The sequence below is a fragment of the Epinephelus moara genome, chromosome 7 (genome assembly GCF_006386435.1).
Source record: "Epinephelus moara isolate mb chromosome 7, YSFRI_EMoa_1.0, whole genome shotgun sequence".
Classification (NCBI taxonomy): Eukaryota; Metazoa; Chordata; class Actinopteri; order Perciformes; family Serranidae; genus Epinephelus; species Epinephelus moara.
The window spans coordinates 19,849,485-19,969,977 of NC_065512.1; the positions used below are offsets into that span (position 1 = coordinate 19,849,485).

General features: G+C 41.0%; 5 protein-coding genes and 1 long non-coding RNA gene across 12 annotated transcripts; 2 read left to right on the plus strand and 4 right to left on the minus strand.

Annotated features, from left to right (window-relative positions):
* Positions 1-7,709: 7,709 nt before the first annotated feature.
* On the minus strand, positions 7,710-9,196 carry tmsb4x (thymosin beta 4 X-linked). The gene is made up of 3 exons (XM_050048160.1): positions 9,037-9,196; positions 8,233-8,345; positions 7,710-8,142 (listed from the first exon to the last, which is right to left on the minus strand). Exons 2-3 carry the CDS (start codon positions 8,330-8,332, stop codon positions 8,114-8,116), a joined length of 129 nt encoding a protein of 42 aa, XP_049904117.1. The 5' UTR covers positions 8,333-8,345; positions 9,037-9,196; the 3' UTR covers positions 7,710-8,113.
* Positions 9,197-9,813: 617 nt separating this feature from the next.
* Positions 9,814-17,109, minus strand: LOC126392647 (toll-like receptor 8). Its single transcript, XM_050048156.1, has 2 exons — positions 16,663-17,109; positions 9,814-13,635 (listed from the first exon to the last, which is right to left on the minus strand). The coding sequence occupies exons 1-2, from the start codon at positions 16,663-16,665 to the stop codon at positions 10,549-10,551; spliced, it is 3,090 nt and encodes a 1,029-aa protein (XP_049904113.1). The 5' UTR covers positions 16,666-17,109; the 3' UTR covers positions 9,814-10,548.
* A 99-nt stretch (positions 17,110-17,208) lies between these two features.
* On the minus strand, positions 17,209-20,742 carry tlr7 (toll-like receptor 7). The gene is made up of 2 exons (XM_050049675.1): positions 20,722-20,742; positions 17,209-20,414 (listed from the first exon to the last, which is right to left on the minus strand). The coding sequence occupies exons 1-2, from the start codon at positions 20,740-20,742 to the stop codon at positions 17,259-17,261; spliced, it is 3,177 nt and encodes a 1,058-aa protein (XP_049905632.1). The 3' UTR covers positions 17,209-17,258.
* A 2,423-nt stretch (positions 20,743-23,165) lies between these two features.
* Positions 23,166-69,353, minus strand: frmpd4 (FERM and PDZ domain containing 4). 5 transcript variants are annotated; one of them, XM_050048151.1, is made up of 17 exons: positions 69,227-69,353; positions 50,593-50,709; positions 40,378-40,538; positions 39,614-39,716; positions 37,075-37,120; positions 34,965-35,069; positions 32,761-32,868; positions 32,229-32,360; positions 31,546-31,665; positions 30,523-30,659; positions 30,085-30,211; positions 29,720-29,809; positions 29,422-29,604; positions 29,133-29,256; positions 28,070-29,047; positions 26,349-27,557; positions 23,166-24,896 (listed from the first exon to the last, which is right to left on the minus strand). In XM_050048151.1, exons 1-17 carry the CDS (start codon positions 69,298-69,300, stop codon positions 23,656-23,658), a joined length of 5,055 nt encoding a protein of 1,684 aa, XP_049904108.1. In that variant the 5' UTR covers positions 69,301-69,353; the 3' UTR covers positions 23,166-23,655. The 5 variants fall into 5 exon arrangements, with proteins under 5 accessions (XP_049904108.1, XP_049904107.1, XP_049904109.1 ...); XM_050048150.1 differs by having other exon boundaries at positions 39,596-39,716; XM_050048152.1 differs by lacking the exon at positions 69,227-69,353 and adding an exon at positions 66,002-66,232 and having other exon boundaries at positions 39,596-39,716.
* On the plus strand, positions 31,921-40,383 carry LOC126392650 (uncharacterized). The gene is made up of 3 exons (XR_007570202.1): positions 31,921-31,974; positions 37,058-37,122; positions 40,280-40,383. It is a non-coding gene; the product is annotated as an uncharacterized LOC126392650 (long non-coding RNA).
* Positions 69,354-76,165: 6,812 nt separating the features above from the next.
* LOC126393558 (rho GTPase-activating protein 6-like) lies at positions 76,166-103,447 on the plus strand. Of its 3 annotated transcripts, XM_050049764.1 has the most exons (14): positions 76,166-76,415; positions 90,591-90,750; positions 92,525-92,596; positions 93,434-93,696; positions 93,868-94,063; positions 94,256-94,311; positions 95,723-95,873; positions 95,979-96,127; positions 97,854-98,033; positions 98,843-98,940; positions 99,071-99,333; positions 100,747-100,821; positions 100,906-100,971; positions 101,809-103,447. In XM_050049764.1, exons 1-14 carry the CDS (start codon positions 76,269-76,271, stop codon positions 101,820-101,822), a joined length of 1,890 nt encoding a protein of 629 aa, XP_049905721.1. In that variant the 5' UTR covers positions 76,166-76,268; the 3' UTR covers positions 101,823-103,447. The 3 variants fall into 3 exon arrangements, with proteins under 3 accessions (XP_049905721.1, XP_049905719.1, XP_049905720.1); XM_050049762.1 differs by lacking the exon at positions 101,809-103,447 and having other exon boundaries at positions 100,906-101,743; XM_050049763.1 differs by lacking the exons at positions 76,166-76,415; positions 101,809-103,447 and adding an exon at positions 85,409-85,642 and having other exon boundaries at positions 100,906-101,743.
* Positions 103,448-120,493: the final 17,046 nt, after the last annotated feature.

Genomic DNA, 120,493 nt, shown 5'->3' on the forward strand with positions numbered 1-120,493 from the left:
AACTTGTTTTTCTGAAATAAGAAATTAATACTTGTGAATAATTTATTTAAACATTTATTTCAGGAGCTGCATACCTTGCAGTGTAGAGGAAGCTTTGAAGCAACATCTACAACACATTTAAGGGAGATAAAAACAGTTAAAGTCATAAATAATGTTGTAATGTTTATGTATTCTCAGAGGTGTCTTGGATAGATGGGGTTGTGTTCGAGGAATATGGCCTCATGGCGTCGGTTTTTCTAAAATCCAGACGACTTGACTGCCTGCAGGCTAGTTTCAACTTCACCTTGTTCCTCTTTTTCAGTTCAGTTTGTTTGTGTTTTGCACACACTGTCATGGTTTTCAAGACTGTTGGTGTGTACGATCAGTTGTTTTGCAGTTTTTGTGACCAGTACACATTTGGCTGGAGATGACTGCTGATTGCCAGACTATTTTTGTTGTTTGCTTGTTGTTTTTCAGATCAGGTGTTTGTGATTGTGATGGAGATATCTGGGTTTAAATGTCCCTGCGTGGAGAATTTACATTATTTTGTCATGCTGTTCTTGTTATATCATTTAGTAAAACGTCATCCGCCTGATGCTTTTTAACTGTTCTCCGAATTTTTTCAGCGCATCCAGTCTTTCCTCAATCTGCTTTATCTACTTCTGCTTTCGTCAGGGAGTACTGTGTTTCACATAATTACCCACAATCCCTTGTGGCTGCCACCCTCGCCCTGTAATTTTATAGAGCTGACACCATAAATGCAAGGTGCATTCTCTACTAAGTTGGGGTTTGCTGTTCATAACTCTAACTAAAGGTTAACAGCCCTCAGAGAATACAAAACAGGTCAGGTAACTCTTTGTATTTACTCTGCTTTTGTATTTGCTCTGTTGATGAGGTCTCAAATAGCTGTACTCGGTTTTCGACAGCTACTTAGCTTTTCCACAGATTGCTATCAAAATCTGCACACAGATAAATATTTGTGTGACTCTGTTAAGTGATCAGATTTTTAGCTAGATAGATGGATACCCCCCCCCCCCCCCCCAAGCCACAAATCTCAAGTATAGCACAAGGCACGTTTCTGGGAGTTTCTTTGTCACACATAGCAACCATTATGGTGTGTCGCTGGATTGGCCAGCTCACACCCTCAGCTTTTGTGTCTACCTATCACACAATAGCAGCACTGCTTTTTTCCCACCGTGGGCATGATAATGAAGACAAAGATGAATTGTCCCTTTCTGGGTTCAGTCTGAAATAGGAACATAAAGACGCTGAACCTCCCTATACACATGAATGAACATTTTTTTCGTCCCAGCTTCAGCTTTTCAGCACACCTACGGTGAATTGTTAAAAAGGAGTAAGCTTCCTCATATAAATTGATACACATCTTTACTATAACTGAGCTGTGTTTATTATAATTTTAGATATATTTTGGCAGTATAAGATGTTTTAGTTTATTATCTGTAACATTCAATATTGTTCCTCTTCCTTTGTGATTACTGCCAGTGACAAAACAGCACACACCCATATGGTTTCATTAGGATTTGTCTTAAATGGACACTTAAACAAACATTTTAATTATTTATATTAAGTCTTACTTTATATTTTCTGGAAATAGAAGTATCCCTATGGCCACAAATGTAACAAAAACCAACAAAAACCAACATAACAGTAACTAAAAAGTCAAGCAGTGCTCAATGTAAGCTTTTTCTTAAAGATATGCTATGCAGGGTTTCCTAGAAGGACATTGTAAAGACACATTTAGATGAAATCGTTCTCAGTCATCACTTACCCATTAGAAGTTTGTATATGCCTCTGCAGAGACTCTGCCCTCTGCCTGTATTTTCTTATTTTCCTCCTTATTTATGGGCTTGTACCCCCACAGTGATCAGGTGCCAGACCGTAAGCAGCAGGCATCCAAGAGACACAGCGCTGAAAAAAAACAAATATGGCAAGGCGAATGCCAAATGCGACTGAATCTGGGGTCCGCTTTTAACTTCAGTTTTGCTGGCAAGCATACGTACAAACAGTTCTCAACAATCCTGCAGAGTATACCTTTAAAGAATCTCTTAAATAATTCAGGAAATGTTTTGGCCATTTTAACTGGTGGCATACACAACCATAAACTTCTGGCCGGCTGTAACGAGCGAGCTGGGACCGTGATTTATTTACTATAATGCATTAGGTGTTCCATTAGACCACAACATATTGGCTAAGGTAAACATTGCTCAACCTTTATAATGTGCAGCATGCTTCAGCTTCAACTTCATACTTCCTGAAAAAAGGCAAAGCTGTGTCTAAACATAAAAACATGCTTGGGCAGGTAGACATTTTCCTCAGATAGTGTCAAGAATGTTTCACTTCAGGTAACAGCTATTTCCAAATAGTAAATCTACAACACTTTATTTTGATAGATGAAAATGTCTCAACAACAACATTCCATCTTAATTGATAACACATCGAGATAAAACCCTTAGGACTGCTGGGCTTTTTTTAGATCAGTGTAAAGAGATGGAAGAACACAATGTTTTTCCAAAAGACGTAAATACATGAAATGCTCTACAGTATGTAGTAGAAGCGGAGGCTCAAACTCTGAAATCACTACTACTTGCACAGATTTAGTGATCCTAGTAAACAATTGCTCACTTAATCGAATGAATTTAGACCTCTGAACAACACTGCAGTCTCTCTGATCATGTGTAAACGTGTGGAAAGCTAAAATCTCCTGTCTGCTACCATGGAAACAGAGCGCAAGAAAGATGGACTGGGCATGCAGGTTTTAGGCTGAACATAAGGAAGGAGCAGAGACACAGAGACGAGTTTCATTGTGCTGCAGCTGTGAGATCCTGTCACGTCTTCCTGCATGTGAAAACAATAACATGTAGGAACAAGCATTGTTTTTGCCCCTAAAGCATTTCCTGTTAAAAAAAAAAAAAGACAATGTGAGGGAATTTGCTGCTGTTATCTAAGCGTCAACCTCCGGGGCTAAAAAAATGAAGTCAACGCTCAAGTGGCTAAAACTGCAGTTCCTCGAACAGCCACTTGAGGCTGGCTCCAGAAGCCAGTCAATCCTCATAGACCCCCATGTTAAAATGCCCGAATGCTCCAAAAAACAAGATGGCTAAAATGCCGAACTCAGGGCTTCAGTCCAGCAGGCCGCAAACCAATGGGTGACATCACAGTAGCTATTTTATACGGTCTATGCTAATATCAAGAGGTGTCTTTGTGGGTTGTAAATTACAAGTTTAATCATGATAGAAAATTGTATCGCATCTTTGAACATTCATTCATTCATTTTCCGTAACCGCTTATCCTGTTGGGGTCGCAGGGGGCCTGGAGCCTCTCTCAGCTAACATTGGGTGAGAGGCAGAGTACACCCTGGACAGATCGCCAGACTATTGAAGGTCCAACACGTAGAGACAGACAACCATTCACACTCACATTCACACCTACAGTCACTTTAGAGTCACCAGTTAACCCACCCTGCATGTCTTTGGACTGTGGGAGGAAGCCGGAGTACCCAGGGAGAACATTCAAACTCCACACAGGGACTCCAGGAACCCTCTTGCTGTGAGGCGACAATGCTAACCACTGCGCCACCAATGACACAATATATGCTGATATCACAAAGTCTGATGCGATTTCAGTTTGGTTTAACTCAGGTCATATCCACACAAAGACGGAGCCGATTTCGTTTTTTAAAAGTTTTCCATAAACACGGAATCGTCTCAAGATATGTGTACGTAAACATGAAACCACTGAAAACGCTGTAGTATATTTGCAAGGCCTGTAAGTGGCGCTGCAATGCTGCCACAAAGTACACCAAAAACAGAGAATAAGAAATTGAGCATGCGCATAAAACTCGTGCGATGTAAATAAACACGAAGAAGAAGATGGCGGAAAATACAAATGCCAGAGGAGCCCACTTTGTATGGACTGACGACGAGGTAGAGCTGCTTCTTAGGGTCACGCTTGATTACAAAACTAGCACAAACACAACCACTGCGTAGTCAGCCATTGTTGTTGTGGCGCGTTTACGCCTAGCGCATGCGGGTTAAGGGAGAGGTGGGATTATGGCGTCATCGCTTCAGAAAAGAGGCATACTGTGTTGTAAATACAGAAATGTGAAGGTGGTGTCTTCAGATTTTTTCAAAAGTTGGCGTATTTGGGCTCCTAAAACGCTGGTGCCGTGTTTACGAAAGGTCTATACGATAAAAAAAAAAACCTTTGCGGATACACCTAATCTCGTCTCCGTGTGGACATGGCCTCAGGGACCTGTGATCAATATGAGATGATATCAGTAAATATTCTTATTGTCTTTTTCTCACTAGGCCGCTAGCACTGAAAGTTTCGGAGGGAGGTGTGCTTGGACGGGAATGGTAACACAGATGTGCCATGGAAATATCAAAATAAAGGCAATATGGATCAGTGTTTTCACTTTGCATGAATACTGTTGGATTATTGATCACTAAATTGATATCGTATTTGTTTTAAAAATTAGATACTGATTGCAGCTCAGTTTAAAGCAGAGCCTCACGCCAAATTTCCAGTAACCAAACTTGTGAAAATGTCTTTAAATGTGAGAAGGACTTGACCATCCTTTCTTCTCACATTCTGACTCATTTCTTATAACTTTAAAGGATTGTTTGAATACTTCTCGAAACAGACCCAGCTGCGTCACACACAAAAATAGAAAATTAAAACACTGTATTCAACCCAGACTGTACAGATTAACATCAGTCACATGCAGTGCAGTACGTCTAATTTGAAACATAGCAACAGTCTTTCATAAATGTCCGACCAAAACATGAGGTGAAGTGGTAAAGTGGTTTACCATCAAACCTTCCTTATACTATGTTTTACAGCCATTAAGATACATTGTGATGTAGGATCCTGAAATATAGCTGCACTTAATAGTACATTTGTTTTTACGCTTTACCATCCTGCATGTCACACTACAAATCAATTAAGTTATTTCTCAGCCACTCAGGCAAAAATAACACTACAGCGTGGTTGTTGATATACAGTATAAAGCCCCTTGGGGAGCAGCATTCCCAGTGCTGTTTCAGTCTCAAAGCACATTACGCATGTAGCCATAGGCAGTCTCAGAGGCATCTGTGTTCTTGGTAATGGGCTGCAGTCAGTCCGCGCCACAGCCGGTCCAGAGGGTGCCCGTCACAACACTGGCAGATGGCCTCTTGGTGCCTCAAGCCAAGTTCACCACAGTCAGCCCTTAGTGTCATTTCACTGTCATTTGCATCCCTTTTTCACGGACAGTTATCAGGTCTTGACGGAGGAGACCTACATAAGCAGCATCAGTAAAAACAGGGTTACTCAATACAGCACATGTACATATTTATGCTCTGGGATCACGTTTGATTTTTCCAACATGTCTTCCCTTGTAGTGTCCATGGGCAAATGACGCTGAACCCTTTAGCTGCATTTACGTAGCAATGTTGTCACATTAAATCATCCTAAGGCTATATAATTCTATCATTTATCAGTTTAACAAAGCGTGGACAGAGTGTAACAGGAGATAGCAGTGTCTTGTAATGTGTATTATTGGCTACTGTTTTCCCCAAAGCACACATTGTTATAGGACACTGAGGAGCTGTTGTGTGGCAAAACTGCACATAAGAATGGGAGAGGACTTGAGGGGGGAGGGGGGCGACGCTGGCATCACAGATGTGTGTAAGAGTATAAATAAATTGTGTGGCCTTTTGCTGCTTCTTAAAAGGGCAAAGCGAAAAAAAACTACCATGACCTTTTTCCCATAATAAAAATGACCTTGGAAGCGCGACCTTACGGGAAAGAGGATGAATTTGTGCCAATCCCTCGGCAGAGCCTATTGTTGTTGTTACAGCACAGCTGTTATAGTCTATAGACATTAGTGTTACGTAATCTCACCCCCCTCGTGAAATACAGCTGTGTCCCTGTGCAGCAGAATGAGGTAGAACAGGTTCTCTTTTTTTCCCCCGTCTTCTGTAAATAGATGGTTAATTATACTTTTTTTCGGTGACAGCCTCCAAACAGTGCAGCCTCGTCACTGCAGTGGTTTACACATTCAGTGAGGTCACCAAGGGCTGAGGCACTCACTAAGTGTTTCTCACTCCACACTGCAGTATGTTATGATCACAGTGGGCACATTTGTTTTAATCTAGTATTAAAAATCCTTTTTTTTTTTTTTTTTTTTTTTACATTTACTCAACTTTTTCTCGTCTGTATTTTTTAATATAAACTTCACATCAAAAAGCAGAGGCTGAACTCATGTACTCAAAACATCTGTCCGATCACCCAGCAGCTAAAGCTACAGTGCTTTCAACAGTCAGCCTCAACGTAGCTCAGGATCAGTGTGTACATGTCGTCTGTGATTACAGCATAGGGCAATAGGGGACACACAATTGTCAGCAGACAGGTAAACCTCACTGTAATGCATTTTTTCTAACATAACCTACCATAACTTTATGCTGTGTTATTCCCAACATTTAATTTAAAGCAATTCTGAATTCGGCAGCTGTTGATCTATTACTGCAACATAGTCAAACTGTGAAATTGAGACACAACACTAATCCCAAATCCAACACCTTAGGCTCATTTGACGAGATGCGACTTGCCTAGTCGGGCAGGGGAGATTCTCACAGCTGCTGTGGCTACAGCTGGAGGCAGAGTGGGAGGAAGTAGTCCCGCTCAGGCTTGGTTGTGCAGCTGCAGGGAAGGAACTTTTGCGTGCACCATACAGGTTTAGACAGGACTGCAAGGGTGGTCCTTTTAAGGTAAGGGTGGGTGGCGAAACCTTTACGAATTTTGATATTTTCCCTAAGCATGTTGCAAGGATAGGTTTGCCTCTGGAATCAAAATAGAAGCTTCGTGAAGCAGCCCTAAGATTTGATCAGTCATTCCAGGATGGGAAAGACAGTAGCTACAAAAGCATAACTTTGTATGTAATGAAAATGTTAGTTGTTCTGAAAGAATTTTACCTTACATAGGGAATTACAGTTGGTACATCTTCTGTTCTGAAGCCTGGATTTTCTCTCTTAACCCTTACGTGCACAAGCACCTGAGACCAGAGCTTAAAATTCTTTCAGGATACATGCCTTTTTAAATCAAATATTCCACTGCCTTAGCTGTGGGAGTGCAGTTTGAAAAAAAAAAATGGAGTGAGCTGTTCATGCATTAGCAGCAGNAACCCTTACGTGCACAAGCACCTGAGACCAGAGCTTAAAATTCTTTCAGGATACATGCCATTTTAAATCAAATATTCCACTGCCTTAGCTGTGGGAGTGCAGTTTGAAAAAAAAAAAAATGGAGTGAGCTGTTCATGCATTAGCAGCAGAGTGTCAGTGCTTTTTAGGTCAGTTGGTAACTTCACTGTGCTGGCACTAAAGACAGATCCAACGCCTACAAAGTGCTCCCATGCTGTCGCAGCTAGCTGAGATTAAAAGACAAATTCATTATCAGTTTGTGACTCAAAAGTGGTTGAAAACACACCAGGCAGCTATAAAAAGTGCAGCTCACCACACTGATTAGTTTTCTGCAGCCAGGAAATGTGTACACGTGTTTCAGGCAGGAAGAACTATGCAACTTTAGTTTGGCTGCACTTTGCCGCAAAATTAAATGGCCTATCTCTCCATGACATTGCCACTGCTTGGTGTGTTTTGGCGCCATAGCCCAGGATGGGTAGTATAAAAAAAAAAAAAATCCATAGTGTAAAACCACACAAGGACATATTCACATCAGTTTACATTTTTTATTTTGCATATTTAACAAACTTGTGCATTCCAGATTTTGATACAAAACACACTGCTTGCCATGTGGACATTCACAAGTGGTCAGAGTAGGGTTACAAATCAACGTGCAAGTCCCTCGGCTGTTTCATGACACGTCTGCTCTTAAAGACACCACACTGGAGATGCTTCCACAGCAACAGATGACCAGGAACCCACGCTGACATCAGGCCGCACTCTTACTGTACAGGGGGTGGGGGTGGGGCATCAAAGCGAGTGAGGGGTGTGGTGATTTTTACAGTCCTCGTTTTGTCAATTAGTAAGTACCTCAACTTTGAGTACATGTTGGAATAGGTTGAAAAAAAAAAAAAGGCAAGGCTTGTGGAATGTACAGTGCACAGAAGGACCGCTCTTCATTTGTCAGACTTCTCCTGTTCGATGGCTGCAAGAGAAGGAAAAGTTTGCAACATTAGCTCCAAATATTAACAGCAACTAAATGTTCAGGATCAAGGTCATTAGGTAGAGCACATACTTTCTTTGGTTGGCAGTGTGTTCTTCTCCTGGGTTTCAGTCTTCTTCAGCTTGGACTTGTCAAAGGCTGTGACCTCTGAGATGTCAGGTTTGTCAGCCATGTCTGCGAAGGCTCTGAAAACAGAGGAGACCATGAATTTCATTCAATTGGGTTCAATCAGAACACACCTGGGCATGTAGACAGCTAGTTAGGGTCAGAATTAAAAAGATCTTGAAGGGCCATATACACAATCTGCCGCATGTAGAGACAATTGTGGTTGAGAATGACAATGCAGTTCAGTCACAACACAGCCGCATGTGCTTGTGATGATCAGCGGCTGACTTGAGAAAAGCTTTGTGTCAGTTAGTGAGCGTGTGCAGCTGAGGGGCCACCGCCCTCTAATGCAATCTACATGAGCAGACTGGCTGCCTCCAACCACAGCAAACCCCCTCTGACCAATGAAGCAGACTACCCCAAAAAAAAAAAAAAAAAAAAAAAAAAAAAAAAAGGCAGAGCACATGCACTGAACCTATTATCCAGCTTACTGACACAGCATGCTGCATTTGTTTGGGCTTGTAGACTACATATCAAAAAGCCTGTTATGTTATAGTTCTGTGGCATTTCCTTTGATTAAACATGCAACGCTGTATTTTCCGATTAATCCCAGCAGGTTTTAAACACCCCGTGCGCAGCTGATAATGAGCCAGGACAATGTGAGGCGACGAGGTGAAACCCCACAAACTAATTAAAACACTTAATCGGTAAATCTTGAATAAAACCAGGCTTAAAACAAACATGATGAAATAAACACGCAGACACACTCACCTGTGTTTCAGGCAGAGGATCTGGCAAGATGCACGTCTCGATGGCGCAGGAGCAGAGTGATGGCTGCAGCGTCAATCACACGATAAATACTGCGCAGTATGCAAATATTCCTCTGACGTCACGCCCACTGCTTCCAAAGATTACTTCTGTACAAATATGTTGTTGTTGTTTTTTGCTTTAAGACTTAAACGTATAAAACGCTGGATGTGCTCTAACTGTATTTTACATTCAACCACGTCTGCGCATTTATTTAAAACTAACAGAGACCACCTGGATATGCGAGTGACGTCACTGTATCGGGTTTCTCTTGTCTTTAAACAAGGCTTGTATATCATCACAGCGGTTCCAGGTGTTAGTTCGTGACAAATAGCCCACAAAAATGTGCAGGCTTCAGAGTGATTTACGACTGAGACATGAGTTGACTAGTTTAGGATCAACTTGCACAAAGCGCCATATTGAAACTGTGTCAGGGGGCGACACCTTGTGGTCAAACAACGTCATAACCAGAAAGTGTAAATGGAGAACTGCAGGCGTGAGAGAGAGAGAGTTTTTGTTTTGATTCTTTGGTAATTTAGTCTAGAAAAAATAGCAGTGAATACATAAAACGAAGGAGGGTGCATCATATTTTATTCTGACCTTAAATATATTGTCTGGGTTAGATGGAGACCAGATGATGGCAGCTTGTTTATTTTCTCACTTTAAATTCCTAATTCATCCTCACTCACATCAACTGGGAGCATGTTTTTTACCTTCTTCTTCGTCAAAATAATATTGAATTTATTCTGTCAATGGAAGAAAAGTATGTGTAAAATACAAGCAAACAGTATGCTCTGCAGAGAGGACTCACAGAATGCACTGTTAACTACACAGTTTCATAGCCTGAACTTTATTGAAACTAGTTATGATGATTATTATGCATTTGAACAATATATAAACTTACATACACAATAACAGAAAAATGTCATGGTGGGAATCCATAAACATATGGTGTTACTTCAAGGCAACATATGCATTTTAAGAATTTTCTATAACTTAATTATCAAATAAAGCACATTAAACAATCAAAAATTAAACCACTCATTTATTATTGTGAATCCAGTTGTTTTCAGATTGTAAAATAACAGAAAAAGATGTTTTCAGACCATTTCTGTGGAGAGAGATGCTGGAGCTAAACCATGTGAGGAACGCCCCCCAAAAAGGGGACTTAACATGGCCTTCAGAGAGTCATGTGATAGTGACAGTGCAATTAGTTTCCCTGGGGGGCACCTTTTTAGAGCATCGCAGCATAACTGAGGAAGTATTGTGTGAGTGTAAACAGACTACAATGGGTATGTTACCAAGAGGCAAAACGGCACCATAGAGGGTTAATGTCTTTATTTGTCCTCTATTTAGCCCCAGGCAAAGTGATAAAACTGGTCATGGAGCAAAGCAGTGTTGATGTAGAACAATAGTTTTAAAAACAGATATTATTTTCCACATGTGAAAGTCCACAGTTTGAAGTCAGGGTCGGGTTCACTTGCTGCTGAAGTACTTTGAATACGTCTTGTTGTACATCACCTGGTTGTCCACTCTGACCACATTCCTCAAGTTTTGCCAAAACCAGGGCTCCGCGGCAGCTGTTCTCGGCCACTCCACAACACTCTCCCCGCACAGCCTCCTCCTCAGGCGCAGGAAGTGAGAGTGCTGCAGGACGGGCTCCAGCATCAGCAGCACGATCACATCCACGTTTTCATCAAGCAGTCTTTGGTGGGCGAGATATATCGCCAGTTTAAACACCCCAGTCTTAACGTAGCCCTCTGTTAAGACGAACAGGGTCTTGCGACTGTATCGGATGCTCTGAGCGAGGTTTTCCACGAGAGGGACACCAGGGGGCCAGTCCCTCTCCTCCAAACACAGAGGAAGATGCTTCTCTCCTTCTTCTTCTAGTTTCACACGCAGATTCCTCATCACCCACTCAGAGACATGTGGATCTCTGGTGTCGTAAGTCACAAAGACATCATAAACACTGTCTGATGAGTTCAAGGATCTGTATCCCTTTAGCTTAGCTTTCATATAGTGTAGGACATAGGAGGCATCCCAGTAAAATAAGTGAGAAACTGTTGCCACAAACATAAAAACAATAATGAAGAGATTTGTTAGAATGTAGCTCAAGAACGCCTCACTGTCATTTACACACTGGTTGATGTCGAAGTAGATCAGAACTTTGTCCTTCTGGTTCGCTGGTGTAGCGCACGTCACCTCTGTGGTCAGTCTAGGAATCTTTAAGTCACTGTTTTCAATCCACAGAATGAATTCTAATGAATCGCAGGTACACTGGAATGGATTTTTCTGCAAGAACAAAGTCTGAAGCTGAGATTCAGGTCTTGGTAGGAAGGTGGATTGATTGATGATGGTCAGTTTGTTGTGGTTAAGGTGAAGGGTCGTAAGGCTCTTTGCACCCTTAAGAAACCCGCTGTCCAAGCGGGAAATGTGATTGTGACTCAGGTCAAGAAAAGTCAAAGTGAGGGTGACGTTTGAGTTTATACCTGTCACGTTAGATAAGGAATTGAAGCTCAGGTCTAACATTTGAAGTTGATGGAAAGGCTGGAGTTTGTCCCATTTGAAATCACTAAGCTTGTTGTGACTTATGCGTAGTTTGGTGAGGTTACGTGGCAAATGTTCATAAACCTTGTCTGGAATCTTTGAAATTCTGTTCTGGGATATATCTAAGATTGTCAAATTAGTAAGATGAGTAAAAAGCATCGTATATGAACCATCCCTTTCTTTCCAAAGAGTCCCAAGATAGTTATTTGTAAACTGAAGTTCTGTTAATGATTTGCTGTACATCTGTTTTGTCGTTAATGTGTCAATGGAGTTATGACTCATATTCAGCACCCTCAGAGCAGGCAGATTTCTTGTAAAATTTAAATTATGCGTTACCCCGAACGCTTTAAAGTAGTGAGGGTTGTTACTGAGGTCTAGCACTTGTAGTTTCTGTAGTTCTTTGAAAGCGTTGCCATAGGCCAGATCAATCTTATTGAATGACAGGTCCAGGTATGTCAGATTAGGCAGTGAGGAGAACTCTGTTCCATTAAGTGCCGCTGAAAATCCATTTCCTGACAGGTTGAGACATGCAATATTTCCATAGCCCTCGAATTGCTTTGGAGAAATGAAGAACAGATTATTCGAGCTGAGGATTAGCACTCGTCCAGATTCGAAGCACTCCTCCTTGATAAGGCCGTGTGACAGCTCATAAACGAAATCTTTCGGATGGGGTCTCACGAGCGGTGCAAAGGAAAGGTCCGACCTCTGATTGTATCCATCACTTTGAAATGGGGGACTTTTCCCTGGAATGGGGTACAGCCTGTTTTCTGCGAGGTATATCGTTTTCAGGTTCAGGAATTTGCTGAATATGGTGGAATCGGAGTGAATAATGAAATTAGTCCCTAAATTCAGGGTAGTCAGATTTTTGAGCTTATACAGAGGTTCAAGTGTGCCCGGTCCAATATTCTGGAAGACCAAAGCCTCCATATGCAAAGTTCTGAGTGACTCAAGATTTGAAAACTCTTTTGAGAGATTCACTGTCGTAGGGTAGTACTTGAGAGCAAAGTTGAACGAGAGATCCATTCTCTCTAACTTTGGAAGATATTTTAGGTATGTTGACTCTTGAGTGATTTCTTTTAGCAAGAAGTTAAATGACAGGAACAATTGTTTAAGCTTGTTCAGACTCACAAACCAGGAGGGATTCAGGTAGTCCAGTGAGTTTCCTCCCAGGTTCAGTATCTCGAGCTGTGTTAGATTGTGAAATGCTTCAGGATGGATTGTAAGAGAACCATTTTGGCAAGGAACACAAGGATAGGGAGCATTATGACATCTTTGACAGTTCCCTTGTATTTTTAGGGCTTTTAAATTTTGTAGTCCAAGAAAATCATATTCAGATATGTGCTGTATCATGTTAGAAGCCAGAATTAACACGCTCAGTGATTGGGGTAATCCTTTGGGAACGTGAGTTAAGTTGTTAAAGGACAAGTCCAGAGTGTCCAGTTTGGTCATGACTGCAAAACTGTCCTCCATAATTGTAACAGATCTCCCACAAGGATTCCACGTGTAGCAGTTTCTGGATAACAATAACTTTGTCACGTTTGTTAAGCCAACAAGGCTACTGTTATCCAAAAACATAATCTGGTTATAGCTCAGATCGAGGATTTCCAAGCTAAGAGGGAGGTTGCCGGGAATTTCATTCAGACGGTTGCCGGTCAGACTCAGTCCGTGCAGTTTGGTCAGATTTTTGAAAGCGTTCGCAGCAATGATCACTGCTTTGTTCTTGTTCGCCCAGCTGAGATCGAGTTGAGTCAGACTCGGCAGGTTGGAAAATGAATCAGCTGAAATATTCTTGATTAAATTTTCTGATAAGTCGAGCTCAGTTGCATTGCTGGTTATCCCCAGAGGGACTGCGTTCAGACGACGCCCTCTGCAGTCAAACAGGACCTGAGAGGTATTGTAGGATGTGACATCACAAGGGAACTGTTGAGACATCCATAGAGGTTTGCATGCAGCAGGCTGGATCTCATGGTGGCAACACAGACAGAACAGCAGCAAGTGCATCCAACATGTGACAGTCTGTAGACAAACAATAGAGTTAGTTAAATGCAGCAACTTTAACTTATAGTCAGTGTCATGTTGTCATGAATAAAGGGTGCATCATACAATACATAATGAATTCTGTGTTATATTAACAGAATAAGTTTGGTATTTTTCAACCTGGACTCTTTTTTTTAACCATGTTTTTGTGTCTGAGTGACTAATGGTGACGGCAATTTTTGAAATTGGTCCAGTTTTGAGTGAGAGTGCTACCGGCAAAACAGGCTGCAGTGTAATCACTCAAGGCATGTTTGCACTCTCAGTTGATGTCTAGTCAAAGTGCTTGTTTTTGGCACTGACAAATTCAGATTATTATTCTGAGTGTCCGACAGCATCATGGAAAGGACCCTTCAGAGGTCGGCCTTTTTGTTAAAGTTAGATCCCTTTTGATTGACCAGAAACAACCCTGAAATGGCTGTTGCCAAACTCACCCGACTCCATTTAAATAAACAGTAATTTTATCATTATAAAATGCACATCATTCAAAGTCAGCAGAAACAAATGAAACTCACAAAAAACATTTTGGTTCACCTTTCCGCTGTTCCATCAATCAACAGCTCTGGTTTCCAGCCCTTAATTCACCCACCCTTAAACTTACAATGCTTAAACAAGACAAAGATGATTTGTCCAAAAATCAGTCTTAAATTTGGTTGAAAATGAACTTGAAATGGTCTCAATAAAGTATTTAATGTAAGTGTCTGATATCTGTAGACACCCTGTATAAATGCTAATATTACTGTGAACATAAATTGATGGTGCAAACATGCCTCAAGTGTCTACAGTGTAGCCTGTTTTGCTGGTGCTGGTGCTGGTGCTGGTGCTGGCTGCAGGACAGAAAAATGTGGGGAGATTGGGGCCAAATTGGAGAAAAACAAACTTACCCTTTAAAACACAGTCAGAATGAATAATTACAGCAACCAAAACCTGTTCCAGTGTTCACATGTGCACCTAAGGTTTATGTTTAATTGCTGTTCAGAGTGGTACCACTTGTATCCAGAGGGTGGCAGCATTCTGCAGGTTAAATATCACTCAACTGGAATAACCGCCCTGGGTATTTTGAATTATGAATTCTGTTATCTCCTTACAGCCAGGCTATGTAACAGTTGCTCAACAATGGCTATTGAATATTTAAAGGGGAACACCACCTGAATTAAGAATTCAAATGTGTTATTTCCATGGCCTAAGAAAGTTCAATCAGTATTTGTGAACATGAGTTACTATCTCTCAAAGCCAAGTACGTCTCAAACTTTTAATGTCATCAGGCAAAGTCTGGAGCTGCTCCACAGACAATGAATGGGAGCCTGATTTTATAGACTCACAGAATATTCAGTGTCTTTTTTATACCCAAATGAGCTTCATTCAATTGTAGTCTTAGTTCTGAAACAGAAAATGTACCCATACACTCAGAACACTCCCCTGGGTGCTCTCAGTGTCATCTGTAACATATTTCCCAATTAACTGTCACTGGAGCAGCTCTAGACTTTACATCTATGACATCATAAATGTGAGTTTTAGCACACTAGTTTTTGACTTTGGGAGAGTTCATGTGTGCTAATATTTTTAAAGGCCAGTGTCTTAGACCATAGGAATAACGAATGAATTTTAAAATATGGGTGTAGTTCCCCTTTGAAGCGACTGCAACAGAAGCACGGGTATAGGGAAAAGTCATAAAGTCATAAAGTGAATTGACTCAGTAATGTCAGAAACGCAACAATATGTGTCTAAACATTATTAACCACTATAAGCTACTGGCCATATCAGACCGAGTACAGCTGTAGCCACAAAACCCCTGAGTGTATTGAACTAAACAAAGGTGTGTTTTATTGCATATCATTTTTTTTCTAAGTAAGTTATTTCTACCTCCAAAAAGGTAGCAGCTGATTTCCCTTTATTTACATATAGGTAGCTGCATGCTCATCAAATGGAAATATTTTTAATGTCTTATGAATTATTGTAGACAGTTTTAACAAGATGCTAGCCCGACAAGCATGGTATATTTGGAATTTAAAATAAGGTTTTGTGGGTTTGAGCAATGTTTGGCTGCACACTCACAGCACAAGTTTGTAATCACTTGCCCACAGACAGGTCGCTGCTGTTATTCTATAAAAATGAAAGCAAGTACTGATTCTTTGTGCTGATACTGATACTGTTTCTTTGTGAGTAAACCAAGGTTATTATAATTAACTAAAACTAAACTAAAACTAGGTGTGAAAAAACATTTCAACTAAACTACAAGTAAAATGTTAGAATAAAGCAAAATCTAACAATATTGTGTACTTACAAAACTAACAGAAATGAAAGGAAAATACACAGGAAATGTCTTTAATTTTAGTCTTCGTCAATTTGGTCAAATTTGTCAACTCACAAGCAAGAGGAGTCATTGGTACTCATGTGTTTTAAGACTGGGATGTCTACATGACTGTGAATCAATTACCTTCACAGAGTGTTGTGTTTGTATTGTAACACCTAAACTTCTTAAATCTTGTGCCAGACATATACCCATCATATTATAATAATTAAAACCTAGTGAATCTAATCAAATCAAATCTAAAACTCAGCATTTTTAAACATTAACAACTAAACTGAAACAATCAAACCCACTCTGGAAATTTACTGAAACTTAACTGAACTTAAAACGAAAATTAAAGACAAAATTAAAAATGAAAATTAATGAAAAAATACAAAACTATAATAACTCTGGAGTAAACTTTAATGCACTGTATTTACTAAAGAACACTACATTATCAAAAATGCACAACAGTTTTCAATGAGTTTTCAGAGTCAAATAAATGTATACACAGTTACACCAAGTAGCACTAGTGCTGCAAAGTTCATCAAGGAAGCACAAAATCATTACAGATTATATTACAAATACATCCAATCAAAAAGCACGTGCAGAAATCTGACGAGTAAAACATTTGACTTCCAGCAGATAAATGTAATCTCTGTCGTACATTGAGCAAAAAAATTAAAATATACAGAAAAACTTGTATCAATAAAACTCACCATTGTGCAAGCACTGTTGATTCTTCAATGACAACCTTGAAAAAAGAGATGACTTTTATGGCACTTTGCCTTCGGGTAAAACTGAAAATGAAGTATATGTAAAAAACTGTCTGTGTCTTGAGTGTCAACAAGTCTCCACAAGTCAAAATATCCCCCCACTCAATCTCTGTTTTCTTAATCTTGAAAATACAGCAAACTTTTTTAAAAATTCCCCCCGTTACTGAAGTCCAACGAAAGCAACAAACTGCAGCAATCTTCTCAGAACAAGGCTCTGGGACAGAAGTAGCATGTGAATTGAAGAAGTGCATTTCTTTCATTTCCCCTTTTCATATGATGGCAGTTTTGTTGCCATCTCAGACAAAGTGAAAATTAGAATTATCTGTGGAGATGGCAAAGAGTGGCAGCCAGTTCCCCTTTGAGTGACAGTAAACAGGGAATCTAAAATTAGCACACAATAAGCCATTGAAATTACAGTAATATTCTTTTTCTTACATTTAAATGGGTTGCTCAAAGTTCACACATTGTTATTCACATACAGAAATACATTTAGAGCAGTGCTAAAGAAAGGAGGAACTAAGTATGACAGTTCATTGTCATTACAGTGTTTCTTTGAAGAGGTTGTTGTATTGTTTGTGACTCTCAGTTGCTAATACACTTCTTAGGCTGAACCAGAAGTACAAATGGGATTGAGGGTTTGTTGGCCAATCCAGCACAGAGCGCTTGTACAGTCTCTTCCGTAATCTCAGGTACTTTGAATTGCAAGGTACTTTCTCCAAGAAGATCAATACGATAACGTCATCTTTTTCATCCATTAGCCTTTGGTGGGCCATGTAGAAAGCCGTCTTGAAGTTGCCGCTTTTGAGATATCTGTTGGTGAGAATGAACACGGTCCTCTTGCTGTTGTTGATGCTCCTGGAGAGGTTGTCGATCAGGGGGCATCCGGGAATCCAGTCCCGTTCCTCTAGACACAATGTGAGCTGACGGTCTCCGCTGTCCTCAAGATGAGGGCACATTTCCTTCATCACCCACTCTGACACTGCAGCATCCTCCTTGTCGTATATCACAAAGGCATCATAGGCTGAGCTTTGGGAATACAGGCGGCCGTAACCTTTGAGCTTTGCCCTGCAGAAGTGGTAGATGTACCAGACGTCCCACAGGAAGAGATGGCTGGAGATTGACAGGGTGAGGAAGCTGAGGACAAGGGTAGTCATGAGGGTGTAGAGGATGATTGACAGATAGTTGTACTGGCAGGCCAACAGGTCCACCGAGATCACAAGATTACCTTTTTGCGCCTCTGGACTAGCGCAAGTAACATCCGTGGCCAGTTTAGGGATGGTGACTGTGGTGCTGTTGAGCCACTTGATAAACCAAGTGGCGTTGCAAGTGCACAGGAATGGGTTGTTGTGCAGAAGCAGCATGTCCATCTGATCCATGACATCATCTGGAAAGCTAGATTGGACAATGTGTTGTATGTGATTAAAACTAAGATCAAGATGTTTTAAGTGGAAGGCATCCTTAAGGAAATCTGGGGTGAGTTCCACAATCTGGTTTTTCTGTAAAAGGAGCTTTTTGAGAGATTTGGGACAGGTTGTTGACAGCATGGCTGGAACAGTAGTTAAGATGTTGCCACTGAGATCTAAGACCTCCAAAGACTGTATAAGTTGTAGTTTCTTCCAATCAAAGGATCCATCTTTTAGTTTGTTGTTTTTGATGTAGAGCTCAGACAGTTTGTCCGGCAGACCGCTGAACACTCCCGGCGGAATGAAATTGAGGTTGTTATGAGAGATGTCAAGGACAGACAGATTAATCAATTTCTTAAAATAATTGATATACCTGGTGTCCCCGTCTCTCCACAACATATCTAACCGGTTATCTCTGAACTCTAACCTCTCTAGAGATTGACTCTCCAGCTCTGTATTGGTGGAAGTAGAGATCTTGTTGTGGTTCATGCGCAATATCTTGAGCTTTTTCAAATTGCTAGTGAAGTTAAGCATGTGAGTCAAGCCCTCGGACTCAAAGTAATGGTTGTTGTTACTTATATCCAAGACAACTAGATTTTTCAGCTCTTGAAACGCAGTTGAGTAGAGCAGGTCCAGCCGATTCCAGGAGAAGTCTAAATATTTTAAATTAGTCAGATAAGTAAATTCAGAGCCATTAAGGCTTTGGCTCATTGCATTTCCAGACAGATTGAGGCATCTCAGCTCTGTTAGGTTTAAAAATCTCGAATGCAAGAAGAATATGTTGTTCCTGCTCACATCCAGGGTTTTTCCAAACTCACTGCATTTCTTGTTGACAAAGGATGTGACAGTTCCAAGTTCTTTGTATTTGTACTTGCAGCTGCGTGCATATTCATCATATCTGAAGTAGTGAATCTCTCTCACTTCCTTATTTCCGTACTGAGCTGCAGCCGACATGGGAGACCAGTGCAAGGGCTCTCCCCCAGAGAAACCAACAGCATCTTGGCTGTCAGAGGGGGAGGATATTTTGTTGTCAGACAGGCTGATTATTTGAAAGCTCTTTAACTCCATCAGAATACTGAGGTTTGCCATTTTAATAAAGTTTGTCCCCAGATCTACAACCTCCAGCTTTGTGAGCTTTATCAAAGGAGCAATGCTCTCTGGCTTCAGCTGCTGAAACACATAGCCCTTTAGTCTGAGAATTCGAAGGGATTTGAGTAAGGAGAAACTGCAGCTCAGCCTCAGCGTTTGAGGGTACCTTTGAAGCTCGTAGTTAAATGAAATATCCAGTTCTTCCAGTTTGCCCAGGAATTGTGGGAAGATTGTGTATCCTATATCTGTTGCTAAAAAGTTTGACGAGAGATCGAGAACTCTCAGGTCTGACATGTTGATGAACCACTTAGGCAGCACGTATGTCAGGGAGTTGCTGTGCAGGCGGAGCGTCTTTAGTTGTGTCAACATTTTAAAAGCATCCCTGCTGATTTTCATGGGGGAATCATTTGGGCACGGGATGCATGGGAAAGGAGCGTTGTAACATCTAGGACAGTTTCCGCTAATATCTAGAATCTCAAGGTTAGTTAAGTTTTTGAAATCCTCGTCAGTAACTTCTTGGATTTTGTTGTTGTAAAGGTACAATTCCTTCAGACTTGTGGGAAGCTGATGTGGAATAAAGGATAAGTTGTTTGATTTAAGACTCAACAGTTTTAAATTGTTAAGCTGTAAAAATGCATCGTCCTCTATAGTATAGTTATTATCACATGGGTTACGGTAATAGCAGTTTTGACCGAGGTAAAGCACCTCAATATTTCTGATGTCAGAGAGGTTTGCTTTAGAAATGTTATAAATGTGATTCACTTCCAAACTCAGCAGGATCAGATTTGGAGGCAGGCCTTTTGGTATACTAGAGAGCTGATTACCATCTAGATACAGTGCTCGCAGGTTCGTCAGGCTGGTAAAGGTGTTTTCCTCTATTGTCACACTCTCATTGCACATGCGGTCCTTGGGCCCAATTTTAATGGGCACACAGTTGCACCTCATGTCAATCTCAGTCAGGTTTTCCAGACCGCGAAAGGAGGTGGAGTTTAATTTAGGAATATGGTTGATGGTGAGCGTCAGGTTGGTAGTGTCTCTGGGGATGCCACGGGGGATGTCTTTGAGGCTCCTCTCTGTGCAGTCTACCGTCACCATGCTCCCGTTGTTGGCCTCGCTGACATCACATGGCAGGGTTTTGGGGTAAGAAACGCTAGCTGTTGATGTGGAGAGGCAACACCACAGGCCCAGGAGCGCCACATAAATCTGTACAGAAATACAGGCAGTTCTATGAGAAATGTGTGCAGCTGGAAAGCTGATTATACAGTTACTGAGAAAACACGTGACACAAGAATCACATGCTAAAATCAACATTTTGAGTAAGGTATGTACAAATGCCACTTCATAATACAACTAGGAACTGATACAAGCTAGCGTTTCATTTTCCACCCCTGCATGTTGTTTACAGTCTTTCTCATCAAAGCCAACCTGCTATTTCACTACTTATAAATACAGTTCTAATGAAATTGGACCAGTTCTAATGAAATACAGTGTAGATAACAAGATAACTGACACTCGCCTGGTGGAAGAACATCGTTCACGTGAGACGAGGTCCTGCTATGAGTCCTGTTGTCAAGCTGGATCAAGTACTGAAAGAAGCGTAACATTGATGATCAGCTCGAAGATGATGAGACGAAAGGAACAGGTGGCAGGGTTAGCCCCTCGTCTGTATAATTAGCCAGCATCACTTCCCTATCTTCTCAAACCACACATATCTTCCATCTTTAATAATGTGTGCTTGGTAGCTGTTTACTGATTGCCTTTTTTTCACAATGGTGCAAACATATGGTTTATCCTGAAATGACTGTGAAGAGGTTTCCTTTAGAATAGAAGGGTCAAGGATAATAGTCTGTTGCTCTTATAGAAGAGTGTGACAACACAGCTGGAGGAGTTGTGGGTTATCCGGTGGCCGCTAACAGAAAGAGCTGTTTCATTTCTGATCAGCCTGCAGGGGAAAGTGAAACTGATGCTTGGGTTTTGGTCTACCAGTTTACATGTGAACATGCTATTCTGGCAACAGGCAGAATCCTCTTCCTTAAGCTTGGGCTACTTTGCGGCTCCACGGCTGAGTAACATTCACTCTAACACGTGATCTGTCTACACAGTATTTATGTTTGGTCCTTTATCTGAGAAAAACAATGCAGGAATAGACACTGCAGTTTTATAAAAAGCATCCACCTGGTCAACCCCTTTTAGTTAAACGGCATGATGACAAAGAAGCTTTTTAGCCATGCTAGCAGCAGGACTCTTAGGATCAGTGTTGGGATTGATGTGTTACTGTAATTCCACCACTTTTTGCAGGAACTAGACATGCAACTAAATACTTTTTCAAATAAATAACGCAGTTGAAATGACTGAAATTTATATGGGCTTATTACTTATTACTATTTACTGGACTTTTTTCCCCGGTTAGGATCTAATGTCACCCATAGTGATGAGGGGATCAGGTGAGCAGCGTTCATTCCCTACCTCTTGTGTGTGTGTTTGATAGCCACAGAGAGAGAAACAGAGGTAGGGAAAGAGAAGGTGGAAGGTGGAAGGTGGACTATTGCACACAATGTTTCTGTATGTTATTAGTAATGTTTGCGTTCTGTTATTCAGAATGCTACGGTAGCCACCAGTTGACCAGTGCAGTGCTAGTCACCCAACTTTGCAATGGCTCAGTAAATAGTGGGAATCAATCAGTCAATCAGCATTAAACTGTAACCATAACTGTACACAATAGCCAACAGTACAGGCAATTTGAGTGTGCTTTCCTGGAATTTTCCCTCCTTGAGATCAAGAACAAATTATGTCTGTAGTGATGAGTTGTAGCCTTTGTGCAGGATTTAAAACAGTTAATACCCTCGTGAATTCTGTAGCTTTTGTGTCTTAAAAATGGTGTTGCTAAAAAGTGGCTAAACATCATCACACTGAACACAACTTTGCAGCCTCGTTGGGGTAGGGATGTTAAGTCATGTAGTAGTAGTGTAGTTTGTGCATTGCCTAATGTTAGCTTTTTACTTATAGCGATTGCATTTAGCCTTCACATATCATAAAAGTGGTGTTCATTTGTGGAGATTATCTTGCTGAACAAAATGTGTGAATATCATAAACGTTTGTTTGCCACAGAGCTTATTTTCTGCAATAATCCAAAATCCAGCAGAAAAATCCCAATTGGTTTTTGATTAGGGAACCACAGCGATGCTAACTTCCGTGCCGGCCTCCAAAAACGTCATCACTGGAGCACTCTAAAAGATGGATTGCACTGAAAAATTTTAGGGACATTCGTAGTCCCCAGAGGATGAATAATAACAACTTTGGTGATCATCATTGGACATTTCCATCAGCCTCAGCTGTACTTTGTGTTCTGTGCTCATTAGCAAGTGTTAGCATGCTAACAAACTGAACTAAGAAGGTGAACATGGTAAACCATACCTGCTAAACAACAACACATTAGCAAGCTAATGTTAGCATTTAGCTCAAAGTACAGCCTCACAGAGCTGCTAGCACGGGTGTAGGCTCTCAGATGCATGAGCATCACGCAACATGTGCTTGACTACTCACGCATAACAGTATGCAAACACTCTCTCCTGCCCCCTTAGTGAAATGGGCCATCATCATCATTAATGCAAAAAGCATTACCACCACTCAGGCTTGAGTAAATGGTGAAATCGTGAAATATTAAACACAGTTATAAAACTAAACATGGGTCAAGCAACTTTCCTGTATGAATAATGCAATTTTAGGAGCAAACTTGTGAAATTTAAAAAAGTCCTTCTGTTATTCTGTTTTTAATGCTTCAGAGATCAACTGGAAAGAGTATTAACAATATATATATATATAACAATATAGCTCGTAGGCTAGTAAATGAGAGGATGGTCATAAACAGAACCACATTTGTGATTTTTAAAACACAGACACAAATAATTTGAGAAGAATCTTTAAAAGTTTTAATCTTTTTAATGATGTTGACAAAAAAGAACAGGAAAGTACTCAGTGTTCATGTGTAAAGTATTCATTAAATTAAGGTGAAACCAGCAAATGAAAAAGTCATATGAGTTACTTGTTTGATCACGTCTTGTCCTGTGCAATGATTTGTCTAGAGCGTGTAGTATAGTGTATGCATTTCTCCAACATAATATATATTCGTACAATTTATAAACAAGGTACTAATAAGGTTGTAATAATCTACATGTTAAACCTCTAATATAACCAATAAATCATTAAAATAATCCCTATAATATAATTTTAGATAATATACTTCAGAGGAGGGTCATATGCTTCCTTATAGAGGCCTTAATAATCTATTTAAAACTTTATTGATTCATATTTTATTTTTACTTTACATAATAAAATATTGTATACACAAGGCAAGTTTTTTTTCACAGCAGTTCACATTGGTTGTTAAACCCATGTCTCTTATGTATGGCTTTAAAATCAATAATCAGGACAAAATAACAACAGTTTATTTGTTGAGCAGTGTTTTCAGTGAGTGAGTTAGTGCGTTTATAATAGCAGACATGGTGGCAGAGTGATGTGTCAATGCATTCACACTTTGGTCACTGGGGGAGCTTCCCGAAGCTGCCTCCGCAGCTTTCAGCAGACACACATAGTTCATGACGACCTCATCCACCTTGGCTACCACCTCGCGCCGCTCTCTCTCGGTGCTCAGGCCTTCCACGAGTGACATGCAGGCTTGCGTCAGGCAGCAGAGTGTGTGGAAGCTGTGCGTCAGAGTGAGCAGTAACTCCTCTGGGCTGCTGTACTCTGCACTCATCTGACTGCAGGCCCTGCCCAGCACTTTGGCCTGCATGAAAAGCAGCTGGGAGAACGTATCCATGTCAGCCTCGTTGACCTCACGATTCTCACCTCTGGACAAGTGGCCGACGCTGGAACGCAACACGCCGACCATCTCTAAGGCATCCTTGCGTGCAAGTGCGAACCCTGTATGAAGGCTGTAGGTTTTTCCCTTCATTGAATTTACACGAGCTAGCCTCGCTTTGAGGCTCATGTCATTCGTAGCTGCGGCCATGTTGATCTGCTCAGATTTATGAGCAGCTTTCAAGACTGTGTTTTCCCTGCGACTGAAAGAAACCGAGCTGATAGAGAACAGAGCACGTGAGGGCAACTCTCTATCTTCCTCAACACCATCAACGTTTTTCTTTCTCCGCAGGAAGCAGTGACTGAACGGCCCACGACACCTCCACGTACCCACATCCGGTCTTGGTGCTGTTGACTCTGGCAGCAACAAGGCGGCTCCTTTTTGCAGCCTTCCATCAGATGAATGAGAGGCGACTGAACCCTGGGACAAACTCTTGGGCAGGGTTTTGGCAGAGAATATCCTCTGCACTTTAAGGGGATCTTGAGACTGGAAATTCTGACCACCACTCTTCCTTGTAAGTGTGGCTTTGGTCTTCTCTAACAGTGCTTCTAAGCTCCTGGAACCTGGCATTATGGTGCTCCAGCTCCTCCTGAGCATCCGATCCCTGCGTGGCTTCCTGAGGCTGCTTGTTTTAGGGTCACATGAAGATCCGCTTGAGGGGAAAGCCAGGGCATGTGGGTCGGGCTCGGGTCTGGCCTGTGTTAGCCCGCTGGGCTCTGTGCTACTTCTTAATGATGATGGTGACGTGGTTGTGGTGGTGGTACTGGTCTCATTACAGAGAGCTAAAGATGACTCTTCCCCAACCTTCTTCAGCTGTGTGCAAGCTACACTAGGGGTAGTAGGAAAACAAAGAGAACTGTTAAGCATCTCTCCAACAGTACGTATTCATCTCAGTGGTTTCACATTTGTAAATAACAACACTTATATTGTACTTAAATGCACTGTATATACTGCAATGACGATATGCATCTTTGCCTGATTTTTCATTCTTAATTAAAAATATCTCTGGATTCCTAATGGGTCAAATAGATGGACAAAAAACAAAAGTGACACAAAGCTGCAGGACTTTTAGACATAAATGAAAGTCTGTTACATTCAAGCCCTTGCCAAATGAGTTCACACAATGCTAATTAAGCCTATTACTGCCAGGAGAGGCTCTCTGTATTATGCAGTATACTGGAGTTGTGGTGTCTGTGGCAACTTTCCCTTGATGGCGCAGTGGAAACGATGCATTTTACATCAACCAGTCAGAGCTTAATGGGGCAAGAATGGGGGAAGAGACCATAGCGACAGAGCTATGGTCTCTTCCCCATAGCTCCATTGCTAAGGAGTGATGGGAGCCGTAGCAGAGGAGCGATTAAAGGCAAAATGTTTGCACAGGAGGACTTGAAAGAGCGATGTGGCAAGCTCACCTGCAGGCATACATCATAGGCATGCATCAACAGCGTTTATGAAATTACTCTCAAAACAAAACTTCCACAAAGCAGGTTTGAGAAATCTCCTAAAATAAGGGCAGGAATGGATTTAAAAGTAGTGGTGCTCAACAAAGTATAAATATATTTTACATGCTAAAGTTCAATGGTCAACATGTTAATAATTACACCTGCTTAACCCACAGACTGTAAAAATGATGGTCAACATGACAGCTCCCTTAAAGTGAAGCCAAAACATCTTGATTCCCCCCTGGTGGCTGGCTGCAGTATAGGTCATAACCCCCGTCCCCTCCATGTCAGTGGATGAGACATGGGCCTTACATCACGCTGATGTATGTTCATGTGTTTGTTTTTTTAAGACTGGTTTTAATTGTGCCAGTCAGTGTGCTCGCAATCAATTGGTCGGATGGATGTATGGGTGGGAACTCAGTGCAGTCGGGATTGTTATTGTGCACACTCTGGCTCCAAATGACGTCACCAGCATAATGTCAGCGGCTATAACTGGGTTTGGCTACATTTTTGTACAGTGGGAGTAAGTGGAGATGTGTTGTCCATCTTTTTATACAACCTATGGCTTAACCTCAGAATATTAGCGTCGGCATTGGTATTGAGTCTAAAGCACTGCTGTGCCAAAGTACAGCCTCATAGAGCTGGTACAATAGCATGACTGTAGACTCATGATTTCAAGTAAGACATATTGATGACTAGGTACCACAAGTAAGTGAGAAAATGAACCGACCATTTAAAATATATTCTTAACCTTATTTGCCTGCAATGTTTGACTTTGTTTCATGCTCTCACACAGACACAGATAAGAGAGAGCACCTTTCTGTTTAGTTTTACCTGTGGTTTCTTTTATCTTGGGCATTCGGTGACTGCCATCCCGGGTAATCCCGAACCCGGGCTCGGCACTAGTAGCTGCATGGATCTTTCTCAGCAGGGTGGGGTCCATGGGATGGCCAACCCTCCCCTGACCTTGGGGCCCATAAGCTTTCTCCTCGGCAGTAACATAACTCAGCCCCTTGAGCGAGGACTCTGACAGTACATGCATATTGTCTGTGGCACAAAGGGGAGAATCCATGGGAGTGACGCAGCTGCTGCTGCCTGTGCTACAACCGGCATCTATAGAGGAACACTGTGAGCTCTGCAGAGAATGAACGCCTTCACTCTGTATCGATGACATGCGCTTGCTCATGTGGCATTCGTATAACCTTGTGACGTCTTGCTCTGATGGCGGAATCTTAATTTGCTGCTGCTCATTGTCCTGTGAAGCGCCATCTCCTTCTGCAAGGACGGACCCTTTGGATGGAGATTGGAGATGGGCATTTAACTGCTGGCTCCTTTCATCTGAGTCCTGTTTCTCTCCCTTGACTGTCAACCTGTCTGCGTGGGAAGCCTGTGAGTCATTCACACATTCTGGAGAGAGATTTTCTGCCATTTTGTTTGCGGGCACTCTCTGCTGCCATTTTTGATGCCTATCTTTAAAGTGAGTTCGCCCCAGATCAAGTTGATTCATGTAGTAGGAATCTCTCACAGTGAAAGCGTTATACTTCCCAACAAGATGAGGGGGCTCCTCTCTAGCTGGGTCGTGAGAAGTCATGTGAGATCTGTCAGAGGATTCACAGGTCTCTCCCTGGATTCTGCTCTCTGCCTCCCTCTGTTTCCCTCTCTGCCTGCTCATTACCGAGCCTATGTGCATCTTAGTGAAGTATTCACTGACTGATTTAATTTCCATTGTCTCTGGCTCCATCTCACCGCCATCTGAGTGAAAAATCTGGGAGGAGGCGACAGCAGATGACTTTGCCTCCTCATCCTGATGCTCCTGGGGGTTGTACTGCATAGCTCCCGCGCCGCCATCAGTAGACGTACTGGCCTCTGCCTTTTCCTCGTTCACAGTGTGGTACCCTTCTGTCATGGTTGCGTGCATCCTCAGGTGGCTCTCTGAGTGTCTTTGAGCAGTGGCCAGCTCGGAGCTCTCTGTCATCTCAGAGGAATTTGTCTCGTTGCCAGAATCTGAGGACTCAGGACTAAATGCTCGTGATATTTCTACACCTGTGTGCCACAGAAAGACAAACACTTCATTAACAACTTCATCTGAGGCACATGAGTAATATCACAGATGAGGTAATGAGTCAAATATAGTTCATGGTAATGAGAATGTAATGCAGTGTGTAGGGGAGAAAACAAGTGGATGATTACTGAAGAAAAACACAGACGATAATGAAAATTATGGCATTTATAAAATATTGATAAACTTTCAAAGACTTAAAATTAGCATAATATGGATAACTATTAATAATTATTTTTGTCTATATAAGCAACATTTGACATTTTGCAGTGTGCAATTGTGAAAACAAACAAAATGATCCACAAAACAACAACAAATCTTGCCAAACTGAATGTAATGAACACATATGCTGAAATGAATGAAAAAATACTCACACAAATGGAAACATAGAACAAAATGGGCTTTATTGAAAAAAATCAACAACAACAAATCAAAAGTGAATGGCTGGAACATGTGTGGTGTTAATGAATGAATGTTACAATAGTGTAAGGAGAACCTGTGCTACTCTCTGACTGCGCTGGACTCTGTTCCTCAGATGCAGCGAGGGCCTCGAGTGCCTGTAAGGTGGACACCACTGCATCGTTTAGAGGCTCCCCGTGGCCCTCCGCGCCGAGAGTGGGCACTGAATCTATGAGAGACACTGGGATATCATTGCAAGCCCCCTGGGCCCGAGTCCCAGCCCCTTGCTGCTCGTCCTCGTCCGAGCTGTCCCTGAAGCCGGGAGGAGGAGCAGCGATGGCCAGGTTAAGAGAGTGCAGCAGTACGTCATTGTCCTCCTCGTCATTACCCTCCGGCGGGGGAGGGAGGGAGGTCAAGTCGATGATGTCATCGCTGGACCCTGAGAGTGAGAGTAACATGGGCTTGTCAATGTCACTCATCACCATGTCCTCCTCACAGCTGATGTCGTCCTCGTCCTCTGCGTCATCTGTTGTCTCTGCGTAGCAAATATCGTGCAGCAGCGGCTCCTCGATGCATTCACCAGGACCGAAAATTTTGGTGGAGTACGGATATTCGTCCCCGTCTTCTATGGCATCCATCATCTTATAGTCTTCTTCGAGACGCCTATACATGTGGCTGTGATTGTCTAGAATCTCTGGGCCCTCGTCCATCAGTCTCTGGTAGCCCAGATTTTGGGGGTTTACACTGTCTAAGGGAGGATCTCCAAATATGAAGGAGACCTTTGCACTCCTGGAGGAGTCTTGGGGTTTGGGCCTGGGGAGGTTGAGGTAAGTTTGGGTGCAAGGGATTCTGCAGCACTCTGCTCTTTCTGACATGTGCATTGTGTGCTGGGGCTGGTGGATCTCGGTTATGTAGACTGGCTGGCCTTCCAATCTCCCGTGGTCGAGGTATTCGCACTCCTGGTCAGAATACTCTTGGCTGCACCTCTGGTTGTTTCTGTCTTCATATCCTTTATGGGGTGTGCTGTATGTACACTCGATGGCCTGGTAGGTCTGCTTCACTCTTGCTGCATGGCCTGCAAAGAGGAACCAAAAGATGAAAGTGGTTTATTTAAACACAGCACATTCTGATGAGTCATCTTGTGATCATTCCAGACATACTTGTTTCTGTGTTTTTGGCCACGTTGAAGATGGAGCGCCGAGAGTCCACCAGTAATCTGTAGTAGCCAGCAGTCAAACAGGCCAGATTCATTGCATCAACAGACTCCATTAAGAGAGTGATGGGCTGTGAAAGAGGCAGATAAGCAAATGACAATGAGCACGAAATAAATGGGAAAGCAGGGCTGCAGAACAAAGTTAAAATGACTGCTGAGCAGACTTTGTTATTTGGGGGAAATTATAGAAAGTCAGCACATGCCTTTATTTTGTAAAAATCAGAGGGTTTGTTAACCTTTACGTCCAGAACGTGTAGTTCCACTCTAACCCTGTTCTCATCTTCTGTGTACATCTCAATGCGGTTGACGTGGCTAAAATCGGCCAGAAGTGCAACCAGGTTTGTTTTGGTGTTAATCACATGGCTGATGCCATATTTGGGCCCCACCAGCAATGTCACTTCCGTGTGCTTCTCGCCTTGCTGTAAAAGGGAAGAGAGAGATAAAACTTTCTGCATGCAAATGAACACTGTGTGAAACGTTATGTTCTTGTGTCACACACTGGCTGCATTTAATGTGAGAGATGGTTTGACTCACAATTAGTGTGGATTTAAACACCCGTCCTCCATACAGCCTCAAATCACTGAGATACTTCAGATAATGGACCTTTGCCTGCAGGGCAGTCAGCTGGAACGGGGAAGAAAAAAAGACACATAGGATGAAATATATGATGGAATTATTTAAATAAAGGTATTAACAACAGAATGTAATGTTCAACTGAGTCTTATAAAAAGAGTGCAACATTATCCATTAAAGCAGCCACCACCCAGCATCATTATTTTGGATTACTTCACCAACTTCTCCACTAGGTGGTGGTAAAGAGTCTTTTCAGATTTAGTGAAAGGCAAAGAGAGACAGAGAGAGATGAAAAGAGGCAAAGGAAAAAAGGTGGCTCACTCTACCTTTTTACCAGGCGGCACCAGGTTCTGGTTGGTTTTGAGGATGTGAGTGAGAGCTTTTTTGATGTTCTTCTCTTTCATGCTAGACAGCACCGCAGGAGGCAGGAACAACGCCAGACCCCACTCCTTCCTGCGGAGCCACAATTCATAAAGATTAGAGAAGGTCACTCGATCACTATGACAAACAGTCAAGTCATCACTCCTGAGCGGTGATCGATATACTTCACCCAGAGGTGGTACATTGATTAACTGACAGGGCACAATCAGAATCATTAACTAACCAGCAGGGATGTATCTTCTGCTACTGCAGTAGAACAATGCCAGCGAGATCATTATTGTTTTATTGTCTGAGAGCATTCTGGACTTATTAATAAAACAACAAATAACTTCACAGTTAGATTTCAGCCTGCATGGCGCAGTGTGAAATCCAATCTTACTTACTCAATATACTTGAGGGAAACTTTCTGGGACTGCTTGGTATTGATGGTTAGAATATACATTTGCAGGGCAGCCAGATGAAGCGCCGTGTCGTATTTCAGCTCTGACCCAAATCTCTCCAATACCACATCATTACAGCTCTGGAGGAGTCGGAGAGGGACAGGACAGGAGGAGGTTACACTTCAGTTGCATTTCTTATCACGAACAACAAGACAACAACACACCTACTGCTACCATGTGTTAGCTGAGGCCATTAACACAGACTAAAGTCTCGAACAGGCCCTAGGTCTGAGATGTTTTCAGATTAGCATACTGTGATTCTTTAAACTTTCACCATAAATAAAACTGCATGTGTTAAAGGGACAGTTCATCCCAGAATCAAAAATACATAGTCTTCCTCTTACTTGTAGTGCTACTTATTACTCCAGATTGTTTTTGTGTGAGCTGCCACGTGTTGGAGATATCAGCTGCACAAATGTCTGCCTTCTCTCGAATATAATGCAACTCAATGGCACTCGGCTTGTAGTGCTCAAAGTGCCAAAAATATACATTTGAAAAGCTTAACAGCAATGTCTCTTTCCACAAGGAACTATTTTCTTTCTACCAAACTACATCCACCAATTGTATCACTGCGTAGAAGGAGGCGTGCATCTACTGCTAGCACCTAGCCTCACTGAGCTAGCTAATGTTACAGCTCATCCGAGGAGGATGCCATTAATGTTTACATCTTGTGCTGCTCAAAACAAGGTCTGTGGATTATCTTGAGCAAGCGGGTCATGATTCCTGGAAAGAGACATTGCTGTTGAGTTTTTCAAATGTATTTTTTTTGGCACCACAAGCCGAGCACCATCTAGTTCAGTTCAAAGAGAAGGCAGACATCTATACAGCCGATATCTCCAATACTCTGTAACTCGCACCAAAGCAATCTAGACTGATAAACAGCACTACAGGTAAGAGATAAAATACGTTTTTTGATCTGGGGATAAACCGTCCCTTCAAGTGTTATCGGTACCTTCTGATAATCACCTGAACATAGAGGTACTCAAATGCTACTGCGTCTCTCCTAAGCAGGTCCACGGGATCCTTTGGGACAAACGTGATGCGGAAAAAGCACTTCATCTTGTGTGACCCTGGCCTCTGTGTCACCTAGAGCACAAAGTCAGAGGATAACGAGGGTCCCATTAGTGAAGTGTTTGCGTCTGCAAACAGGAACAGTGCATTATGCAACATTTGACATTCACTAACATCATGGAGTCAGTCAGGATTAATACACAATTTGGACAGGGATTCAAGGAATAGTTAGACATTCAGGGACATAAGCTTATTCGGTTTCTTGCCTAGAGTTAGATGGGATGATCAATTCCACTCTCTATCTGTATGTTACAGATGTAGCTGGAGCCAGGAGACTCTTAAAGACTGGAAACGGGGAAACAGTTGGCCTGGCTCCATCCAAAGGTAAAGAAATCCACCTACTAGCCCCTCTAAGAATCACTGATTAATATGCTTTATCTCTTCCTTTTAGTTTATATACAAACCAAAATGTAACTACAAGAGCTAGTGGTTTTCTTGATGGACTATTAGAGATGTATTGATCTTCTTTAACCTTGAATCGGTATGTTTCCCAAAATGTCGAATTATTTCTTTAGACATTTTCAAACTAATTTAATTTCCATTCTCCTATTAAGTAGCGCCAAAGAGAGCCGTGTTACCTGAGTTAGCATCTCCTGCTCATGCAGGAGCATGAGTTTGCTGGCAGACCCCTCCGCTCTTTGCTCCAGCATCAGAGAGAAGTGCTCGATGCTCTTAATGGATAGCTTCTCTTGCAGGGTCAAGATGACGTCCTTTCACACAGACAAAGTCATAGTTAATACAAAATGAGAACCGTGCAGATTCAGCAGCCTGCTCATGCACAGCTCAGTGCCAAACCCATAAATCATTTTCACTGCTCAACACACGCAAAAACACGAACTGAACATACAGCATCAACTGCAACAGGAAAAAAAAATGAAATGTGAATTGCTGACCAAAAACTCCCTGCTACAGTAGTATTAGCTTCAAAATGCTTTTTGTTTGAATCATTATTTTGGTTCAGATGAGGTCCCGAAGGCCATAATGAAGAGAGGACTTTGCACTTCATAATGTGCGGTGCAACTGTGAATAACATTCAACATTTAAACTGAGCATCACTTCAGATAACGCTACTGCATTTCATAGTGAAGCGAGGTTCTTTCCGGCACCTACCTTAATGGATGTGCTGCTGTCAAATTTAAATGATTTAGTTTGCCCGTTCTCCAGGTACACCTTCAGAACATTTGGCATAAAGAGAAGGGAGTTGTCCTTCACTGTTTCCTGAGGATGGAATAAGAATCTTTTGATTAACAACTCTTGCTTTTTTTTAAATTGTAAGATGTTTATACACTGTAGTTAAAGTTTGTGGGGGAGGGGATTCTGTAATTGGAAGACCCCTGGGAGAAAATTATTGCACATTCAAAAACTCAATATGGAAGTAACTCTGAGGGAAATGAAAGAACGAGTTTCCACATTTTGGAGAAATACACTTATTTGCTTTCGTGCTGGAATGAGAGGATTGATACACCCTTTTATCTGTATGGTAATAATGAAGCAACAACCAGGAGACACTGAGCTTATCTCAGCATAGGAACTTGTAGCAGAGCTCTGTGTGTGACAGAATACGCCTACCTGCACCTTTAATGCTCACTAATTGACACATCATATCTCAGGGAAGTTAATACATCCAGACAAGAAATAGTTAGGCACATGTCCCCCTGTTAAACCACAATGTGTCTTTTTTATACACTTATGTACAGGTTTAATTAATCATATAGTTAGTGAGCTTTAAAAGGTGCTCTTAGGCTGATTTTTGTTTTACCGTTGGACAGATCCAGGCAAGCTGTTTCCCCTGCTTCTAGGTTTAAATGCTAAGATAATCTCCTGATTGCAGCCTTGTATTCAGATACAGTACTGTATGAGAGTTGCCTCAGTACAGACCTTTGAATTCGCTCACTCCACCGAATTGACAGATTGGTCTGGCATGGTGACATGAAACAGCACTATTTGAGTTGAAAAAACGATTGACCCATTGAACGCTGCAGGGGGAATCAGCACTACAGGCAGGGCTAACACTGTTGTCAAGTTGTGGTTAACCCTTCTTTACCATATCTTCCATCACTGTGTTTTTACTTTACTCATTTTGCTCCATTCTTTAAACCTAACAAAACCAGTATGTTGGCCACACTGGCATACTGTGTCAGTGTGGACATAAGGGGCTGCTCCATTTATTTATTTGAGGTTTTATATCATTCTTTTGCTGTCCAATTGTGTTCCTGAAATATTCAAACCCGAAATCCGAAAGCTTGTCCTGACAGATTTCTTTCTATTTTTTTTTTTTTTGCTACTTAAACCCTTGTAATGCTGTGGACACTATGTTTGTTCGGCTCTGAAAGTCACACAACAACACAAACAAACTAAGCAATCAGGTCGGCGATAGACCAGCAACTCCCATGTGCTGTGAGGTAAAATTACTGTTTCTGTCAGTGGAGTCTGGTGGCTTGGAAGAGTTCACCCCATCCACAGCCAACAGACTCCTTTCACAGAAACAGTAATTTTACAGTGCAGAACACACAATTTACTGGTTACTGCTGCCTCTGATCAGGAACCAACTAACACAGTGTCCACAGCAGTAGGCTACACTGCTTAATGGCTGTGCCCTAGCCCTAGTACTAGCGCTGTCACCTGTGTCATTGCTTTTTGATAATGGCCATGTGAGAGTTTTCATTTGAAAAACAGAATGGTGGACCTGCCCTTCAAAGAGACATTAGATTGATGCGCAGATGTTAGTCTCTAGTGATTGGTTAGCATAAATCCAGTTCCCCTCTCCCATGGAAACTGGTTAGTTGACAGTCCTCTCAGATATGAGGCAAGTATGAGAGTATGAGATTTTCTCATGGAAAGCAAATTAGCATATTTACCAAAATGCCAGACATGTATGTTTTCACATTTGATTTGATTTCCATGACATTAAAATGGTAGTGAAGGTAATACAAAATAACACACTGATGCATCTTCTTTAGTAATTGCTCTCTGGTTTATGTATGATGCTGTCCTTTTTGCTAAGAGGATATGGCTGCCTAATAGTCTCCTTACTTTATGGTTGCTCTCTAGAAAACCAATCAGGGAAGCTCTCAGTAAGAGTGACTCCCCTTCCTCTGTCAGTCATACCCCCATCCTCTTTATTTCATCCCAGAGATGAAAAGAAAAAAAGAGGTGGTCTAGTTCTTGCTCACGCATGTCTCCATTTTACCATCAGTGATTTCTGATATTTTCCCTCTGCTCTACGCCTGCTTTTAGAGTTCACGTCGGTCGCTGTCGTCCCGTGTTCAGACCCTTGATGTGCACAGAATGAATCAGTGTCTAGTGTGACTTACGGGGACCTGGCCATTGATGATGACCTCTTCAGCGAAGCGAACTTTAACAGGATTAGTCTTTAACTTGGCCTTTTTGGCTGCGCTGATGAATGCCGATTTGGGTGACTTTTAGAGGGAAAGAAGAAGAAGAAGAAGAAAAAACACAGAGATTTAAAGGACAATCAGTTCCTTTAGAGATGAGTCATGTATTTTCTCAGCTCCACACAATTCAAGGGCATGTTCCCTTCTTGAAACATGACAACCTCCCATTTCTCTGCTCAGTGCTGATAAAATAAGAGAGGCTCTGTGAGAGGACACCCTCACCTTCCTGTGTGTCAATGGCTCTCATTTGTGATACGAACATACGACACAAACGTGGGTATGCAGTCATTTCCACGCAAAGCTCAGCATTTATCAATGTGGATGTGAGCTGTGGCTACGATCAAATCTCATGTCCGGCCTCAGCTCATGTACAAAAGTTTGAGACAGTGTGAACTTCAGCGTAGTGAAGTGAATCTGGCTGAGGTGGAGAATTGTTATTAGACCGTATTCTGACATTTAATTATTTGCGGCCACATATTTAATAACTTAAAAATGTCTAATCGCCATATGGAAGTGCGCCCTCTATCACAAGTTGCAGTTGCCTGGCTCTGTCGGACTGACTCCAGGCTGACCGAAGGATGGACACCACCAGTGCCCGGCTCTATCTGAAACTTTTCTTTTTTTAAAAATAGCATGAAAAGAAATAAATAAACCCTGAAACAGCGTAATTATTTTAATAGTAGTCGCCTAGGTGATTACATTTTTACCAGTGTCCAGCTCAGACGCATGTCTCCTCAGCCACATCTTATGCCCAAAAATGGAAGCACACCTGATAATGTGAGGCCACGTGCTCCTCTGTCTGGGTCAGTTACAAGCTTTTATATGCTCATTATAACAATATCAATATTATATAATATAATATATACACTATACTATTACTATATGTAGGCTTTAGGTTAGTAGATATTATGGATGTTTATATTAAACATTCCAACCTCGAGGGTGATTTTCTACTGCAACGCTGTTGACCGCAGCAGTGATTTCTGTCTATACTGTGTTTTTCTGACTTCCTTTGACGCCACTTTTCAGGCTAAATAAAAACAAATAACTTACTTGTTTTTTACTTAGCCGGACATTTCTTTGGTCCAGCACCCACTCCGGTGGACATTGGGATGTGCGTGCCTTTTATACTGTTTTAGCCACATTTCAAGCTGCCAAATAAAACCTCTTGGTTAAATTGGATCTTGGATGTCAGTATTTCCATTTCTAGTTTCTCCTTTTGGCTGTATTATGTGTCTCTATGTTGTAAACCCAGATTATACTGGGGGCATATATGTAAATGGCGTCTGTTTTCAGCTGCCACATTTATCAACATCTGATCATTCCTACGCTTTAATTGGCAAGATAAGAACGTTTCATGAATCACACACGCAAACTCTAACATAGATGATTTCTGCGTTTTAACCTACATTGCTTTGTAAGATGGATTGATAAATGAGGGCCATTGACACTGCAGAGTAGCGCCTAGTAAACTGAACAAAATGTTTAATTGAAATGCACAATGAATGAATTTATTTCAACAGTACATCTTTCAAACACCATAATTACTGTCAGGGTGTACAGAGAATTATCAGATGGCATTATATATTTTGGAGTAGGTAGGTTTCTGTGCACTCGCACTCATGATGTTGATCTATTTCTGGAATGAATTCAAGCATAATTCACATTTCCACTGACTTATTTCTTGAACTGTAAACAAAGGCCGAATATATGCTCCTGGCACTGTGTGTTCACAACCATCTGGCGCTCCGTGACTCTAGTAAATGTTGATGTGGCAGGTTCGTCTGAGGTCTTGAGAGGATCTGACGCTACAACATGAGAAGACTTGGAAAGACTGCAGTGATTGGTCTCCCTTTGAGTTAGCGGGGCTGTAACACTCAGCTCAGGCATTACTGATACAGTGCCAGCACAAACATATGGCATGATTAATGACTTGCTTTCATGGAGTCAACAAAATAATCAGCTCCAAACACACAAACAGCCTAATGGAATGTGCTCTGTTTCATTCATAGAGGACGGAGAGACTTACTGGGTACGGCTGAACAACGCTCAACAATATGGACTCCTTGCAGCTCCTGTAAGACACACACATGCACACAAAAAAATAAATAATTTTTGATAAAAGATTGAAACAAAACAAAATAACCAATGAAACGTGGTGAAGGGAGATCTGGAAATATTTCAGTTTTCTTCCAGTTATTGTTATTTTTAGGCGGACAGTAGCACGAGGAACATTGTGTCCTGGTGATGCTCCTGGCAGCCCCGTCTTGCCTCCACAGTGCAGACTTTTACTGCAGAGACCGAGCCCATTCAAGGCCACAGGAGCAGTGAAGGAGTGGCCACAGGGGCACTTTTCTCCCCGTGCTAATGTACTGTTTACAGACTGCCGCACAGGTCGTATGAGGACCAAACGCTCACAGCCAGCCACTCAGCTGTTTAAGTGATATTAATTTAATGAGACGCATGAAAAAACATCAACACCAGCATTCAGCTAAATTGTGGCGAATGGAGCAGGTGGCGACAATAATATATTTTATCTGTCCAGATGAAATATTTGTTTTTACAGAATTTCAAAATAAAAATACTGGGAAAAAAGTTGAGATTTTTTTTTTGTTGCAAAAAATGCCTACAATATGTCCATAAATAGTAAGCTGAGAGAGGGAGTTAAATTATTTAAATTGTTTGTTAAAATTAAGTAAAGTATTAACCTCCCGTGGAAGTTTCATGTATTATTGTTTTACAGCACTGAATCACAGGTGATTTAATGTGTCTTTTTGACACTAAAATGTATCTCCTGATTTGTGCTTTTCAATCACCTGCTGATTGAGTTGCTTAGATTGGCCCTTTGTCATCATGGTGCACTTCACAATTCTGTATATATTTACAATACATTTGATTGAAACCCCATGACTGCATAGATTTAATTAATAATGTCACTTCTAAAGCCAATTGGCTGCACCATTGATTATTTATATATTCTCACTTTGACATTAAAGTCAAGATGAAATAAAAAAAAAAAGGTCTTTTTAGTCTTTTAGGCTTCTTCCCTGTTCTAAAACCAAAATCAAACCCTGAAAAGTGTAGGGTTAGCTAGCTAGCTACTGAAGATATAGCCTACTGAATGTATACACATGCTGCTTTTGCTCTTTAATGGTTATAACAGTGGAAAAAAGACCGACCCTGCTGTACAGGAACCAGTGAAGGGAAGCAGGGAAGCTTTGCTGATATTCAAACAGCTCTGTGTCAACGCAGTGTGTGCAGATGAACGTTGTTTGACTTCCCCTGGAAATCCCTGCTGTTCACCATTCATCTGCACACACTGTGATGCCACACAGCTGGTTGAATATCAGCAAAGTTTCCCTTTATATTCATTGTCTTGTGTGGCGATCAGCAGTGATGTAGTGGTTCACTTTTACACTGTGATCTGTAGCCTATAGTTCGGTGATCTGTAGCCTTTGTCTTTTTAACCTGTTGTTGCTGCTGAGTCAGTTTGACATCCTGGATATATCCTTCAAACACAGACTGTAGACCCCTCTGTCTGCTTCTCTCAAAAACATATTTCCTCAGGGAGTGCAGTTAGTTACAGTGTGGGCTCCATGCTTACTCCAGCAGCTTGACGATCCATCACAAAGGGATGGAGCTTAGCGAAAGGTCAATTAAACAATATGCGCCTAAAAAAAATGTTTTTTTAAATCTTTTTTTTTCTTATTTTAATGTCTATTTTCTTTCTGTAAAACAAAATATGGCACATGCTTATGTAAGCTAGTACCATCCAGTTTCAACCAATAATATGACATCCAACTGTCATTCAATCTGCAACTTTTATCCACAAAGAGCTAAGATTAAGTTAGTTAGCTAGTAAGAACATGGTACATCAGTGTGTCATCGTTTCCCCAAAATGCCGTGGTTACAAGCCTACTGGCTAGAATTTAATTACTTGAAGAAAATGGTATCTGTGTCAACTACAGACTATGTGCAAGGCATTTCACACTAAACTACTTTAGCAACTAACTTTACATGGAGCATACAATGTGCTTCGTCTCTCTTCCTGATGGATACAGTAATCCTGTCAGCTAATGCCATCAGGGCCTCACTGTTATGACACACCCACTTTCTTTTCATTTCCAAATCAATGTATCGGAGGTCTAATTCATTCATTCATTCATCTAATTAACTCATTCATTCATCTCTCCCTCATCATCCTCCTGATTCGGAGCTACAGCAGTCAACTGCAGCTCCATATTGCACTAAACTAAGCCCGCCCCCGTTTAGCTGTCAAGTCAAATGTGAAGGATTCGATTTAAATCTCTCTTTTAACTGTGCACCAATTAAATATTCCATCTCACTGGGAAACATTTCACTTTACAGAAGCTAAAGATGCTGTAACTGTGACATCTTTTTTCTGTTGATCAGTGTAAAAGAAACCCCATCAAACTCTGCTTTGAATGTTGAGTCAATAACACACGAAAACTTCCAAAGAGGGTGAATACTTTTATAAGCACTGTACAGTTATCAACAACAGGTTCAACAGCAGGCAAATGGCATCTCACCTGAGTGTGTTGTCATACCTGACAAGGTCAATAACCCTCTCCCTGGGTGCCGAACTGACTGGCTCATCATTTATCATGATGATCTCGTCTCCTGGGATCAGCTTGCCTTCTGATGGACCCCCTACCAGCACACACCAAACAAGAGTTAAAGTATGAAAAATACTCTGCTATGGTTAATATTTTGTGTAACGTGGTTTTCCCACACAAAAAGTAAATAAATAAATAAATACAATTAAAAAGGAGCCAGATCTACTCTTTCTCCCTCACTGAGAAAATCTGGACCTGGCCTCCGGTTTCTCTGGCACAGCACCACTAGCTCTAGGCTGACCAATTAAAGAGCAGCGCACATCAAGATGGCTAGGGTTAGCGTTAAAGGAGCTATATAGAGAAATGTTAAACACCTCTCTGGTAACAAACTTTGCATAGATACAAGTCAGTTTAGTCAAGGTCAGACAATTTAGGAGACATAAACATAAGAAAAACCACATTTTTTAGTGGAGGGGTTCTTTAAGTGGTACAAACTGTCCTCAGCCGTGCCATTAGTCTTGATTTTCTTGCTTTCCTGTCTTGTGGCTCAAGGCTCTAATGAATGCTTACTCATTGAGCACTGTTAAAATCAATGAATCATCAACGTAAACTACAGGCTGACTGGCTCGTCCTCTCTCCTTCCTGGCTACTTTTAAGGAGGATTTCATCTGCTTCGGGGGAATGTGTTGATAATGGCCATGGATCGGATGAGTCACTGTTGTATTAGAGCTCGCTGTACAGCTGGGGCTCCTTACCTGGTGTGACTGAGCGGACCACCACAGGTTTCTCACTGCCTGCCACAAATCCAAAGCCAAGCACTGGGTCTCGTCTCATCTCCACCTTCCGTGGCGCTGGTGGCACAAACTTGTCTCCGTCCAGACGAACCTCCTCCAGGGAGCTGCTCTGGGAGACGTGGCTGTGGTAGGAATAAAAAGGATATTTCCTGTTTTAGTCTGTTATACTGTAAAGCACTGTCTTTTGTACGCAGTTTTGTGTATCAGGGAAAACAGAACATTTTTCACCTTCAAAACATTTTACACCAAAAGAATTTGAAAATGGCATTGCCAATATTTGCTGTATTGAAAATGTATTTGATCATTACACCACATGATTGATAGATTTGATTTTGAGTACAAGTAGACTCTTGCAAACATTTAAAAAACTGCGATTTCAATTTTGAGTATTGATGACCTTTAATGTGCAATAATGTCAACTGCAACTGAAACAGTAATCAATCCATTAGTTGACAGAAATGTATTCAGCAGCTTGCCTTTCTCTGACCCTGTTTACATGCACAGAATATTCCGTTTTTTGCCCTTATTCCAAAAACCCCCCCCACAAAACTCAACATTCCTATGAAGCTGTTCAAATGAATAATGTAATTGAATATTCTGCTAATATTCCTGTTTACATGCAGCCATGCATACTGTGATTAACGTGCCCTAACATGTCGTTTATCATTTCAAAATATGGAAAAGTGGAATGGCGGTCGCTTGTGCCAGGATGTTGTCAAATTCCTCCATCTTTCATTTCCTAACCCACCTTCTTGAAAAGATTGGTGTTGCAATATTTGCATATGAATAACCCGTTAGTATCCAAGTCTTTCATAATGTTTAAAAGTAGGTGTGCTTCTCCTTCCGATCAGATGTGGGATTTTCTTTCAGACATGCACCTCTACCTAACAGCCTTGCAAACTGATGGAGAGCTGGTCTTTGTACAATGCACAGAGCTGACCGTAAACAGGGAAGAGACTGTGTGGTGCAAACTGCATCAAAACCAACAGCTGTGTGACACATATTCCAAATGTGCTGTGTACATGTCCAAAGAATGCTCCTAAAACCCAAATAACAGCGACATATCCCACGTCTTAATCGGAGAACACTTAATTTGGAAAAAGGCCTAATTCAGAATGCTGTTAACATGACCTGTATCAAATTCAGAATATTTTCATACTCCAAATAAACTGGCTTTGGACTGTTGGTTGAACAAATTAAGACATTTGAAGATGTCACCCTATGCTCTGGGCACTTTTGACAGATATTTCTGACAGTTTTCTGACATTTGAAAGACCAAATAATTCATCGTTTAACCAAGAAAATGATGGCACAATGAATTTATAATGAAAATAATTGATAGTTGCAGGTCTAATTTCAAAACATGCATGCTGGTTTAATATAACTAATAAAATAATCATGTTCAAGAGTAAATCTTCTAAAACAAAATGCAAGATATTGTCTTGAAATAAAGATCTAGTGCAATGCTGCAAAAATAGAACACGTGGGTGATGGTAATGAAGCTCCAATGTTTGTATTCTCACATTGCAGATATCCACTGTGTGATTTACCAAGGAGCAGTTACAGGTTTTTGTAGTACTCACACTGTTAGCTGTTACAGAATAGGTGATGAATCTTGGCTTGGCACACCACAGGTATATGATGTGGAGGGCCGTGTTGTTGAAACCTCCCGACTCCCTGAGTTTGAGATTTGCTATCTGGATGACTGTGAGAATCCTGCCATCAATAGCTGGCTGCAAACCAACTGTACAGTTTGTACCATACTTGATTTTCTTCAGATACCCCGATCAGTGCATTTTTCTTCGTCCTTGGAACACAGTTATTATTCCTTCCCGAGCTCAAAAGACGACGCACAAACTGTATGTAGCTTTTACATATTCTGTGAGCTGAGTTCTTACAGTGTTCCTTCACTTTCTCTGGCTGCTAAAGCAGCAGCAGCAGCTCCGTATGGTGCCAACAATGTTGGTTAATTAAAGCCGTGGGCAGACAGTGTGTAATTCACAGTTATTCTTGACACATGTACTATTCACCACTAAATACTGACAATTAATCTTTCATGGCAAAAAGACACAGAGAGATCTGTCAATCGCAATCCCAATACTACGAAAAAACATGTTCTACAAGATGTTCAGAGCCGAGTGATTGTCAACTGAGATTTTCAAAGGGGATTCAACAATTCTCTCCCGGAGTCACGAACCAGAGAAAAACAACTTGATCTGGCATTAGGATGTAAAATGCAGCTGCTTAACAGATAACGAAGAACAACAGGAAGTGGGAAGAACGCTTACACCAGTTTTTTCAACCTTTATTTTCTCTGTGACAATATCAGACTAACTAGAACTGAACCCGACGTCTTTGATGCTTCACCTTCACATAGAACTAAGACTTAAAATAAAAGACGTTTCATGTATAAATCAAAAGCTCAGCCCTTAAGTGACCCTATATCCAAAAGAATATGAGACAAAGTAAGATAAATATTACAGCCCGTCTGTAATCATTGACTTTACTAGCCAGTTCTAGTAAAATGGGGACTTTATTGTTTGGAGTGGGGTTAAGAGGTCTACAGCACTCAGCGGGGAACAGACTCTCCTGAGCCTTAAAATTAACCACCTAAATCTTATTCTACGGCTTATGTCAAACAGTAAAAAACCTAAGCCACTGTCTATTTAAGCTGAGCAAGTGTCTGATGTTTGATAGGCTGATATAATAGGAGGTACAGTAATCTATAGAAGGTAGAACAATAACATCAATAACATCTTCCATCAGCTGAAGATACAAATTTTCCTTAGAGCTGTTGTGATGTTTTACCATGAGTATACCAGGGTATTTTCAATACTGTCATCATCATTCACTTCAACTCATACTGAGAGGCTATATTAAGGATGTATTGTATGTAGTGCACAGCATTCACCACCAGAGGTCAGTCTGGTGGAACAGGCAGCTGAGCTGAGAAACTACTGCTAGTGGTGGCGATGACGTTACAGGACTGTAAACAGCCAGCCAGCGACAGTAGAGAGAGACCAAAGGGAAAAAACAGCGCATTTTCATATCTTTTTTTTTTTTTTGGGGGGGGGGGGGGCATTTTTGCCTTTATAGATAAGACAGTTAAGCATGAAGGGGGGAGAGAGAGAGAGGGGTGATGACATGCAGCAAAGGGCCACAGACTGGAGTCGAACCCGGGCCGCTGCGGCAACAGCCTTGTACATGGGGCGCCTGCTCTATCCTCTAAGCCACCGACGCCCCGCATTTTCATATCTAACTCAGTAAATTAAGGTTTAATTTCGACCAAAATAGAGCTGGTTATTGCTGGAACAAGGGACTAACAAATTTAACAACTAAGTAGACCAAGTAGTGAGTTTTATTTTGTTTTGTCAGGTCTGAATGAAGTGTTTCTTCTACAATGAGTTAAAAAGGCAATTAAGCTAATAGTTTGGTGAAAGGGGTGAGTTAAGAGGGTGTGGCTAATACCCCTTTACCACCAAATTTACACGTGTGCCTGGGTCAGGTAAACACGGGAAAACCCACCAAAAATAGGCAATGGACTCCTTTCCCATTGCTAATAGACCAGAGCTGTGCACATAGCTCTGCAGCAGACGAGTATGCCTTTCTGTATGTTGCTGTTTTATTTTTTGGTGTGCCACGTTCGACGTCACAGACAGGCTGGAAAACAGGTTAATAAACGATAGAAAGCAGCATGTGGTTAGTCTCAGGCTAATTTGGAGTGATATATAAGTGCTGCTTGGGTGGAGACGGACGGTATTGCGCGGTGGCTCATCATTGCATCTCGCTGGTAAAGGAGCTTAGATTAATTCGTTCATCCAGGTGTTGTGTTTCCATCAATACCGAATGGAGCTGAAGCCAATAAAGTGTGAATTCCTGTTACATTAAAAGCCAAATGTTAGCAGGTTTCTGTGCGGTGTGAAAGGGGCTCAAGAGAGCTTGTAGAATGTAGCGAAGTCGTCGGTCGGGAGGGGTGGTGGTGCCACACAGCAACACTGTCATATACCATACACCCTGGTGACAGGTTAGGTATTAAGGTAGGTATTATCTATATAGAAATAGATGCTTTTCTGATTCTTTGTCTGTTCCGACAGTCACTATATTAGATATGGCGATTGTGGAGTCATAAAAGCGTGCCGCAACTTGGCGGGTTGCTAAAGTGCCTCTTTCACGCCATCATTTTTCCCTTTTTTCTCTGTGTGGTAGCATCCCTAAAGGAAATATCTAAAAGGCTGGGGTGCTGTTGTCATCGTTTGTCCACGGCAGCAGATCACTCTGTGTTTCTACTGGTCCAAGTGATGGTTGTGACAGGAAAGTCGTGAACGGCAAAAAGAAAATCAAACATGCCAGACTGTCAGGGTGTCGTGAGGCGTCACAGACGTGGTTTCAGTGGTCTTTAACTATGACACTCAATACGAGATGAAACGATAGATTATCATATGACACTCATTGTCGTCCATGATTCGAGCCAACACCGTACGACACTGCTTGGGCATAAGCCTAGTGGCCAGATCCTTGACCACAACAACATAAAGAGACGTTCACATTATAACACACACACACACACACACACACACAGAGTGTGACTTCATTCTCTGCTCAAGACGCCTTTACAACACTTTATCTTTACATAGCAAATAGGTGTTTGCTGCTATATTTATGTTCTGAATACCCTTAAGAGCTAAGTAACACAAACATATAAATGAAAAAGCGCATCTGTTTTAACGTTACAAAATGTGTCTTTGTGTTCTAAAAGAATCCAGCAGATATTGTGCAAAATCTGACCCGCTGGCACATGGATGGTGGCAGGCGCAGCCAATCTTAATTTAATGGTAATTAAACAAATGCCTCAAAAGTAATGTGCTACTGATTCAATTTAAACGATAATGCATACGAGCTAACATAATAAGTGCTGCGTGAGTATTATACAGAGGTCACAATACATGTATTTGCAATTAAGATACTATCCTCTTTGTTTCAATTAAAAATTAAACAGCCCCAAGTCTTTCATCGGTGAGTTTGGTAACACATCTGCATTGAGGTGTAATTACAAGATAAAACAGCATCTTCTCTCTGTCCTGAATACAAATGTTGAAATGAGATGCAGTGTTTGAGGGGTTTTTTTGCAGTTATATTTGACTTTATAGTGTTGATATACTCTGTTTTTGGACTCACTATTCTTCAAAAGCTTTTATATATTGTAATTAAAAGAGATAAGATTGAAAAACAAACACATGAACAAACAAATTTTAGTCTTACATAATAAAACGCTGACACTCAGCGCACTTAGTCATCCAGCAATTCTACAAAAACATAAAACAGTCTTTGTGCTTTCGTCTGTTGTAGACATCTGTAAAGGAGGCTTTTAAAAGTGGCTACCAAAAAGCTAAAGGTAAAACACATTAACCTTATCACTAGATTCTTTCAAGTGTTTTAACCACTGAATCAGTGTCACAAAATGTCGGAAATTTGCCACAATAACTCACACATCTCATTCTCACCTCCAACACATACACCAGTGCTGGAATACAACTAAGTACATTTTCTCAAGTACTGCACTTTGCTTGACTCTTTTCTTTTTATGCCATTTCTCTGCTTCTACTTCTACTCCATTACATTTCAGAGGAAAATATTGTACCTTTAACTATGCTGCATTTTTTCTGACAGCTTTAGTTACTAGTTACTTAAAAGATTAAGATATTTATATACAAAACAAACTATCCTATGCTTACTATTTACAAATTAAACAATCACTCAATTAGTATAGAAAATAATTTGCAGATGAATCCATAATTAGAATAGTCAAAGTCTTAATGAGCTCAGCCTCAGCCGACTACACCAGTAAAATCCTGCTTTTACATTAATGCATGAGTAATAATGATATAATATAGTATAACAGTCATACCAGCCATTTTTCTGTATTGAGTAATTTTCATTTTAATAGTTATAAATACATTTTCCTAATACATACTTTATACTTTTTCTCAAGGAACATTTTCAGTGCAGACTGGTATTAGTACTAGGATCTAAATTCTTCCTCCACCACTCACACACACACACACTCATTGCAGAGCAGTATCCTGAAAGCATGGACAAAACAGAGTAGAAAATATAAGGTAAATCAAATTTTCAAAGCTGTTTAAAAACAATTTTCATCCATTTCAGCATCCATTTAAAAATGAATTGATTAATTCATCAAACGAACACAGAAGCCTCTGGTTTCACGGTGGTGTGGTACTGTAGTACGGGCAGGCAGTAGCACGACTAAAAAGGTGGAGCTAATTGAAAATAATGAGCTGAGTTGGCTGTCCCTGAGGTCATCCAGGGAGAAAACACTCACTCAATCATCCTAAAAATAAGAAAACTGGTTTGTGTCAAATAAGTTCGAATATGATAAGTTTCCCTCAGCGGCTTATTTAGAAATTCCCATGGGTAAAAATAACAATTAGCCCTGCGATGTGTCATTATATTCCTGTGACATGAAAGCGGCAGATGATTTGTTGTATCATTAAACAGGGCTGCCTAAAAACACGAGGGTGGGGAAACACTATTAACATGTACAGAGTCAATACATAAATAGATAAATAAACAAATGAAAACTAGGCCTAAGCACAACTTAATTAACTAACAGGCCTGTATATAACATGAATGACATGAATGGCTGATGTGCAATACTGTTATGTGTAGTATGTGTTTTCATGTTGTTATGGTGTATGCTGCATTTCTTCGGGACTATTATTGTAAGGCAGGAATACTTGTGCAGCTCCTGACTCCAAGATGAATTTCCCAACGTATCGTATCGACGGCATCGTATCGTATCGTATCGTGTCGTATCGTATCGTATCGTAATATTCCAAAATTACTGTTTTTGACTTTACTAATGGATATTTTTCCTCACATCATGTCAGTATCATATTATAGGGACCCAGAGGATTTCCACATTATAATGGAGTGTGGGCAAATAGTCATGACACACCTGCATCAGTATTTTCACACCCAGCCTGGCAACATGGTGGCTAGGGATGCACGATTTATCGGCCACACATCAGTATCGGCTGATAATCCCTTTTTTTGACAGTTACCAGCCTATTGGCAAATAACATAACAGTGGCCGATGTTTTTTTCTGGGTCGTCACATCAATTTTGCACAGGCTAAAAAGCAGGGCTCAAAACTCCTGAGGACGACAGAGAACGTGTTTGCGACAAACGGAGATCTTCCCTGGGATGCCTTCAGGACGAAAGGAGGCAATAATCCCTTATTTTTTCCCTGATAATGCTACATTATAAAGAACAAACCCGTGTTGACAGCTGCAGGAGGAGAGCTAGTTAACGTTAGCTGTTAGCAGCCGGGGGCCACAACTAACAGCTGATGGAGGTTGCAAGTTACATTATGTTACAAGAGTTACATTATGATGCGTTCAAGCTCCCATCGATAAAATGGGCAAAAGTATAACGTTGTCATGATATCATATGTAATCATGTAAAATACAGTTGTTTGAATGAGGAATTTGTAGATGTTTTCACAGCAATGTGAAATAAGCCTAGATAGTAAAGAGGGAATTATGATATTTAAAGTAAAAAGGCTTTTGAAGGAGCTGCTTAAAAAATGTTTTTCATGTGAAAAAAGGTTTTATTAATGCCTGTATCAAAAATCAGTATGGTTGAATTTGTGTTCATTCAAAGATGATGATAATGAAGGACTAAAACAGTTCAGTTATTTTTTCTTTGTTTCCCTGGCACAAAAGGGGGAATAAATAACAATGATAACAAAATAACACCAACAACAAAACACTGATATCAGCCAAATTGTTATTTTAAACATTGGTTTCAGCATCGGTTGTTATGCCAGTTAAAGCGAGAGGCCAGCATATCAAACAGATTATTAATTGCTGCATTTAGTAACCGTTTTTACATATTGCTTTTTAATTGTATTATTTAAATGCAACAGGCATTTTCAAAATGTATGAGTTAAATATCTGGTTATACTTAAATATTCAAGTGCATTATTACTTCAGTGGCATAGTGAAGCCTTCATATACAGACACAGACAGCCTTTATCTTTTCTCTGTTTCCCCCTCTCAGTTTCGTTAAATATAATTGATTCTAATTCCTCTTAAAATGACGCACATTGTCCCCATCCTTGTCACCCCAGCATTAAAATTTGTGTCAGTGTTTTGACAGTCATCCTACAACAACTCACAACAACAATTACTGCGCAGTGAACTCCATCATTTAACGTTTCTGAGGGTCCTCCTAAGACACGTTCAGTTTGGATTTATGTGTCAGTTTTATCTCTTTAAAATGACAAACTCAACAGATTGTGCACAAATCTAAACCATATGGACCTGTGCATTCAGGAAGAGTACTGTCTCCTCCCCTGCACGGCCACCTGCTAAACATGGCTGGATTCCCATTGTGCAGACAGCCATGCATCTAATGGTCCCTAATCATACTCATTAGCTGTAGCTGCACAACGCTCTATACAGCAGTCAGAAGTCAAACTGTGAGCTATACAGTTAACAAGATGAACAAAAAAATGAGTCGCAAGAAACGCCGGCCTGACTTTCACAGTACAAAGACTATTTTTACTCCTTTTTCCTTAAAGCATATTTTGGACAAAGTGGAGTAAGCTCATTACTCCTGTTACTCTTTTTCTGAAAGGCTGCTTTGACACGACTCACAACTTGTTGGTGCTGAGGCTGTTATATTTGTCGTGCTCGGAACGCAACCTTTTTTTTTAAATTATGCAATCACAGTCAGTTTGTATTGGCTTTTTTTTTTTTTTTGCTGTGTCACTCCTCCTTTTAGGGGAGCTGGCTGCTGTGGATTTTTCTAAACCTCCCAAATGGAAATGCTTTGTCTATTAAATGTGGTTTAATGAAGTCAATTTAAGTACTGATGGAAACACTGTTCATTTCACTTTGACATCTTTGTGTAATTTGAAAAGAACTTGCCATCCTGCTGATGCTCAAGAAGAAAAAGTCTGTCATTTATTCCCGTGATATTCACCTACTCTGTTGAAGTCACAGTGCTCTCTAAACTACATTACATCTATGTTAAATACCGTGTCTCACAGTGTAAATATTAAATAGCTGATGCTTAATTCATGTGCTCCTGTCACGCCGACGAGACATGTGTTCCTCTGAGAAATACAACAATTTGGTATCACCCCCGCTCCCCCCGGAGCCTTGACAAACTCAGATGGCCACGGACACTCACAGAACCGGACATTTGATTATTCATGAGTCTTCCTCAAATTTAGAAAGCTAAAGCTGGAGCCAAAACAGCCTCCATGATCTGCCTCATGCAGACACACTCTGCATCCAGCACTTTCACTGCTCCTTACTTCTTATATAACTCCTCTGACATCACGCTTCTCATGCTATAACCCATGTGTGACAAGTGCTCACCTCCTATTCCGTACACCACGCAAACACACAGATATTCTTATGCATTAGTGAGATGCATCCAGGGCACAAATACTACTCTGCACATTCTTGCATAATAATGTTAAATGAGAAGAAGTGACAGAAAATGAAAGGAGCAAACGGTGAGCAAAAACAGAATCTAGTATGCACAGGGGTTCGTGAATGCAGCAATATTTTTAGATCTAGTATGAATGCATATTACACATCGCTGGAAAAGAGCCCAGATGAATCAACACAACAGATAAAAGAAGCAAACACCTACTTGTTACATTAGAGCATGTGCACACAAACATACAAAGAGTGCGGAATTTCTTTTTACCTGCCTGCACAGATATCCACAAGTGCCAATTACGACGGATCAATTACGCTGATGACACTACAGCCCAGCATCCTCTGGGGGAACGTGCAGACCTCTCAGATCAAAACAACTCCCCCTGCACAGGTGAATTTCTTCCTCGGCGGCAGCGAACACACACATGCACACACACACTCTCAAAAGCCCTCTTCTGCATTTGGGAGACTGCATGAGGAGTGTTGTGGGTGTGCGAGAGTGTGAGATAGAGTGAGAGTAGGCAGGGGCAGAGTGTGCGCAGCAGTGGAGGGAACAGAGAATCAGTATTCTGAACGCACAGATGGAGACAGTGTGGAGGCAGTGACGTGGCTGGAATAATCACAGGTTGGCAAAGCGTCTGAAACATCTGGGACAGAGAGAGCTCCCCCTCTGTTTCTTTAAACACAGGGCACTTACTTGATGTAGCAGTCACGCCCCTCTCTATTGGTGCCCATGTCCCATCCATTGGGGGGTCCTTGTGAAGCACTCCAGGTCCCTGAGGGGGGCGGCCAGCCTGAGGATTTGGTCCTGTGGCTGCAGAGGAAGAAAGGGATGAGAAATCAAGCATAGATCGCTAAGGTTATATGATAAATCAGTTAATCTGATTCCAGAAGTATTTCAAAATAACATTCGTCGTAGAGATACTTAACTCATAATAAAAATAAATGAGTTGTGGGCTGATTCAACCCGAGTGATAAGAGAAATGTCTGATTCCAGCGTGATAAACAATGTTCCATAGTCACAGTTCACTCAGTGAATACAAATCAAATTAATTACGTAAGCTCGACACACAGGCGGAGTTGTCATGCCTCACTCTTGTGCTTTGAGAGGCATGAAATTGGTTTTATTTCTAGATGTCAGCACATTCTTTATAAAAGAAGCCCAGGGGAATTTTCTTATAAATTGGCTATTTGATTTGCTCAATGCCAAGATGATTCGATAAACTTTATCAGAGAATAGAACCAGTTACAACCACCGTTCACAAAACAATTAATTTTAGTCTATTGTGTGAAAGATCGTGTGTATCTAAATCCAAATTTCAGCTGATTTCCTGATTCTACCCACAAGACAATTCTCCGTTGCCTTTTCCCCCCCGTGCTACAAGTTGGCAGAGGTATTCACAAGAACTGTAATTGGTTAAAATGTTTTCATGTGTCTTTTTGTCTGCAACCCCCCCCATCCTTGTCTTCCCTTTGTCTCTGTCTTTGTGTCTGCACACTGGTGATGCTATGAAAGCGGTGGCAGTAAGTTATGTCACTTCAAAGGCTTGTCTGCCGTGTAACAGGGCTCTTCGCATTCATTATTCAAAGCTCCTCTTTCTTTCCCTCTAAATGTTTCCCCAGTTACTGTACCGATGATAATAAATTGTGTGCAGGGTGCTTGTATCTGCATGAGAGAGTGTGTGTGTTAGTGTGGGTGTGCCCATGACTGTCTGCATGGGGCGCACGTGCCCGTTTCATGAGGTATGAATAAAATATCGCCAACTCATCAACACGACGTATAAGCTGAGAGAAAGTTTGCGAAATAGTGAAAGAGTTAAGCACTTGGCTGCAAAACAATGCAACCTAAGCTGAAGTGTATTCTGGGGTCACTTCGGCTAATCAACAACACACACCTAAGTGCAACTGGATGCATTAAATCATAACTAATTCATAAAAAAACATGTAGTGCTTTTCTTTTGTGCACTACATTGAAGCTGGGCCAATACAGTGGTGTGTTTGAGGGATATTAGGGTTTCCACATGGATATGGATTTATTTGACCCATAGTACATTAGCTGGGAGCAGGCCTCCATGGTGTATATTTAGAACACATTTCCTGCAGCTCAAATGATGTGTGTGCACACAACTGGATGCTGTCTGACACTTTTGGAGCCATGCTCACCCCCATTGACAAGTCCTACTTGTGTGTACCCTCCATTTTAGCCTCTGGGATAAAGCTAACAGCCATGTTAACACAAGCTGGGTTTGATGTGGCAGATTTGCACATTTAAGTCAAGAGATGTAACGCGTAAAAGGTCACAGAATCGCAGCACATGAATATCATTCTATAATGTTGGTATTTCTGCAGGATTACACCTTTGGCAGTGACATTTTCTCCAAAGGTCTACAACACAATAAAGCTTATTGTACTTACAGTCTCAGACGCTGTGCCTTCGATATATGCTTCTGAACTGAAAAACTGTTCCCCAAAATCCATTTTCTGTCTCGCAGCCAAAATGTCTCTGTATTAACGGCACAGTCATAGATACTGTGATCTTTGATTTCTTTTGTCTGCAGACGGGAGGTGCATTATGCCATTGAGTCGCAGCACTCAGAGCTTACAGAGAGGCTGAAAAGGTTCACCCACTGGTGGACAGTGAAACTGATCTTCCTCGGCTAGCATTAATAAATGATGCCTGCACAGTCACATCGGACTAAGTAATCGAGCGCCAAGTGGGCAAGCCATGCTGCACAATTCATGAACAGTTACCCAAGAGTCAAAGGGAGGACGATTAGAGCAAGAAGCTGGACGCAAATGTAATTTCTCTCAGGACAAATTACACTAAAACGCCTTCTTTGTGTATCTGTTTGAATTCTGCTTACTCTAATACGCACTAACGTAATCTGTAGACATAACCAACAAAAGGGAAAATGACTCTTACTTTATAAAAATCAGTAAAGGACTTTGCTACAACAGCAACAAACATCAAGGTTATATCATCTGAGTCAGAGGACTACAACACAATTTTATCTTTTGTGCATCTATCCACTGTTAAGTTGAACAGTGGCAAGAGTTCACCACCCAAATTTATCAGTAAGTAAACTTTGGAAGATAATGAGTTTAATTTTATTGTCTGTGAGATGGAGGAAGATCACTTTTCAGCCCTTCATAAAAATTGCATGAACAATGTGATCCTTGCTTTATCACAGTAGTTCACTTTCGCTTTCATCTCTCTGAATACAAGCTAGTTGCGGAAGAAGCATTCTGGTGTGTTATGCAGGCTGAAATCCCGCTAATGTAGGGAGGAACTATGCATTATGGACAAGCCGCAGCTAAGAAGAGCACATTACAACACAGACACTCAAGTTAGTCTGAATAATTTACATGGACAATCTCCATGAGGGCCGGCTATACGAAACCACACTCTGCTGCCACATGCCCGCCATTACGCATATTGAGAATTAAACAAGTGTAATTTTTCATGAGTGATTCAGAAAGTTATTTCCTCGGAGACGAGTTTGCGTCAATGGCTCCATTCTGCACGCAGCGGCAACATTTTTAGTGACATTTACGTGCTAATTGACAGAGGGACAAACTCTGCTTCTCCCTATTGGTTCTCACGGCTTTCCCAGCATGCACCGGGCGAGAGACAGGGATTAATTTCAGTTTTCCTTAACATATGCCTTCCTCAATCAAACATTACATTATTCTCTTCCAGTGCAGCCAGTTTAGTGTGTGATTGGATATAGAAACCCAGTCTTATTGGATCTAACAGGATGTCTACAGGTATCAGACCCTTAAATTCGATCTTTTCAAAATTATTGTCAATCAAGTTTAAGACTGATTTTTGGACAAATATTCGTTTAGGTAGGTTTTATGTAGAAACATGAATCTAAATTTTGCCAGCAGGGAAGTGCAAGTATAAACTGAAAAAGACAGTCATGTGTGCAGTGGTGGGGGAGAGCGGGGCACAACCTAACACACTTTAGTTTTGGCTACATGTTATTAAAACTGTTTGAGGTAGGGATGTCCCGATTACATTTTTTTTGCATCCGATCCGATACCTAGTCCTTTAATTTGAAATCGAGTCTGATACTGAGTCCGATCCGATACTTTGCAAAGCATTAAGAAAGAAAGAAAAAAAAAGAATGCATCCAAGTCGTCCCATAAGGTTTGTTTTTTATTTAAATAGTATCCAAAAAGCTTATCGGCAGTTCAGCAGCACAAAATGTAAACAAATTCAATATCTTCTTCTTGTCTTCAACAAACAAAATAGGCCTATATCTTTATACATTGGAAAGCGGAGGCAACATTGAAAAACATAGATGAAAAACCTGGCCATTTTTGTTGTTTTGATTCCTCCGATCTTTTATTACTGATTCCGATTTTGTAAAACGTGATCGGAACCGATACCCGATCCGAGGATTGGATCGGGACATCCCTAGTTTGAGGTTAATTATTTTTTAGTTTTATTCTAACAACATGCACATCTCTGCTACAAATGAACAGTTGTTGGTTTTTTCTAGAGCTTACCTTTCTTCTACAATTACACCGAGAAGTTATGGTAGTGAAATCTTACAAGGTACCCCATGGGTGGGGTTAATAGTAACAAGCTGGTAAAAGTCTGTTTAACACAATTAATTCAATACAATTCAATCTATATACTAAAGGCTGATACTGTGTATGGATCTGTGATAGATATCCAAACATCTATCCATCCCTCACCTAACCCCCAATGATTCATGATAGATATTATATATTTTTCTCTTTTCACCCGTGATAGATTGATGGATAGATGTATGTAGACACCCATCTCTCCATCTACATCAGGGGAAGTATAGGTATCCATCCATCTGTTAGTCTATCATCGATATTCAATGGTTGGACTGATATATGTGCATAGATTGGGTAACCTAGACCCACATGTCAAAATATGAGTATTGAATGTATGAATATTGACAAATTTAAAAAAAGAAGTTTATCTCATTCAATTAAGGACATTAGTTCAAACTGAACATAGGCAACTAATAGGCCGCTTAGTTGTAACACTGCGTTACAACTAATGCTGTGTGGAAATTTTATCAAGCTTAGCTAACACCTGCTGGGAGTTGGTTACATAGTTCACTATGGTGCTATGTTTTAGGTAAAAAGACAGTTATTAAGATGATAAATGGTTGGATCCGGCTCAGTAATCGAAAAACAAGTATGACAAAGACATTCACTTAAATCGTCTGAACACTCTTTGCTACTGAACTCCGCTGAAACACGTCCAATATCTGCAGAATTTAATGGGTCACTGTTTGGGGATACTGTGGTCAAATGGCGGGAAGAACGAATAAACTGACCTTGTGTAACCACTTAAAAAGTTCATGTTACAATTTACCTTGTGTTAGGTTGTGCCCTGCTCTCCCCTAGGTAACATCAGAAATGTTGACTCTCCAGCAGAAGATGGATAAATGAAATTAGATAATGTTTGTAAGGACCTGAAGAGACCCTGAATGATGTATTACCAAGCTATTTTCTTATATTTGAGGGACATTCAACACAGTTTGTGCTGCACAAATACACACAGAGACACATAGTTAATACAGTCACAAGGCCATAACATCACTGGTAGTTTTAAAGAAACTCTAATGACATATAAGGAGAAGCTGAGTCGAGCTTTGGCTGATAAAACTCAGCTGCTAGACTGTTAAAATCTGTATGAATTTCTTGAATGCCCTGCACTGCATCCTGTGGACCTAAAATCAGTGAACATACACCTCACTCTTCACAATGTCGGATAAAAAAACAAAGTATTTTCTTCCTCTCGTGTGACAGGGCATGAAATGTTTCAAGTATGACTTCAGAGACAAGGCGAGGAAGCCATGACGCTGCTTTTTTCTGTGCTCTCGAGTTTAACAGAGACATTTATGCAGAGATAGACCGCTAATGTGATTCTGTTTGGATATGAAATCTGTGGAGAGACAGCAGATGAGATGACCATCTCCTGGGAGGAGGGTGGGGAACGGAGCGCAGCAGAGAAGTGGCTCAGACAGAGAGGAACCTATCTGATTAAAGGTCTTATTCCTTTACTCCTTTTCAGACTCCATCCTGTTGAGAGCACAAATGCGCAGCCTTTTGTTTCAGAAAACATCTGCCCTCTGCTTGACTCCTCCAACCACCAATCTTTTGGTCAATGTGGCAGCACAGTAGAACACGCTCCGAACTGCTATTTACGTTGTGCACGGCTATTTATACTTAGCTGTTAGTGGTTTAAAAAATATTGCTGACCATGTAGTTACACAAAATCGCTCAATTTCATGCTGCTGTTCTCCACCATTCTGTGCCTTATACATCAAATCAGAGACGGAAACACTGTGCCTTTTTTCCTGATATCTTCCTGATATGCAAGAAACCATTTTCACACCCAAATCACACAGCCTGGGCGACTAGAATTAGTACCAGCACTCACTTGAGAATCAGAGTGTCTATTTTCCCTATTACTCCAACTGAATATTGTATTTCTGTGTTTGTCTTTGGAAGCACTGATATTGTTGCCATGGGCAACGGCACTATCCTGAAGCAGCTCTCTGGTGCCTCTATATAGAAAGGTTTTTTGGTTAGTTAATCTCCTCTGGGTGGGAATAAAACAGCATCTGGGAAACAGGCCACCCACTATGATCCTCCTGCTATTTTACAGTGAGTAAGGGAACCTCACTGAATCTTGTTTACCTGTTAAACTGCAAAACACCATCAAAGAGCCACGACTTGAAACCTTGAAATGTAACCTGCTGCAACATGCTTGCAGAAATGAATGTGCATGATTGCATGTGCGCATATTTCTCATTAGACGACACCACTTCCTTCAATCTGTTGACATTGAATTGATAGTTTTATTTTAATAAAATAGACACGAAACTAAAGAAAGACACTTTCATTATTATTCCATTATCACTCTGTGTTTTCCCCCGGCTTCCTTTGCTCCTCAGTGCCCTATGTAGAACATCAACCAAATATAGTGATGAACTTACCCCGTGGGCACTGAACTAGACTTGGATTCTCCTCCTTCACCTCATTGTGCTACTCGCTGCTTTTATGCTAAAAGCTCTAAAGGACAGGACAAAATAAATGGTTGCCTGAGACCTCGTCCGACAGCCAGCTGGCTCCCATTTCTGACCCTGAGCCATTTCTGATCTACTCTTCCCTGAGAGCTTCTGATGTGAACAGCTAAGAATGACAGATCTTTTGGTCTCTGTGTACCCTGATGAACATTTAGGCTAATCAATCTGTGTCCAGACCAGTGATTTCCTGTGCAAAAAGTTTGCCGTCAAAACATGTCGAACAATGGCGCGCATAATAGATTTTTTTTTTTAGTACAACACAACCAAGGATGAAGTCACGCAGTCCAACTTAATTAGCTTTAACTGCTCTTCCATAGTATTCATGTTGAGGCAAAAGCATTTCCACTCACACATTTAATGAACATATCTATCATTTACATAAGCATGACTAAAATTTGTTGCATCACACAATACTGAATAATCTAGACCTTTTTTTGGATGCATGCAGTGCAAGCATGCTAAGCAATCACTGTACACACATTTTAGCAACCCTATTGAGTCAGGCAATCACTGTGAGTGGTAATTGTCACTTTCTACATAAATGCGTGATGTTCATGCTCATTATCTCCACAGTGCTGCTGCTGACAAACCATTTATAACACCCACAGGATGTATTAAAAGTGTAAGAGCACTTAGAGCTAAGTTAAGGCAAAGTTCCATATGGAAAGATCAAAATAAGAGCGGCTTTAACAACTTTGGTCAAACGGCTTAAACTTGCTTTTTTGGATACAAATGACAGAGGGCGAGACTTAGCCGTCTTTGAACACAAGAACATCAAACATGTGAAAATGTTTGCTTGATTTGAACACAACAAAGAGTGAAGAAAAATGAAAGCAAGAGCACGCTTTTGTTTCTGACAGCAGACACGTCTGGAGGCGTTGCGAGGCAGGAGCGAGAGACAATGAGGGAAAACGTTCCCTTTCTTGTACATCTTTAAATACATACAGTGGGTTTCTCTGTAGCCGTAGCAAAACAGCATCCTGCTGACTTAAATACTTGCTGGCAGCTGAGAGGGAGAAAACAAAACAAAAAAATGCCAGTGTAGCAGTGGTAACTCATTATCAGGCGTAGCATTGTGTGGCATTATTAACAGTGACAGGATGCAGTGACGTTGGTGGTCCACTGGGAGCCGCATCATAAATGCTGCCGGGGAGGGATACTAACTGGGAAAACAACGGTCCTATCATCTGATGGAAAATCCCTGCTACCTGCCCGCCTTCCTGCAGGAGTGTGATTTGCATACAGCATAAAAAAATAAACATCAAGGTGTGTTATTATGCCTCAACGCTGCAGCAAATTGTTGTATGTCTTTTCAAAAGAACTAATGTGAGAAACAAAATGCCAGTGCCGTCTGGTGATGACTCATAAGTGAAATGAAATGCACTCAATGTGCATTCTTGTGGCACGTACAGTATCTGATTTGATTATTCCCATTTATGATCAGCTGTTCCCACCACCAGTGGTCTGTAGTGTTTCTGATGGAGCCAAATCCCCTAGGAGGATTACTGTCCACTGGGGCAGATCAACTCAATCTAGCAGACCCATGGGTGCATAAGGTGAGGTGTGTGCCCTGGCAATGAATGAATTCCTCGAGACTGTCAGTTGAATGTATACTTCACATACTTGCCATCACTTCCTGGAAGACAAACTAACCTTATTTTCAGTTTTCTCAAACTGAAATTTGTCATATAAAGAAAATAAGAATGTAGACTACAATGTGGTATATTTTTTATTTTATTGTAAAAAAAAAAAAGAGAGCTTTCAACTCTCCTACATCCTCTAAAATTTTCCATCCTCCTGTTCTGGCTACAGCTTTGTGAACTTGACCACTTATGTGAAATGACCATGGATATTTAATGATCCTAATGATCAAAAGCAGATCCTGCTCAGCTGTAAAGAAGGTATATTTATATTATTTTACAAAAAAGATGATGGTTGAAAATGACATACAACTCTGCTGTGAATTGTTGGTCGTTACCCGTGGCCCTTTAGCTGAAGTGATTTAAAATCTGAACCCCTCTGAAATCTTTGCAGTGTCTCAGAACATGTATGGTTTCATCACCACCACATAAAGCAACAAAGCATGATTACTGTCAGCAATATAAGAAATTTATGAACTTAGATACAGACAGTTTAGATACATGAACCGCAGCAGCTTCAGCATCCACCCCCCACTCCCATCTACCGCACTTGCTCATTCATTTCACATCATACATGACTGCACAACTTGCTCTCTTGAGCAATCAATAACTCAGCATTTTTAATCAGCCCCATTCCACATGTGACTCCCGTGTCACTCTCTTAATTGTGCCTATACGGACATACAAAACACCACCTACTAGAGAACGAGCAGGCAGATACACGTACGGGCATATACACACAGCAGCATCCATCGGACTCACCCTGACAGCTTTGGCATCTTCACAAAGCTGAACACATCCATATGTGCTGCAGACTGCAGTCAAAGCTACAAATTTACCATCTACTTCACTCCGGCTCCATTGTCCCGCACTGTCTTTGGCAGCGAGGAATAAATAATTCAGAAAAAAAAAGTGGAGCTTCCACAAGTCAGGTGGAGAGATTAGTCCTGTTGTCTGGGCTTCTGCATGGCTGAGTGATTGCTGTGTCCTCGCCTCAGCAGCGCAAATCCACAGCCCATGGAAAAGGATCTGGCAGAGCAGCTTCCCCCGGTTACATCCTTCAAAGCATGCCTCTGTTAGCTGCGTTAAGCCACCTTCATTTAATTTCCATCGCGGTGGAATGATGTGCGGGAGCCGCACAGTAACAACAGCTTTAGAGAGAGGCAGGGAGAGCCAGAGCCAGGAGCACAGAGAGGGAGGGAGGGACAGGGGTGGTGGTGGTGGTGGTGATGGTGGTGGGAGATGAGAGTGGAAGCGAGAGGAATGTGAGAGGATGTTGAGTGTGTGTGTGTATGGTAGCAAGGGCCACAAGAATTACTACTAAAGGATGCAGTCAGCTTCTAAGAATTCCCCAAAGGTGAGCCTCATCAATCCTCAACCGTGTGGTGTGTTTCCAGAAAGCAGGGAAAGGTTGACAAGGATGCGAGAGGTGACATGACGGAGACTCACTGCATAATGTGCTCATAATGCGAGTGCAAAAGCAGCAGAGGAGCAGCTGGAGGGACAGGAGGACCTAATGTGTCCCCCTCCCCAGCTGAGGTCTCTGCCTCACAGCTGCACATTAGGATGCCCATACTGTACACTGCATTTGTTTTGACCTTTCAGAACAGTTCAGCTGCTAAATGCTTGCTCTCAATGAGGCCATTCATGAGAGGCCTCCAAACATTTTAGCAATCCACCCAACACAAACATACACAGAGCTGATGCAGTGGTGTCAAAAGGAGATCAGGACTGTTAGGTTGCCATATGCAAGAATGGGATTTCATAGTAGATAATAAGAACAGTTTGTGTGATTAATCAAAGTCCAAAGGGGGGAAGATGAAGGCTGTTGTGATTCATAGGGCTTCAAGTAGTCAGCTGCATGTTAATGGATGCTTGAAGCAACTAATTTCCTCTTGTGATATTTTTTAGATCAAAATACATCTCCATAAATTTTCATATCTTTCTCCATCTACTCCGAGATGCAGGGCAATTTCAGTGTGCGTTTCAAAATGCCGGTAAACTGATGAATGAGCAGGAGAGCCGTAAAAATTGACATAATCCCGCACAAGGTAACTCCCCATCTCCAGATGAAGAATTATCCCAAAGACGAAGAATCCCCCCATCATAAATCAAACACCACAGACGAGGCACCTCTGTCGAAAACCACCAAGAGCCAATTAGCCTTGTCTCTGATCCACGGAGGTTTGATACTTCTTCATGTGGCTCAGACAGCTTCGATAAAAAAAAAAAAAAAGGGAACATCTCACAGCGATACAGAGTATTCGCTCTGTTATCCTGATCTGTGATGTGCCTACAGAAAACACTTGGCTCGACAAAGCTGTTTGAATACAGCTATTTACTGTCAATAACTGTAGCTCTAAAAGTCAATAAACGGTGGAAACAAAAGCAGTGCTCCACTTATTCATTTATATATTACAGTATAGTCAAAATAATCCAACTTAAAGGGGTTAAGATGACATATTCCCTTGCCTATTTAAATTCAGCGTGAATCCCTGCCGGGGAGCTTGACAGAATAATAAACACTAATCAATAAAGAATGTCAGGTGGTAATGGATAAATAAATACATGGAATACAAATACTAGTTGGGGAATTTCAAGCCTACGATTTGTCACTGCCTCCACACTCGAGTAGCAACCATCCTATATTAAAATGCCACAACTTGTAAGGCTCTGCAGGGTGAGTCAGTGTGCCTTTGCTGAGAGTGATACATGCAATAAAGAATGTTGTCACTTCCACTCAGGCTCAGATTTGTTTGTTGCCGTAGAAAAGATGCAACTAGATGGGTAAAAAGGTGAAGCTCACGATTGTCTGTGACAGATTAGGATGTTTCGCTTATGATCCCTGAACCTGCGAAGAGAGGGGTCGATCCAATTGTTCCAAAAACGAAAGTGCTGTGAATCATTGTGTTAATCACATTCTGAAACACAACAGTTTAGCTGATGATACATCTTCGGAAGGGAACAGGCAGTCTTTTTTTTTGTGTGGAGCACAATACATCAAGGGTGCACTGATGAGCGAGGAGAACATGTCTGACAATTTGCTTCAAATGCAGCCGCGGTGTCCTGTGGCTGGGGGATTGAGAGACTCAGCGTATTCTGGACAGTTATGTTTGTCCATTTGGGCTTGCGGCCCAGAGGCCAACATGAGTGGCAGAGGATATTAGGGTCAGACAGAAGCGTGATCTAAGGAGACTATGGCTGAAGCTTTGACCGATAAAACCCAGCTGCCCCGCTGATCCCTAACTCTCCTCTCTCGCTCTGAGTCCCTTTTAAAACAGCTGATTTCAGTCATTCTGGCACACTTGGCCACTTAAAGCCCAGCAGTGCTCAAATTTTGCACGTCCTGCCTTTTGGATCACGTTGCTTGCCTTTAAAAAGCTAAAATAAGCCAAGCAGAACCACTTTGCATAAATTGCTAACCACGCTGGATAGCAAGGGCACAAATGTGCGCTCAGTGCTATAAACCAGCAGAACAGTAGATTTTATCAGGGTGTGTGCACAGAATAGGACTGTGAGATCATGTTTTCATGTTGAGTGTTACACTGCAGATTGAGCAGCATTATAGACTTCAGCGTGCAGTACAGTAATGTGACTTTGTAGCTTTTACTGCCCTCTGATCCCAACTTAGCATTAGTGGCCCTCAACCAGATGTGTCAGCGGCCACAAGAGCAAACTACCCTCAGAAACCACACTTAACTGTGTCATCCGCAGCATTTTGTTTGGGTGTGTTTGTCGACCTGCATCTGCCTGAGCCACCTCGCTACCTTAACTTTGCTGATCTGTTAGTGCGACACTAATTATGCCTGCGCCGCGGCTGATTTATTCAGTGAATTAAACAGCCTTTAGTAGGGAGTTTAAAGATCTGAACGCTGTTTTGCCATGAATATTCAGTGGTGTGACTAATTGGGATAAGAAGTGAAGTGTTACCTGGCTGAGTTATGCTATGCTTTGAAAAGATTACGGATTTGGTTTGCCAGTTTCACTACACCTGCTGATAAAGTTCAAAGTAATACTGGGAGGCTGTAGCCTATTCTGTGTGGAGTGAATAAAGCAACATAATGGGGATGCTGCCGAGATGCTCGACACCTGCAGGTGTTGTGTGCCTGCGCAGGTTATCAGACATGTTCATGTGGGTCATTGGCAGGTCATGTTTGGTATATTCATTCATCCTCTATCCTGTTCAGAGTCGCCTCTCCCAGCATGTACTGGGCAGGAGGCAGGCTACACCATGGACATTAGCCAGTCTATAAACTGTCCACATTTTGTTAAATGTAGTGGGCGTCCGTTCAAAACATGCCTGTTCGGAACAGGCCCATGCTTAACCTCCTGTGTTGCTGCTTGCAGGTTTCTCAGGAACCACTCATCCAAACAACTTCACACGCAAAACTGCGCTTCCTTTGGTTCTGAGCAATACACCTGCGATGACAAAGGCACTGTTCACACCTGGTATTAACATGCAATCTTGGGTGATCAGATCATAAGTGGACAGCTCTAAGTACAGGTGTGAATGCACCCAATGCTTTCTCGATGCATCTTGAGACCCGACTGCTCTTTGGTGGTAGATTGGGCAAAATTCTTTCAGCAGTGTGTACGCTAATGTGTCCTGAGCCACACTGAAGGACTGCCTACTAAGCTGATGTCTTTGCTTATAAACACTTAACTCAAACTCAACTCAAACCTTCTGCCCTGTTAGCATGAGCTAACACAGCAGCAGCAGTTAAAGGGTCCCAACAAACTTGCACCAACACCATAATGGCTCAACATCTAATAATGCTAAGATATATTAGCCATATGATGCTAATAGTTAGCCCTGTCACTGTGTTTGCTGTGTGGACTCTCACCAACTGTCCCTGGTGTGGTAATGGGGAGGTAATGGGTGGCCAGACTGCAGGGTGCACTTGTCTCATGATAAACACAGCAAGCAGAGCAAAAATAGGCTAAGCAAATCAATGCACTGTGCACAGCTCTGAAATTAAATACGATCTGACCCATTTTAAATGTGAACGGCTCTAAGCGTGCATACAGCACGAAAAATGTCCTGCCATTTAAAAACAACACATTTGGTCTTAACATATACTATGGGGAGGACACAGGACACAGCTGTCCATTTGTGATTGGATCACCAAAGACGCATGTTAACACCAGGTCTGAACATGCTCATAGTTTGGCCCTCAGCAGTGCTCGAGTATACGTTTAAATTGGGTGCAAAAAGCTCACACAAACATTTTATGGCCTCAATGAAGTCAACAAAAAAAAAAGACAAAATGTGTTCATTACAAATGTTACAACACATTCAATGTAAAACCTCTGGTCATCTTTATACATCTGTTCTTGAATGTACTGTAGCAAGAGACAGAGAGTGAGCTGTACCCAGCATGCTGTTTGGCGGTGTAATAATTAATAGGGGTCCCCTGTCAATACACTACACAGTGTGTACATAATGCACTACTAATAAACATGTCCTGTAGATCTCAAGAGCTCGCACTCATTACTGCACTTCCTTGGGTCCTCAAAGAATCCTTCTATTTTAGTTAGATTCTTATGAACATGAGTCATTTGACTACTAACTACACCCACGTTCTCCACAGCAGACATTTTGACTTGTCACAGCAGGATACACACAGGTGTTACTAATACTGTTATTTATTGCCCTGTTCCATTTAAGTAACCCAGTAAGCCAAGCCAGTGAGTGATAGGGCTAGGTATCACAATATTAGTAGCAAAACCAGTGCCATTAAAATGATGCCAATACCAACAGAGTACTTATTTGGACACCAATAATGTGAATGTGGTGTGTAGTATAGCCATACTTCTACATCTCGGCACTGAGTTGCCAACTCCGTCAAACACACAATGCTCGACTTAACCACACCGTAGACTGTATGGGTTATAGCTGTTTCTGTGGAGTGTGAACTCCGCATCAGGGACAGTTGTGAGAATCTGCCCGACTATGCACACACACACAGTGAAAGGGCTACTGTAATGGCGCATTTCTGTCAGACCTGGCAACAGAGGGCGTCTAAACGCTGCCTATTTATTTCCTATCGAGAGCAGGAGACGCAGTTGTGCAGTGCATGGTGGGAGTGTTGCTGCGAGTTTGGAGGGGGGTTGAGGTGCGTTCACCAGTCTTCATTTGCATAAAGCAGACTAGATTCAACTTTATGCAAATGAGTCCGTCCAGCGCGATGCACCTGGCTGACGAAATGTGAACCAAGCTGTCAGACGAGGTGATGTAGTTCTGAAATAAACCAAGATTCAGCTGCAGCATTTCCTATTTCTCACCCCAAATATTTTCAGAAATAGATTTGGGTGGCTTGTTTCGACAGAACAACAGAAAGTTTATGAGCAGGCCGTCAGGTTGCTCCTGTTTCAAATGGCGAGCATAGATCCAGGACCACCCAAGTCGCACATTATTCCAATCAGGTGCATTCCACGACAGGATACGTCACCAGCGGCTGATGTTACCAGACGGTTATTAACAGGTTTAACAACAGAGTTGAGCCATTTCGGTGTTGGTTTGAGTTTGCTGGGACCATTTAACATTTTAGTGTTGAATGTTAGCTGCTGCTGTTAGCTTGTGCTAACCGGGCAGACACTGAACTAACTGTTCAGCTCTGTCATGGCAGCAACAGAAAGTTTGCTGATCTGGTGGGGATCAGACCCCCGATGCAAAGAGGATCAAATGCAGAAACTGTTTGACTGGATTTGTTTTGATACTTTTTGGTGCTGGGTTATTTGGGTTGACACCTCAAAGGAATCGATTTCCGATACCCAGGCCTGGTGAGTCAGCGTGCACAATAGCAGCATCCCTAAACTGACACGTCTAAATGGAACACAGCCATCATTGGTTATTAATTACAGCTGTGCCTTTCCCACTATGATGTCTTTTGTGTCTGTGAAAGAAGGCCTTAACTATACATTGTTTCCAGCGTGTTGCAGTCACTCAGAAATGGGGACAAGATATAAAAGAAAGAGCTCTTGTAAAAGTTGCAAACACCAATTATTTTGAAGGGGGCTGTGAATCTCAAAGAAAAACCTTGCCAATCCCACAGGAACACACAATACATCATTACTGCGATGCAGCGGTAGAGAATAAGTTGGGTGCCGTTAGTCCGGATCACAACAACAAACACAAAGTCGATTTTCCAAAAGCATTAATTGAGTCAGTCCTTAATCCTCGTCAAAATGATGGACGTTAGGCTGAAGTGAAAAGCTAAATTGTCTCTGTTACCATCAATTACATATATGGTCTTAACAATCAAAACTTTTTGTGCAATAACAACCATCAGCGCGCTCATCCGTAGAGATATGACACTCGATCAGCTCTGACTGAATTATAAAGCAAGCACAGAACACCAATCCACAGCACACTACTCACTGAATGACAGTGAAGATGCCGACTTCATTGTCGTCTGGGTCCATTGCTGATGACAGGTCTTTTAATGCGGTACTTGTTTCTGTTTTTTCCTGTCCAGGCCTTTCAAGCCTCTCTCACTGATGTGCGTTTCCGTCCTTCCTCCTGACTCTAAACTTTCTCCCTGCTTGATTTGGACTTTCCATAGGCAACTGAGCTTGTCTGACTAAGCCGGCGTTCAGTTATGATTACATACAGTTCCCCCTGTCCAAGTGAGTGGCCGGTGCCCTGGGGGAGGAGACCGAGCTTGTCGCCTCTGCCTCGGTAATGAAATAACATCACATTCCGGGCCAGTGCATCAGAAAACACAGAGGGATCAATGCTGAACAGCTGGACTCCAATGGGTTGCTGTGCTGGTTAAGGCCGCCTCAATGAGCAAGGCCCTCGTGGAAAACATGTTCGGTTTGGATAAAATTCACCTGTGGTGTTTTCATATTTCATATTTCATATCGTCATGGCAGGAGAGTTAAAACATGTTTGAGTGTTTCCAGCAGCCGAAACAAACATCAGTGTTTTATCTTGATGGTTTTATTTACAACATTTCCGCACACAAATTGCAGTATCTGAAATATTAATCTGATCCCTGTGTGATGCGTTTGGAAATGCCATGTGTTTTATCATCCATGAGAGCTTAAAAATTAAGCTTCAACCGTAATCCAAACTCTGCCTGCCAACTGTCACCCTTAACAGAGCCAAACCTAAATCCTATATAAACCACGGAATTAGACCTTAACCTAAATGTTATATAGTAGCATCAGGTATTATTACATTATTCATATTTTAAATGTCTGTCACAGGCATCTATTGTCACATAATGCAGCTTGTCATATTGTATTTCTAATCTAATAAATACAGTATATTTAATAATATTTTTTACAGCATTTTCCTATAAAGCCATGACATTTCAACATCATGACTGTTCACGCTGGATTATACCATGCAGACTCTCTGATGCATGAATGGCACACACAGTCTTCCATTAGTTATGAACCGAGGCACGTGTCTTTGCCTCTGCAAGCAAATAGAACTGCTTGCATAACACATCCCATGCCATGTACACACAGCAGGCTATGACAACTGAAAGTTCAGCTTCCTATATAACAGCCAATGTTTTTTGTTGCACGATTCTTGCTATATATAGTACGCACAGTACACATGCTGTTGTTTCAGTAATTTGTGCACCGTGCAAACTACACACACTGTTTCTCCTCATGCATATACAGTGGCTGTACACGGCCATATGGTCACAGCTGAGCGCCGTGTGGGGTTAAAGCAGACAAAAGCAGACTTTTCTGCGAGATAAATACTGCACATGAATCCATCCAATCATGTGGCCCAACACTCGCCCCTGGGCCACAGCGCGCTGCATCAGTGGCCTGTTTTTCCGTGACACACAGGTCGCACCACTTAGAGTCGGGGACAGGGGGATGTTCACAGTGCAGTAACCCAGCACTGTGTATGAGACCGAGAACCACATTTAGCATGTTGTCTTGGGGTCAAAACAGTGATGATTTATGATGGTGATGATAGGCGGTGTGTGTTCTGAGACTCATCTGATTTAATGTGCTGCTCACTGGGCGTGGGTGGATGGCTCATTTGTTTCTTTAGAACAATGTGACGCTGCATGCTTCTTTGCAAAATTGCTCTGACAGCCTATATGACGGCAACACGCAGCTCTGACTTTCTGATCAATTAGTAAAGCACACTTAAGGGCAAATGTAACAAAAACATCCCAACGCTCCAAAATAACCAATAAATAATGGCTGAGCCAAACAAAACAAGCCAAAGCGGAAAAATGCAGTCACTTCCACATCCAAAAGATACAAGTTCATTTTCACTCCATCAAAGCAAATATGTGCCTCACATAATAACAGGAAGGAAGTGACTTTTTCATTACTTTATGGAGCAGAACAAACAGTAGATGCAGTCATTTGCATAAAATGATGAGATTTGCTCCATGCAGAACAGGAAAACGCATATTAATATAATAAGAGCTACTGCTTGGCCCTCACAAAAGGTTACGGATGTGTTTGTAAAAGCCGTCAGCTGCATTCATTCCAATAATGTGATTTACACTATTTGGCTACAAATCTGAATTGGGATAATTATCTTTTTTTTTGCCATCACAGAAGAACGCTAAATAGGTCATTAATCACAATTAATTTAGCAAGCTGCACAGGCGTTAAAGGAGCTGGACAAAGCCATTGCTCTCATTAAAGCCTGAAAGGTGTTCTTGCAGTTTAAATCAGACATTAACATGAAAGTGCACTATTTATTGAAACTTATTCCGAGTATCGTTCATCTCAGTAACAATTAACTGTCAGGAAAACAGAATACTACCAACGCCGGCGGGCATGAAAACAACTCTCCTGATAAGCTGTTAAATATACTCATAGCATAGACAGGAAGTACACAGAAGTCAATCGCAGTCAATGAGATTGCAGGATATCACATTCCTCAAATCAGATAGCTACTCTCGTGTCAACACACTGCAGAAGCTCCTCCCCGCTGGCCCGAGAGGATAGATTTCACAGCATCCAGCAATTATCTGTAATGTGGGAGAAAAATCAATGTGCCCATGGAAAGCTGCTAAGGTCACCAAGCCGATGTTGTCACTTGAATCAGAAGCACTGCGTTGCCGCAGGCTGGGCTCCGAGCCCATCAGCCAGCATCTGTGAGAACACGCATCATTTGTAATGCCATGGATTACGATAATTATTAGCCTGACGATATGGAAGATAATTGGTTTTTGTATGTGATCACGGTAGAATGGAAAATTATTACAAATTTCAGCCATCAGAGGAAAACTATAATTTTACAAAGGAATCATTTAACAGAAGTACGTTAATTCTATTAGCTTTTATGCCCCAGTTTTAGAACATATATTTCTTTTTACATGTATTAGTTTTTATACCTCAGTCCTACGCAAACTAAATGTCTTTTCAAATGCTTTTTTATAGCTCTAATGACACATAACCTTTTTCAGCTTGAACTTAAAGGCAGAATTTACAGTCCACAGTGCAGTTATAGATTAGATTTGTCACATTCCTGTTGGATATAATGCAGATGGGTCGGGGACCAACTTGTTTCAGTTCTAACTATTGCAAACTGCTCATCATTGAACGTCTCTGCCGTCAATCATTTCGACATTTGTGGGAAAATAAAGAAGTGAAACAGCCACAGACTCACCTCTGCTGCTCTTGGTTTCTGTCCAAACTGCTGCTAACGCAAATTTCATTTTTGCCTGTTTTGTCAATTTCCATGTCTTCTCTCTCTCAGGTAGATACTCACAACTGGAGCTAATGGAGGGCAAGCATCGAGTGTGCCCTCTTTGTGGGTTAGAAGATCCGGGCAGTACTGTAAGGGGAGGGGAGGCCTCCTTGAAACATTGATAGTCTGGTGTAAATTCTATTAACAGCAAGGGGATATTGAGAAGAGTGAAAAATCAATACCTTGTGGCCAGTAATGTTTGAAGGATCAGGCTGAGTGGAAATGTGAGATGGCATGGCCTTGCCCTGACGCAGAGACTGTTTCTGTAAGTGGTTAATCAAGTGCTTGTCTGACATCTAGATTGCATTTTCCTCTCACCATTACTCCCATTTTTCCCCGCCTTCAGTGTGGAGAAGATGTGCTATCAAATGTGCGATGGTAATCGGAGTAATAGAAGCAGTCACCAATCTGATAGAGCTGCACTCCACTGACGGGATTGGAAATTGTGTTTTGTCTTAACATCTCAGATTTCAAAAGACAAATGCAATGTTTTTCACTTCTGCACCGACTGCATCTCCACTGGGGAGGCACGCACATGAACCGCACACATGTTTGAGTCTCAGACTGTACAATCTCCTGAAAATTATGGGATGTCTGTGATGACTCACTGAGTAAATATTTTGCATCTCAGCTGCGTTAAAGTGAGGCCTACCATTTTGTTTTGTTGGGGACCTTAAATATAGAAAAGGAGACATACGGCTGAATGATGCAATCAAGTTGTATCTCCAGCCTACATCACAGCCATTTTTAAAAAAAAATCAATTGGAGTCAGAACTCAGCCATTTACTTTGCAGTTTATTAGAGTTGTGTCTGAATATCTGCACACTAATGAAAAAGAAATAGGTGTCATAAACAGGATGGCAAACGTAACATTTCCAAAGGCGCCGGTTTGCTCTGTTTTGGTGGCCCACTAGGACAGATTTGCTCTTTAATGTGAATCATTAAAGGTTCATAACACTATGATGCCATGGGCTGCTTGCCCTAAATCTGTGCGTGACAGTTCACCAGCACAGACAAGTGACAGAAAGCAGGCACTGCATTTGATCTAGCAAAGTTAAGCTAGGCTCATGATGCAATACTCCTTCATTCACTTTCTTTTTAACCATATTTGCCTATGACATGTTGTGTAGTAGCTACACATGAGACTGAAATGGTTGCAGAGTGACTTGTAGAAAGAAAGATCTTTGTTCTGATGGCATTACAAGCTTCATTTTTAATATACAGTGTTGCATCATACAATAAAATGTAATTAAATATGACGCCTGTTCGGTTTTTGTCATAAAAGTGTTGATTAGATTACTATATATTGTACAGGTGCAAGGTTTTTTCTTGATGTTTCGTCCACGAAATGCAATCTAACACCACAAACCAGGGCCTCAAACATGTTGATTCACTGCATCTGCCACAGTAAGACCACTAAACACAAGTCAAGGTAATATAAGCCTCACAATGGTAGAAATTGCTGCTATTGTATTGGATTACACTGTATTGTTCGGGTATTGCTTTCATTGTGTCTTTAAATCCCGTATAAGGCCCCCAAAATCCCCAGGCGCCCAAAAAGCTGTTGGTTTGTGGCAATAGGATTAATTGTAATACTGTTTGGGAATCTGGGACTATCAGGTGCAGCACTAAACTATATTCACTCACATGAAAAGGGCCTTGAAGTGGGCCCTGCTATATTAGCTGATTTTTAGAAGCTGTCAAAATCGCACACTTTATGATGCATGCGCTCACTAATTTAATTTTCGTTTAATCAAATTAACACACAGCAAACCTCGGGCTGTAATATCCTTGCATAGCAATACTGTTCACAGTGCGCAGGGGAGAGACAGGGAAGGGGTTAAACAGGGGTTAATAGGAGCCTAATTTTTTGCTCCAAGGCCCCCAAGCAGCTTAATCTGGTCATGGCAACAGCCCAGGTAAATTCTCCAGATCAGTCATTAGCTCTACATATCTGATTCAGGTGGAGCTCAAGAAGCAATGCAGGTGCACTACTGCCATCTAGTGGCTCAATGCCAAGTGGTCAGTTATTAACAAAAGGAGGATACTTTCTTTCAGCGTATGCCATGACTCATACAATCTTTCAAAGCATGTCAACCACTCACAAAATCAGAGTCAGTGTCTTTCTTTAACAAGGTTGCCATGCATTCTTGAGCATCAAATTCAAGGGCTTTTCAAGGGTTTTCAAGGCCGGAATTCAAATATACAGACCCAACATGGCATAGTTTGAAACAGAGATCAAGGTTAACTGTTGTTATGACACTTATTTTTATGAGAGCTGGCAGGCTCACAGACGACTATTAAAAAGAGAGACGCTTAAATGTGGAAACACTTCTTATTGTGCTGTGTTGCAGTAAAAGCAGACAATATTAAAAGAAATTAATTTCCTGTTCTTGCCAAAATACGTAAAGCCAAGCACTTTCAATGACCTTTTTAATTATGCCATTCTGAAAAAACTTTCAAGGCCTTTTCACCCATGAAATTTCACACACTGTAAAGGATTTCAAGAACCCGTGGGGACCTTTCTTCCAAATAACCAATAAGCCCTAAAGCTATTGTTCATAACTGTTATGAAAATAATTTTTTTTATCATATTTGCTGAAACTGTCACTACATCCACAGAAAGTGGAATTCTCGACAGAGTGATTTAAAGGGTTGTCTAAATATTTTTAAGTTCAAGAAGATGTAAAAAAAGAAAGAACAATTAGGCTATATGAGTAATCTTGTAGAAGCTGTTCCCATGTTGAAGGGGACATTGTGTATCTTCTCTGTTTGATTATTTATTTATTTAAGTATTGGTTAGTAACTATAACCATCTGTTTCTTCTGATCACATGTGTTTTGAGAGAGATTGTTTTCTCCTCCCTGCTCCTTTGTCGGTCATGGAAAAATGTGTTAGAGTTGTTTTGATTGTGACTTTGATTGCATGGACATGAGCGGAACAAATAAGAATAAATTAATCAATGAAAGTATTATGTGCGATAGATAGTCTGTAAAAAAAATCATCATCATCATCCTCCTACTGCCTCTAATGACATTTGCTAGCATTGACTGCAAGGCACCAAAAACAACCGATGAGAGCCGAGTAGTCTCAGTCACAGCTGTCAATCATGTCAATCACTGCTCGTAAACTGCTATCAAACCGTCAAACTAGCCAGCATCAAATATGAATCAAGATTCTGTTACTGCATTGCTTATTTCTTGTCTCAGATGATGTCATAAACATATTTTAGTGTACTGTTTAGCTGTAAAATGAGACAGTTTGTCCGGCTGGTGGGCAGTGCTTGGTGTGACTGTTTCCAACATGGCGGCTGGGTTACGAACTTTCTCATTTACAGCGTTAACATACACCTGAACAGTACACTAAAATATGTTTCTGAAAATAGGCAAGAAATCAGAAAATGTTTAGCTGTAAAATGAGAAAGTTTGTGACCCAGCAGCCATATTGGAAACAGTTGCACCAAGCACCCACTGGCCGACAAACTGTCTCATTTTACAGCAAAACAGTACACTAAAATATGTTTCTGAAAACATTTGAGGCAAAAATCAGAAAATGTTTAACTGTAAAATGAGAAAGTTTGTGACCCAACCGCCATGATGGAAACAGTCGCACCAAGCACCACTCACCGGACGGACAAACTGTCTCATTTTACAGCTAAACAGTACACTAAAATATGTGTCTGAAAACATTTGGACTGCTGTGTGGATATAGTGGCAGTTACAGCAAATATGACAACAAGCAATTTTTATAAATGTTGCCGACTACAGCTTTAAGTACAACCTCTCATAAAGGACTAAAGGGTAGTTAGTACCCAGTGTTTTAAATGTTCAGAAATGATTTAATGTATTTAATATTTACATTACCTCTCCTTAAAAAACTATTTTCACCTTCTGTAAACAAACACTGTGGTCGTCATATTTTCATAACAGGTATTAGCATCACATAGAGAATCTAGTTGCTCCAGCAGAGGCTGTTTTCCTTTCATCTAATATTCGCTTCCAAATCTAATGGCACTCGAGTATTGACCTAATAAATCACTTGTAAAATTACCTCCCACATATATCCCCAGAAACCTATATGGCTCCAGTGAGACAGCTACCTTAGCAGCATCCCTGCCAGCAGACTGCACATAGTACTGCTCATTATCTTCCTACTGTAAGACTCTGCCTCTTGGAAAGCTGTTAAGATGATCAAGAGAGCAATCATCAACTACATCCAGAAATATGAGTTACATTTAACGTTCCATTAGAGGTATAAATGCAAGTATCCGAAACCAAACACTACTCTGAGAGGTATTCCAAAAGCCCACATATATGACCCTGTGTGGGCCGAACATTACTCTGAAATCCTTTACATGGTGATTCGATGTAAGATCCCAAGGCTGCACTTACGCCACTGAGAAATGACCTAACGGGAAGTCTGATGAGAATCTGCTCGGAGTCCAACTCCAACCTCGCCACCACCAAATAAGTGGATCAAACGCAAAGCTGCCCTCTTATCACCACTTCCCCTGTCTGTTTGGTAGACTCCCGTATCTGATGAATCCTTATCGTGGCCATACAGTGCTGGTTCACATGTCATGTTATCACACAGGTCCCTTCCCCAGGGCTCCCACAGGAAGAGTCAGTTCCCAGGGCGCTACATGCCAAGTATCTCAACTGCCTTACGGTGAGGAAAAAATGCAGTGTGGTCAGGACAGGACTGTGAATTTGGGCATGGTCTGTTTAATGTTTCTGTCATTATGAGGGCCTCATAAGAGTCAACACAAGCGAGCGCCAAATTAGATGATTTAAAAGGTTAATTTTAGTAGTTTTAGTTGTTTATTTGATGCATTCCAGTCCTGAAAATGTTCTTCTTGAAATTCAGATGCTGTCATTTCTAAATTTATTTTATTTAACCCTTACTTAACCAGGTATGTCCTGTTTAGATCAACAACCTCTTTTCCAAGGGGGACCTGGCCAAGACAGCAGCATACGAAAAAGTCACAGCCGAACAACAACGCAATTAAAAACATAAAAGACACACAGCAACATGCAGAAATATTAGAACACCTGCGCACAATGACAAGACCCAACCGACTCATTCATCCCTGTACTTATGAGTGCTTTAAAGTCAGGCAGAGAGATCAGTTCACGTAGTTTCAGTAGTCTCTTTTTGAAGGTTATTCCATGTGAGAGGAACAGAGCACATAAAAGCTTTCTTTCCCAGCTCAGTCCGAGCACTAGGAACAGACAACAAAACTAAGTCTTGAGATCTCAGACTACAGCTACAGTCAGATTCAAAGTACAAATGTATGAAGGGAGTTTGCCCAGCATGGCTTTATAAATGAACAAATACCAGTGACTGAGCCTACGAAAGGTCAAAGATAGACGACCAGCCCTGGAATAAAGCGCACAGTGATGAGTGAGGACTTGATATGCAGTATCTAACATATGCAAGATACTATATGACTATCTATGACTATAAACATGTTAACATCTGTTTAAACACCGACCCAGTTATACCTTAAACCAGAGGTGTCAAACTCATTTTAGTTCAGGGGGCCACATACAGCCTAATTTGATCTCAAGTGGGCCCAACCACTGAAACCACTGCATAATAACCTACAAATATCCACCTGTTCAAATGTCTCTTTCATTCTGTAAACGTTCATCCATTTACCGAGCAAAAGAGGAAGAAAAAATATGTGAAAATCCAATAGCATGTCTCAGTTTTTCCACTTTCAGTCCACTACTACTACTCACTTTCATTACATGTGACTTTTTTTCCATTAGAGTGGAAGCTACTGAAGAAGCAGGTGAAGTCGTCCCCTGCCTTATAAACTCAAGTTTTGTCAGTGCCTCAGCTGCAGGGTTCCACTAATATTCTTTTAAGATAGAAGTCTGATACAGATTCTTTTGTGCTGATGCTGCTGATTGATAATATTTTGCACACTGTTCAATATCTTTAAATATGACCACAGTAAGTAATCAATGTTATTTCAGAGAGCTGTATTCTGGTCAGAGTGGAAAAGCCTCTGAGGAAGCATTGTACATGAAGTACCTGCTCACTGTTCCTCTCAGCCTTCACATGTGCATCAACATTAGGTGTGCAAAGTCATCTAGAGGGCCGGATTGGACCCAGTAGCGGGCCGGTTCTGGCCCCTGGGCCCTATGTTTGACAACTTAAACTGATAATGTCATATAAACAGATTGCAAAAAGCAGCAGCAGCATGATATACACAGTACAACATGCATCTTTGTCACAATATTAACTCAGCTTGTGTCATTTTTAAAGTTTAAGTATTAAATCATTTATTTACAGTGATTAGGATAATAAATGTAGAAAATTATTTATCATATTTAGATTTAAATTCAAGTTTGCAATGTCTTGTTTCAAGTATAAATGGATTAAGACTTATGAGTGGTTAAATCTCAGTAGGCTAAATAAATAAATCCAGCCTGCAGCTGTAAACCTAATAGAAAATTTTGTTTGCTCCTAGTGAGTCATTATTTACTGCTTTTTGTTTCATAAACTGCATGAGTCATACTTGAAAGCTGAATTACCTTTGTTTTTACCCTGCCTGGTGTGCATAATAATTCACCTTTTTAATTTAACAGCAGGACTCGCGCGTAAACACGCACACACTGTGCCACACCTACGCATAAATAAAGCGCTTTTGCCCCTCAGGTCTCGGCGCATGCTTCATTGTTTGTTTTGGTGTTTAGGGGGGAATTAAAGAGCATTTTGTCGTTATTAAAATCATGAAAGGAGGAAGTACTGAGTCAGAGTGTGTGGGAGGTGGAGGGAGGGGGGCGGGGGGGGGGGTGAGCAGGGACTCCGCGCGCGGGTTTCATAATCATGGTGACGCGCTGGGGACCCGCTGCAGACGGGGTTGCTCCTTCGTTCCGTTTGGACTCGCAGCAGAGATATGACTCTCTGTAACACCTCTTTAATCACAGTTTGACCAGCTGAAGGAGATATGGCCGCTCAAGGATTGTTAAGCACTGTTTTCTCATGTTCGCTAAGCCCCAAAACTATTTCCAAGCGGAGGCTGAGGCAGACCAGGAGCTTGGACCCGGCGCTGATGAGACATTATGGCACCGAGGCTGAGGAGACATCGTCTAAGGTCAGTGACAGCTTTGAGTTGCAGGTGACTGTAGTTGGTGTCAGATCTGATTGGCATCCAGAAACCCCGTGTCACTAAAAAGATGTCCAAATGAACTTGCCTCCTGATTTTTTATCGGGTTACAAACGTCATTGGTGTTCAATTATTTTAATAATACTTGGATATAATGTGATTTTTCTGTCCCAAAACTTGGCTCAAGATGTGATTCATTTATAACACGTTTCACATGCTGATTTATTTTGCAATTGCACCTGGAGTCCTGCAATACTTGCAGGAATAAAAGAGAACAGTACTTGCAGCATTATACAAATCCTGCACCCAGATTCCGGAAGTGGCTGGAATCCCCTAAAGGATCACATTAAGTAACAAGTAAACATATTTTAAAACTTTCTACTGCACATATGGCACAAGCAATCATTCTCTTATTTTCTCAAACGGGAAAAAGGGATCAACCGGAAATCCTCGTCTCCCACTATTGCAACATCAACTCCGTGACTAGTCCATGACAAACAAACAAGCTTTATGTGCAGAGCAGTGATGCACTGTTATTTTGCAGCTGCGTCACTGGACACCAAAAATGATTCAACTCATTCCTTTTGGTGAAATGATGTCAATCGGAGCCTTTGCTTGTGCCAGCTTGCTGATGTTGAAATAGGTGTGACTGGAAAACTTTGTCACACGCGGCAAAGTGTCTCCTTACACTCAGCTCCCAAAAATGTTATTTTGTCCCATCATGGCATGACCTTGAAGGTGGAGTTGTGGAAAAGTTATGGAAGAGGCTGAGATGGGTGTCGATTTAATCATTTCCAGCCTGACAATAGAACACGTGGAAAACAAAAAGAGTTGATGAAAGAATCCCAAATTATTACATTTGTGCATTTTTAATGTGTAACTAGCCCTTAGAACAGGACCATTACTTCCATATAACTCCTAAGGGGCCTGCATACACACATTTTTATGACCATTCCCCCTTAAAACTGTTTTCTTTAATACTGTTTCCATGTACTTGCCTTTTGATGTTTAAAATGTTATGGATTTATTGATGTATATGTTTCATTAGTAGCCTCAGAGGTGAACATATGACCACCACACCATGTAAATCAGCAGTGAAATAAATGCACAGTCACCTGAGTTATTCCTGCATGTTAAGGTCTGGACACATGAAAAAAGATTACTGGTGTTGGTCTCCATGTGGATGTGCCTTACTGTTTCATTTAATTAACATAAAGTAGAGGGAAAATACATACACATATTTAAAATCCATTACAATGGCAATTTGCATTTTTTTTTTTTTTTTGTTAAAGATAAAAAGCCTTACAGTACTCGCACTGTCACATGTTCATAATTTGAGCCGCTCTGCACTGCTGACTGCTGTGCCTAAATTGGTCCTCATGGTAACACTGTGTGTTTAGTATAATGGAAACGTATTACAGACTTGACACTATAATAGGCCTGTAATGAATACCAGGTATCTGGTCGCTCTTACGGTCCTTGACAAGAAGCCGTATCCAACAGCCAGGGCCCTTAAAAAAATGTAATCACAGTAAATCTGAATGAAGCTGATTAATATTGGAGACAGCTCCGTGTCAGAGAGGATATTTAATGTGATTTATGACTTTGGGGAGTGCTTGTGTGCTGCCTACACCATTACGCTCTGAGAGCTGCACTACTGCCTAGTTTTTGCCAAGCATTGTTAAGTTTGAAAATATTGCCTCCACTGCAGATAACAACCTCAGACACTGTGGAAATTGAGTTGTTATAGATATTCTCATTAGTCACTGATTATTTTTTTTACCACTAATAGAGTGCTGCAGGGATGAAGTTTGGAATTCAGCATTGCCCTGGTTCCCTCGACGAAGGACCAATAGGTTTTCCATTTGATTTTGGATCATTGCAGAAAATACGCATTGTGGTTTTGTTCAGCAAGATTATCTTTAGAATTGGACACCACTTTTGTCATTTTTTTAAGTGTAAGTGCAATTGCCAGAGGTAAAAAGCTAACACTGGGCTGTAAACAAACTACACCACGATCCCAGGACTTCAGAGTCACCACCATTAAGCTTGTTGTTCGGCGTAATGATGTTTAATATCCCCAACACCTTTTATAGCCTCATTTAGTCACTTGCTTGCAACCTTTAAGACACGTCAAAGCTTCAGAATTCACAAGTGACGTATACTTATTTCAGGCATCTAACCAAAAACCCATTGACTTCATGACGAGGGAACCAGAAGTGCTAAAATGCTAACTCATTTTCAGGTTTTAAGGCTCATTCCTACACCACTCTTTGCCTTTTGGGGTCTTTATAGACAGTACAGCTCTGCTACTTTACTCCTAGTGCACCGACATGCCAGTGAGAAGAGCTCCAGCCAGCTGAGCTCAGGTCTGAGGTGTGAGATCCTTCCTGGAGACTCACATGACCAAGCTGTCGGCTTAAACCGACAGTAAGTAAGTGCCTTACTGTATGCAAACCCTCGCTCCGAGCCTGTAATGAAAGTCACATTTTCTGGGTGTGCAAATAGCCAACCGGCAGTTCATTCGGGGACAAAAGTATCTAAGATACCGTCGCAACAACATTAGTGAAGTCAGTCAGACAGTGTTTCCCCCTTTGCACAAAACACTGCTGCACCTCCGCCCAATAACAGCCCCAGCTCTGCAAGACTCTCCTTTTATGAGATGTTCTATATGTCTTGTAACTCCAGCTGCCTGGGCCTCTTGTAAAAAGAAGAAGTTACTGTATTTAGTTTCCTGAATCAGAGTGTAAATCCCATCGGCACGCTATGGCATTCTAAAAATGAGTCTGTAATCAATAGAAATCCATCACTGCAATGCATTTGTACCCTAAATCAAGGTCTGATGTCTAGCCCAGGGTGTGCTCTGTTATATGTCTGTGATGATTCAAATGATCACCGAGCGGTAACTTATAGTGGCATGACCCTGGCACAAAAACACATCCTCTCCCTTGTTTAAAAAGGAGTGTCACAGTGGTATTTTTGATCTATGTTATACGTGACCTTGTACTTTCCATAGGTTGAACACCGCTCTGTTCTATTAGAGGTGTACTCACTCGGGGTCTCGGTAGTGTGAGTTGAGATGGAAAGCAGAGACATCTGGTTTACATGAACAAAGCTTCAACTCTTATTTCTCACAGTAGAACAGCATGACCTGATCCTTGGCTACGGTCCCTCGGGCACATATTTCTTCCCACAGGAGACTGTCCGTTTGCATGGCATGGAACGGAACCTGCTGGCTTCAGACTGTAGCACCGTAGCATCAAGTTTGTACCTGATAAGAGGGCAAATAAATGGTGGGTTAGATACAAACATGGGGGGTAAATCATTGCTTTACATAAATTCAATCAAATAATAACGGACATACATGATCAGCTAAGTAAGTAGGTCAAAGAGTAGTCCAAACCTCAAAAGCTATACCTGCACTGCATAACCAAATAAAGTCTTTACATGAGAACACAGTATGTGTCTCCACCCCTGTCAAAAAGTGCTGACATAATATAGAGTAAAGACATATTGCAGTCTGTATTTGTAAACATTTGTATATAATAATAGGCCTATTAATTACATAAGAAGACAATTTTTAGTTGTTTTTCAGACTATTTCTTAGGCTTTTTTTTTTTTTGGCATTACATTGCGCAGCCCATAGGTGTAGTCTGCAATTATAACATGCATTTCGATGACTCTATAGCCTATATTTCAACATATTTCTGTATCATGAGGTGGCTGAATATTATTTCTGGCCTACAAGATTCAATTAGCATTTTAATAGGCTACAATAACAATAATAAGTTATGTTTTTTTAAATTTGTTTTTGGAAAACAAAAACTACAATGTCACGTCTGCATTGCAACAAATTAAATCAATTGAATCAATTAAGTCTGGTGAAGTCTGTCCTCAAGTGGACTCTGGAAGTGACAGAGAAAGTCCACTTGAGGTCCCTTGATGACTAGATGAATTGTTGATTTGGACAGCCCTGTGCACTCCCAGACTTCTCGGGAATGCTCCCCAAAAGTCTATGAGTCCACAAAGGTGGTGAAGTCCAGACATTCAGGATTCATTTTAACTTCCTGAGACCTGAAGTTTTGTTTGGTATGCATTTTCAATTTCTCCTAGCTATTTGGGATTAGTAGGACCTGATAAGTGTAAAAAAATTGTCCTTTAACGAGTTGAATATTCGCGATGTTTTCAAACGTCTTCAAAGGAGTTCTTTCTAATTAGCAGCGTCTTAGCTTGTTACTGTCGCTAAAATTGGACAAATTTGTATGGCATATCAAACTACAAACATTATTAATCGGATCGGCTGCAGACTGACTTGGCAGAGATGGCTGCCATCTTATTTTTACTTATAACCACTAGATGGCACTAAAAGTTTCTACGAATGAGGACAGCAAGCCTAGGTTAAGCAGAATGAAGTAGAAGGTCCAGTAAACCCAAAATGTAATGTCGGCATATGAGGACACAGGGTCTTAGGAGGATATAAAGATGAATGGCATGATCGATCCCCAAAAGTGAAGCCAAAACAACTCAATCTCCCCCTAGTGGCAGGCTGCAGTATAGGTCATAATCCCGACCACCTCATTGTAAGCGGATGGGCATGGCCCAAACTAAAAAATCAAGGTACGCGTCAAATAAAATATTTCCAAAGATGGTTTCTGTCATTTTAGGTAGTTCTTACTATACTGTTTGTTTTTCTCATGAGTTTGTTTCTAATTATTTATTTGATGCTATAAAAAGGGAGGTGTGACGTCATGGTTGACTGCTGTGATTGACCCAGGATACGCTGGATTAAATTTTTGTACAGTGGGAGGAAGTGGAGTCATCCATCTTTATATACAATCTATGATCACAGTCAACAATTTAATTTGCTATCAAATAAGAGCCAGATGTTTATAGGAACACATTGCTTTAGGCCCAAAATACAACAACACGCTGTGGGAGAAAGGACAGAACATTGAGCAGTAAATTTTATTTTATTAGATTGTTATGGATTCTTTTGGTTTGGAGAGAAGTTACAAACAGACATACGAGCTTCAAACTGACTTTTAAAGCAGCCTTAACAATATGCACATCAACATTAATTTTAGGCAGCTTGCAATACCTTTGATTTGCACTGATACATCTGCCACACAAATCACACTATAGAACAGATATGAAAGTGTTTTAGACGCCTCTGAATATCTTGACAGTCAGCACGACTGCCCCACTGCAAGTCAGTTACTGTTTAATATGACTGCTGGATCCTGTCTCTGATCCACATAAGTGCCTTGCATTGGTTACAGTCATGTTAAGGAGTTATTAAAACTCATTTTATGTTTAATTTTGGGCTGTTATTGTACCCGCCTTTGGATATGAAGACCTTGAGAGATATTGGAAAATATTGCCTTTTGGTAAATCCTTTATGTGAAAAAACTAACTTATTAACTGTCACTCAATGCCTTTATTTTTTTTTTTTACTCCACATGAAATCTCGTCTGTAGAACAGGGTGATTTTAAAAGAACCCCAGGCAGTGTGTGATGAAACTGCACAAGTCTTTAGAGAAATAACTTTGTAAGTCACTCTAAAATGTCAAATTATAAATATGCAACTATAAAATACATCTCCATTTGCTCAGGAAGCTGGTAAATTGCAGGAACTTCTAAAGCCTTTAGAGGGAGCCATTTCTCATTCTGTTGCAGGAATGCAGTGACCAAATGAGGACATTAATCACTGGGACATAGATTAAGAGTAAATAGTAGGTACTGTCGTATCCATACATGTGTGCACTCATCTTGTATCAAGCAAAAGGACGTCATTGACCACTTGCAGACATCAGCACTGGTATATTTTTATTATGGATTTTTGTATTATATGTTGTATTTGTTGCATTTTAAATGTGTTTTGATTGGCTGCTACCTCGGCCAGGTCTCTCTTGTAAAAGAGATTCTCAATCTCAGTGGAACTTCCTGGCTAAATAAAAGTTAAATGAATAAATAAAATAGATAAAAAAAATGTTTAATACTGAACTAGAAATGTTTGTTGTATTAAATTTAAAACATGACGTGCCCCATGGCTCCTTGAATATATCGGTGGAATAAGTTGATGATGCGGAGAAAAAAAGTTTGAGAGTACCGTGCTGTTGGGTTGTTTAGAAGGAATGTCATCTGCATTCCTGAGCGTCATGGAGGAGACACTGCCTGCAGGACAAAGAGCTTGGAGGAAACTGAAAACGTATCTCTCTCAAATGAAAGGAAATAAACTTTGTTAAATGCAAGAGGAAGTGTGTTTTAAGTAAAATCCTTTTCCGGAAATGTTTGATTTGGAGACTCAGACAGTGCTAAAAGGAGGGCTCCTTCAATCAAAGTTTAGAAAGACAGACGTGACTCACCAAAATCTGTGTGCTCTTAAGCATTATACTTTCAGTACCTTAGAGAAGCACTGGAAACAATTTAGACAATCCTGGGACACTAAACCACTCACTTGAAACCCAAGCTTAAAAGTACCAAAATCTTTCAAAGGAAAAAATGATTTCCAGAACAACTGGACATGAATTTGACTGTTTTGACTACAAATCGTGAAGCAATCTAATCGTAGACAGTAGAATGGATATTTAATCCCATCTGCAGGCTGATGCAGCTGTTGGTCTTCTCGCAATATGATATGATAATATGATAATAGGATGCAGGCAGCACCTGCCCCAGCTGCTGTGCCAGAGGCTTCCCATGTGCTTTTGATATTTATGAAAACTAATGTAATAGCATAAGAGATAACTAATGTTGAATTTTGATTTATTTGTCTTTCCTTTTCAATTCCTGATCTGTATCACTTTCTTAGGTACACCTGTTTCACTGCTCATTAATGCAAGTAGCTAATCGGCCAATCACGTGGCAGCAACTCAGTGCATTTAGGCATGTGGACATGGTCAAGACGACCTGCTGAAGTTCAAACTGAGCATCAGAATGGAGAAGAAAGGTGATTTAAGTGACTTTGAATGTGCCATGGTTGTTGGTGCCAGACAGGCTGGTTTGAGTATTTCAGTAACTGCTGATCTACTGTCACACACAACCATCTCTAGGGTTTACAGAGGATGGTCTGAAAAAGAGAGAGCGGCAGTTCTCTGGGTGAAAATGCCTTGTTGATGCCAGAGGTCAGAGGAGAATGGCCAGACAGATGCCCTTGTTCACTTGTACCTCAGCAAATGACTAATAAAAGTCTGGAATCTTGAATCTCTTGAATCTTGAATCATCATCCATCTGTGTTCAATTATCTAAAACATTGAGCTATTAGTATAGGGGAGACCGGGGTTGGTTGTCACCGTGCTTATTTCAACCACCCTAAAGTGTGCTGTGACATTATTGTATGTAGATATCAAATAGTTGGCCTGTCATCCTGCTCATTTTTTGCACTGGTCATAGGTGAGGAGATATTTTGTAATTCTTATGGGTCCGACTAATTTTCCTTTTGGTGTTGTTTTTGTATTAAAAGCTTGTAGGTTAGGAGTCATTTCAAAATCAAACACTTGTTAAAAGTCAAAGGTAATAGCTTTGATTTGAGTCAACTTTTAGCTGACATGTTTGTCAAGAGGTCTGCTGGGGTTAGTTGTCACATGTGTGACAGTTCAGGAAGACAGCATGGGGAACATAATATAGTCCATATGTTCTCTGGTGGTTTTGATTACACGCACACACACAATGTTGCTTTAGTTCCTCATTAGAAATGAATGTTGTATCTAAACAGACATAGTACTTCAACCTGGGCTGTTTGGCATTTTAACAAAAGTTCCTGGTCACATTGATGATGATGGAGATTAAAATATTTCAGTCACACTGTTTCATTTAATGCTATATTAATAATGAATTGTGATGAAACAATGGCTTCAATAAAGACTAGATTGTTTTTCATAACTGTAAATTTGTTCATTTTAATTCTCGTTACAGAGGACAAATCAAACAAACAATAACCTGGTTCAAATTCATGGTAACTAAAGGGGCATTAATGTGTATGCTACCATTATAGAGGTGGTATTCATTTCAAAATGTATGTCTTTAACCCTTTACAACCTGAGCAAATTGGCCTGATTCCTTTCAAGAAAACATAACAAAGGCAATGAGCAGCTTTACAAGAAATGACCCAAAAAATAGCAAAAAAAAAAAAATTCCTGACAAATAGTTAAAAAAAAGGTGAAAAAAACAAACCTGAAAAATGACCTGAAAAAAAAAGTTTTTGGTCATTTTCTAATAATTTCCCCTCTCTCTTTCTTTTCTTTCTCAGGGTATTTTTTCCTGTCATGTTTTACTATTTTCTTGCAATTTGCAGGACATTTCTAGCCAAGTTCCTCATTGCCTTTTTGCACATTTTCGGAAGAAACCAAACCAATTCGCTCAGCTCTCAAAGATTTAAATGCTTGTGAAAGGCGTCAGAATGCAGCACAAGAAAACTGATGTCTCTGCAGGTGTAAAGGGGTAAAAAACTACAAAGTTAGACTTTTAAAAATCATTTCCCCCCCTGAAACCCCATTGATAACTATAGGGACATATATTGTGACAACCAACCCCGGTCTCCCCTACTAATGTAAGCTGAAACGTGTATACTGTTTCTGCATCGTCATTGTTGAACATTACTGGTTTCAAGTATTACCAAAGACCCTTTGCAGCCTAAAGAGCTCTTAAAGTACATGAGGATGTCTCCACCCAACATCGCCTCCAAAATGGTTTGTGTTCTGTCAGACATGCTGTTTCCTGTTTATCATCATGTTGCATTCACAACCTCATTCCAGCGCACCGGGAGGCAGACGCATTCAAAGCCACTCTGAGAGAAACATCCAAACAGTTTTGTAAAGTTTCAGTCTCCCTTTCAGCATGACTGAACCCTGTGTGAATGTGATGTGTAACATTACCCAACCTGCAGGTGATAGTGTGTAGAACTTGCGCGCGGACACTGAGCGCACTGACCCGTCCCTCAACCCCTCCCAATCCATTTATCAGCGGTGTTGCGTCCGGCACCGTGATGTAAATCAGTCTCTGGACTTGTTCCCTTTTTAACTGCACGTTGTCTGAGGTCTAGAGCCAGGCTGCGAGCACGTGGACTGTATTTATGTGGGTGCGTTTTACTCCAAAGGCGAATGGCGTCGGGTAATGTGGCGTTAAGTGGTGGTCTACAAGTGTGAGGGGAGGGGAGACCTCTCGTCCGCGTCTCTGTAATGGGGGATCCCCCTCTGGAGCGGAGCATCGTCTGTCTTGTGAGTAGCTGCTGTTGTTGCAGTGTGAATTTGTTTGCTTGTTGGAGAGTTTCCAGTGTCTCTAATTGTTTACAGAAGTGTGAGAATTAGTTTCAGCCACACAGACACATAAGGACATTATTGAGCTTATTGAAACGCCCTAAAAGGCGTGTAAGAATCACATGTCTCCCTGTTCAGCTCATCTGGTTTGCACTTTGCCAGAGCCTTCCTGTGTCCCTGCACACCAACATGCATCTTAATGTCTTCCCACCTCATGTATAGGATGTGTTATCCCCACTTGCTCTTACTAACCTTGAAAGCAAAAGAAAAAATAGTAGAATACCCTGTTGTACAGTCTGGAGTGTGCTCAGTACATTAGAGTACATTTATTTATTTGGGCTACTTATTTTAAGAATCACAGGAAGTGAGTAATTGCATGACTTTTTGTGTTGTGTGGGTCACGTCCAAGCTTTCAAGGACAGCCCAGTTTTATTTTGGTTTTGTCAACACTGTTACACAAATTTGTGAATAGCAACATCTGCAATCAAATGCAGTTTTTGTTAAGAAAAGAAAAAACAGAATTAAGTGTAAGACTCAAAGTGTCAAGGGGCCACGTGGAAAACTTTTCCCACTATCCCCCATTGAATGGCTTCCTGAGTACTGAGGGATATACATCACCTCACTGGACCTTGTTCAAGTGCGGTTGATTAGTGTAATCTGAGTTTTCAATCTGGCTTTATTGTATGAACCACCTTGCAAGTTTCCTCTCATTGTGTTCCAGGGAGCGCTCACAAAAGCGCTGTGTTTCAGCAAGGCCTTGAATCAAAGTTAGAGCACTGCACAACCAAGAAAAAATGCACCTTGGTGTGTGTTTACAGGCACGGGAGAGGGTTTAGATCAATTATAATGTGATGCATTTCAGTAGGTGTGTGTACTGTATTGCTGGCTTTGTTGTAACAGTGTAGACAGATGAGTACAAACCAAAAAGGAGCATTAAAGCAACAAACATGAGGCGTCTTTCTGTTAAGTCAGATGGATTATGATGTTGTAGAGAGGCAGCCGGGACAAATCATGTATTTTCATTTTAATGTTACAAAGAACTGGCAGACAGTGACTGTTGTAATCGTGAGCTCAGTGCGATAAGAAAGTGACTTCATCCAGCTGTGACAATGACTGTTTCTGTAATCAATGGGCGCAGCTGTTTTGGCTTGACTTTTTTTTATTTATAAAAAAACATCCACCAGTCAAAGTTCATTATTTCTAAATACTGTAAGAAGAAGAAGAAGAAGAAATAGTGGATGAGTGAGTCTCAATTCTGTATCTTAATGATGGCACCCAAAAGTCATGTCTAGACATGATACAATCACACCTATTATTATAAGATAGCTAATGGGGTATTGCATCAAAATGCTGTACTCAACACTTTCAACACTTTGCACAGAGAAAAGTACGCTCACTTTCATTCGAGAACATCACTTCACTGACAGTGAGAAACTGTGGGAACTCAGCTCACCCATCATCAGATAGGGGAGAAATTTTCCACTCCCATATAGTCACACGAGAGGAATGTCTGGACAAAATGGGTACATGAATGCAACCATGACTGTATTTTGCTGTTGCACTTGTTTCTGAATAATGTCACAGGATTGCGACACAGAGAGTGGCGTACAATAAACGCTGGTAGTGGCACTGTACTGAATAATCTTGGCTGTAGATGGTGCTTACTGAGGCTTTTGTCCTGATCATGCGTCGCCATGCTTAAATGATGTAACTGAGGCAAAACATGAGAAATAGAGAGAAGGATAACAGAATGTGCCTACTGCTGTGACAGATTTATGCTGCGTGTGCCCTTGGATACAGTTCCCCATCTGACAGACATGTCAGTGTTTCAGTTTATTTAAAGCTGTAATAAGAAGCTGCAGGAATAGAAATAATTTACACATATAAAATGACTCAGGCTCTAAATTAGTAGGGAGTTATTATGTACATCTTTAGTATAGAGTGAGTAGTTTTTGCTTATTGTCTCATGATTAACACACTATTATAAATATATGATGCACAATAAAAGTTAACAGTAATGTAAGAATTTTTCTGCATTTATAGAGTTGTTATTTATCCAATAAAGGAAAACAGAGGGTATAGTTTTTATTTCCAGTTGTCATCAAAAATGTTCTCATGTTAATCTGAGCTGCTTTCATGGAATTAGTGTCAACACTATGGGTGGGGGAAAAATCGATATAGCCATGTATCGTGATATTTTTATGTAGCAGTATCATATCGTCACACAGTGCTAAATATTGATTATTTAATTAAATATATATATACTTTTTGTAGCCTACTAGACTAATATAATCAATTGCTTTTTAGTCCACTGGATACATTTTGCTGCTACAAAAAAATGGCTGAATTGAGATGAACAGATTGAAAGCAGATGTTGACAAAGTTTTCATTTGGGGTCATTATTTACAGTTGGAAAAAATAATAAATCACAATATATCGCAATATATTGTATCGCGATAACTCAGCATATCGCAATAATATTGTATTGCGACTGAAGTATCGTGATAATATCGTATCGTGGATTCTCTGCTGATCCCCCACCTCTTGTCAGCACTGTCAGGAATGTGAAGTTGACATAATGGTGAGATACGTTTTGTGTTTTTTGACAGGGGCGCCATCTTGTTAGGATCATGCTGTGTTACCTTTGCCTGCTAAGGTGGTCAAACAACTGTATTTGGACAAACTAATCATATGACCTGGCAACCCAAGGCTGAATTACAGACCCTGATGCACTACCTCCACTCACATACCTGGACATTGTATACTGTCTTGTTTTAGGACAGACATTTTGGTAATAGAGATAACAGAGCACGTACCTCACAAGATGGCGCTCCCATGTATGATGTTTATTCACGTTCTCCGTAATCCATCCCAACATTTCTTAAAGCAGAAGAATTTTAACAAAATGATGTATGAGTTTTTCCAGTGATCTGATTGAAACAGGCTGTTTGCGGGTTTTGAGCTTATCATATAAAACTGACCTTCCCTGGAGCAGGTTAGCGATACAGCATGGGTTACCATGGTGATGTACCCCGTGAGCCAGCTTTGTGATACAGGAAAACCCAAGTTAAACCCAAAGATAGCTGGCTTACTCACTAATCTAGCTTTGTGGTGCAGGCCCCAGGTCTTCAGCTAAGAGGATATTGGCAGTTGAATTGTAAAAGCCACTTGTCAGTTAAAAATGTTTCCTAGTTACAGCCCCTAAATTGTGAGGATTTCCTGCTTTCTTTTGTCTTACAGTGCGTGAGAATAAATTTGGTATGTGAAAGGATCCAGTGTGTAGGATTTAGTGGCGTCTCACAATGAGGTTGCAAAACTGAAACCTCTCCTGTGTGCTAAGCCTGTAAGAGAACTGTGGTGGCCGACGTGCAAAGTCAGATGTCTCTTTGTAGAGTAAGAGTTTGGTTTGTCCGTTCTGGGCTACTGTAGAACAACATGGCGGAGTCAAGGGGTAAGGACCCAATTTGTATGTAGATATAAATGGCTCATTGTAAGTTACAAAAACACAACAATTCTTATTTTCAGGTGGTCATAAACTAATGAAAGCATATTTATGGATATTATATACAATTTCTGCCAATAGATGCTCCTAAATTCTACCCGCCGGACCTTTAAACCAGTGTTTGATTGTTGGTTAGACAAAAGAAGCAGTTTGAAATATGCCATCTTGGGCTTAAGAAAATTAGGTATTTTGAGACACTTTGCTGCCAAATGATTGATCTGTTAAACAAAAAAGTAATTGCCAGATTAATCGATAATAAGCCTAATTGTCAAGTTAAGCTCTACAGTTGAATACAATTTAACTGGACTGAAAAGTAGCCATACTGTATATTATATATTCACAAAAATAGACAAAAAAAGATCTGCTGTAGAGTTACATTATGTATATTGCTATAAATTTGTGCAAACAACTTTTAATGAGCTTATTGTCTTGTCTTGTCTGTAATGCATCGTGTCTGCCTCCAAATCATGTTTTTGTGCAATAATGATTATTCTCTTGCTCACAGTCCTAATAGTAGACAGTTGTTCCCAATCTACTGCTGATTATTTCCCACTTGGTTCCCCAATACAAATGGGGTACAGGTGCCTGACCACTGCTTTTGTACAGTAAACATTTCGCCAAATATTTTGTCATATTTACACTGTACTTTGTCATACTGTATGTGTACCAGAAAATAGTATACCACTGTAGCACAGTCCTAATTCTCATTTAATGGGAGTGAGCCACTTTAGTGTAAGCCTTATCCTGATAATGAGTTACTAAGCCTCTTTAGAACATGGCTCATATGATTGGCTTGACCGTACTGGATCAAAGCACTGTAATCTCCAGCATGGAGATGCTCAAAGGTTGAGGATTTCAGATCAGATTATTTGCCCCGTCATTACTACAGTACTAAATCTTCAGAATGGCTCATCTGTAGCAATGTTTACCAATAAAGTGTTTGTGAAGAAATGTTTGGATTTAGATTGATGGTAAATTATTCATAAATCAGTGGAGTGTGCACCCAAATAATATGCATAGTCATGCGCTTTGAGTGCAGCAGGGACAGAATTAAGATGAGATATTTTACATTATGGTAAAGTGTGCTTGCATTATTTATAAGCATAGTTTTGCTACTAAAATAGGATAATCTGCATAATCAGTGTTCTTGCTGCTTTCCCTGGTGATACAACCAGCACAAATGTGGGACACAGAAGTCCTTCAGGCTGTATTACGAATCTTAACAAGTCACAATTACTGCTTCTACAATCAGAAAAACGCATTTTTGTTGGCTTACATACAGATGAGCAGAAGCAACGGCATCTGCCTGTTCATATGAACAGAGGGTGTGTGGAGGGTTGGTCATGAATTTAGAAGGTGACAGCAATGATAAATGTATCTGGTGTGTGTGTGTGTGTGTGTCCTCAGGGTGACTTCACCTGGAACAGCGTGTCAGGACGTAGCGTTGGCCTGAAGCCCGTCCCCCTGCAAAGCCTCTCAGAGCTGGAGAGGGTTCATCTCCAAGAAGTGGCCTTCAGGAGATTGCTTCGGGATCGCGACCTGGGCTGCCACATCACCATCCCTAAATGTATTAAAACACACACCCACCCACACTAATCATCCTCTTCCTTATTTTCACCAATTGGCTAATCAGTCCAAAACATAAGCATGGTCGTCTGAAACACATGCACACCAGCAAAATGGAGGACAGTGTTTTTCATTCCATCTATTTTGCATGCAAACAATATTTTCCTTTTTGTCTAATGATTGTGAAATGCTCATCATTGATTGCCGTAAACTCTTGCAGTTTGATTAATTTTATTGTCTATCTTAAAGCTGCAGTTGGTAACTTTTTTATAATGAGTAACTTTTTTGTGCTGAAACTGTCACTATTCACACAGCACTACATACGATGGATAATCTGTGTAAAAAAAAATCATATTCCTCTGCCTCCTCGTAGTGCATCTAATTGCGTTTGCAAGAATCCACCGCAAATTAATGAAAACAACTTATCAGAGCCGAGGAGTCTCTAAAGCGGGATTTATACCTCTGCGTCGAATCGATACCGTACCTACAGCGTGGGCTCTAGCCTGATGTGCACTTCCCTAGAAATGTAACTGGCAGCAACACAGACCTTCTGTCTGTTTTTGTAAGCTGAAACCATTTTCCTCAGTGGAAACAAAGCTTTTATTTACTTTAATTTCACAGATAAGAAACAATAAACTGTGAAGACAATAAAGCCTCCACAAAATAGCATTTTAAGTCTGTGTGATTTATCCTGGCTTCATATGAGCTGAGGAAATCTCTGCTCGTTGCTAGGCTAATTTATACAATGTAAAATGCCATAGGCTTGTGCTAATAATGTTAGCATGTTATATTTGTTTGGAAAACGTGTTTAGTATAAGACAGTTGTTTTGTCGGTGAACCCTGTGAGCTGTTATGGAGCCGAATCTTGTAACGTTGCCTTACTTTAATGTTGCTGTTGTCCTTGGCTTCATATAAGTAGAGGAAGTCAGCTAGCTGTTAGGCTAATTTATAATATGTAAAATACCATAGGCTTGTGCTAAAAACATTAGCATGTTGTATTTGTGGGGAACAGACAAATGCTTTTGCTGTGAGTCCTGCGAGTTATAGTGAAGCCAGTTTGTGTACTTGTGTTTGAAATAGTCTCTATTAAGTCGTGTTTAAAGTGTGTTTTGAATCAACTAAACTTTACAGCACTTCACAGAAACCCCGCCACCGACTAGTGTTTTTGAGGTGTAACTGCAGAGTGACACAGACACACCACCGCACAAGTATATATCCTCACAATGGCGTAGGCTCTGCATAGAGCTGACACACAAGTTCAGTCATGTCAGCTCTGCCTAATTAGACAGTTTAACTGCAGTTTACAAGCAGTGATTAACATGATTGAAAGCTGTGTTAGAGAAAGTTAACAACTGTAGCTTTAGACATACTGTAACAGGCTGTGTAATCGCAGACCACTGTTTTTCTAACTGGGTTATTTTAGTAGATCGTCTCTTACTTTGGTTTTGCAGTTTTTTCTAACCTTGTAGTCTATTCCTAGTGGATACTTTGTTCACATCTAACACAAGTGGCACTCTCAAAGGAAATGAACGTTTGAAATATATGATGTCTATGACAGTGAAAGAGCAGCTGTACACCTGTGTAGTGGTTATGAATCAAGATCAAATTCTACACTGTGTCCTCACAGTTTATGAGCAGTTTGTGTTCGTTTATTGGCTCTTTTACTGTGTAACCATTTAGAAAATGATCCTAAGAATATAAAGAGAAGTGAGCAAGAGCAGGAGCATATTAACCCTGGTTCCTTATTTAACTTTAAAACCTCTGCCTCTTTTCAGATGGCCATAAGTGCAAGAAGTCACTTCGGCGGAAGTTGGATTCATTATCTAAAGAGAAGATTAAAGACAAAGGTAATGAGGATGTAGTGATAGTCTGTACTTTGGAGGGAGTGTTAGTGCTCTCCCTTGCAAATTGCCTTTAGATAAGAATTTCTAACTCCCTCAGTTATATTATTGTGACTCTTTCCAAACCAGTGAAGATAAACAGTTCTTTTTTAGTTCTGTGGGAGAGCCGCTGTCATTTCATTCCCTTCCAGTTTCTAATCTAGTCTGCCTCTGACACTTAAAAAAGATACTCTTTGATCCTTTTGGCTGAAGCTGTATAGACTCACTGAAGCAGGCATTCTCAGCTGTTTATACCCGTGAAGCGCCGAGTGATCAGAATCTACAGTACAGTAAAGAAGTCTAAGAGGGAGCTGTGATCTTCAACCGCTGTGCCGCCCCGCCTGCTGCAACAATCTGGCACCAAAGCGATGTTCTCTGTCAGTCCGGCAGTCGAGGGAAATAACAAAAACAATCTTAAGTGGTGGCTCATTCATTACAGCCTATCCTCCGGCATGGCCAGCCCCTTCTTTCCTCTTTTCCCCTTTTGTTTACAAAGGCACTTCAGAAAGTATGTGCTCTCCAACTACAATATTGAGTGCGCACTGCCGAACACTGTTCTAGGCATTTTGCTTGTCACATTTATTTCCAGCAGCCTTTATTTAAAAGATAAAATCTGAATATAAAGAATGAGTTTAAAAGCAGTTTCAGGCGCTTGCTGCAGAAAATAGAAGCTCCAAAGGTTAACATGTATGATATGCTGAAATGACTGACACATCTTAAATTGAATTCAACATCTCTTAGTTGACTTGGAGCCAACAGCATGAACTTTAAGTCTCCCTGTCTTGCCCTTCCCCCCGCACACAGAGACGATGCCCCAGGTGTTTGGCATACCGCTGTCGCAGGTCATTTCCAACGACCGCACACACAAGCAGCGGCACGATCCCCCGCGGGAGGAGCACAGTGACCCCACTGAATTGATGCTATCCTTCCTCCACTTCAACTCCAGCTTCAAAAGGGGCAACAAGGAGCTCTCCAGCAGCAACTCGTCCCTCAGCTCCACTTCTGAGACGCCTAATGAATCACCTCTGCTCAGCACGCCAGAGGCAGCCCCACGGACACGCAGGAGGGTAGGCTTGTCTGTCGATAAAGCTTACACGCTGTCATAGAGCGGAAGGAAATTTGTCTGATTGCACTTGCGCACTAGATTTCTCTGGGAATTTGTAACCTTTTTGGATATTCACTCAGTAGGTAGCCATTAAATAACAGCACTGTACGGTTGTCACCCGTCTGCTTGACAGGGCGGAGTATCTGTGGATTGCATCACTGATCTTGATGATAACCAGTCCCGGCTCTTGGAGGCCCTTCAGCTCTCTCTGCCAGAGGAGGCAGCTGGCAAGAGGAAGAAGTGCCACGACAAGAAGCTCAGCCTTAACCCTATCTACAGGCAGGTGCCCAGGGTAGTGGATCTCTGCTGCCAGCACCTGGAAAAATATGGTACACATAATCAGAATTGAAAGTAAAGTAAAATAGTGTGTGGCATGTAGTATGTGGTATGTCTAGCTCATCCCTGTGGTGAGTTATGAGTCAGTAACAAATCTAGTTAATAATTACCCAGTGAATCATACAATTTGAATGTCTTCAAGGCTGAATATTAGTCACAATAATCATCTTTATCTTTGCCTACAGGTCTGCAGACGGTTGGAATTTTCCGTATTGGGAGCTCCAAGAAGCGAGTTCGACAGGTACAAGTTCAGCTGGTTCAATTTAACACACCTTTACACCTTAATACAGGGTTCCCACACAGTATGGTAAAGTATCGACCTTGATTTAAGTAATTTCCAGGTCAATAAAGAGAGCATGGAAAAATATTTGCGTTTATAGACTTTTTCTGTTTTCTAAAATATAAAATTCAGAATGTCTTAAAATTAATTGATCATACAAGCAGTGTTTTTCACTGCGTTTGGAGCAGCCAGCGCAGCTACGATGTTCACCTCTGGGTGAAGGAGTGTGGGTCAAAGTTAGCTTGATGTCGTCGAAAGCAAGGCAAGAAGTATGGCGTGTGAGTGAACGCACACTTTTATGCAGATGCCTTTTAATGGCACCAAATTAGTTTGAAAGAAAATGCAGCAATAACCGCATATTAAGGTTTTGTGAACATTTCTGAGTTATGCAGTGATGTAATTATCAGAAAAGTTAACAGGCTATCGTTTATGGGTGAGGCAGGGGTCGGGCCCAGATTAGATCATGTGAAAATACCTGTGGGCCAGCTGCTTCTCGCATCATATGGGTTATTTTTTTAGATATATAATCCAAGTTTTTATTGGTTTAAAAAGGCTCAGTACATGGCATACAGATATTATTTTCTGGGCATACAAGAATACAAGGCACATATTTTTTACAATATGGAAGTGGACTCCTGTACATGAAGAAAAATTAACAAATAAGTCCAGAAGGAAAGAGAAGGGAGGTTAGTTTTTAAAACATCAAATACAACTGTTTTGCCTTTAACGTAATTGACTTTCCCTTACTCCTGAAAGCGGCGACCCTTGATGTAGACTTAACGCCTCTTTGCTGTGTCCTTGTCTGCACCCCAGCAGGAAATATTTGGTATGAAGTCATTGTTCATTTGCTTGTTTGTAGTCTGTTTATGAAAGCACATTAGTTCCGCCTGCGTAGCTCCTACTTGGTGCATGCCTACAAACAGTTTGATCGTCCTGCCATCATGAGGTGAATTAAAATATTTCAAAGTGATCTTGCTTGATTAACCAATATTGTGTTAATCATTTTGTATAACTTGTAAGACAAAACAGAGGGCTGTTTAAAAAGTGGTCTGTGGGCCGGACTTTGGAGGTGACTGCCGTGAGGAAATCATACCTTTGGCTACATTCATCACAGTTACCATGGAGACAGTGAGACAGGGAATAAACAAGGCTGCACAGATGCTGTGAAAATGTGGGGGGAACGAGTATAGGCTGGTTAGTTGACATCCTCTTTGAGCAGAGGTGAACTCAAATACGCTCTATGCCTGAGAAGTCTGGCAATTTGAGTCTGGAAATGTATGAGCTTAAAATGTGGAATGTGCAGGAAGCCTGGGAGTAAACTGTATCATGAGCAACATTTTTGCTGTAATTAACATCCCAGTTTTTCATCCAGCTTCGCAGGGAGTTTGACCAGGGATGGGAGGTGCATTTGGACGAGGAGCATAGTATTCACGACATAGCTGCACTGCTAAAAGAGTTCCTCAGAGGCATGCCTGACCCATTGCTAACAAAAGAACTCTACACCGCCTTCATCAACACAACATGTGAGGAGCACACACAAATATACACATGCAAAGCATAAAATAACATGTCACTAGCTTGTGGTGAGAATGGTTGGTCATATTTGGCCTTTTTTTTTTTACCTGCAGTGCTGGATTATTCAGACCAAGAGAGCGCCATCCAGCTCCTGATATTTCTGCTTCCTCCCTGTAACAGCGACACGCTGCAGCGCCTTCTCTGCTTGTTGTCCACAGTGGCTGCACATGCTGAAGACAGCCTGGACAATGACGGACAGGAGGTAAAGAAACTGTACATAGGCTGTTTTGGGGCCTGACTAGATGAGATTTACACACACATGAGGTAGCAGAGGACAAGAATAGCTGCAATGATTGGTTGATTATTCTGTTAGTGGATAGACAGATATTTATTGGCATCCATTTTGATAATTGAACAATAGTTTTAGTCATTTTTTAAAGAAAAGTCAAACATTGGCTGGTTTCATGCTTCTTAAATGTGAGAATTTGATGCTATTCTTTGTCATACATGATAATAAACAGAATAGCTTTGGACTTTTGGACTGTTAGTCTGATAAAACATGCCAGACAGTTGCCAGACGTCTGTGGACCAGCTCTGTTGTCAGCACGTCACACATTTTGACACTTGTTGACTCCACCTGCAAGTGCAAAAAAAGTGTTTGTAAAATGGGCAGCCGTCACCAAAAAACGAGTAAATAAACTGTTCACAAGTCTAATGTGATTGTGATGAATCCCAGCTGCCATCTGAAGGCAGTCAGACAGATGTTTGTTACACCTGCAGCCTCTAATTTGAAGAAAGTGATGTGCCAAAGTGCAGCGCATTATGCGTGATGATCCATTGTGGGTATCTTGATTAAATGATGCACGACCAGCTCTAGCCACATGACGCTGACGCTATGATTCCCCATTCATCATACTGTTTTTTAACATTGCAAGAAGTGTAAGTAAATCGCAGCATAGTTGGAAACATATTTGCGCCTACACACCTACACATTTCCTCCTCCATGAAGTCAGCCTGAGCCCAGAGTCCCTTACAGTGTAATGATCATCTTCTCATATTAATCCTAATTTTTCGACCACTAATTGTCCCAATAGAGATAAATTGTCTCCCAGAGATTTGAAACCTGTTTATTCATGGCCTTGGTCCTACAGCATACATACTCCAACAGTGTTCAAGAAGTCTGTTTGGTCTCTTTGAACAAAAGAAAGCAGAGCCAGCCTTATTCATGGTGGCAGGGCTGTGTGAGGTGCACATTCCCAACATTGCCAGGGTGCCAAGGAGGGTCTGTGTACAACAAAAGCGCCTTAATACCATAATTACTCTATGCATCTAAGAGTTTTCAGTCTTGTGTGTAAGCACATGGGCAGATGAAAAGAAAACCAAGGGTAATTTAGCGCCATTGTTACTTTTCACATAAATCATTTCAGTCTGGAAAACATTTCTTTGAATGTAAGTCTCATATTTTATCATGTAGAAGAGCTGATGGCACTCTTACATTGTTATTATCTTGAGGGGATCATGCCTTTGGTCATGTGTGTGTGCATGTGTGTGTATCCTTCTGTCAGCAGCTAATCTTGCAAACTACTGTACCATTCCACGTAATAATGTGTGTGCACATTTATGAATGTATCCTCAAGAACCTCTCTTGGTTGCGGTGATTCACAATAGTTGGTAAACTTGTTTTATTGACTGTTTTATATCATCATGAACTGCTGACGCCGCACTTCTCTCAACTGGCCAGCAGGGGGTGCAAGGTTGCCAGAAATCAGCTCAGCTAAAAACAATAAGCCTTACCATGTGTTGCAGGCCACATTATGTCCTTCATTGTAGCTCAAAAACTGACATCCATGGAAAAGTTTGTTCTCATTTCGAACTTGAGCATCTGCAGATTAAATCCAGTAATGAATGATGTGGTATCTATATTACAAATACAAAAAGTATGGTAGACTGTCTGAAAAATTAATTCTGTCCTCTGTTTTTTGTTTTAGATGACAGGAAACAAGATGACACCACTCAATTTAGCGACCATCTTTGGACCCAACCTCTTGCACAAACAAAAAAACGCAGACAAAGAGTTTGCAGTTCAGAGTTTTGCCCGTGCAGAGGAAAGCTCAGCCATCATCAGCGTGGTCCAACGGCTGATCACTTCATATGAAACGCTATTTATGGTAAGCCATCCTTAACTGTAAACTGAAAGGCATTTAAACAGTTGAAGCCAGCCCTGGGCTTAATCAAACAATCTCAAGGTCTCAGTAAGGTCTCCTTTTGGGGGCGATTCTTCAGCTTAGTAGAGAGGAGCCACCTAATGAAATGTAAACATTAGCTTTACAGGCTCTGAGAAAGACTGAACTTTTACAGGCACCTATAAAACAAAGTAGTGTCACAGTAAAACACAAATGCATGCAATTAGGTTTTTTTTCCCTCCTGAACCTTGTGGAGAATACTCTTTTTAGTGCGTGGCAAATGAGAAGCCTCGCTGGAGGGGTTAATAAGTGTCATTTCAGCTTCTGTTTGGTTTATAGACAGCGATTGGGAGCGAGGGCAAAATGCTCATCTGTATAATGTTCCCTGCTTTTCACCAGAAACTCAAGCGCAGATGCACTTAATTGGAGGATTTGAAAATGATCTGTTAAGGATGCCAGAGGGCGCAAAAAAAGCCCATTAGACATTTGCTCTGCGTCATTAGTTCTGCCTTTCTCAACTGCCGTTAATTATTTTTGCCTCATACCATACAAACAACATGTTGTCTCTGTAGCTCTTTGCATTACAGACACTGTGTAAATACAGGCAATGTAAAAATATTGGTGTAAAAGAGCAATTCACTGAATGGGGTATGGAGCAGTGTGCACAGTGATGTCATTGTTTGGTTATTTTCAAGTGTGATTAATCGTTAAGGCAGAGTGAAATTAATGTAACAAATGCATAGTGTTATCCAGCTGTTATGAGCTTCATTACAACCGTGTTTTGATTCTCGCAGGTCCCTGCAGACCTGCAGAATGAGGTGCTGATGAGCGTGCAAGAAACTGATCCTGATGTTGTGGATTACTTGCTGCGGAGGAAGGCCTCTCAGTCCTCGTAAGCTTCCCCCTTTTGTCCCATTGTTTGCGTGCGTGCTGTCCCTCAGGCCAAGCCTCCAAAGGGTCACAATGAAGAATACGTTTTCATAGTATTTATATGCATTATCGTGTTTTCTTTGTTTCTGCAGCGAGCCAGACCTTCTCAGAGGAGGAGAGTCCTTCCCCCTGACCGACAGATGCTTATCCAATGACTCCATCAAAGTATCTAGCGGAGAGGTGTCTCCCTATGACAACAACTCCCCTGTCCTGTCAGAGCGACTACTGTGTAAATACCCAGAGGATGGCAGCCCGCCCTCAGACAGGATCACCAGACTGTCTGGGTCGTACAAACGCAGCAGCCATTCTAAAGACGGGTCTGGCAGCACCTCTCCCACACTTTCTACAGATAAAGGTGAACTAAATGCATTGCAACATATACTTTACTATTATAATTGATATAATTCAGAAAGATTTTTCGACAGTTTGTGAAATATTTGCTTTCTTGCTGATGTTTAGATGAGAGGATTGATACCACTCACACATCTGTATGTTAAGTACAGTTAGCTTAGCATAGCATAAAATCAAAAGTCACAAAAAAACGTTTATAATACATATGTATTATAAACATTTGCATATATGTACATTTACATTATAAATGTTTGCATATTTTATTAACTTTGTCTACACAGACAGGCCTCTTTTTTTCCCCTCTAGCTAAGCTAAGCTAAGCTAAGCTAACTGGCTGCTTCATATTTACCATACAGACATGAGAGTGGTACCAGTCTCATCTAAATCTTGGCTTGAACTTTATCAAGAAAATTTCCAAAAATGTTGAACTATTTCTTGAAATTGTGTCAGTCGTGGTCTTAAAGGGACAGTGCACCCCAAAATCAAAATACATATTTTTCTTATTTTCTTATTTGTAGTCCTATTTGTTACTCTAGATTGTTTTGGTTTTGAGTTGGTGAGTGTTGGAGATACCAGCCATAGAGATGTCTGCCTTCTCTCAAATATAACAAAACATTAATAGCATCCTCATGGGCTGAGCTGTAACGTCAGTTAGCTAAGTGGTACAAGGTGAGCTAGCAGAAGATGCTCGCTTCCTTGGTGCGTTGACAGGTGTAGCTCAGTAGATAGAAAATAGTTCCTACATGGAACTGCTTACAACAATATCTCTGGGTCATCTTGAATAACCAGGCCATGGTTTCTGGAAAGAAACATTGCTGTTAAGTTTTTCAAGTTTAATTCAGAGAATTTTCAGAGAAGGCAGACATGTCTGCGGGCGATATCGCTAACTCAGACCAAAACAATCTAGACTGATGAACAGCTCTACAAGTAAGAGGGAAAGTATAACTGTCCCTTCAAAGACACTAAAATATCAGAAGTGCAGTGTCTCTTGTTCTTGGTATAATGTGATTTTAAAAAAGATAAAAGACCCATTATTTGTCAAAACTTGAAAATCAGTAGCTCCCATGAGGCTCTAACAGTGCCTCTGTGGTTGAGACTTATAAGATATGATCATGATGGGTCCTAACATAACAGTGCCAAATCTAAGTCTTTAAAAATCTTTTTTATCTTTGTTAAAATGGCATGGTACCCACATTTTACAAGTGCTACAGTGATAGATAGTCATTCATCTTTAGACTATGGTTGAAAAAAGTACAATTTAACATCATATTATAGCCTTTGAAAACAGATGAGAGAGACCTGACTGCATTAAGTCAAGAGTAGGGGAAGAGATGCTTCCTTTAAAATGATTTTATATTGATATATTGCTTGATTAAACCAAAGTAAGTAATCCTGTTGGTGCTTCTGTTCCTGTTAGAGGCCTGCGCTGATCATTTCTGGGACACCTGGCATGAACTGTTCAACAAGAAGTTCACTGGCCACCGTATCACTGGTAATAAAACCCCCTGTACATGTTGCTGCAGATGGTCTTGAGATATGTAATGAATGCTCGATGCTAATTAGTAGTTTCTCCCAGGCTCCCTCGGAGACGTGTCGGAATGTGAGTCGTATGGATCGTCGGAGGGGCTGAGCAGTCACCAAGGTAACAACAAGCTGCCCATCAGACCAACACAAACCTCATTGGGTGTGCTGGGATTCAAGCCACACCTCCCGGTGACTCGCAGCAGCAGTGGTCCTCATGACCAAAGAGGACAGAGACAGCCTCAATCATCATTACATCAGGGACTCGGCAGCCAATCAGGAGCACTTAGCTCGGACAACTTAGCAGAAAGGACAGGACACCCTGCGTGTCCGTTACTAAAGGTCAGGACAGACGATTTGTCTACCCTTCACTACTCTGGACAGCTGAGGGAGACCCATATTTCTTACTCCACGCCCTCCCTCTTTACGTATCAGCCTGACCCCCAAACCCCACAGCAGCCCCAGCAAAGCCCCGCCCCCCAGACTGTAGATACAGCAGATGCCTCCGGGCCTGGACAAGAAAAGGACCCTGGTACACCAAACTGGCAGACGGAGAGGTGGCATATATGGAATATACTGTCAAAAGAAAACGCAGACGCACTGCCTGAAACCCTGGTGTGATGCACCCTTTCACTTTGTTGAACTGAAGACAACTTTAAGAGAAAGGGGACGTTCTCCTGTCGCATCACCAGTCGCTGAAATGCTACTGTCTGTATATGCAGTAATGTGTCCCACTGATAGACTGATGGAACTTTACACCATTATCTTGAACGTGCTGTTATTTTGCAGACGTGTCTAATTGTATAGATACTAGTTTTGTTGCATATATATATATATATATATATTATTATTATTATTATTATATTATAAAATATAATTTTGTACATTCTGTTTTTAATATTATTATTATTATATTATAAAATATAATTTTGTACATTCTGTTTTTAATGTGTTGTAGTCATTCCCACATGAAGATTAGTGAGTGACATGCAGCAAAGGGCCACAGGCTGGAGTCGAACCCGGGCCGCTGCAGCAACAGCCTTGTACATGGGGCGCCTGCTCTACCACTAACCCACCGACGCCCCAGAAGCCATGGATGTTTTCAGTGTTGAATGTAAAATGTGTGTTGTAACATTGTTTTACTACCTTGATATCTACTGTAGCTGCAGCAACACTTAGTTTTGTTACAGGCTCCATTTATAATATACTTAATTAATGCAGATGATGTCCATATTCGCACTCATGTATGTCTGCAGTGTCGCCCATTACACACACATCAATCTTTGCACCTTCAGGTGGGCATTGTGTAAATGACTTGAAGTGCATTTAGATTAATTTCTGCACTACTTGTTGCCATTACTTGTAGTTTTAGCAGCATTATGTAATGATATCTATACTCTTGTGTGGCCATAGCTTACAAATTTAAAATATATTACCACCAATGTAGAAAATGAATGTAAAAGTCATAGGGGTGCATATTGTACTCCTGTAAGGAGTCATGTTTTCTGGTGCTACGTCTAACTTGACCCTTTCCCTTAGGAGTTCAGTTAGGAATCAGCATGAAGTTAAAATTGAATGGTTATTTATAACTTAATTATACTTATAACTTACTTGTAGTTAATTACAAGTACGTATAAACCAGTGATACTGTGCTTACAGCATACAGGCCAAATCTAGCCCATGATACGGTGCCAGATAGCCCACCGACCATTATCTAATTCACAATGAAAATAAATTGATTTATAATGTTTTGATTGTTTGATTTGTTTTTGTTTTTTTGTACTTTGGAATACACATAAGGTCCCCAAGAGCATCAGAACGCCAAACAAGAAGTGTTTCAGGGGAGGATCCCATGGACCCCCGAACCCCCTGACAGAGTTCCAGATTAATTATTTATATGTTAATTATTAATGTTTGTTTACTAACTGGTTCCTGGACTTCTGTCATTTTGCAAAAGCAGCCCCCGAGTAAAGCAAATGTCCCTGATCTGACCTGTAATCCAGAAGACAATGCAACAGTTACCCAAACTGGCCACAAGAGGGAAGCATAAGACCAGGGAATGTTTTCCTATCTCCTCTTCGAGCTGTAATCCTTGAGCACTGTGGCTACACAGTGGGTTCTAATGACTCATTACGCATTGAGCAGCTATTATCTAAGTTTCGTTCCTATTAGACACCTTTCCCCACCATGATAGGGATGCCGGTGATTATGTGTTGTGGATGATGGCTTTTTATATGTTCGTAAAGATCTAATTTTACACTCTTATCTTGTATCGCTATCCTGGAAGAGTGCATTTTCTCTTATCAACTGCAATCTTGCTTTATGTGAATGAAAATAAGAGATCTGAGCTGAGACAATAACAGTTACATTTACCACTAAATAAACTTTCAAAGTACTGGAATTGCAAGGAGTAAGTATGTCATTATGTGGAAAATGGCTGCCGTTGAAGTCTGGTACAGATTACAGATAGTATATAAAACTCTGGGAACGCATATTTGAGGGTACAGTGGTATATTTAGTTGCCTTAAAGTGATGGAAACTATTGAGATTACTGAAATTGTGTAATTTATGTTATAAATTTGTGTTTTAAAGTGAGTAATCTCATTGTGTTGTGACAATAAACGTCCTCGCCCTGATAATAAACTCTTCCCGCGTTTAGCAAAGCCTGGGGATTTCCTCAACACCAAGATTTGTGGTGAAACTTTCTAGGCCATATCTGTCTCCACAGCTGTGTGAGCCAAGCTGCATTTGGCCACCGCACAATCCCATTCTGACGAGACCAAAGAGACAGAACAGGATGTCTGGATGTGTTTTACACAGAATCACAACCGTTTGCCTACACTTTTGCATCTGCACCACAAATGTAGCCTTAACACTATTCCATTCAATGTCCTAACCACTAACAGGCCGTGCACGGGGAAAAAAAACAGCCCGGAGATGCTTTTTCTCTTTCGTCTTCTTCATTTGTGACCTGCCTCCCCAAAGCAAACAATCCAGATCAAATATTTAATTTCACATCTTATCTTTGCAGCACTGATGGATGTAAGTTGATCCTCTGGCAGAGAGCTGCAACTGCTCCCAACAGGGGGTCCATCCTGTCTGAGTCCACTCGCTGGCATCAGGAGCAGCTGCGGGGAGGACAGAGGAAGGTCACAACCAAAATGAGGCTGAATGTCCAGAAACAAGAGAGCCCTGCCCCTGGTGTTTCAAGGTCGAGATGGATACACAAATCTCCACAAAGGAAAAATATAGAGCTCAGTGGAGCTTATTAAGGTGTTGGTTATGGCTCAAAACACGGTGAAGTCAAACAAAGCCTCGGTTAGGACTATCTGTTTATTTTTCAGGACTATTTGAATAAGAATTTCACTTCTGGAAAGATAGTCTTTCCATAAAGCTCTTTTGAAACTGGTGCTTACATGACCAGAGAAAACAGAAGAAAGGGGTTGTGGCATTTTCTTTTGCTCAGGAGGAAGAAAACCTACAACTACCAGAATGCATTGCACGGTGTAATGTGATGTGATCTAATTTGAGCTTGGCTGTTTTTCTACAAGAAACAATATGGCAGCCGGCTGGTGATAAACAATCTCAAATTTTAGCAAAACTGTAAGCTAAAATATGTTTCTGAAAACATATAAGGTAAGAAACAAGCAATGCAGTAACAGAGTCTTGCTTCATATTTGATCAGCACTGCTTAGTTTTATCAGTTTGATCTCAGTTTTTTCAGCCTTCATTTTTACAATACAGGAAGCAATATGTCACCCACTTCCTGTTCACAAACTCTTGCATTACAAATAAACAGTGCACTAAAATATTAAGCAAGAAATGGGCAATGCAGTAACAGATCAGCACTGCCTAGTTTTACACATTGATCAAAGTTTGGTCTGAGTTTAAGAGGCACATAGACAGGGGTTGGGGTCTTGATCTGCTATTCAGTGGATGTCCTTAAACAGATACAGCTTCGGAGGCAGGACCCCGTTGATTCCTATAAAAGTTGCTCAGTGTTGCATGAAGCCAAAAAAGCTCTATTTCCACTGAATGAAAACACCCAGATGATCTGTGCTATTTTTTTTGCATCATTAGACCCACAGAGTAGCGCTACTTTTTCTAGCCCAGCTGGCAACTTACAATTTAGCGCTCCACTATCTTGAATGGTGAAAAAATAATTCAGTCTTGCAGCTCTTCTAGACTTCCCAAATGTTACAGGACTGAGTGGATTCATTTTTTATAGTGGAAGGAGTCATTTTATGGGGGTTGTGATGCTCAGAAAGTTGTATCTACTGATTCACAGATGTCTCTTTCCCACTGTAAGTCTATGGGGAAAGGTTTTTCTGGGCCCAGTGGCATCGCATGACAGATTTGGGAGTTGTAATACTACTGTTTGGTGACTACAAAAATTGGCTTCAAAGCCTATAACACTTCTGGGGGCCTGGTGGAGATGCGCTGACCATCTTTATATACAGTTTAGGTGGTGGCGGGCACATAAAAATCTGCAAGTAAGATCTCTAGTTTGAGCAAAAGCCCTAGAGCCAGCAAGAGAGAGATGAGCAGGGAGGTCTGGGCACTGGTAAGATGGAGGGAAGTTCACCGAAGTTTATTTACACGTACTACTTGCCTTGTTATGATACAAAGCTGGTAATATTCTTTTAATGCTGCTTTGTACTGAATGCTTTTCAGTAATTTTCTTTTAACTGAACTTTATAACACAATGAAGGAGTGTGCCTTTTAATCAATCACAATTCTTGCCATCAATCACTGCTGCATCAAATTTAGTTAATGTGCTGCATTTACATTTTAAAATGTTGAAACAAGACGCTATTCTGTGCTGATTTATGATTCCACTTGTCCCCCATTGTGTCTGAAAATGTACTACTGAAGCCTTTAGTAGTGAAGGACAGCATAGGGCAACGACAGTATGTGACAGTAATGAGTCAACACAATGTCCATCATGCCACTAATGGAAAAATGTGCAACACAATAGTCAGCAGACTGTTAATGAATGCAAGAGTGACACAGGACCAAAATGTCAATAACCGTGGCTTATAGGAGTCATGGTCATGACTGGGTAATGAAGTTTATTTCAAGAAAAAAGTAATGTTCAAGATTAAAGGATTAGTGGTGATTGCATTAAGCCTCTCGGCTTAGTCCAGTTCAACACTTTATGAACAAAATGGGAAGTTTTAGATACCGAGTGTTTCGCTGATAAGACAAGTTTAAGCAAGTTGGTGCAATTTTTGACTGGATTTGCATTCCGAGCAACACTTCCCCTCTCGTCTTCAGAGGGGGGCGTTTGAAGTAGCGCTTTCTAGTTAGATTTCTTTAATTTTTAATTTAATTTCAAGGCTTTCCGAATCGATTTATTTATATCTGTTTGCAGATTATCAGGCCAGTATACTGAGAAACATTTGCTCCTCTCGCTCGTTTTCTGTCTCAGTGAAGCAACACCAGAGCTGCCCCGAAAGCTCATTTCATTTACCCCATCTGCTCTGCCTCATGCTCCAATTGGGATAAATTTGATAAATATTTCTCATTTTGGGACAAGGCGCACATTGTACCCCAAAACACATTAAACATGTTGAACTCGTTCATTTTGATGTTTGTCTGCAGTGTACACGTAAGCTATGAGACACAGAACGTTAGTGGGTGCACATGTGGTTGTGCTGTCCTAAATACACCGTGGCTTTCGGTGCGATTATTGCCAGAAATGTTTTCCCCCCCTCTCTCCTTGAGTCCACACAATACAGCGCAGCAATTCAGTTGGGATGCAGGGTGTGTATCGGAGGGGGACAGGGGATCAAGTTGGGTCAACTTTAATGTGTCAGTTCTTTGGCAGGCCGGGCTGTGAATGATTCGCTGTTTAACTTGTGTTAGCAGCACACTTCAGGGCCGTCAGCCACCAGAAGGGAGTTTTCAACAGGCACTTTGGTTCAGCCTTCAAACTTGCGCAACAAACAGAGAGTTATGTGGCTGAAAAAATGACTCCCAACACCAGGAATTAAAGAATCCAGATGTTTTCCTCCAAAGCTCGCTGATATCAAGCCTGTTTTATGGGACAGCTATGAACACATACCGATTCTATCTGATATCATCATTATCTTTTTTATCTAGCAGTCACTTAGCATATTAGATATCTGTAAAGTATGTGTTATCTGTTGTGTTTGGATTACAGTGTCAAGTTTAAGTGTGCCCATCTTGCAGCTGATAAGACAAAGCACCATCACGTGAAATGAGTTTCATATTACAGGACATATCAGACAAAAGGGTGGAGGCAAATAACATAAATATAAATGCCTGTGCTGCTCTCTGTTCTGTTTATATATTTTCTAGCAAAATACAAGCGATCGTTACCAGAAAATATTCAAGTTCTTGGAGGGAAACTCGGCTTGCTGTAGGCTACACGTGTTAAAATTCCATGTAATTCCCCTATGTGCTCTGGTTGCAAGAGAAGCTGCTGCTCAGAAGACACGTAGCATTAAATCAAGCCTCAGACATATAATCATGTTTTTTGTGCTTCAAAGAAAGTGCCAGCAGTTAATAATTAAGCAGAGGATCGACCTGGGTAATTATCCCGGAGCAACTTCAAAAATGAAACAGTTTTAAGACTTAAGATGCAAACACACAAACACTTTGGCAATATGGCTGCGTTCCCGTGAGAGTAGAAAAGACTTTAATCAGCACCTGTAAGATTTCACACTATTGTCCTGATGGAGACAGCGAGCAGCAGTGGAGGATCTCTCTCTAAACCTTTTACCCACCGTGTCCTCCAGTTTTCTGCCGGCGCATTTTTCCTTCTAGCTGTCTGGATTTTGACCTTTTGGTTTTATGTTTTCGGAAACAAGCTGATTTAGCAGATTCCCATAAGGTGCTGTGTCATACTTGCCATTTTTTTCAGTCTCTTTGGTTTTTATCCTGCTTTACTTACCCCACACTTTCCACACTACAAACACATATGATACAGACATGCATTGGACTGATATAAAGGTCATTAAGGAGAAATATGGCTCTGTTTACAGCCAGCAATCGTGATCGAATCTCAAGTTGAAAGCTCTAATTACAGGTGTCAGTGCACCCAAAGTGTCCCTAATGCATCTTGAGATCTGATCATTCGGAGCATATTCGGAAGTGGTCTGGGCCACATATGGCCACATTCTTTCAGCAGTGTGTAAGCTCATGTGTCCTGTGCTGCACCAAAGCACCGCTTACTCAACTGCTGGCCAGTCAGTGTTGAGGAGTAGCGGACTACATGTAATTAAACTAGTAGTTTAACTACATTTTGCAGTAGCCTGCTGGTCGTTCAACTACATTCATGTTTGCATATTGATTTAAGTCGATATGTGTTGTTGTTTTTTTTTGTGCCATTTTTGTTTAGTTAACTACTGAAACTACAAACATATTTGGGCCATGAAAAATGAATGATTTTCTTTTTTTTCCCCAAAGGCAGCCTTGCTGTACTTGAAGTAGTGCTTTCAAAGTTGCTTCCCCATCTCTGAGTTCTCTGTCCGCCCGTACCATCTGAAAGCTGGTGATGGTCACATTTGCATCCAGAATATATCAGTGCAGCCGTGTCTTCTTCGGAAATGATGCACGTGTATAGAGTGAGTAAATAAGATGGGATCACAAGTGGTCACCCGAGACATGTGTTACTGTAAAAATGTATATTACTCATTACTAATTACTCTTTCAGAAGTAATATTATTACTTTACTTATTACCTATCACCAACAGCAATTGGTGACACTACTCATTATATCACTTTTCCATTGCATCCTACAAAATTCGTAATTGTGAATCTCCTCAAAATTCAGACCTCTCATGAGTGCCTGTGTGTGAATGTCAGGGTTATTACCTTAGAGCTAAAGCTAGATAACTTGCATTTTTTACTTTCTACCTGTGGTCATCTGTTGCTTGATACTGGTACTTCCCCGAGGCTCTGTCTCAAATACTGAAAGTCAATTTGTGGAGCAACATTTCATCCAGCCACAAGGTTCATTAGCTCTTTGTAGCCTGTAGCTGTCCACGATTTGAATCCACTTTTGGCTGTTTAGCCAGTGTAAGGCTACAGCCAACCTCCACGGCCACGGAGAGGTCACCTTTGGTCACATCATGTATGTGTTTCCATCTTCCAAACTAGCTAGCTGCTTTGTGATGTGCATGTGCAGCGCCACTGATGTGACTGCTATTTCAGGTCATTAGTAGGGTGATAACAAAAGTAAAGTTGTAACAAGTTGTTTGGTTTTGGGGATCAATCCAAGATGCGTGTTAATACCAGGTGTAAATAGAGGCTTAGAAACACAATAGAAACCATTTAGTTCAAGTGATCTTAACTTTGTCAGCATGCTCATATACACTGTGGTTTCTCACATGTAGCCTATGTAAGTCACTGTATATCCCTCTGTCTCCTTTATGTCAGAACACACTGACAACACAAAAAACATTCATACTTTTAAAAGGCAATGAAGAGCAATTGAACTCGTCGTTGGAGTTAATTGAACGGTAGCTCAACAGTTTGAAGGGGAACCAAAGACAGTCAAAACCAAGCATTAGATTTTAGTTTTAAATTTAATTCTGGAGTAATAATCAACCATCCAATTTTAAAAAAATGAATAGAAGTTCATTCCAGGTTTAAGGAGCACAGGATTTAAAAGCTGTCTTTTACTTTTATCGAGTGTAAGCTGTTAATGAACATTGACTTTCCAGTGTAACAGAGGGTTCAAGTATCAAGGCAACTTATTAATACAAAAACACATACCTCTTTTTACAGAGAAGGTCAAACTTGAGAGCAAAGCGGCGAACATTGAGACTGAGCACAGCATCAAAGGGGCTTCGCATAAATAATCACGAATCACAAAGTGTTTTGGTTTATTGATTTCATCATTATTTGAATTTGAATGGAAATCCTCATTGCATTTCTGGCACCGAAAGCATGAAATTAATTTTAACAGAATCGAGCGCATGCTTCAGATTTATAAGTGGCTTGTGAATAGTGCTGTGGCCTTCTGGGATCTTTCCAAAGCTTTCTTTCTGTCTTTTTGTTCCCAGAAGGCCAAAGTGGATGCTGACAGTCTTCTCTGTAGTCGCGGCAGCACATTTGTTGTGATCTTCAAAGCAAATGAACAGAAAATGTTCCATTGTTCCAACAATCTCGGCAGCGACAGCCTCAATTCTGTGTGTTATCTGGATAAAACAAAATGTCATATGCGAAGAAGAAATGCACAACACTGTTTGTATCTGCCTATATTGCCCTTATCTAATATTATTTCATTAGAAAAAATATTTCCCATAATTACTTTCTACTTTTTAGACTCTTGGTCCAGGATTTTACGCTGTGTATTGACAGTAAATATGCCAAATCTGTGCACACCCAAACTTTCAGTCTGACTGATGAGACGTCTGCCGCCTGAGCTTGATGTTGGGGGTTAGCTTGGCTGGAAATTTGCTGAAGTCATCAAACTCCATGTAGTCAAATGAATCATGCAGTAAAGGTGTAATCATCCCGCCATAACAGGTGTGTAAAAAAGTCCCTCTAATCCCCAACCCCCCCCCCCCCTTCCTGATATGAAGTCATAGCCCAGCATCTTGAAAGCCGAGGCAAACTGGCTCTGAATAAAAAAAGAGCGGCTGCATGCGGATGCCACCTTTTCCCTTGAATAATTTAGACTGTACGAAGGCTCAAAATACAATCCAAACTACTCCTGAAGTAGATGAATGAAACATGAATCAAGGGGAAAAAGAGGTGAGTTTGACATTTAATAGAGGTTGGAATCCAAATAGAGACATGGCAGTTATGTGGGAAATGTTTTAACTATTTGACAATCACAGGGTCTAGTGACCTTAACAACCTAAAGAGCCATTTTTGGCTGAGAAAAAATGTTTGAGCTTTGTTTTGGAAGGTAACTTAATACTTTTAAATTCTCTAGTTTCCTCTGAGACTTGTCCTTCTTTGGATTTGGAATCTATAACTAGCCTAGCTAATGAGTTTTAAGACTAGCCACTGATATTACGGTTCAGCAAAATTTATACGAAAAGGCGCCCGGCCATAGAGGTATGATGCAGATTTTAGTTCAATCAGGAGAGACAGAAGAATGAAGTTAAGATAATATTTAATACAGAATATGAGCACATGGATTAACAGATGATTTGCGCTGATTAAGATTTAATATAATTCTTTGGCGCTTGGACACTAGAGGGAGATATTTGTGATCAAGGGACATCTGAGCAGCAGCAGGATAAATCCCCCCATGGAGTCCAGACACTGGTGTTGGAGGTGGCTGATGACTCTTGAGGCTGATGGCTGATGAAGCATACTAGGCTGATGAATCTGGGTGGAAATAGGGGGGTGGATGGCGCGCATGACTACAGCAGAGAACGAATCATATTTACAATAAGGAGCAGTAAGATGATAGACTGACAGAGAGGGTGTGTCACTGTGCTGTTGGTTGATTGTGAATCAGCCGATGACTCAGTTGACAGACCCAGACCATGACACCTAGAAATAGTGAGTGAGCATAGGTGCACGGAGTGAATGCTCAGCTATCAGTACACCCCCAACACTGAGGTAATGCTGACAGAAAGTGCAACACTATTTAAGGGTTTGGTTTCTCGATAAGTGGTTTTCAGCCTGGAATTTAGCTGCCTTGTATTTAGACATCTGCCATAATTGCTACCAGCGTGGTTCACTCTGCTTTGTCCCCCAGTGATAAGTTTTAAGGCTTCTGCCACACACAGCAAAACATTGACTACATTCAAAAGGATTCCTGTGCTTCGACTGGGGCGAACAAGGTGAGAGGCACTTGAACCTGTCTGTGATCTGTTCACCTCGTGGAGAACTTCTCATGAAGTGGTGAAGTGTATTTTGCTTTAGCTCACAATGTTGGACTCTAAGCTCACCTGCACACCTTCGGCAGCATTCTTTCTGGATCCACACACCAGACTAACACTCAAGTGATGGTCAGGGACATCACAAATTGAACACATGAGACCACATTGTGTAGCAGTTCAATAAAAAGTTCACATTTGATGTTCACTTGTTCAGTTACCTGATTTAATATAATAAAATCTGCTGCTTTCATGAAATATATATATAATCAGAGATGACTTCTGGCTGTGCAGAGCAGGTGTTTATTCAGTGTAGGCAACATCCTTTGTAGGAAGTTTTCCCTAGAGCTTTGGCACTTGATGTAGAGTTCATTGGGTGCCTCCTTCAGTATTCTTTTTTATGCCTCCTCACTGGTGACAGCAGTGGCTCGAGGCAACATGTTTTCAAGTTGTTGGCATGTCCGTGACTCTTGTGAGCGCGATATATCAAGAATGCCTCGAGGAAATTTCTCCAAATTTGGCACAAACGTCCACCCTGATTCAACGATGAACAAATTAGATTTTGCTAGTCAAAGGTATCGTGACCTTTGTTTGCCATAATTCAAGAATGCATACGCTAATTATGTGTCTGATAGGATAAAATGATGAAGTGATGACATTTTATATCCGAAAGGTCAAAGGTCGACTTCCCTATGACATCATAATGTCCTGCAAAAAAAAATTCACACTATAACTGAGGAATAGAGGGAGAAACATTTGGTCAGATACCAGTTAGTGACACTAATCTTGGCTGTCCACTTTGAGACTGTACTAATCTTCTGTGCTGTCGGGTTGAAGATGTGTGTGAAGCATCCACGTTTTAGAATTTGTAGCTTCTTTGCAGCAGCCTCTATATTTGAAGCATTGTCAGCTGTCATGGCTACATATGAGTCTGGACAGACATGGATGTAAACTGCAACTGACTGATTGGCAGAGGCAGTCAACTACAAGGCACTGATTCTAGTTTTAAATAAAGAGGCGTTTGTTAATTTCGGATTCATTTTCCAGCTTTGTTTTGACTGTGTGTCCCTGGATGGTGCTCGGCCAAACCCGATCTCACAAGGATTTTCTCCAGCAGTTTTTTGACGTGTTCACCATAGTATCCTCACAGCACAGTTTTTGTTACATGTAGACATTACAAATGTTCATACTCAGTGATTTGATTTCATTAGGAGTTGAAAAGGGGAAATTCCTCACTGTAAGGTTAGGCCTAGCTGAAATTCTTGCTAACCTTGACTTTTTTCTCTCACTTGAGGGATGTACACCCAATTCCTCAAATATGATCTCATTATTGCAAGTGTGGAATTGTGTTTTCAGACTTACTCATCTATCTCACAGGATGAATTCTCATTAGGGTGGAGAAAACCAATTCTCTCTTGCTTAATAGCGAGTTTTCCCCCCCCCTTTGCTGCTTTCTGCCTGCTGGCTGCTGTGGATCCTTTTGCCTGATCCTCCTTTCTCTCCGCTTGGTAACTCGATGGAGCCGCCTGCAGTGACCAAGAAAAGCCCTTTATCCCTATTATCTGACGCTGACTTACAGTATATCAGAACCAGGTCCAGACACACACTCTTTCACCAGTATTTTCTGTCTCTAACCTGCAGAAAATCCGGAAAGCTACTCATTACCAGTATGGCAGTGCCAGTGATACTGGTGCAAGAAAATTTCACAACTTTTTGTCTGCTTTTTATGCTAATGCACGGAGATAATGAATGTCTTGCTTTATTATTCCACTCAATGCCAGCCTGTGCAAGGGTTAAGTACTCTTCTCGGGAGATTTCCATGCTCCTGTGTGAACCTGTAGAACAGATGAGAAGCAGCGTGTATGTCAGTGAGGTATGTGTGAGTACACACCCCAACGAAGGGGAGTGTACGTGCAGACAGGACACCTTCAACCTCCTGTCTCCTGTCTGTTTTACCTCAGGGGAAGTACCAGCTGCCTAAAAGTCATACTCTGTATTAGCCTAGTATTTATTCACCAGGGAGAGACTCATACCGTCGCAGCCATGGGGAAGCAGGTAAGATCTGATAAAAAAAACACTTAGTGGCATCGGGTTAAGGCAGTTTAATGAGGGCTAGGTTGTAAATTTTGTCTCTGCTGCCCAGAGTAGCAATGCTAATCATATCAGACTGAGCAGTGGGGCACTTGAGGGAAGTACCAGCACTTTTGTGTTGAGTCAGAAAAACCGATGGCCTGAGTCTTTCTGCATAAAGTCTCTGCTATATTCCTCTTATGTAGATGTAAAATAATTTACAGCATTGCACATCAATCACTGCACGTTATCTCTAAAACTTGGATGCTGATATCTCCCATGTGAATCAACACACTGCGGTCTGCACAGTCAGGAATATATTAGACACACACATGCATGGATGCACAAGAGTGAACGACCAGGTTTGTGCGAGAGAAAAAACACTGCTTATGTGTTTCTCAATGAGAATTCTAATTTAGAGGTGAGCCGGATAAAAACAAGTTCAGTCTTGTGTGCACATGCATCACATCTGCTGACAGTTGAAAACACTGATATCAGCTCCCTCATAAAACAACTGCTGGCAAATTACTGAACTGGCAAAAATAAATGTAACATTTCCTGTGCACAGGGAAGGATTTGTTGTCTTGCTTTTGTTGTCCAAGATTTTTCAGTTTCATGTATTTTCACAAGAAAGCTTATGGTTTTTCAACTTTTGTTTTGGTGAGAGCTGAAGCGATGGCATGTTGTTCTAAGAGAGAACAGAATGCGTAATTGTGCCAAATAACTGTGGATAGGGAACTCTGGTGAATTCATTTTGGTTTTCAGTACTTCCCCCTCATGCAAGCATCTGGTTCTGCTATTGCTTTTGTAACGCTCTCCTTCCCTCTGTTTTAAGAGAGTCAAAGTAAAGCATTCTTTCTTCGTATCAATCTCTTGTGCCTTTGGTATTGAACTCATCCAAGAATCCTTTTTTCGGATCACGAAGCGAAAGACAGCTCATTTCGAATGTACTATTATTTCCTTCAGTGCTTCGAGTATGTGGTGATCTATCTTTCACATCTCGCACTCGCTCCCATTACAAAGCTCTGCTTCTTCGATCTTTATGCCAGATGATAAACAAAACTGTCTCCGTCAGGTCAGCAGTGCCAGCTCCACCAGCAGCTGTGAGTTCTCTGGGCCTGCTTGTTGTGACAGGGAGGGAGCCAATGCTGGTTCGGTCTCATTGTCAGAGCCAATGAGTGTGGATGGAAATAGGGTACTTGTATATGAGTGTGTGTGTGTGTGTGTGTGTGTGGACTCACTGCCTCAAGAATATTCTTTTATCAGCGATACCACTGCGGGAAAAGTAAATGTTTAATCCATTTTTAAACTCCGGAGAATGTGCGTCATGGGCCAAGATATGAGAAATGTGTCCCAGTCTGTCTTGAAGGAATGTTTTGTTGACATGTAGATGAAGTGAGGATATTTAGTAGGGCCACGCTGAGCCAAGGCTCACAGCACAGGCAGAAAACTGATCACTCTGACTGCCTCTTAACCTGAAGAGCATTTGTAAGACAGCAGAGACAGACCTCTTGAATCTCAGTGATAGTGCTAACTGCAACAGTGACAACACTTGCAAAATTGTCTTCTCCTGTGCAGATAGTGTTTTGAAAGCATCTCTTGGCCCGGATGCAGCTGACCCAAATCCGAACAGCTGGGCTTCTGCCTTTGGCTCTGACTGTCTCATTGGACACTTGAACACGGCACAGCACAGCAGATGTTCAAACCTCCTTCAGCATTTCTTGGTGTAGGAGTGTATTGTGTAGTGACTCAGTCCCTCTGACTGCAGGATGACAGCACAGTTGTTAAAGTAAAGCTTTATATGTCCTATATAAGATTAGCAGTGTTTTTAAAGGCGTAGTGTATAGGATTTACAGCCATATGTTGGAAGAAATGGAATAATAAGTATGTTTTCTTTAGTGCATAATCACCTGAAAATAAGAATTGTTGTGTTTTTGTACCTTAAAATGAGCCGTTTATCTATGTAGGGAATGGGTCATCGTCTATGGAGTCCGCCATGTTGCACTGCTGCCTAGAACACACAAATCAGTCATTGGCTCTAGAAAGGGCCATTCATGTTTTCTCATCTTGCAACAAGAGCATTGGAAAACAAGACTGTTTGTTTCAGAGAGGAACAGACCTCTGCAAATAATTCAGCTTCTGGTAAAATTCTTCTGAACGTCTGAACTTAAGCAGGATTTATACCTGTGCATCAGCTCTATGCAGAGGCTACGCCGTAGCCTATGCATGTAACCTACGCAGCTGTGAGCATTTATACTTGTGCGGTGGTGTGTCTGTGTCACTCTGCAGTTACACCTCCAAAACACTAGTTGGCGGTGGGGTTTCTGTGAAGTGCTGTAAGATTTAGTTCATTCAAAACACACATTAAACACACATTAAATGGCTTAATAGAGACAATTTCAAACACAAGTACACAAATCGGCTTCACTATAACTCACAGCATTCACAGACAAAGCACTTGTCTTTGTCTGGACACATTTTCTGACAAGGTTCACCGACAAAACAACTGTCTTAAGGTCCATTTATGCTCAACGTTAAATATGGATATGGACGGAGCCTTCTGTCAGTGCTCCGGGTTCATTTCGTCCGTATTTCTGCACGTTTCCATAAAGCTTACGGATACAGGCCAAACGGCGCAGTACTACCGGAAACCGTGGGGGCAGTGTTGCTGTAACTACCCGATATGTAGCTCTAGTGAGACACGAAGAAGAAATAACAATGGCGGTTATTGAATGCCCCGGCGGACATCCTAAAGTACTAGAAATGATGCTCGTCATCAATTTCTCCCATTGGCAGTACTAGAGACTTTGTCTTTTATGCAAGAGGTACCTTATCAATTTCTCCTCCAGAGTCGCCATGTTTGTTTTTGAGTTTGTTGTTGTCATAAACTTTTGACTCTGGGCCGCCCCCTGGTGGATATATTGGTTAACATCCATGCCAACGTAAAGGACGCATGGAAGTATGTGGGCAGTGACGGTAACATCGTTTGAAACGGACGTATACATTTTCGTACGTAAAGGGAGCATAAATGGGCCTTTATACTAAGCACATTTCCAAACAAATACAACATGCTAACGTTATTAGCACAAGACTATGGCATTTTACATTGTATAAATTAGCCTTCCATTAAGCAGAGATTTTTCTCTACTCATATGAAGCAAGGATAAATTACACACAAGACTTGAAATGCTATTTTTGTGGAGGCTTTATTGTCCCCACAATTTATTGTATGCTTATCTGACAGACATGGTTTCAGCTTACAAAAATAGGCAGGAGGTCTGCGTTGCTGCAACGTGGAGTTGTAATTTGATGGAGAAGTATAAATCCCCCTTAGTTATCAGATAAAATAGGTGAACACATATTAGCAGGTGCTGGGCTAGTGGCCCATCTGTGACGTATCCAACAATACAGGAGTAACACTGATTTGTAACATGAAACTGTTTTATTTTGAGTTTTTACTAGTTGTAATCACTTGGTCTGTTTGTTTTGGAGAGGAAGATAATTTAACTCCCGGTGAAAACCTCCTGAACAATGAACACTTTCGTAATTCTCACTGGGGGAAGTTTCAGCTGTAAGGAATCCTCACCACTAGATGCCACTTAATCCCCCTAAATCTTACACACTGTCCCTTTAAACGCTAGTGCTACCTGTAAAAAAAAAAAAGACTATATATTTGGGATATTGGGGTTTAGGTTTGTAGATGGTAGATGGGAGAATGATCGAGTGCTTCACTTGCACCGTCTCTGATAAGATAAGTCCAGTGTTGTTGATGAAGGTAGATTCTTGATAAAGACGTGTCACTAGTTTTCTCCAGTAGATTCCTCAGAAGCTGGAAGCAATTACAGACTTCTCCAAGCAGCAAAGAATGTAGCAGGCGTTCACCGCACCCTTTCAGAGGGATTCATTTTTTCAGGAAAAAAATAAAAGCCAAGACTTTCAGGCAACAGGGCTGTGGTGTGGACTAAACATAACACATGACCTTACTTTCCCAAAAGCTCCTTCACTGTTTGATTTCAATGGGAAAACACCAGACAGGGCAGTATTTCATTGTCCTGCTTTTAACCACATAGTATAACTGTTTTTCTTGGTGGCTAATGTTTTAAAGTTTCCTTTGGCCTTTTTTTTCTCCCTTGAAGTTTTGTGAAAATCTTTATATTGTAACTTTATTTTTGTTCAGTTAAAGGAGGTAGTAAAGCGGTACTATAACTTAGGGTGTGAAGCAAATAGTTTATTGCCAAGCATGTGTCTTTAAAGGGACAGTTCACCCCAAAACAAAAACTGTAACATAGATAATTTCCCCTTGGGGATCAATAAAGTATTTCTGATTCTGATTCTGATTCTGAAAATCAAAAATACATATTTCTCCTCTTCTAGTGCTGTAGATCATTTTGATGTGAGCCAAGTGCCATCTAGTTCCATTATATTCAAGAGACGACAGACATCTACGGCTGATATCTCCAAGTGAACTGTCTATTTTAGGTATTGTTTCTTAACAAGACAAAGCTAAGCAGTTTTTTCACCAATGGCATCCCTGAACCATCAAAATGTACATCAACATTTAGAAAACCTCAAGGTGAAATAATAACAGTGATGGATTTGCTTAAGTGCCTCACTTAAGTACAAATCTAAAGCACTTGTACTTGAGTATTTCCATACCATGCAACATTAGTACTTTTCGTTCTTCTGCATTTGTCCGACAGCTTCAGTTACCTTTTGATTATAGATTTTCATCACCTTCTTGTCCAGTAAAATCCATGTATCCCCAGATGTGTTGGTATTTTGTGATAAACTTGAAGTTTATTTTTGTGTTGAGAAAATTCTGCTATGTCTTAAGCTTAATAAATCCTTAAAAAGCCCTCTTGGATCAGCTGGAAAACGCATCATCACAAAGCTGCAAACAGAGTTGTTTTTCTGACATCATGAAAAGCTGACTTTTTAGAGATATGTGGTTCTTGCAGGACAGTGATGTTACAAACATATGATCTCACAGAATATAATGTATTGGTGCAAATTAAATTATCTAACTGTAACCTCCCGAGACTCTGCATCCTCATATGAGGACATTACATTTTGGGCTTCCTCCACCTTATATTTAATTCTGCTTAACTTAGACCTGTTGTCCTCGTTTGTGGACACTTTTGTGCTCGGACTGCCGCTGATCCCGACACAAAAGTGGACAAAGTACAAAACCTGACCAAATTTTATGGTTGAAACTGGTTTATTTGGGCTAGGTAACGTTTGTAGTTTGATATGGCATACAAATTTGACTACAGTAACAAGCTAAAATGCTGCTTGTTGAGGATATTGGGACTAAATTATTGTATTATCCCAGCATTTCACATACGTAGGTCAGCTAGGTGTGAGAGACTGTTCCTACAGGCAAAAAGGACATTCACAGACTGGATTACAGAGCAGGGAAAATTTCATACAGAGTTACAAAACGAACAAATCACAAGGCTTTTAGATATGTTGCATTGTTTGCAATTTTGTTTTTGCACAGCCACGTTCAGGCATTGAAATGACCAGTTTTGAACAGTTTTAGACCTGAACAGTGACCTCTAATCCATACAGTTACAACACATTAAACAATTCTTGTATTTTTTGTAATTTTGTTTTTGCAAAATACAGTTATATACAGTTACAGTTATATTATAAAATAAACCCATTGTCCCCATATGAGGACATCTTTTTTTCCCCCAAAACTACTTCCTGTTTATCAGGTCCTACATTACCAAATTGCTCGGAGAAATTAAAAATGCACAACAAACAAAAGCTGGGGTCTCGGGAGCTTAAGGTTATAAAAATGAGCACAGTCGTAAACATCTACAGTAAGATGCAACATATGCAACTCCAAAAACATAATAAATCTCTGAAAGGAGCCATTTACTTTTTTTTTACCTTTAGTACATTTTGCTGATAATTCTTACGTAAATGGTTTTAAATGCAGGAGCTTTACTTGTAGAGGAGTGTATTCACAGTACTTTCACTTCAGTAAAGGGTCTGAATACCTCTTTCATCACTGAATCAAAGTCTTTTATACTAAATTCAATCCTAGTTTTTATTTGTTTGCTAAACCATATTAGAGAAGAGGCTGATAATTGATTCTGTCGTTGGCAAAACCATAAATGCAGCACCGATATAATCGCAACATGCTCAGAGGAAAAGAATCAATTCCAGGTCAATGCTCACGGCAAGTCCTATATGTTAAGCCACACTTAATGCATGTAGACATCGGCTGGAGTGATGTGCACAGCAGATATTTTATACACGTCAGCATGCCTGTGTGATAGATAGCATTAACAATTAACAGGGTGCGATTTTTCTCTTAAACTGCACCACATAACACGTCTGCTGAAAGTTTAAAGATAAATTGCAGGAAGTGTTAATTGGCTTGGCGTTCATTTATTTGCTTGATGTTTGGATTGATTGTGTGTTGCTTAGTTATGGGCTGCATGCCTTGGGGATGAAAGCAATTAAAATCTTGAACCTTTGCCATGCTGAGGACAGACTACGCTTTCATCTTATTGTTTACTGGCAAAGCGAGGAGTGGCTGTTTTGGACCGTCCTAGTTAGGAAAACAATCATAGCTGCTTAGATCAGCGTTCAAAAAGACAATATTGATGCCAACGCATGTGCTAACTCAATTAGGCGCATGCTTTAATTAGAGTGGTTTCTGAGGGCTTAATAGCAAACATAACATGATGAAGATATTCGGCTTTGTGTTGCCTTGTATGTGGTCTGTGATCTGATGAGTGCCGTTTA

Bases quoted from the DNA above. Each gene is read 5' to 3' on its own strand.
- tlr7 (XM_050049675.1), bottom strand. From the start codon at position 20,742: ATGTTCTTCCACCAGGCGAGT. The intron at 20,415-20,721 runs GTCAGTTATCTT...ATTTCTGTACAG, and splicing joins TGTTCTTCCACCAGGCGAGT to ATTTATGTGGCGCTCCTGGG.
- LOC126393558 (XM_050049762.1), top strand. From the start codon at position 76,269: ATGGCCGCTCAAGGATTGTTAAGCACTGTTTTCTCATGTTCGCTAAGC. The intron at 94,312-95,722 runs GTACAAGTTCAG...TTTTTCATCCAG, and splicing joins CCAAGAAGCGAGTTCGACAG to CTTCGCAGGGAGTTTGACCA. The intron at 98,941-99,070 runs GTAAGCTTCCCC...TTGTTTCTGCAG, and splicing joins AGGAAGGCCTCTCAGTCCTC to CGAGCCAGACCTTCTCAGAG.
- frmpd4 (XM_050048150.1), bottom strand. From the start codon at position 69,300: ATGGAAATTGACAAAACAGGCAAAAATGAAATTTGCGTTAGCAGCAGT. The intron at 37,121-39,595 runs GTGAGATGCCAT...TGTGTCTTACAG, and splicing joins AGGTATGACAACACACTCAG to GAGCTGCAAGGAGTCCATAT. The intron at 35,070-37,074 runs GTAAGTCTCTCC...TCCCTCTAAAAG, and splicing joins GCGTTGTTCAGCCGTACCCA to TCACCCAAATCGGCATTCAT.
- tmsb4x (XM_050048160.1), bottom strand. From the start codon at position 8,332: ATGGCTGACAAACCTGACATCTCAGAGGTCACAGCCTTTGACAAGTCC. The intron at 8,143-8,232 runs GTATGTGCTCTA...CTTCTCTTGCAG, and splicing joins CACACTGCCAACCAAAGAAA to CCATCGAACAGGAGAAGTCT.